General features: G+C 36.9%; 2 protein-coding genes and 2 pseudogenes across 8 annotated transcripts; 3 read left to right on the plus strand and 1 right to left on the minus strand.

Moving 5' to 3' along the window:
- Positions 1 to 30,352: 30,352 nt before the first annotated feature.
- On the minus strand, positions 30,353 to 82,908 carry XKR9 (XK related 9). 4 transcript variants are annotated; one of them, XM_046022354.1, is made up of 5 exons: positions 82,701 to 82,908; positions 79,341 to 79,420; positions 73,843 to 74,376; positions 39,710 to 39,930; positions 30,353 to 31,053 (listed from the first exon to the last, which is right to left on the minus strand). In XM_046022354.1, exons 3-5 carry the CDS (start codon positions 74,112 to 74,114, stop codon positions 30,425 to 30,427), a joined length of 1,122 nt encoding a protein of 373 aa, XP_045878310.1. In that variant the 5' UTR covers positions 74,115 to 74,376; positions 79,341 to 79,420; positions 82,701 to 82,908; the 3' UTR covers positions 30,353 to 30,424. The 4 variants fall into 4 exon arrangements, with proteins under 4 accessions (XP_045878310.1, XP_045878320.1, XP_045878306.1 ...); XM_046022364.1 differs by lacking the exon at positions 82,701 to 82,908 and adding an exon at positions 81,830 to 81,973; XM_046022350.1 differs by lacking the exon at positions 82,701 to 82,908 and adding an exon at positions 81,748 to 81,973.
- LOC123952846 lies at positions 37,780 to 38,111 on the plus strand (annotated as a pseudogene).
- On the plus strand, positions 75,749 to 76,094 carry LOC123952836 (annotated as a pseudogene).
- LACTB2 (lactamase beta 2) lies at positions 82,149 to 116,752 on the plus strand. Of its 4 annotated transcripts, XR_006820748.1 has the most exons (8): positions 82,149 to 82,321; positions 88,166 to 88,329; positions 93,356 to 93,482; positions 100,779 to 100,957; positions 103,301 to 103,449; positions 106,140 to 106,221; positions 106,302 to 106,944; positions 115,431 to 116,752. XR_006820748.1 is itself a non-coding variant. In XM_046022401.1 (7 exons), the coding sequence occupies exons 1-7, from the start codon at positions 82,200 to 82,202 to the stop codon at positions 106,899 to 106,901; spliced, it is 867 nt and encodes a 288-aa protein (XP_045878357.1). In that variant the 5' UTR covers positions 82,149 to 82,199; the 3' UTR covers positions 106,902 to 107,456. The 4 variants fall into 4 exon arrangements, 2 of the variants coding, with proteins under 2 accessions (XP_045878357.1, XP_045878347.1); XR_006820742.1 differs by having other exon boundaries at positions 106,140 to 106,944; XM_046022401.1 differs by lacking the exon at positions 115,431 to 116,752 and having other exon boundaries at positions 106,858 to 107,456.
- Positions 116,753 to 122,456: the final 5,704 nt, after the last annotated feature.

Genomic DNA, 122,456 nt, shown 5'->3' on the forward strand with positions numbered 1-122,456 from the left:
ATAGCAGGAGGCGGGTACAGGATCTTTGCAGCAACCTGTTTACAAGAGAGCTGGACACCCTGGGGGGAGGGGGGAGGTTCTATCTTTTATAGCCCAACAGCTATGGGGTGCTTTTTCTCTAAATCCAAATTGACTCCAATGTGCTAGGAGATAGCCTGAAAAGGAATCCTTTGAGATCAAGAAAGCTGATCCCACAGTTAATTCTTATAAAATGAGGACAGCATGTTAACTAACTAGGAGTCCATTACCAAAATTCTCCTCTGCTTCTAAACGGTGTCCCATCAGGAATATTGCTGAAGGTTCCTGGGGTTCAGAGCGGCAAGAGGCATCCCTAATGCCTCTTTGGTTAGGAAAGCCTAACCACTCTGACACTTTGTATCTTCAGTTCCCCCACTGCATTCTAGACTACAATAGGTGCCAGTGAATGGACTGAAATGTCCCAAAGATTGGGGTATTACATTTTGGGGTTGTTGATATATTTGGTGACCAAAAATAATATCCTTTGTAAGCCTCTTTATCTAGTATTAATGGGGTAGAGTACTGGCCTTTGTTAAGAACAGGCAGCTATTTTATATCATATTAAGTATCACATATCTAAGTTAGAAGTCCTTTCAATCTGAAAGCAGGACCAAAAACACTAAATAGGCCATGGGTAAGGACAAATGAGAGACATGAAAAATCTTGACGTATGGAACTCCTACCTAATCCAGACAACTTTCCTATGAACTTTATCAATGATCCAGTCTCAAAGGAGTGGTCCCCAGTTGGATGAGTACCCCAACTGGGTAAAAGCTCCAACTGGTCCTTTTGGGAAGCACACAGTCAGACATATCTTAAATTTTATGCTCAGCAAGATTTCACACTGGGCTTTTCAGGAGGAAGACTTACATAGGAGTTTTAAGATAGGCGATTGTCCTAATGACATATCTGGCTACCCATTACCTTAGAAGAATACAAATATTAAAAGAACAAGTAAAAAGAGGGAGATCCTGATTTCTGAACCCAACACCATTACAGCCAAGGTACTGGTATCTGCCTGGGTGGCAGGAATTTGTCTTTCTCCATAGTATAGCCCCAAGAAAGACATTCTTTCCTGAGCACTTGGGCAAGACATATCTTGAAGGGTTGTACTATTCAGGACATCTCTGAAAAAAAGAGAAAGAACAGGTAAAAAAGACTGGTTATAAAGAAGACTTATCAAATTGCACAGATTCTCTTGGATTCACACCATTGTCTGAGCCTGTCTGAGCCACTAAAAATATTGTGAAATTGTTGAGCTCAATGGTCAACAAAGAATTCTTGAGATGTTTTATGGTGTGGTCTAGTAAGTTTAAGTAGTGTAAGAACAGGACCCATGGGCAGAAAGAGCTGCACTTTTTCTGTAGGAATTTGGTGGTTATATGCTTAGTGCTCAAAGGGGAGGGGATGTGCAGGGAGTAATAGATAATAAATGTTCTCTTTGAATTTCTACACATAAAACAATTTTTGCAAGATTTCTCTGATGTTTATCATTCAGCCTGATATTAACTATCAGTGAGATGTACAGACAGTCATGAGACCCTTTAAGAATGCAGAAACTAGCATGCATTTGATCCTTATTAAAATTACTCAGGCTATATAGGTCATCCTTCTGGGCTAAAGGTGTACAGTTTTCTGCTTCTATCCTTCATCACAAGCAGATGACTTGAATAAAAAGCATAAAATTCTATGACACCTAAAACCTGAGAGGAGGGTATAGTGGATACAGTATAATAAGGAAAAATAACATTGAAATTAGAAAGGTAAGTTATCATAGGATAGAACATGTAAGACCTGTAGTCCATAACACAAAGTTTTTATTTTATTTATAAATACAAAGGAAAACTAGTCAAGTGTTTTAAGCTAAGAACATAAACATATTTACATTTCTAAAACGATTTGTTGTCATTAGTATGTGAAAATCGATTGAAAAGTGATAAAACCAAAAAAACACCAGCTGGACTGTTGTTTATGCAAGAAATGATAATGTCATTTATGCGAGAAATGATAGTGGTCTAAGAAAAGGGCAGCAGAGATGGACAAATGTAAACAGATTCAAGATACATTTTGGCAATTACATATACTAGATTTGGCTACCATATAAAAACTATGATTTTTAGAGAAAGAATATATTTTGTAATTCCTTGTCCTTGTTTGTTATCCATGGATAACATATCTACCACCTGACTTTACTATACCTTATATTTTCCAAATTGTCTCCCAATTTTCATTTAATAACAACAGCAATATACCAGGTGTATGCTAAGACCTTTACATACACAGTATCATTTAATTTCATTTAACAATCATCCCATTTTGGTTCAGCAAATGCAGTCCTAAGAGGGAAATATGTTGCAATACAGGCCTACCTCAAGAAGCAAGAAATGTCTCATATACACAACCTCACCTTGCACCTAACGGAGCTAGAAAAGGAAGAGCAAATAAAACTTTTAATTATAAAGAACTTATAAAACTCAACACCCAGAAAACAAAGAAACCAGTTAAGAAATGGGCAGCAGACATGAATGGGCACTTTTCCAAAAAAGACATCCAGATGGCCAACAGATACATAAAAAGATGCTCAACATCACTCATCATCAGGGAAATACAAATCAAAACCATGATGAGATACCACCTCACACCTGTCAGAAGGACTAAAATTAACAACACAGGAAACAACAGGTGTTAGTGAGAAATCAGGGAAAAGGGAACCCTCTTGTACTGTTGGTGGGAATACCAACTGGTATAGCCATTCTGGAAAAAAGTATGGAGATTCCTCAAAAAGGTAAAAAGAACTACATTACAACCCAGAAATTGCACTAATAGGAATTTACCCAAAGAATACAAAAATACAGATTTGAAGGGGTACAATCACAATATTTATAGCGGCATTATCAACAATAGTCAAATTATGGAAGGAGCTCAAATGTCCATCAATTAATAAATGGATAAAGAAGATGTGATACACACACACATGCACACACACACACACACACACACTGGAATATTACTCAGCTATCAAAAAAGAATGAAATCTTGCCATTTTCAGGGAAACACATGGAGCTGCAGTGTATTTAATAGTGAAGTTGAAATTTAAAACCAGACAACCTGGATCAAAAATCAGGTCTCACATGCTTATGTTTAATACTATAGTATGTGTAATCCTCCAAGAACCTGGAGTTAGAAATAATATACTACTGAGAGAAAAACAGATGAAGAGATATGACTTGTTCACAGTCTAAAGACTCAATATTGTTAAAATGTAAACTCCTCATGTTGCCTGGGTGGTTCAGTTGAAGCATCTGCCTTCCGCTCAGGTCATGATCCCATCGAGCTCCCTGTTTGTGGGGAGCCTGCCTCTCTTTCTCCCTCTGCTAATCCCCCCCAACTCTTGCTCGCTATCTCTCCCTCTCTCAAATAAATAAAATCTTTAAAAAAAAAAAAAAAGATGTAAACTTCTCAAATTGATCTATATATTCACCACAATCCCGATAAAAATCTCAGCAAGACTTTCTTATAGAAATTTACAAACTAATTCTAAATTGCATATAACAATGTTAAAGACCTAAAGAAATGCTAGACCTAGAATAGCTAAACAATTCTGGGAGGAAAAGTGATAATAAATTTGAACTTACACTACCTATTTCAAAAATTATTAGGAAGCTGTAGTACTCAAAACATCATGGTACTGGCATAAATATAAGACAAATAGATCAAAGGAAAAGAGCACAGTCCCAGAAATAAACCCACACATAGACAAACTGATTTTTGATAAAGGTGCAAAGACAATATAGTGGAGAAAAGCAGCTATTTCAACAAAGTGTGAGGGAACAACTGCATATCCATACAGGAAAAAAAAGAATGTTTATCCATATCTTCAATAAAAAAATTAACTCAAAATGGATCGTAGATCTAAATGGAAAACCTGAAACTATAAAACTTCTAGAAGAAACATAAAAGGAAATCTCTGGACCTTGAATTAGAACAGAGGTCAGCAAACTTTTTCTGTAAAGGGCCAAATAGTAAGTGTTTTAAGCTTTGGACCAAGAGGGGAAAAATGAAAATATTGTATAGCTCCTTATATAGCAAGAAAGAAAACAAATTTCCACAAATTTTTTGAAGAAATTCAAAATATAACCATGATAACTGAGGGCAATTTTTTGTAGTACTGGTCTACAAGATGGATATGAATAAAGATAGAATAAATAATAGAATCTGGGGTGGGGGAAAACACTTCACTTAATTGGATGTCAACATTAGTGTTTTCTAAGATCAAAACTGATTGCAGAGTGGCGACCACAAAACTGGCAGAGTAAGTACCTCCATAAGTTTGGCCCTCCATAAAAGCAACCAAAAATGACCCCAAAACCTGTCAAAATTAACTTTTTCAGAACTCTGGAAATTAATAAAAGGCTTGTAGCAATCCGGTAAGCATCTAATCAAGAAAAACAGCTAAATCTCAGTAAGAAATTGAGCTTTGTTTTAATTTGGACTGGTCCCATACCCCAGCCCAGTTAGTCTTGAAAAAATTCACAGCTCACACTCCCAGTTACAGAAGGAATAGAACAAAATTCATTCTCAAGAACTAATATTTTATCTGTCTGGTGGCTCCCTGGAAGACTCCACTCAAAATGCTTGCATGTATTTGATCTCACTTGAATTTGTCCACCAAGAAATATCACCTTACTCCTGTTAGAACAGTTAAAATAAAAAAGAAATAACATGTGTTGGCAAGAAATATGTAGAAAAAGGAACCCTTGTGCCCTGTTGGTGGGAATGTAAATTGGTACAGCCACTGTGGAAAACAGTATGGAGTTTCCTCAAAAAAAAAAAAAAAGAAATAATTTATGTAATAATCCCACTATTGGATATTTACCCAAAGAAAATGAAGATACTAATCCAAAAAAATTTGTACATTCCTATGTTTATTGCAACATTATGCAAGATACTTAAGCAACCTAATTGTTTATCATGGTATGTGTGTGTGTATACACATGGAATGAATACACAGCTTAAAAAAAAAAAAAGGATGGGATCAGGCCATTTGAGACAAAATGAATGGACCTAGAGGGTATGATTCAAAGTAACATAAGTCAGACTGAGAAAGAAAAATACCATATAAGTTCACTCATATGTGGAATCTAAAAAACAAAGCAAATGAATAAAAAAAAGCAGAAGGCTGAATCAGACCTATAAATAAAGAGAACAAACTGATGGTTGCCAGAGGGAAGGGGAGGATGAGCAAAATGGAAGGAGTGTAGGAGATACAGGCTCCTGGTTATAGAATGAGTAAGTCATGGTAATAACAGGTACAGCATAGGGAATATAGTCATTGATACTGTAGCAGCAATGAATGGTAACAGATGGTAGCCACATAACACCTAGAGATGTTGAATCACTGTACTGTACACCTAAAACTAATGTAACATTGTGTGTCAAGTATACTCAAATTAAAAAAGATTATAGGTATGTATACCAAAAGAATTACAAGGGAATTAAAATACGTTAGAAAATAACTATTTTAAACAAAAGACAGCATTAATGAAGGAACTGAGGGGGGAAAGAAATATAAAAAACCAACAGTAAAGTGGAAAGTATAAATTTTAACCTTAACAATAATTATATGTAAATAGATGAAGCTCTGCCTTTAAAAGTCAGAAATTGGCAGACTTGATCTTAAAAACATGATCTAGGGGCACCTGGGTGGTTCAGTCATTTAAGTGCCTAACTCTTGATTTCAGCTCAAGTAATGATCTCAGGATTGTGGGATTGAGCCCCAAGTCAGTCTCCACAGTGGGTATAGAGCCTGCTTAAGATTCTCTCTTTCCAACAATTATCATATGGTCTCTCCGATATGAGGAATTTCAGAGGCACGGCAGGGGGGGTGTAGGGGGTAGGGAAGGAAAAAATGAAACAAGATGGGATCAGGAGGGAGAGCCTCTTAATCTCACAAAACAAACTGAAGGTTGCTGGCGGGTGGGGAGGAGTAGGGATAAGGTATGGACAATGCGGAGGGTATGTGCTATGGTGATTACTGTGAAATGTGTAAGCCTGATGATTCACAGACCTGTACCCCTGGGGCAAAGAATACACTACATGTTAATAAAAATAATTTTTTAAAAATCTGTTTTACAAAAACAAAACAAAACAAAAAAAAAAAAACTCTCTCTTTCCTTCTCCTTCTTCCTCTCACCCCTCCCTCTCTAAAAACAAATAAATAAATAAATAAATAAAGCATGATCTAACTATGTAGTGACTACAGGACACTTCAATTCCAAAGATAAAAATACACTAGAAGTAAAATTATGATAAAATATATACAATGCAAATTGTCAGCAAAAGAGAACTAGAGCATCTACACTAATATTAGACAAATTAGACTTTAACACAAGTACTGTTACTTAAGTCAAAGAAAGACATTTATAGTGATAAAAGCATGAATCCATCAAGAAGATATAGCAATTATAAATACATATGCATATGTATGCACCCAATAGCCATCCCAAATTACATGAAATAAAACTGCCAGCATTGAAAAAAGAAATAGACAATTTAATAAGAGTTGGAGACCTCAATATCCCACTTTCGAAAATGGATAGAACTACATAGAAAATCAGCAAAGAAATCACAAGTTGAGCAATATAAACCAACTAGACCTAACAGCATCTATAGAACAGCAGAATACACATTCTCCAATGCACATGGGACATTCTCCAATATAGATAATATGTTGGGCCATATAACAAGTCTCAATAAATTTTAAAAGACTGAAATCAAACAAAGCATACTCTCCAACAATATTCTGAGAGGAAAAATCCAGAGAAGAAAATTCAAGAAATTTACAATATGTGGAAACTAAATGATGTACTTTTTTAATTATTATTACGTTATGTTAGTCACAATACAGTACTTCATTAGTTTTTAACGTAGTGTTCCATGATTCATTGTTTGCTTACCAGTGCTCATTGCAATTCATGCCCTCTTTAATATCCATCACCAGGCTAACCCCTCCCTCCAATCTGAAACCCTTAGTTTGTTTTCCTGAGTCCATAGTCTCTCATGGTTCCTCTTCCTCTCTGATTCCACCACCCGCCTTCATTTTTCCCTTCCTTCTCCTAATGTCTTCAATGTACTTTTAACCAATGGATTAAGAAAGATATCATAAGGGAATTTTAAATATAGTTTGATATGAAAGAAAATGAATATGCAACATGCCAAAATATATGGAATACACCAATAGTAGTGTTCAGGAGTAACTTTATAGCTATACATGCCTATTTTTTTTAATTTCATCTAATAATCTAATAATAAAAGTTATAGCTAAAATAATAAAATAGAGGCTAGAAAAATAGAGAAAATCAATGAAACCTATGGTTCTATGAAAAGATAAATAATATTGGCAGACTTTTAACAAAGAGATAAAGAGAAAAGACTCAAAATACTAAAATTATGAATAAAATGAGCAACATTCCTACTAACCACATAGAGATATAAAGGATTATTGGAGAATATAATGAATAGCAACAAATTAGAAAAATAAAACGCAAAAATTCCTAGAAAGACACAAACCAACAAAACTAACTCAAGAAGAAATGAAAAATCTGAATTCACATATAACAAGTAAAGAGATGACAAAACTTCTGACAAAATATTCCACTAATATCTATGAATTATCAGAAAGAGAAATTAAGAAATCAAAAAGAATAAAATACCTAAGAATTAATTTAACCAATGATATAAAAGACCTATACACTAAAAACTATAAGACAGTAATGAAAAAAATTGATGACACAAGTAAATGGAAAGATATTCTATGCTTTTGGAATAGAAAAATTAATATGCTTAAGTGTCCATACTACCCAAAGCAGGCCAGTTTCAAGGCAATCTGTATCAATATTCCAATGGCTTTTTCACAGAATTAGAAAAAATAATTCTAAAATTTATGTGGAACCACAAAAGATCACAAATAACTAAGCAATCTTGAGAAAGAACAAAGCCAAAAGTATTGCACTTGTTGATTTTAAATTATACTACAAAGGCATAGTAATCAAAACAGTATGACATTGGCATAAAAACAAATACACGAATCAATGGAACAGAATAGAGAGCTCAGAATCAAACCAACACATACATGGATAATTAATTTACCACCAAGAAACCAAGAACATACAATGGAGAATGGACAGTCTCTCCAATAAATGGTCTTCGGAAAACTGCACAGCAACATGCAAAAGAATGAAACTAAACTATCTTACATCATACATAAAAAAAAAAAAATAACTCAAAATGGGTTAAAGACTTGAATATAAGACCTGAAACCATAAAATTCCCAGAAGAAAAGACAAGCAGTAAGCTTCTTGACATTGGTCTTAGTGATATTTTCGTGAATCTGATTCCAAAGCCAGGGAAACAAAAGCAAAAATAAACAAATGGAATTATATCAAACCAAAAAGCTTTTGTACACAAAAGAAACCATTATTAAAAAAAGAAAAGAAAATTAAACCTAAAGTAAGTAAGAGAAAATAAATAATTTAGAGTAGAACACAACAAAAGCAAGACAAACAAAAGGGGAAAGTCAATGAAATATAAACCAGTTCTTTGAAAATTCTGATAAAATTGAAAAGAAATTCCAGTTTAAAGAAAAAACTCAATTAATTTAAAGAAAAACTCAATTAGTATCAAAAGAAGGAAAATCATGAAGATTCTACAGACACTTAAAAGGGAATAAGAGACTACTATAAAAGAAATTTAGTCAAATTTAGACAAATTGCCAAAATTGGTTATAGAAGAAACAGATATTCTAAATAGACGCCATTATCAATTAGAGAAATTGATTTAGAATTAAACCATTCTCACAAATAAAATTTCAGGCTCAGATGGCTTCATTATTCAAGGGAACTATTATTATTTCAAATATTTAAGAGACAAATAATATCAGTTCTTTAGAAAGAACTTGGAAAATAAAGGAGGAAAGACCTCTTTTCAGCTGATTTTATGAGACAATTCTGAGAGGCAATGACATTACAAGAAAAGAAAATTTAAGATTAATATTTTTATGTACATAGAGGCAGAAATCTTAATAAAATATAAGCAAATTAAATCCAGTGATACCCAAAAAGTATAATACATTATGACCAAGTGGGATTTTCCCAAGAATACAAAGTTGGTATAACATGTGAAAAAAAATCGATGAAATTCACATATTAACAGAATAAAGGAGAAAAGACATCTGAGCATCTCAATAAATATAGAAAATGCATTTTACAAACCTCAATAACCATTCATAATTTTCAAATCTCAGAAAACTGGGATTAGAAGGAAACTTCCTCAACTTGATAAAAGGTATCTACTAAACCTGCCTCTACCATCATATTTAATGACAGTTTTTTCCCTCTGAAGATCAGGGACAACGCAAAGATATTGGCTCTAACAACTTCTATTCAGCATTCAGTTTGAAGTGCTACTAATGAAATAATGCAAAAAAAAAAAAAAAAGATACAAAGTCAAACAGTTTGAAAAGGAAAAGGTGAAATATCCTAATTTGCAAAATTATTGTGGACATAAAAAAATGCTAAGAAATCAATGAAGAAAAAGCTATTAGAATTAACAAGTGAATTTAGCAAGTTTATAGGATACATGATCAATGTTTAAAAATCGGTTGTACTTATATATCTTAGCATGAACAGTTAGAGAAATTGAGAAATTTCTCAATACTTGATCAGCATGAAAATTAAATATTTAAGGATAAATTTAATAAAATGTGTAGACTGAATTTATAAAATATTGCTGAGAAAAACCACAGACCTATACAGATGAGGAAATATTAGGAAACTCAATAGGGTTAAGATATAAATCATCTTTTCCTAAACTGATCCAAAAGATTCAATGCAATCTTAATTAAAATCCTAGGAGGCTTCTTTGTAAAGGGGGCCTCTTTGTAAAGGCTGACAGGTTAATTATAATATTTACATGGAACATTAAAAAAATCCAGAACAATAAAACAAATTGTGCTGGAACAACTGGAAAGCCATACGGGAAAAAAAATGAAAATAAATTCTTACCTCATACTACACACAAAAATTACCTGAAATGGCTCACAGACTTAATATGAAAATTATAAAGCTTCTAGAAGAAAACACTGGAAAAATCTTTGAGAATTTGGGATAGGCAAATATAGACTTGCTTCAGTCAATAAAATGTGAATGGATATGAAGTGGCAGATTTAAGTGCCAGGGTATGATATAACGTGTTCCTTTTCCATGTAATCATGAGAGCATCTGTCAAAATGGAATCTCTGTCAACTTATGCAGAGATCCTTTGTGGACATGTAGCATGAATGAGACTTAAAATCTTTGTTATGTTAAGCCACTGATATTTGGGCACTCTTCGCTACTGAAGCATACCCTAGCCCAGTCTATAATAAAGGTTTTGTAAACACAGTTCATATGCTATTTTTCTTAGAAATGTAAGGTCTTATTGGAATGTTTAATCTAGAAAGCTGGCAAATTATCAATTGAGAACTTCAATCAAGCATGAAATTGGAGGTATGACCTCATAAAAAAATGTGCTGTTAAAGGTGACTTGTGTCTATTCTTTGGGCAAAGAAAAAAAAATTAGAAAGTTATTATTCAAAGAATGCCAAGAAAAAGGTATGAAATAATTTCTAATGCACCACTACTTGAGATTTTAGATCTCCATACTTCTATTCTACTTAAAGATGACTCTGTACTAACAGCCAAGCTCTGCTTTCTTACTAAACCTAACAAAGATTACAAAGAAATGATGAGTCCATTGCAACTGGCTTAAGGTCTAATTAAATAGCTTGACTTCATGCTGGACTTTGATTCCAAATATTACAATGACACACTCATTTTGTCCATTGTCTTTGTACGTAGGAAATAAATCAGTGTTTTGACTCTGAATACTTCCTCTTTTTAACTGACAAATGGAAGTTAGAAATGGTATGCCAACATTTCACCATGAAGCTATCAATTTCCTTCCCAGAGTCTGATCCACACACATACCAAAAAATTAACATACAAGATGTAATCCAAGCATTACTTTTTTTTCCCAAAATGTACAAGTAGAGTCCATTTTACAAGAATCGGGATCACCCAAATTTGCATGTGGAGTTTGTTAAGTGCTGCGCCAAAAGAAAACTCAGCCTGGAGGGAAGAAGAAAAAAAGCTGTGTTGCTCTATGACCATAGCCAGTAGATTGCACTCAGTTAACTTCTTTCAGGCATAATTCATCATGGACAGAGCCAATTTGTTAACGCATGTTCTCTGGCTGAATTAGGCCATAGCCCTGTTGCCCTGCATACCATTATATCTGTAGACATGCCAAATAATACTCCTTTTTCAGTTGGGCAACCCAAATTAAAAACCCCTCAAAGACATTTTTAAACTGCTTGCCTCACCGTATCTATTGGCTAGATCTGTTTATAACCTTAGGGAACATTTTTGAGCACTCAGTAATCACAATATTGGGGCCTTCAACAAAGTAACAAGACCTCTCTTATAGTAATTACTATGTAGGTTTATCACAAAAATACATTTCCCTTGGGGCACCTGGGTGGCTCATTCAGTTAAGCTTCTGCCTTCGGCTCGGGTCATGATCCCAAGGTCCTGGGAAAGAGCCCTGAGTTGGGCACCCTGCTCAGTGGGGAATCGGTTTCTTCTCCTTCTGCCCCTGCCTGCCCCCGGCCCAGCTCCCCACCCTCATGCTTGCATGCAGGCTCTTTCTCAAATAAATAAAATCTTAAAAAAAACAATTCTCTTACATGCATAAATAACCTTTACTTTAATATTACCATGATCTATTAATTTCCTATCAAGCCTATGGATATAGCATTAAGAAAATAATATCAATTCTCAAAACTATTATTTAACTGGAACCAACAATTCTTTAAAATTCTTTAAACTTTCATACCAAACTATCCCCCTTTATTTTATTTTTTTTTTTTAAGATTTTATTTATTTGACAGATAGAGATCACAAGTAGGGATCGAGGCAGGCAGAGAGAGAGAGAGGAGGAAGCAGGCTCCCTGCCAAGCAGAGAGCCCGATGCGGGGCTCGATACCAGGACCCTTGGATCATGACCTGAGTGAAAGGCAGAGGCTTTAACCCACTGAGCCACCCAGGCGCCCCACCCCCTTTATTTAATACCTGGTTATAAATGGAAAAAAATTGAAAAAATTTTCAAGTCCTAAAAAGTGAAGGTTTATAATTCATAAATTAGAAATCAAAGGACTAATTGTTCTATTCACCTTCTCACAAGATCTTTTTATTTTTTTTTTTAATATTTGTATGAACAAAAAAAGAGTGGCCATGGTATTTCAGTATGATGTTATGTCCACGGGATATCACAATTCAGAATATTTGCAGTACATCAAATGAAACCTTACACAGCATATGTTTTTAAACCCTTTTCAGTGTCATAAATGTTATAGGGTTCCTGGTTTGTTCGCTTAAGCATTTCATGGTATTTTATGCTACATCAGATTGCCAAGAAATCTGCTTCTCCCCACTATCCCTGCTTATTATTAAATTGTGCCATTCAAAATCCTTTCAGGGTCAACACAAGTTGAAATCTGAATCATTAGGTTCCTTTATCGTGGGGTATTATCCCAAGCATATAGCACTGAAAAGAGATGTACATCATTTCCTTTGTATTCTCTTTCACAACTCTTTTGTTCGATATTAGCAAAATCTACACAGACAGCAAACATGCCTTAAGTATTTACAAAGTTCCAGTTATCATGCTGAACTCTATAAATACAAAAGCTAATAAAACACAGTCCTGGTCTCAAGTTGCTTATAGTCTAACAGAGAGGGGCGCCTAGGTGACTCAGTTGATTGAGTGACTGCCGTCAGCTCAGGTCATGATCCTGGAGTCCCAGGATAAAGTCCTTCTCAGCCGGGTGGGTGTCTGTTTCTCCCTCTGACCCTCCCTGCTCTCATACTCTCTCTCCTTCTCTCTCGCTCTCATTCTTTCATTCTCTCATTCTCTCTCTCAAATAAATAAATAAAATCTTTAAAAATAAAAAAATAACATTTCTGCAAAGAAGACATCCAGATGGCCAACAGACACATGAAAAAATGCTCCACATCTCTCGGCATCAGGGAAATACAAATCAAAACCACAATGATATACCACCTCACACCAGTCAGAATGGCTAAAATTAACAAGTCAGGAAATGACAGATGCTGGCGAGGATGGGGAGAAAGGGGAACCCTCCTACACTGCTGGTGGGAATGCAAGCTGGGGCAGCCACGCTGGAATACAGTGTGGAGGTTCCTCAAAAAACTGAAAATAGATTCAAAGGGATACATGCATCCTTATACTTACTGCAACATTTTCAATAGCCAAATTATGGAAGCAGCCCACACATCCATCAACATATGAATGGATAAGGAAAATGTAATATATATATATGTATATATACATACACACACACACATACACACACACATATGCAATAGAATATCATAAAAAAGAATGTCATAAAAAAAGGATGAAATCTTGCAATTTGCAATGCATGGATAGAGCTAGAGAGTATAATGCTAAGTGAAATAAGTCAGAAAAAGACACCACATGATCTCACTCATACATGGAATTTAAGAAGTAAAACAAACAAGCAGAGGGGAAAATAAGAGAGAGAGGTAAATCAAGAAACACGGTTACCCCAGAGAATGAACTGATGGTTACCAGAGGGGAGGTGCGTGGAGGGATGGGTTAAATAGCTGATAGGATTAAGGAGTGCACTTGTGATGAGCACTGCGTGATGTATGGAATCATTAAATCACTACACTAGTTTCACACCTGAAACTAATATAACACTGCATGTTAACTAACTGGAATTAAAATTAAAAACTGGTCAAAATGGTAAATTTTATGTATATTATATACTATAATAAAAAAGAAGATAGTAACTATTAAACATTAAAATAATGCTTCATATGGTGCTTTGTAACAATGTACTCTACAAAGTGAAGTCTCCAAGGAATACATGCTGTATAAATTACAGATCTTAATTATCAATAAGAATTTTCAACAGAAACAGGCTAAACTGTTAATGAGTAAAAAAGTAAAACAGTTAAAAATTTTTAAATAAAGATCAGTAACAATTTCCTCATCAGAAGCCTTAGCAATTTACAAACTAGTTTGAGGGCAGTATACATTTTGTTCTAACTTAGAAGTACATTGAATAAGAACAGATAAAAATACATTGTTGTAACAGAATTTGAAATAGTTATAGAATGATACTTGCTATAGCTATACTAGTTTCACAACTGAATAAGGATTTTTAAACTCACTGTATTCATTCTGTAACAAGCACCTTAACAAGTGAATATTAAAATACACATTATTTGAAAGTAAAGATATGAAAGAATATGATGAAAACAAGCAAGCTAGAACACTAAATACTCTAAAGAGTTAAAATAAGCTGTAGTCTGTGAGCGTCACCCTCTAGAACCATGTCTTCATAAATTTGATTCATTTATAGAGTGTTTTTGATGATAGGCAATTCTTTGTTGAAAGTTAAGTGCTCTTTTATATGAATAAATAAAGAAGGCTTTGGTTTGAACTAATACATTATTTTGACAAATGTTTATTGGAAACCCAGTTATAGGTTCATAAATCAGGGTTCTTTGTGGTCCATCAGGTGAGCTCACCAATGCCACCAGATGTCATGGTGCATACCAACAGGGTAATTAAAACAACTCCATGGAATGCTGTCCTTCTGCACAATGACAGTAGTCAAAACAGAGGGAGCAATAGCTTATTATTTTTAATTTACTGAAAATGCTTTTTCAAGATGTCATGACCATACCTTAAAGGGAAAAAAAAAAAAAACACCACACATTTGTTTTCTATTTACTTCTAGATTAAAATGACAAGGTCAAAGAGTGCCTGGATGGCTGAGTCAGTTAAATATCTGACTCTTCATTTTGGCTCAGGTCATGGTCTCAGGGTTGTGAGATCAAGCCCCATATTGGGCTCTTCACCGGTAGTGGGGGCATGGAAACTGCTTAAGATTTTCTCTCTCCCTCTCCTTTTGCCCCTCCCTACCTCTCTCCCTCTCTATAAATAAACAGATAGATAGATAAAATGACAAGATCTAGAATGATACATGATCTGTCAGTTGATTTTCAAAATTCTTCACTAGAAAAAAGGGAAAAAATTCATCTGCATGTATCCCATGTCTAAACAATGTCCATAGTAGAATTGCTTTTTTTTTCTTCTTTTCCTTCCCTTCCTTGTCTTCTATCCCTCTTTTAAACACGTGTTGTTTCCTGGGACGCCTGGGTGGCTCAGTTGGTTAGGCGGCTGCCTTCGGCTCAGGTCATGATCCCAGCATCCTGGGATCGAGTCCCATATCGGGCTCCTTGCTCGGCAGGGAGCCTGCTTCTCCCTCTGCCTCTGCCTACCTCTCTGCCTACTTGTGATCTTTCTCTCTCTGTCTCTCTCTCTCTCTGACAAATAAAATAAATAAAATTTAAAAAAAAAAAAAGTGTTATTTCCTGAAGAAGTGAGTCTTATTAATAAGGCCCACCATACATGGGCCAATATAGCACAATTCAGCTACATAATGCATGGACCTGAGCTGTATGAAAAATTCCATGATAAAAGTTTACATTCTTCATAGTCAAAAAGAAAACAGTTGGCAAAATAATTCTGACAAAAAGCACCAACTCATTTCAACTGAAAACTGAAAAGACTTTTAACTCTAAAGATTTCTCAAAGTCCCTATATAGGCCAAATGTACCAACCATGAACAGGGAAGGGAATAAGGTATGTGATAACACACATTTGTATATTATAACCAAGAGTAAGACATTTTATGACATTAGATTGTCTATACCTAGTGAAGGATGCCAAAAAGTCTGATCTGAGTCACTAGCATGATAAATAAAATAAAACATAAGAATTCTGTCTCTTAATATCACAAATTTGTTATAATTATCTCTAAGCTTCTTAAATCTTGCTTTGTCTCTTAATGACTCAAATTTGCTTTCTATGTAGGTAAAGTATTTCTTCCTTTATAGAGAGAATGATATATACAATAAAAAGATAACAGAGTATTTTCTGGGATGGAAATAGAAATTTTATGCTTTCTTTGGACCACCTGGGTGGCTCAATCGGTTAAGTGTCGTCTGCCTTCAGTTCAGGTCACAGTCCAAGGGTCCTGAGATCAAGTTCGGCATCGGGCTCACTGCTCAGCAGGGAGTCTCTTCTCCCTCTCTCTTGGCGCCTCTCCCTGCTTGTGCTCTCTCTCTCAAATAAATAAATAAAATCTTAAAGAAAAAAAGGGAAATGTTATGCTTTCCCATACAATAGAGCTAAAAAGGGCTTCTGCTCTTGGTTTACACATTACTACTTAGCAGTAGAAAATAAAGGGTCACTGCCTGTCCCAAAAAAATCACAAGTAAGTAATCCAGGCCAGCACATCAGAGAGTTGCCTCTAGACCAGCCAGACAACTCCACATGAAGTACCAGTTGAATAAGACCACAAATGCAGAACTCTATTTTACTCTATAACTGCACTGCCCAAGCCTGCCAGCTTGACTATTGCTAATAATATAAACAAGGAGGTGGGTGACAACTTAAAATGCTAGCCGTTAAGCTACTCCAAACTTAAACCCAAGAAACCATGTCACCAAGATTGAATTTAAAAGGTCAATGTTTAAATACAACTACTTTGTGAAAGACAAAAAATGTTATAAATGATAATGACACAAAAATTATATCATAGGAAAAATGTTTAGAAAAAACTAAACTGGGAGCGGAGTCTCTAAGCATCCCAGATTTGAAGTTATTTGGACAGCATCATATAAAAAAGAGTTCTATTTAAGTGGGTGCCTGAACAGCCCTGAATTCCCATAATGAATTAAGAGACTTTCTTATTGGCTTGAGTTGAATGAATCTTCATAATATCAGGTTAGTGGACAGCTGTCAAGAGCAACAGACTGCTATGAAAGTGCATAACAGCACAAAGAGCTCCACTAACTCACTCCCAGTCAAACTGGACAGAATTACTAAAAAGCAAGCAACTAAAGCCTCTGGAAATGGTCCTACATGTAAACAGCAAATGAAAAAACATATATTCAACAAAACCTAAGAAATTGCCGATAAGTGAGAGTCTGTGGTTTTGAATCAAGACCATTTCTTCCACCGCACACCCATAACAGTGAGGCACACACTCCACTCAAGGCTGCTACAGGTAGGAACACATGGCTCCTTCTTTTCCCCAGTTTTCTCCCAGAGGGAGGAACTTTCTTCCTAGAAGCTAGCAAGATTTCAGTGTTTCTCATCTTATCCCCAGCTGCCTATAGCTGGAGATAAAGCCCAGGTAAGTGTGGTCAAGAGGTGAGAGCTCCCTTCCTCCACCAAACTTCCACTTGTGGAACTGAGACTCCTACAGCAGGGAGTCACCAGTAGAGAAGCTTGCGATTGTTCCCACTTCTAGCTCCAGAGTTCCGGCCCAGAGATTGCCTAAGGAAGAAGCAACCATAAAACAGATAGCTCCTGATCTCTCCACAAAGAAATTGATTTTATTTGTGGCAGAGCTTGGAGAAGTTTAACCTAAGAGCACTCTCTCAAGAATAGTGGAGGCTGTAGTAAAAGGCAATTGGAAGGAGATTTGTATATGTAATAAAGAAAAGGCCTGGACTGTGGGCTGGTCAGCAGTTTAGAGAACTGGAGAATAAGACAGCTGGGAGGAGCCCTCCTGGGGTCAGAACAAATATCACACTGATCTCAGAAACTATTCTGTCCAAAGAGCCACAGTTTGATTGGATTCATTTATAGAGGAATTTATGCCCTAGGACATTTTTTGAGAAAAACAAGGCAACCAGGCAGCAATTACTGGAGTTTTAACAGCTGAATATGGTCAGGCAAAGAGTGGTAAAGGGCCCTACCGCTGCTGCTATCAACCCAAAGTGACTGTTGCACACCTAAAAGTTGTGCCTCCCTGAGGAGCAACATCAGATTCTTAACCTTGGTGGGAGGGAGGAGGGTGGGGGAAGCAGGGAATAAATTGCACTAAAATGATCCAGGCAATCACTAAACAAATATACAAGCAGGTACAATAACAAGCCCCAGAATGAGGGCACCAATGCCCAGAGTTACTAAAATATATTATGTAAATTGTCCATTAAAATTACCATATTGATAATTAAAGATAATCAAAATAATAATAATCTTATTATGAATAATATTAAATTATTCTTGAATAAGAATGATCTTATTATCTTGATTATTCTAACAGTAATCAAAAATTAAGAAGCATGCAAAGAGACAGAAAAATATGACACATACTCCCGAAAAAATAAAAGCAGGCAACAGAAACTTCCTGTGACAGCAACAAGAGGTGTGATTTAATGGAAAAATATTTCAAAGTAGTCATTATAAATATGTCCACAGAAATAAAGAACCCGTGTTTAAAGAGGTAAAGGAAGGTATACTGACACTGTTGTGCCAAACAGAAAAAACAAAAAAGAGATAGAAATTGTTTTTAGAAAGAACCAAATGGAAATTCTGGAGTTAATGTAATAACCGAAATAAAAAATTTACTAGAAGGGGATCAACAGTAGTTTTGAACTGGGAGAAGAAAAAAATTGGCAAACTTGAAGATAGATTGATGGATATTATGTAAACTAAAGAACATAGACGAAAAAGAATGAAGAAAAATAAACAGCCTCAGAGAAAGGTGAGACACCATTAAACACAACAATATGCAGACATAGACAGTATCAGGAGAAAAGAAAGGAAAGATCCATGACAAGTGGATTTATCCCAGGAATTCAAGGTTGGTTTAGCATCTGAAACTCAATTAATGTAATACACCATATCAACAGAACAAAAAACAAGTCATCAATAATCATTTCAATCACAAAATTATCTCAAAAGAATTTGAAAAAAATCCACCTTCCGTTCATGATAAAAAAACATTAAACAAACCAGGCATAGAAGGGGATTTCTTCAACTTGATAAGATCATCTATGAAAACCCACAGCTAACATCATAATTTATGGTAAAAGACTGAAAGCTTTCACCCTAAGATGAACAAGACAAAGATGTCTGTTCTCGTCACTTCTAATTCAACATTGTACTGGAAGTTTTAGCCAAGAGAATTAAATATGAAAAAGAAATAAAAGGTATCCAGATTGGAAGGAAATAGGTAAAATAATCTCTACTTTCAGATGATATGACCTTACATATAGAAAATCGTGAGGTACCACTAAAAACTAGTAGAACTAATAAGTGAGCTTAACAAGTTTGTAAGATACAAGATCAATACACAAAAATTAGTTGTATTTCTATACACTGGCAATAAAAAAATCTGAAAATGAAATCAAAATAATTTCATTCACAACAGTATCAAGAAGAATAAAATACTTAGGAATAAATTTAACAAAAACAATGTAAAATTCATACTCTAAAAACTATAAAGCCCTGTTGAAAGAAATTAAGGAAGATCTAAGTAAATGGGAAAACATTCCACATTCATGGACTGAAAGACTTAACACTGTTAAGATAGTATTATTCCCAGAAAAAAAAAAAAGATAATATTACTCCCCTAAATAATCTATAGATTCAACATACTCCCTATCAGAATCCCAGCCAACTTCTTTGTATAAATTAACAAACTGATTCTAAAATTTATATGAAATTGCTAAGGATCCAGAATAGTCAAAACAATCCTGAAAAAGAAGAAAGGACTTTTTTTCTCACAGGAAAGGACTCACACTTCTCAATTTCAAAACACACTCCCAATTTCAAAACTTACTACAAAGTAACAGTAATCATCACAGTGTGGTCCTGGCACAAGGACAGACATAGACCAAGAGAAAAGAGCTGACAGTCCAGGAATAACCCCATATTTCTGTGGCCAACTGATTTTCAACACGGGTGCCAAGACAATGGGGAAAGAACAGTGTTTTCAAAAAATAGTGCTGGGACAACTGGATGCAAAAGCATGAAGCTAGATTCTTCCCACCATATACAAGAACTAATTCATAATGGATTAAAGACCTAAATGTAGGAAAAAAAACTATGAAACTCTTGGGAGGAAACATAAGGGCAAATATTCATGACCTTGGATTTCGCAAAAGATTCTTAGATATTTTGCCAAAAATATGAATAGCAAAAGAAAAATTGATGAATTATGCATCATCAAAATTAAACTCTTGTGCTTCAAAGAACAGCATCAAGAAAGTGAACAAATTAACCCATGGGATGGGAATATTTGTAAATCATGTATTTGATAAGGGACTTGAATATAGAGTGTATAAAGAACACTCACAGATCAGTAAAAAAAAGATAAATAACCCAACTAAGAAAATGAACAGAAGTTCTGAATAGACATTTCTCCAAATGTACAAATGGCCAATAATAAATTTATGAAAAGATGCCTAACATCATTAGTCATCAGGGAAATACAAATCAAAACCATAAGATACCATTTCTTACCCACTAGGTGGCTAGAATCAAAAACTCAGATAACAAGTATTGGTGAAGACGTGGAGAAATTGGAACCCCCATACACTACTGATAAGAATATAAAATGGTGCAGCCACTATGGTGAAGAATGGCAGCTCTTCAAACAATTAAACACAACGTTATCATATGACCCAGCAATTTCACCTGCAGGTATATACTCGAAAGAAACAAAAACATGTGTAAACAGAAACTTAGGCAAATGGTTATAGAAGCATTATTTATAACAGCAATAGTGGAAACAACCCAAATGTTCATTAATGAACAACCAGATAAACAAAATATGATATATTCATACAATGGAATATTATTCTGCATTAAAAAATGAAGTACTAATACATGCTACAACATAAATAAACTTTGAAAACACTGTTAAGTGAAAGAAGCCAGTCACAAGGCCATATACTATATAATTTCATTCATATGAAAATCCAGAATAGGGAAATCAACAGACAGAAAGTAGATGAGTGGTTGCTTAGAGCTGGGAGCAGTGGAAAAGAAGGTGAGAGTGGAGAGTTGTATTAGTGTTCTCCAGAGAAACAAAATCAATAGGATATATGTATATATGAAGAAAGAGATTTATTTTAAGAAATTGACTCATACAATGTAGAGGCTGAAAAGGCAAAACCTTCAGGGTGCCTAGCAGGCTGAAGACCCAGGATAAACTGATGATGTAGTTCAAGTTTGAAGACCAGAAGTCCTTCCTGCTTAGAGGAAATCAGTCTTTTGTATGCAGGCCTCAAAACTGATTGGATGAGGGGGCACCTGGGTGGCTCAGTGGATTAAGCCGCTGCCTTCGGCTCAGGTCATGATCTCGGGGTCCTGGGATCGAGCCCCATGTCGGGCTCTCTGCTCAGCAGGGAGCCTTCTTCCTCCTCTCTCTTTGCCTGCCTCTCTGCCTGCTTGTGATCTCTCTGTCAAATAAATAAATTTTAAAAAAAAACTGATTGGATGAGGCCCACCCATGATATAGAGGACTATCTACTCAAAGTCCATATATTTAGATATTAATATCATCCAAAAACACCTTAATAGAAACATCCGTAATAGTGTTTCAACACGGGGTGCCTGGGTGGCTCAGTGAGTTAAAGTCTCCGTCTTCGGCTCGGGTCATGATCCTGGAGTCCTGTGATCTAGCCCCGCATCCGGCTCTCTGCTTCGTGGGGAGCCTGCTTCCTCCTCTCTCTCTGCCTGCTTGTGATCTCTGTCAAATGAATAAATTTTTAAAAAATGTTTCAACACATTTCGGGGCCCTGTGTGTGGCCCAGCCAATTTAACATACAAATTAACCATCACAGGATTGATAGATAAAGGTACAGGGTTTCTTTTTGAAATGATAAAAATATTCTAAAATTGACTGTGGTAACAGTTGAACATGTTGTGAGTATACTAAAGAGCACTGAACTGTACACATTTTAATAGGTAAGATGTATGCAAATTACACTGCAATAAAACTTTGTTCCATAAAGACAGACTACCACAGTAATCTTAATATACTTGGAAAATGCAAACAAGTTATTTTATCCACAATTTTTTGAAAAGGACTTTTTAATACAAAGACTACCACAAAAACACAAATCACTCTCTGAAGGTGATCGATCAATAAGCAACAGATATTTACCAAGCCCTCTCTTAGCACAGTGTTAAACACATATACAGCGCTGAGAAGTAAACACTGATAGTTTGAGTCACTGCCCTCCAAAGGAATCAGGAGATTTTCCTAGGGCTCTATGGAATGAAATATACTCTATTCCTTTTTTCAGGGAATCAGAAAAAGTAACATACTACACCACTATTGCAAACTCTATGCAAAGTCCTCTGAGGGTCACAGAAATATAATCCTTAATCTACGTAAATTTATAGTCTACTTAGCAAGACGTACTACTAGACAAGAAACAAAAACTATAAGGAAAACTAATGTTTAATCTTAAAGCAACCATAGCTAAGAGATTCTGTGGTCCATAAAAAAATTAAGAGAACTAGTACTTACCCACAGTTATTTAATGAAATCCTACCATTCATATAAATGTACTGTGATAGGCATGATGGCTTCAAGGTTACATCACGGAGTCTGGAGTGTTGGCCACACAGGCCCTTAGGGCCCATGGTCTCAATGTAGTCCCTGCAGTCCATGGCATCTGGAAATGGTGATCCTACTGATGGCAAGCAGGTGAATGGACTGGAGAGGAAGGCTGACCAGCAGGGACTGGACGCATATAATTTGCTAGACCCCAAGGCAGCTTCAGGCACCAAGGAAGTCCCTAATTAAGTCCCATCTATCACCAAATATATGGGCTGCATCCGTGAAGAGTAAACAGTACCATCATCTGGTTGTGGCTGCACAAAAGTGAGATCTAGCAATGCCTTAGCTGTGGAACCCATCACAAGCTAATGCCCCAGGAGTTGGCCCACTGAACCTTTGCACTAACTTACTCAAAATGTAAAAAGTTTCTTCTTTGACCCTTGGCTCCTTCTCCCATTTAAAAAAAAGAAATGCATGTTTGTGTGTATACACAGTACATGAACATATTATGCATATTCCCAAAGGCCAAATAGTGATTTGCAATTTAAGCCTTAATCCTGATCTCATTAATAACTAGTTGTATTTAGGCATATCTATAGATTATCTACATATGAGGAACAATACATACCACACAAGAAAAAAATAATGAAAAACTAAGATGTTATATGCAAAAGGGTTAAACTTTTTTGTGATATAATTCCAGGTTTTTTAATGTGAGTATTCCTATTTTGTACATGTGGAAGCAATTTTACAAAGGTATAATGACATTAAAACCAAGTTCAAAATATACTCCATACTGGTAGAAGAATGTCAAAAACAGAAAATTTCAAGAATGGTTACAATCTATAAAACATTATCATATATAGTATTTCACTGATTTTTCACAATAGCCCAGGAAGATAGTTGTTATTGCATAAATTCTCATTCTACATATGCAGAAACTGAGACTTAGAGAGATTAAATGATTTATCAGAGTCACATAGGTAATAATGTCAAGGCAAGGAATCAAACTCAAGTCTTTGGGCTTTCAAATCAAAGTTTCTGCAATACAATGAAAATCAATTGCTGATTCAAGCCAAGATGTCAAGACACTCAGAAAGATGTCTATGACTCTATAGCTATTATCAAAATTAATTTTTTAAAAGTAATAACAGCCACAATAAAAGCAGCTTTCAAGTTCTGTACTAGGTCAGGCACACAGAAAATGTAACGACAACACTGCAGACTACATCTTTTGATTTTTCTCTGATCCTTGTCAAAGCAACACATCTAGAAGAAAAAAATTACAAATCCCCTATACTCTGTGGGTCTTTATGTTTTACCAACTGAGGTTGAGTATAAACTTAATCTACTAAGTTTATAATATTTTTAAAAAGAACTTAGGTCTTACTTTCATAAAATAAAAGTTGTGCCTTAAAACAATAAATAACACTTAAGTGTAGAACTATCTCCATAACAAACTAAACCTATTATCAAAATGTAGTCTCTTTGGGAAACCACAAACGGTTCCTGTTAACCTCAAAGACTACTAGGTATATGCGCAAATGCGCACTTAGAGAAATTCAACTTTTAAATTACCATGATCACGAAATGGGCTTTAGTGCTGCATTTTACATGTCCAACCCCCGCAATCATAAGGACAAGCTTTGGTTTATATTACAATTGAGAATGAGTCTCAAGATATTGTACCGGAAATTAATGTTTGGCTTTGGTATTCTCATGGTTTGTAGGAATACTGTAGTTGATAGCACAAACCAGGGAACCTATTAAGCAGCACACCCAGTTTGTCCGTGGTTCCACTGCCCTCTAGTGGCTGTTTTGAAACTAGTTATTAACAGCATTAAGTCTTTGAAAATCAGCAAGTGCTTCTCAAAGCCTGTAGGCAGACTAACCGCATCTGCAACATCAGGGAACTTCTTATTTGTACAGATTTCAAGCCCCACCCAAGATCTAGTTCAAGAAACTGTAGGTGGTGCCCAGAAATCCGTTTTAATTATCCTGTAGGTGATTCTGGATGCGCGGTAAGTTTGAGAACCACTAGTCTAAGGGAAGCATTTTATTCCTATCTGAAGTAAACATGAATGCAGATAAGTGCAAGTGATGATTAATTTTATGTGTCAACTTGACTGGATGAAGGTATATCAAGATAGCTATTAAAACATTATTTCTTGATGTGTTTATGAGGATATTTCTTGACGAGATTAGATTTTGCATTGGTGAATTGAGTAAAGCAAATGCCCTCCCCAATGCCGGTGGCTATCATCCAATCTATTGGACGTAATAGAATAAAAAGGCAGAGTAAGGGCAAATTTGTTTTTTCTACTTGAGCTAAGACATCCATCTTTTCTTACCCTTAGACATTGGCACCTCTGATTTTAAGCTTTCAAATTCAGATCAGTAATTACACCATTAGCCCCAAAATTCTCAGGCCTTCAGACTTGGACTGAATTACACTGCGGGCTTTAATGGTTCTCCAGCTTGCAGACAGCACATCACAGGACTTTTCAACCTCCATAACCACGTGAGCCAATTCCTAAAATAAATCTCCTCTTAAATGTATAAGAACCCTAATACAGTATATGTGAGTATTCTTTTATAAGTATTGCTCATAATTATTCTTGTGCCTTTTCCAAATTTCGAAAGGCCTTTTATATGCACCAAATACTCTAAGAAAAGCTTACATTTATTCGGAGAGACTTAAAATTGCTATAAAGTCATGACTGAATGATACAGAAAACCAAAGAATAAAATGAATAAAAGTAAATTCACTGAATATGAAGTTCACTTTAAAAGCTTGCTGACAGGGGCGCCTGGGTGGCTCAGTGGGTTAAAGCCTCTGCCTTCGGCTCAGGTCATGATCTCAGGGTCCTAGCATCAAGCCCCGCATGGGGCTCTCTGTTCTGCAGGGAGCCTGCTTCCTCCTCTCTCTCTGCCTGTCTCTCTGCCTACTTGTGATCTCTGTCAAATAAATAAATAAAATCTTAAAATAAATTAATAAATAAAAGCTTGCTGACTAACCAAAACATCTTACCAGTATTCACCTATTTGTTCCTTGTCTGTAAAAATCAGTGGGAAAATGTTCAATGAATGAATGTTCAATCCAGGTTTGTGTGGGGAATTTAAGTTCTTCAATGGATGTGTATTATTTTCTACACATTACATAAATTGCTACTTCCCATTTTATATACATATATATGCATATGCGTGCGTGTGTGTGTGTGTGTGTATGTGTGTGTGTATATATATATATAGAGAGAGAGAGAGAGAACTATTCAAACTCTTAGTGACAGAACCTTAGCCACATCCTGAGCTAAGACCAAAAACTACTTAATCCAGACATTTTAAAAACTGTGTTTTGGGTAATTCATAATAATTTTTAAATCATGTATAACTTAGTGTCAGCTCTAGGCTGTTGATGGTCACTTAATCTGATCATCAGCATGATTCTACAGAAAGTAAACTAGACTTGAGGTCAGAAAATATGAGATTTGATCTTTTGGCAAGTAACTTGCCAAATGCATGGTTTGCCCAGCTAAAGAGTAGTGGAAAAAAAAAATATATCTATATTGCTGGGGTTTTGTGAGGGTCAAGGAAGTAAGAATAAGAGAAGATTAAATGCTAAATAAAAGAAATTCACACGTCATGTTTAAGCAAATACCCAGAAAGAATGGTGTATTTTACAGAGTATTGAAACTGTTATTGATGAATAAAAAGCACAAAGCCCTTACAAATAACCACTCTAAACTCTGGACAAAATATAGGAAGAAACTACCTGAAAGCACTTGAGAGGGAAAAAGCAGGAAGACATTGAAGAGGTCAACATTTGTAAGAAAGAATGGTACTGAGTGAGGATAGACCCCAATCAACATACTGGGTACAAAAACACAGAAAACCTACAATCTTAGTGGTTAAGGCCCAGAAGACAGAGTATGCAGTACCCACAGTAGGAGAAAAGTGAGGGTGAAAATCTGAGGAGAGAGAGAGACAAAAGAGAGCAAGCCTTATTCAAGTCTTCCTATTCTCTGACCGACACTAAGAAGCAGAATCCAAGCAGCACACTGAAGGCTGAGCAAATAAAGCCTTTTCATAGTTCAAAGTTCAACAGTCAGCAGTCTGCTAAAACAAAAAAATATATATTCTTCTCAATAACAAACAGAATCAAGAGAGGTCTAAAATACATCTTTCATAACTTCCTGGAAATAAGAAAATTAATAGACATATGAAGAAACAGGAAAATGTGGTCTGTGTTCAAGAGAAAAGGCAATCAATAGAGGTCAAACTTGAGATGATGATGCAGATATTGAAATTAACACACAAGGATTTTAAAACACTTATTAAATTACTTATTTATTTAAATGTATTAAATTATTACTAAAATACTTATTGCCATTACAGTTAAGGATATAAAAGAAAATATGCTCATAATGAATAAAAAGGATACAAATCTTAGAGAAATAAAAACCATTAAAAAAAAAACCATGGAGGGGCGCCTGGGTGGCTCAGAGGGTTAAAGCCTCTGCCTTCGGCTCAGGTCATGATCCCGGGGTGCTGGGATCGAGCCCCGCATCGGGCTCTCTGCTTAGCTGGGAGCCTGCTTCCTCCTCTCTCTCTGCCTGCCTCTCTGCCTACTTGTAATTTCTATCTGTCAAATAAATAAATCTTTAAAAAAAAAAAAAAAAAAACCATGGAAATTCTAGAACATAAACATAAGATCTCTGAAATTTTAAAAAAGCCATTAGGTGAGCTTAACAGCAGATTGAAGATGAAGGAAAAAGTCAGTGATCTTGAAGACAAATCCAGTAATTATTGAAGAACAAAAAAAAAAATTGGAAAAAAATGAATGCACTCCTCAGAGAAGTATGGGATAACATCAATAAGTCTAACATATATGTTAATGGATTCCAGGAAGAGAGGTAAAATGACAGCAAGAATATGTGAAGAGTAATAGCTGAAAACTCTCTAAAAATGGTGAAAGACTAAAATTTATATGTTCAAGAAGATCAGAGAACCCTAATTAGGAAAATACAAAAAAAAAAACAAAACAAAACTACAAACATAAACACAGTAGTCAAACTATTGCAAATAAAAAAGTAAAGGTAAAAAATCTAAAAACAGCCAGAGAAAAATAACAAATTACAAACAAGGGATAATGATTTCAGTGATCACTAACTTCCCATCAGAAACAATGGAGGCCCAGAAATTAGTGCAATGATCTTTAAAATGCATAAAGGGGGAAAAAACTGTCAACCCAGAACTTTATATTCAGCAAAAATATCTTATAAGAGTAAAAAATTAAGACATGTTCAGATAAAAGAAAAAAACCTCCTCAACAAACCTAAACTACAGAAAATGCTGAGAGATTTTCTATGCCAAAGGGAAGTGGTAACACATAAACATTTAAATCTTCAGAATGGAATGAAAGCACTTTCATTTTAAGACTTTCATTTTGTCCTTTATAACTCAAAGATTCTGATTAAAGTGCTACTAAGTGAGCCTAACTTCTTTTCCCATCTTCACTCTCTCAACCAAATATATATATTCACATATCACCAAACCTGCAGAGACAGAGAGATATGTAATAAGGGGGCCACACTACAAGGATCTGGTGCCCAAAGTAAACTGTAGATTCCCTAGTTCCTGCAAGGTTTTTCAGTGCTGCCTAACTTTCTCAAAGAGTAGCACAAGAGACAGCTTATTCAGTTTATATATTCTATAAATAAAACCCTTCTGTTATCCAATATTTTGTTTCATTTACTATAAAATGAAAATCACTAACAGTAAACATTCTGATAGGTGGTGAGTTTCTATAAATGCTTCAGTATGTAAACTTTTCAAGGAACAGAACTCTATTATACACTTGTTTTGTACCCACAACAGTACCTAGCAGAGAGCTGAGCACAGAGTTAGTGCTTAACATTTACTTATTGTTTTCAAATAGCATTGATAGTTGAAATGCATTGTATCTAGTAAGTTTATCCTTCATCTTGAAAGCTACATAGCAGTTTTACATTAAGTTATAAGACTAAAGACACTACCCAAGGGCAAGAAAGAGTAAGAACTGAAAAAGAAATGTGAATTTGATGGAAAAACTTCATTATTTCCAGGAATTCAGCCTAATCCACTTGTCCTCACTATTACTCTAGGACCAAAATTTACTACTTAGTATAAAGGAATAATGTAGAAAACCATTAATATATTATTTGGGTACTTAAAATTCTTTCCCTATTTTTCAATCAGGTTATTTTAGTTTTGTTATTGTTAAGTTGTAATTCTTTCTGTGTTCTGGATAATAACCCCTTATCAGATACAGACATTTCCTCAAAGAAGATATACAAATGGTTAACATCATCACCATCATTAGTGATGCTTAACATCACTAATAGAGAAATGCAAATCAAAACTATCATGAGATACAACCTCACACCCATTAGGAGAGCCTTTATCAAAAATACAAAATATAGAAAGTTTTGGTGAGGATGTGTAGAAACTGGAACACTTGTATACTACTAGTGGTATTGTAAAATGGTGCAGCCACTATCAAAAACAGTATGGAGTTTCCTCAAAAGATTAAAAATAATTTACTATATGATTCAGCAATCCTACTTTTGAGTATACCACCAAAAGAGAGGAAAGCAGGATCTCAGAGAAATATTTGCAAACCCATGTTCACAATGGCATTATTCACAATAGCCAAGAGGTGGAAGCAATCCAGTGCTGGATAAACAGAGAAAATGTGGCAAATATATATAATAGAGTATTGCTCAGGCTTTAAAAAAAAAAAGGAAATCCTGTCATGTGCCACAAAATGGTTAAACCTGAGGGCAATATGCTAAGTGAAATTAGTCAGTCACAAAAAACAAATATTCTATGATTCCCCTTACATGAGTTACCTAAAGTAATCAAATTTACAGAAACAGAAAAACAGAACTGTGGTTCCCAGAGGCTGGAGAGAAGGAAAAAGAAAGTTGTTCAGTAGGAATAGAGTCTCAGTTTTGCAAGATGAAAAAGTTATAGAGATGCACAAGGTGAATGCTAGTTAATGCTGTAACCGTAGACTTAAAAATGGTAAACTTAGGCAGTCAGTTAAGCGTCTGCCTTGGGCTAAGATCATGATCCCAGGATCCCAGGATCCCAGGATGGAGTCCCACATCAAGCGCTCTGCTCAGCAGGGAGCCTGCTTCTTCCTCTGCCTGCTGCTCTCTGACAAATAAATAAAATCTTTACCTCCCCCCAAATATAGTAAACTTGATGTTTTTCTTTTTCCCCCTTTCTTTTCCCTTTTCTTTACTCAATCTGCCTCCAACTCAAAATATATATACTGAATCAACAAAATAGAGGAAAGAAAAAAGAGCGTTCTGCTCTTCTCCCTTCACAGTTCTCCACAACAAGCATTAGTTTTAGTTCAGAAACAATGAGGGAATGTAGAAGGGCATGTATTGGAACGAGCGCTGAGTATTATACGCAACTAATAAATTGTTGAACACTACAAAACTTATGATGTAATATACGCTAACTGAACATAATAATAAAAAAAGAAAAAAAAAGAAACAATGAGGGAAAAGCTGAAGGGAATCTCAATTCTAGACTTCTAATTTGGGAGAACCAGAACATTTCTTCCAATTCAGGCTCAAGCTGGCAACTCTACTAGGCAAGATGGAGATGTATTTGAGTACCCAAGATCTTTAAAACCAAATGAGAAATTAATTTAAATAATAAAATATTACGATGCTCTCTCACAGTCATAGTTAATATACTAAAAATGATCTCATATTAAAGGTAAAATAAAAATAAATAAATGGGCAAAAATAACACATACACATAACATTTTATTAACCAATGAAACAAAAAAGTAAGAAAACATATCTCACAAATTAATAGCTAGTCCATTATAAAATACTTCATTCTACAATCTCCTTGAGCTGTTTTTCCATCAATTTCATCAGGTTTTGTTTCTTGATTTCTGTTTGGGTGCAAAGTCCCATAATAAACAATAAGAAAAATAATTCCAAGGACAAGACTAAGAGCTATAATGATACTGATAGGCATAAAATAGTCTGAATTAAAAACAGAGACTGGGGAAACCCAGAACACAACCAATATCCCCACTGTGGCCAGTACCCTTACAATATAGTAGCAAAACATTGGACATCTGGTATTCTGTCCCTTAATATTAAAAAAAGTAAAAGTCAGAATGAATCCAACAACAACTCTATATAAGAATTCCATACTTACAGAAGCACAAAACTGAGTTTGCTTTTTAAATGCCCACAATAACCCTAAAAACCAAAGAAATAACAATAGAAATAATGCAATCTTAACATTTAAGAATAAAAGAAGTACAATACTCAGCATCCAAGATAATAATGTAAACAACTTGTAAAAGAGGTATGTGAATTTGGGACAGGATCCTTTAAGAAGATTTTTATCAGACAAGGATTTTCTTAAAGCTACTTGATAATCAAGAGTTGACCAAGAAATAGCACAGCAAGAGACCACAATGGCTGCATCTACAAAACAAAAAATAAAAAATAGATATACTGTTATAGGAATAATAACAGCAATATTAAATTACTGTATGCCATACATGCTTTATCTGTACATACACACACCCACAAACACATCAGGTACTTTATATATTTATCTCATCTACTCCTTTAAAATAGATATTAATATTCCCATATTACATATGAAAGAATTGATGCTTGGAAAATACACATATTACTTAAGTCATACAACCAGCAAGTTGCAGAGAGCTGAGATTTGAAGCTAAATCTGCCTGATTTCAAAGTAGGTGTACTTAAATGCTGTATTAGACTGCTTTGTAAGATTTTAAATAAATAATCACTGAACAAATTTTATTGAGCAACTGGTATAATGGAACTGCACACTCTGGAAGTCCTCTAAGAGACTACAGTTATAGTCTGAGTTTTTCCAGTCTCTTTGGCTTTGACCTTGAACATATTCTTAAGAGACAGCATAATGAGGGGCGGCAGTAAGAAGGAAGGGGAGAAGGTAGGGAGGGTAAAAAGAAAATTTTCATGAAAGTATAATTTCCCATTTTTTAGATGATGAATCAAATAAATAAATATATTCTAAAACTTACAAATTTCTATAGACTTGACATCTTTAGCTCTTCTTTTCCCCAACAAATAACAGAAGTTCATTACTGCTTTGAAAAGGATGACACTAGGGGCGCCTGGGTGGCTCAGTGGGTTAAGCCTCTGCCTTCAGCTCAGGTCATGATCTCAGGGTCCTGAGATTGAGCCCTGCATCGGGCTCTCTGCTCAGCAGGGAGCCTGCTTCCTCCTCTCCCTCCCTGCCTGCCTCTCTGTCTACTTCTGATCTCTCTCTGCCAAATAAATTTTTTTTAAAAATTTAAAAAAAAAAAAAAAGGAAAGGATGACACTAGCCCCACTGTCAGAGCTGGGAACTTTTTTAAAACTGAAAGCAAAGGCATTAGAGGGTTAAAAAGAATTTAAAGCAGAACACAGAATGCTATTCCTTCCCATTTAGTCTCATTGGAGGTCTATATATTGGGATTAAAAGGCAGACTTAAAAGAAATTGACCTATTGAAAAAGTTTATGATGATTTTAAATGCCTTTGTCTCCTCTCATTTTAGCATATCCCATTCTGGACTATACAATTAGCTGGACTTTTTCTTTCTTCTTTAATTCAAACATTTTTTCAATTTTTTTAAGATTTTATTTATTTGACAGAGAGTGAGAGATCACAAGTAGGCAGAGCAGCGGCAGAGAAAGGGAGAAGCAGGCCCCCTGCTGAGCAGAGAGCCCAATGTGGGGCTCAATCCCAGGACCCTGAGATCATGAGCTGAGCTGAACGCAGAGTGCTTAACCCACTGAACCACCAAGGCACCCCTAATTCAAATATATTTTAATTAAAGCTCTACTTTCCGCTAAATTGTCCTATGCCTTTTTTCTAATTAGTTTTTAACTTCTACCAAACTAATACATATATACATAGCAATTGAATAAACAAAAACAAATTATTACATATATAAAATTTAAAAGTCACTAAGCTCCACTTTTCCTCACTTCTCTGTCACAAGCCCCAGAAGAAATCACTAAAACTCTTCTAGCTTTTCTTCTGACATTTACTGTTGTATTTGTAAATAAAACAAATACTTTAAAACAAAACAAAACAAAAACAAAGAAAAATACTTTATTTGCTTTAGACACTACTTCTTGATTTCCTCTTTGGAAAGAAGAAAATTTAGCACATACATAAGTACACACCTTTCTTGCATTTTCCTCTCCCTGAATCTGCCCAACAGAGTAACATCACAATTTTTGGTAAAAGTCAGTATTTGGTGTTTATCTTATTATAACTACATACGCACTGGTTTGTTTGTTTTACTGCTCAGCCAAGTATTACACTGATATATTTCCTTTCTTTTAAAACTGTTCACTTTTCCTTTACTTGGTTTTTTCATAAGCTTATATTTCTCAGGAAAAATCTTCAAATTAATTAATTAGTAAAACTCCTCTATATACACATTTATTAGTTTGTTCCTTTTCTTTTTTTCTTTTTTTTTTCTTTTTTTTTTTTTTTTTAAAAAGAATAGCATCCTATTGGTCTAAGGTAGCTGTTCTCAAGATTTGCTTCCGGCCTTCCCAGAACTTCTGTTCACTTCTCTTTGGTGTTAAATTCCTGTTTCCTGTTCTCAAGTCTTCCTTGCTTTATTCTCATGTTTTGATCAAGCATTCTCCAGATATTCCTGAGAGAAGTTACACCTAAGGAAAAATTTTTGAGACCATGTATGTCTCAAAATGTCTTTATTCTACCCTCCCATTTGATACACAGTCTTGCTAGAAACAGAATTGAAAGTTAAAAAACATGGAGCACCTGGGTGGCTCAGTCACATCTGACTCTTGATTTCAGTTCAGGTCAAGATCTCAGGGTCCTGGGATCAAGCCCCCAGTCAGGATCTGTGCTCAGCATGGGGTCTGCTTGTCCTTCTCCCTCTGCTTCTCCCCCGATGTGCTCTCTCTCCTCTCTCCCTCTCAGATAGATAGATAGATAGATAGATAGAAGACAGATAAAATCTTTAAAAAAAAAAAAAAGTTAAAAAATAGTTTCAGGGTGCCTGGGTGGCTCAGTCAGTTGAGCATTTGCCTTCCACTTGGGTCAGGGGTTCTGGGATCCAGCTCCACATCAGCATCCCTGCTTAGCAAGGAGGGGGAGTGCATAGCTTCTCCCTTTCCTCTCCCTCTACCCCTCTACTCCCCACCCCATTCATGCACTAATAAATAAAAATCTTTAAAAATTCTTAAAAAATGTTCTCCATTGAAACTTTAAAGTTGTTGCTCTATCTATAAGCTCTTAGTTTCAACTATTACAGTTAAGAATTTCAATGCCATTCAGTTTCTCTCACATCTTATAGAATGTTATCTTTATCCTTGCTTCTCTGGATGTTATAATGATGGGCTCAGTATAGCCATTTTTATTTACCCTTTCAATCTAATAAACCACATCCTTCAGTCACTGTGGTTTATTCTTTGGTGGTTTTGCTAGAAATCACAACATGCATATTTAGTATATCAAAGTTTAATGTTAATGTTTTACTTCATAGAAAGATTTATAACAAAAGTAATGACGTTTAAATTTCAGGGACTCACACTTGCCCACGTTCCTTCCAAGCCTAAGAAAGCCCTAGCAATGTATTCACTCTGTCATATATTTTTATAAGATTTGGGAAAATAAGGCATTTTTAACTGCAGATGATTAAATGCCCTGTCTCTACTCCTACTTTCTCTAATATTTTCCTTTGGTGTATTGAAGTGTGGTCATTTTGGAGATCTAAGGGAAATTGAGTTGAGTGTACATTTAGTTTAGATTAGAAGTATATGTTTATAAGATCTGTTAAATAATTAAGATCTTACTAAGTGACAGAGCTAAGATTCTCAGGCAGTTTGCCTGATATTCACACTTGACTATATTGCCACCAACGGGCGGGCCTTTGATTACTTAACATTAAGGTATAGTGGTCTATCTAGCCTTATCCAGTTGACACCATTAGTTTGACACTATTTCCCATTTCTTACTAATCTACATGCTCTACCATATTTTTCTGATCATTTAGCTAACCTATCATTAAATCACACTCTATCTAAACTGAATTCCTTGTCTTTACCAAACCTTATCTTTGTTTATGTATTACTCTCAGTCTGAAATGACCTTGTCAAATTATACACATACAGATTATTATTTTCTGAGTTTGACATTACTGACACCAGTGAAGAAAACCTAAGACTACCAATATTTACTAAACAAGACATCAATAATAAACTAGTACTGTCACTTTAAACAGTATTGAAAATCAATTTCATCAAAAAAAGGTGATATATTCTGAACTTACACATTACTGAAGAAACTGCCAGTGTTTTTCCAAACTTAACAATCCAAAAAATATACATGATATGATTAATAATTTGTGAAGCTAAAAGCTTTTCCAAGTTAAAATAAAAAGCAACTTTCAAATATGCTAGAAAACAGAAATTTTCTATTCCCTCTAAAAAAATTGTATTATAAAATTATCAAATCAAAAGTTAATCAGTATGCAATCAAAAAAAATCAGAATTATCAAAACAATAAGGATATATTATTTTTCTTCCTCTCATGAAATTTGTCAGCTTTTTTTAATATATGTAATTTACTGTAATTTATTTTTTAAATGTTTACTTTCATACTTTTTATAGACTGAACTGTATTCCCCCAAAATGCATATCAAGAAGCCCTAAACCCCAATGTGACTCCATTTTGAAATAGTGCCATAAAGAGGTAATTAAGGTTAAGTAAGGTCAAAAGGGCAGGGCCCAAGTATGATAGGACTGGTATCCTTATAAGAAGAGGAGGAAACACCAGAGATCGTTCTCCATACACAGAGAAAAGGACATGTACGGAAACAGCAATAAGGTGGCCATGTGCAACCCAAAGAGAGAGCCCTCACCAGAAACCAACTCTGCTGACACCTTGATCTTAGACTTCCAATCTCCAGAACTTTAAGAAAATGTATTTCTGATGGTTAACCTGTTGAATTGTTATGGCAGTCTACACAGACTAACACAATACCTAATTTTTTATATTATATTCTTTTTCTTAAATAGGGTCTCTCTAAATGTTTAAGTTTTACACTTCAAAAAACCAGATCCACCTTTGCTTTACCTTTTTTCTGGACTATACATGGAATTCAAAACATTTTAACTCCATTATCTTCTACCAGACTTACATGTTATCACTGTCTTATACTTCCCTTCTATCTTTATCTTAACCATATGGTATTTTATTTTACAGTCAATCTTCATTTAGATTTACCCACATATTTACTATTTTCGTTCTTCTTTATTCCTTCTTGCATTTTGGAACACCTCTGTTCTATATGAAGTACATTCTTTAGAATTTCCTTTAGTAGTGATATGCTAAGGCATGGATTTCTTTCTACTTAGTTGCTTGTAAGATGAAGGGCTTTCTGAATCTGTGGGTAGGTGACTCTCATTATTTCTGAATTTTTTTCAGCCATTAACTTCTCAAAATTACCACTGTTCCTTTTTTTCTCTCCTCTCCTCTCCTTCACAGACTCTGTTCAGTTATATATTAGACCTTGCATCCCACCTTTCATGTCTCTTAATATCTTTTTCATAAATTCATCTCTTTGTCTCTATATAATATAATCTGAATAATTTCTTCTGATCTAACATATCTTTTTCATAAATTCCATCTCTTTGTATTTATATAATATAATCTGAATAATTTCTTCTGATCTAACATTGAATCACTGTCTATAGTGCTCGCTTCGGCAGCACATATACTGAATCACTGTCTATACAGCTATGTCTTATCTGTTAAGTAAATTTCAATTCTTAAATTTTATCATTCTCATAAATTGTATTCTTTTGTTTTTCAAATACACAAATCATTTTTTTTTGTTTCCTATTCCATATTTTTAAGTTTGTCACTTACCTCTTTTGACATAGGATGCAGATACTTTGTAACTGTCAAGTTCCAGTATCTAAGGACTTAATAAGCTCTTTTTTTCCTGCTGTTCTTACTCATGTTTTTGTGCGTGTGTGCTATAAATTACTGTAAAGCATTCATTTTCCTTGGAAAACTATCTGTGAAAATTATTTGAGACCTGAGAGAAAATGAATTCCTCCAGGGAGGATTTATACTTGTTTGTGCAAGATGGCTAGGGTCACTGTCAGTCTGGGACCACTCTAAACTATATCATACCTTGGCTTTCATTAGTTTGTTTTCAGTTTTGTTTTGTTTTGGGGACTAAAAATGAGATTTTTGATTGCAAAATTGTTATACTATTAAGTTTCCCTGCTCTACTCAATAGCAAGGCAATATTTCTTGCTGTGTCTTGAAAGTAGATAATGAGGTTGGTAACTTCACACCTTTGCCCTAAGGAGGGTGCCTTTTGGAGTACCAGTTTTACAGAGTAGATCTTTTTATCAGATGTCCCTCCCTTATGAAGACTGAGTTTGTCTTCAGTCCACACACTGGAAGCTATCAAAACTGAATCTGCTACTTACAGTTTTGGTAAAAAACAAAACAAAACAAAAACCTCCAGGTATAAATGCCTTCAGAGAATTACTTAACCCTGTTGTGTTCCCACTTTCATGTGTATGAAGACTTTTGAAAATATCCAATCGTTTTACATATTTTCAGAGAGAGAATTCAAATAATTTAGCCTTTCAGTGGTAGAGTTTATTTAAATAATCTGTTTTCCATCTGCTTTCCATCTTCTAAACATTTGTTGATACTCTAAACTGCTATTCTATTCTACATTCTCTTTGTCCCTATGGGTCTATACTGTCTTTACTCCTTTACTCTCCTTTTTAGTGTAATTTCAGGAGAGTGCAAAGATACAAGAATATGTTCAGTCTTCTGAAGAACCTGATTTTTTTCACATTTTACTCTTTTTAATTATCAAAACAATATATGAGTAGCAGAGAAAATTTTTAAATTTAGAAAAGTTTAAAGAAGATGAAATAAAACCTCTCCTAATCCTACTACCCAGAAGCAGCCACAGTTAACATTTTTGCATATTTTCTTCCAGATTCTTTATATAATAATTTCTCTGTATCCTTAAAAGTAGGATAGAAAAATTTGGCAATGAAGAGCTTTGCATTGCGGGAACTCTTTCCTTTCTCTCCCCTGGCCATTTTGGCAACTGCTTTGGATGGGGCTGTCCTGCATTTAAGGCAAAAAGATGGTGGCTGCAAAGAAGATGAAAAAGTTGCTGGAATCAATCAACTCTACGTTTCAACTCACTATGAAAAGTGGAGAGTACATGCTGGGGTACAAGTGGACTCTGAAAATGATCAGACATGGCAAAGCGAAACTGGTCATCCTCGCCAACAACCACCCAGCCTTGAGGAAATCTAAACTAGAATACTACTCCATGTTGTCCAAAACTGTTGTCCATTACTACAGTGGCAATAATATGGAATTGTGCACAGCATGTGGGAAATCCTATAGGGTATGACACTGGCTATCACTGACGTAGGTGATTCTGGTATCATTAGAAGCATGCCAGAATAGACATAGTAGTAGTAAATCATGCAAAATTTTTCTTTAATAAAACTGACCAAAGGTTGTTTTAAGAAAATTTTTTGCCTCAACTTTATTTTAGAATTACTTTCCTATGATATTAAAAGTTATCTATAAATGCTATTTCTAATGGCTACATCATTTTTTATACTAACAGTCTATAATTCGATTTCTCATTTTTTGCTATTTTTAACTAACACCTCGACTTCTTACTTCCAGAAGAAACTAAAGGACAAGGACAGAACCTTGACATAAATACCGCTGTTACTGGATCCCACTGCTGATCTGGATGCTGTATACTACTTGAAATCATCAGAAAATCTAACATAATATAGGCTGTAGTTCTAAATATTGAAATTCTAGCTTAAGAACTGGATGATATAGAACTTTTAAGTCTAAACCCACAAATTCTTTGACTCACAAGGGAAAAAACATCTCATAAGTAGGTTCTCTTTGATATATGACTAACAATCAAAGTAAAGGTAAAAATACTAGAAGGGACTATAGTCTAAAGTTTTATGGGAAATGAGAAATAGGAAGACTGAGGGAATGAACTGATCTCACAGGTGACTCTAGCATAGAAGGAACTCCAGAGAAAATGATAATCTGTCCCTCTGAGATGAATCCCAGTGTACATAGAACAAGAGTTATTAATGAAAACTGGGGTTATTATTTAGCAAGTGGGTTTTTTTTAACATCTCAAATTAGATACATAAAAAGGTTTAATGAAAACATTAATTGTCCTTTAAAAATGAACATTTTACCCTAATGAGGAAATCTGCTATAGAAGAGCAATATATTGACTACTTAGAAAATTTTCATTGTTTTGTGGCATTTGGACTTTCACCCAATGATTCCAATTCTGGGAATTTACCCTATGGATATACTTCACACATGCAAAATGATTCCAGCATTTTTTTACAATAGCAAAATATTAGAAACAACCTAAATTGACATAAATATGGGACTTGTTAAATAAAGCATGGTACATCCATAATTTGTAATACTATGCAGATAATAAAAATGAATGAGGGAGTTCTTTCCGTACTGATACGGATAGATCTTGAAGACATACCATAAAGTGTAAAAAGCAAACACAACTTTTATGTTACCACTTCTGTAAAAGAAAAAAGAGGAAAAAAGAATATAAGCTTTTTAAAAATTTTTCTGAAAGAAGCATCAAAAAACTGACGATAATCCTTTCTTGGCAGACAAAAGTAGTAATGGAAAGAAGGGAGAAGGACATCTACTTTCTGGTATTTCCACAGTATACTTTTTTCAAAAAAATGAATAATTCTTAAAAGAAAGAAACTGTAAGAAAACTTCTAAAACCTCTCAAAGAGTTATATAGTTGAGGGGTGCCTGGGTAGCTCAGTCACTAAAGCATCTAACTCTTGATTTCAACTCAGGTCAGGATCTCATGATTTTAAGATCGAGCCCCACATTGGGCTTCGTGCTGGGCATAGAGCCTGCTTAAAGATTCTCTTTCTCCCTCTCCCTTTTTCCCCCTTCCCACCCCCCACACACAAACATTTTTAAAAAAAAATCTCAGAGCATGCATTTAACAAAGGGTGTTAGGAAAGACTTACACTGACTGAAATTTGCTTGACCATGTTCCAGAAAGATGTAGAGCTGCAAAACAAGTTGTGGGCAGCCTTCCAGGTAGGTCTCAAATAGCCTAAGCATGCTCAAATCAGTCATTCTATCTATAACTTCTTTATGTGGATCAATTTGTTCTTCTATAAAGTTATCAGTTTTGCTGCTATTTTTGAAAGCCACGTGATAACCCTTTTTCAAGGCAAACCAATACCTGTAAACACAAATATTCACCTTCAGTAAAATATTCATTATAACATGTATGTTAATATATATAATAATTTTGGAAAAAGTAATGTGTTTAATATTCTGGGGTGCATGGATGGCTCAGTTGGTTAAGTGCCTGACTTCATTCAACTCAGGTCATGATCTCAGGGTCCTGGGATCAAACCCCACATCAGGCTCCTCACTTAGAGGGGAATCTGCTTGTTCCTCTACCCCCCCCCCAACTCATGCACCCACATACATGGTTTCTCTAATAAAAAAATAAAATTATTTAAAAAATAGTACAGAATTTTCCCACAAACTTTCTCCACTACAGATTTCTCTGAATTCTGAATATCTCATGATGGCTTTATTGCAATTCAAACTCCATAAACTTTGGGGCACATGGGTGGCTCCATCGGTTCAGTGGCTGCCTTTGGCTCAGGTCATGATGCTGGGGTCCTGAGATCAAGCCCCACATTGGGCACCCTGCTCAACAGAGTGTGCTTCTCCCTCTCTCTCTTCCTCTGATTCTCCTCCCTGCTCATGCATATGTTTTCCCTCTCAAACGAACTAAAAAAAAAAAAACTTAAAAAAAACATTCCATAAACTTTAATTACATATTTGATAGGCACTGTACACTAGCACTGTTGAGCATACACGATTTCAATTCATATTCATAGTAATTATGTGAGAAGAATAAGTATTATTCCAATTTCACAGATGAGAAAACTAAGAATGAGAATGGTAGAGTGATTAACTAAAAGTAAAGATCAGAACAACACTCCAAACCTGATCCTATGATTCCTAGTCTTAACCACTACTTTCTGAAAGACAAACAGCAATTTTCAATTCATGGAATTTTTTTTTAATTTATTTGACAGAGATCACAAGTAGGCAGAGAAGCAGGCAGAGAGTGAGGAGAAGCGGCTCCCTGCCGAGCAGAGAGTCCGATGTGGGGCTCCATCCCAGGACCCTGGGATAGTGACCTGAGCCGAAGGCAGAGGCTTTAACCCACTGAGCCACCCAGGTGCCCCCAATTCACGCAATTTATCTTAACTACAAGACAGATACATGCTCTTAAAATGTCAAAGTTGAAGATGAGACTGAACCTAGCAAACAATTACCTGATATCTGCAAGGTGCTAGGCTCTTTGACCATTACCATCCTAGAAAATATGTAATTTCTCAAAGGCTTTTAAAACACTTTTTTAAAAGAATTTTTAAATGAACATGAGTTATTATCATCCAAGTAAAACTAGTAATAAAACATATTGAGATATTTAAGAAATTTGGATCTAGCAAAAAGGCAAACAGGCTTCTAGCCCAAAGTTTACTGAAACTCTTTATTCCTCATCTATAAATAATTGCAGTCATATACATCTTGTTTCAGTTGGCCCCTTCTGTCACTGTTTCCCATTTCATTAAATGGTACTAACATTTACCATATTGCTCAGACCAAAAACATGGAAAAAAATTATAACTTTTTTTTTTCCTCATACCCTAAAAAACAATTCCTCAGCAGGTTCTCTTGGTTCTAATTCTATCTTCAAATATATTCAAATCTGAGATGTGTTGATGAGAGGAGCAAGATGGCGGAGGAATAGGAGACCTAAATTTCATCTGGTCCCAGAAATTCAGCTAGATAATTATCAAACCATTCTGAACGCCTAGGAACACAACAGGAGATCAAAGAATAGCAGTAATTCTATGGACGGAAAAGCAACCACTTTCTGGAAGGTAGGATGTGTGGAGAAGTGAATCTGAGGTGATATATGGGAAGCCAGACTGCTGGGGGGGCGGGGGAGCCTCTGTCAGCTGGCTACCAGCAAGTGATAGAGCTGTGGAGCACAAAACCAGAACTTTTATAAGTCTGCTCTGCTGGCGGACGTTGCTCCAGTGGCTCCGTGGGGGGATTGGAATCCTTGCAGGGACAGTGTGGTCTCAGGACACTCTGGGTTACAGAAAGCCTGAGGGTACCTGAGTGCAGAAGAGCTCCCAGATAACTGAGCAGGGAAGCTGGTTGCAAAGACTGAGCCAAGAAGTGGGTTCTCAGCTCAGCATTGCCATAAATCATCATCCACAGCACAGTCGGGCCACTGCTCTTCGAGCAGAGACCCAACAAGCGGCAGATCCAGGCAGACTCCCCTTTCTCTCCCAGGAGGAGCAGCATGGGAGGGCACCACAGGAATCTGCTGGGTTTGGAGACTCCAAATGGAGTCATGTGCCAGAGACAGAAATTTTCAGTCACAGGCCAGGTGAGCACAGAGTATGCCAGAGACCAGGGAGACAAGAGTGACTGACTACTTTTCTCTGAGGGCTCACTGAGGAGTGGGGCCCTGAGCTTTCAGCTCTTCTGGAAACAGAGACTGGGAGGCCACCATTTTCATTCTTGTCCTCTAAAGCTGTACGGAGAGCTCTCGGGGGGAAAAAAAAGCTACTGAGGCAAACCCAAGCAGATTAGTTTGGCTGGCTCCTGGCAAGGCTGGTGCCATTCCCCCTGGGGCAAATACAATTGAGAATCACTGCAACAGGCCCCTCCTCCAAAAGATCAGCAAGAACATCCAGCCAAGACCAAGTGTATAGATCAATGAGAACTGCAAACTCCAGTGCTAGAGGAATACAACACATAGATTTCATGGCTTTTTTCCCATGATTCTTTAGTCTTTCAAAGTTAATTTTTTTTATTTTATTCTTTTCTATTTTTTTAATTTTTTTTTTCAACCAACATCTTATCAATTTCTTTTTTAAAATATTTTTTAATTTTCATTTTTGCAGTCAAATTCTATTCTCTCGTTGTATTTAACTTCTTGTGTGTGGATATATATATAACATACACATATACAAATATATATATGTTTTTCTTTTTTTGTTATATATGTTTTTCTTTAAAATTTTGGGATGGAGTTTCTTCTAACAGACCAAAGTAAACCCAAAATCTAGAGTGTGGCTCTGTTCTATTCAACAGCCTGATCATATTCTTTTTATTTTTTTCATTTCTTTCCTTTCTGGTCTCTTCTGATTTGATTAGTGAATCTTTATCTTTTTCTGGGGTTGTTGTTACTCTTTTAGCATTTTGTTCTCTAATTCACCTATTTTTCTCTGAACAAAATGACAAAATGGAAAAACTCACCTCAAAAAAAAAAAAAGAACAAGAGGCAGTACCGACTGCCAGGGACCTAATCAATACAGACATTAGTAAGATGATGGAACTAGAGTTCGGAATGACAATTATAAAGATACTAGCCGGACTTGATAAAAGCATACATGACACTAGAGAATCCCTTTCTGCATAAATCTTACCAAGTCGAAACCAAAAATGTTATTAATGAGGTCCAATCAAAAATGGAGGCTCTAACTGCTAGGATAAATGAAGCAGAAGAGAGAATCAGTGATACAAAAGACCAAATGATGGAGAATAAAGAAACTGAGAAAAAGAGAGACAAACAACTACTGGACTACAAGGGGAGAATTCAAGAGTAAGTGATACCATAAGACAAAACAATATTAGAACTGGGATCCCAGAAGAAGAAGAAAGAGAGAGGGGGGCATAAGATATATTGGAACAAATTATGGTGGAGAACTTCCCTAATTTGGAGAAGGAAACAGACATCAAAATCCAGGAGGCACAGAGAACCCCCCCTCAAAATCAATAAAAATAGGTCAACACCCCAACATCTAACAGTAAAACTTACAAATCTCAGAGACAAAGAGAAAATCCTAAAAGCAGCTTGGGACAAGGGATCTGTAACCTACAATGGTAGAAACATTAGATTAGCAGCAGACCTGTCCAGAGAGACCTGAAAGGCCAGAAAGGACTGGCATGATATATTCAGGGCACTAAATGAGAAAAATATGCAGCCAAGAATACTACATCCAGCTCGGCTACCATTAAAATAGAAGGAGAGATGAAAAGCTTCCAGGGACAACAAAAATGAAAAGAATTTGCTATCATCAAACAGGCCTAGAAGAAATATTGAAGGGGGTCCTCTAAGCAAAGACAGTCTAAAAGTAACATATACCAGAAAGGAAGAGAGACAATATACAGTAATAGCCGCCTTACAGGCAATATAATGGCACTAAATTCATATCTTTCCATAGTTACCCTGAATGTAAATGGGCTAAATGCCCCAATCAAAAGACACAGGGTATCAAACTGAATTAAAAAAAACAACACCCATCAATACGTTGTCTACAAGGGATTTATTTTAGACCCAAAGACACCTCCAGATTTAAAGTGAAGGGGTGGAAAATCATTTACTAAGGACATCAAAATAAAGCCAGGGTGGCAATCCTTTTATCAGACAAATTAGATTTTTAAACCAAAGACTACAATAGAGATGAGGAAGGACACTATATCAGACTTAAAGGGTCTATCCAACAAGATCTAACATTTTTTTAAAATTTATTTTTTATTTCTTTCTCTTTTTAAAGATTTTATTTATCTGACAGAGACAGACAGATCACAAACAGGCAGAGAGGCAGGCAGAGGGGGAAGGAGAAGCAGGGTCCCTGCCGAGTAGAGAGCCTGATGCCAGCCTCGATCCCAGGACCCTGAAACCATGACCCAAGCTGAAGGCAGAGGCCTAACCCACTGAGCCACCCAGGTGCCCTATTTTTTTAAATTTCTTTTCAGTGTTCCAGAATTCATTGTTTATGCACCACACCCAGTGCTCCATGCAATACGTGCCCTCCATAATACCCACCACCAGGCTCACCAAACCTCCCATCCCCCACCCCTCCAAAACCCTCAGATTGTTTTTCAGAGTCCACAGTCTCTCATGGTTCATCTCCCCCTCCAATTTCCCCCAACTTCCTTTTCCTCTCCATCTCCCCATGTCTTCCATGTTATTCCTTAAGCTCCAAAAATAAGCAAAACCATATGATAATTGACTCTCTCTGCTTGACTTATTTCACTCAGCATAATCTCCTCCAGTCAAGATCTAATAATTTTAGGGGCACCTGGGTGGCTCCGTGGGTTAAAGCCTCTGCCTTCAGCTCAGGTCATGATCCCAGGGTCCTGGGATCGAGCCCCCACATTGGGCTCTCTGCTCCGCAGGGAGCCTGTGTCCTCCTCTCTCTCTGCCTGCCTCTCTGCCTAGTTGTGATTTCTCTCTGTCAAATAAATAAAATATTAAAAAAATAAAAATAAAAAAAAATTTAAAAAAAAGATCTAACAATTTTAAATATTTATGCCCCTAACATAGGAGCAGCCAATTATATAATATATATATATAATAACAAAATCAAAGAAATACATTGACAACAATATGGTAATAGTGGGGAACTTTAACACCCCCCTTCACTGAAATAGACAGATCAGCTAAGCAAAAGATCAACAAGGAAATAAGGGCCTTAAATGACACACTGGACCAGATGGACTTCACAGATATATTCAGAACATTACATCCCAAAGTAAGAGAATACATGCTCTTCTCTAGTGCACATGGAATATTCTGCAGAACAGATCACATCCTGGGTCACAAATCAGGTCCCAACCAGTATCCAAGATAGGAATCATTCCCTGTGTATTTTCATACAATGCTTTGAAACTAGAACTCAATCACAAGAGGAAAGCTGGAAAGAATTCAAATGCATGGAGGCTAAAGAGAATCCTACTAAAGAATGAATGGATCAGCCAGGAAATTAAAGAATTTTAAAAATTCATGGAAAGAAATGAAAATGAAAACACAACTCTTCAAAATCTTTGGGATGCAGCAAAGGCAGTCCTAAGAAGACAGAATAGAGCAATAAAAGCCTTCCTAAAGAAATAAGAAAGGTCTCAAACACACAATGTAACCCTACAACTAAAGGAGCTAGAGAAATAACAGCAAATAAAGCCTAAATCCAGCAGGTGAGGAGAAATAATAAAGATCAGAGCAGAAATCAATGAAATAGAAACCAAAAGAACAGCAGAACAGATCAACGAGGGAGCTCATTCTTTGAAAGAATTAATAAGATTGATAAATCTCTGGCCAGACTTATCAAAAAGAAATGAGAAAGGACCCAAATTAATAAAATCATGAATGAAAGAGGAGAGATGGCAACCAACACTAAAGAAATACAATTATAGGTACATTATTATGAGCAACTATATGCCAACAAATTAGACAGTCTGGAAGAAATGGATGCGTTCCTAGAGATGTATAAACCACCAAAACTGAACCAGGAAGAAATTAAAAACCTGAACAGATTGAAGCAGTAATCAAAAACCCCCAACAAACTAGAGCACAGGGCCAGATGGTTTCCCAGCAGAATTCTACCAAACATTTAAAGAAGAATTAATACCTATCCTCATGAAATTGTTCCAAAAAATAGAAATGGAAGGAAAACTTCCAAACTCATTTTATGAGGCCAGCATTACCTTGATCCCAAAACCAGATGAAGACCCCATCAAAAAGGAGAATTACAGACGAATATCCCTGGTGAACATGGATGCAAAAATTCTCTCCAAAACACTAGCCAATAGGATCCAACAGTACATTAAAAGAATTATTCACCATGAGAGGCGTGTGGGTGACTCAGTGGGTGAAGTCTCTGCCTTCGGCTCAGTTTATGATCTCAGGATCCTGGGATCTAGCCCCGCATTGGGCTCTCTGCTCAATGGGGAGCCTGCTTCCCCACCTCTCTCTGTCTGCCTGTCTACTTGTGATCTCTCTGTCAAATAAATAAAATCTTTAAAAAAAAAAAAAGAATTATTCACCATGACCAGGTGGGATTTATCCCTGCACTGCAAGGTTGGTTCAACATCTATAAATCAATGTGCTACAGTACATTAATAAAAGAAAGAACAAGAACCATATAATACTCTCAATAGATCCAGAAAAAGCATTTGACAAAGTACAGCATCCTTTCTTGATTAAAACTCTCCACAGTGTAAGGATAGAGGGTACATACCTCAATATCATAAAAGCCATATATGAAAAACCCACATTGAATATCATTCTCAATAGGGAAGAACTGAGAGCTTTCCCCCAAAGGTCAGGAACACAGCAGGGCTGTCCACTGTCACCAGTGCTATTCAACATAGAACTAGAAGTCCTACCTCAGCAATCAGACAACAAAAAGAAATAAAAGGCATCTGAATTGGCAAAGAAGTCAAACTCTCACTCTTCGCAGATGATATGATACTTTATGTGGAAAACCCAAAAGACTCCACTCCATATCTCTTAGAACTCATAAAGAAATTCAGTAATGTTTCAAGATATAAAATCAATGCACAGAAATCAGTCGCATTTCTATACACCACCAGCAAGACAGAAGAGAAATTAAGGAGTCAATCCTATTTACAACTGCACCCAAAACCATAAGATATCTAGGAATAAATCTAACCAAAGAGGCAAAGAACCTGTACTCAGAAAACTATAGAATACTCATGAAAAAATTTGAGGAGGACATTTAGAAATGGAAAAAATGTTCCAGGCTCATGGAGTAGAAAAAAAAATATTGTGACTATGCATATGCTACCTAGAGTAATCTGCACATTTAATGCAATACCTATCAAAATACCATCAATTTTTTTCAAAGAAATGGAACAAATAATCCTAAAATTTGTAACAAGAAAAGACCCCAAATAGCCAGAGTAATGTCAAAGAAGAAAAGCAAAAGCTGGTGGCATCACAATTCCAGACTTCAAGCTCTATTACAAAACGGTAATCAACAAGGCAGTATGGTTCTAGCACAAAAACAGACACATAGATCAATGGACCAGAATAGAGAGCCCAGAAATGGATTCTCAACTCTATAGTAAACTAATCTTTGACAAAGCAGGAAAGAATATCCAATGGGGAAAAAAGACAATCTCTTCAATATCTCATGCTGGGAAAACGGACAGCTACATGCAGAAGAATGAAACGGGACCATTTCTTTACACCACACACAAAAATACACTCAAAATGGATGAAAGACCTAAATGTCAGATAGGAATCCATCAAAATCCTTGAGGAGAACACAGGCAGCAACCTCTATGACCTCAGCTGCGGCAACTTCTTCCAAGACTCATCGCCAAAGGCAAGGGAAGCAAGGGCAAAAATGAACTATTAGGACTTCATCAAGATCAAAAGATTTTGCACAGCAAAGGAAACAGTCAACAAGACCAAAAGACAATCAGCAGAATGGGAGACGATATTTGCAAATGACATACCAGATAAAGGGGTAGTATCCAAAATCTATAAATAACTTATCAATCTCAACACCCAAAGAACAAAGAATCCAATCAAGAAATGGGCAGAAGACATGAACAGATACTTCTGCAAAGAAGACATCCAAATGGCCAACAGATACATGAAAAAGTGCTCAACATCACTTGGCATCAGGGAAATACAAATGAAAACCTCAATGAGGGGCGCCTGGGTGGCTCAGTGATTTGGGCCTCTGCCTTCGGCTCAGGTCATGATCTCGGGGTCCTGGGATCGAGTCCCACGTCGGGCTCTCTGCTTGGCAGGGAGCCTGCTTCCCTCTCACTTTCTCTGCCTACTTGTGATCTCTCTCTGTCAAATAAATAAATAAAATCTTTAAAAAAAAAAAAAGAAAACCTCAATGAGATACCACCTCACACCAGTCAGAATGGCTGAAATTAGCAAGTTAGGAAATGACAGTTGTTGGCGACAATACAGATAAAGGGAAACCCTCCTACACTTTGGTGGGAATGCAAACTGGTGCAGCCACTCCAGAAAACAGTATGGAGGTTCCTCAAAAAGTTGAAAACAGAGCTACCCTATGACCTAGCAACTGCACTTCTGGGTATTTACCCCAAATATAAAAATGTAGTGATCCGAAGGAGCACATGCACCCCGAAGTTTAAAGCAGTAATGTCCACAAGAGCCAAACTATGGAAATAGTCTAGATGTCCATCGACAGATGAATGGTTAAAAAAGATGTGATACATATATATACAATGAAATATTAAGCAGCTATCAAAAAATGAAATCTTGCCATTTGCAATGATGTGGATGGAACTAGAGGATACACTAAGCGAAATAAGTCAATCAGAGAGAGATAATTACCATATAATATCACTGATATGAGGAATTTGAGAAATAAGACAGAGGAAGAGAGGAAAAAAATCAAACAAGACAAAACCAGAGAGGGAGACAAACCATAAAAGACTCTTAATCTCAGGAAATAAACTGAGGGTTGCTGGAGACAAGGAGGGTAGGAGGAATGGGGTGGCCAGGTGATGGACACTGGGGAGGATATGTGCTATGGTGACTGCTATGAATTTTTTTAAGACTGGTGAATCACAGACCTGTATCCCTGAAACAAATAATATGTTATATGTTAATAAAAAAATACACACACACACACACACATATATACACATACATACATATACATCCAAATATGAACACATTATACATCATCACTTCCACTGCCTCAATCCTAATTTAAGCAGCCAACAATCTCTGGTCTAGATTACTTCAACAGCTTCATAACTGGTCTCTGATTTTACTCCTGCTCCTTATGCTTCCTATTCTGTACACAGCATCTAGACTGAACCTGTTAAACAATTCAAATGTCACATTTTGTCCCGTAAAACTTAAAATAAAACCCAAAGTCCTTACCATACTTTATTTTTTTAAAAGATTTTATTTATTTATTTGAGAGAGATCACAAGTAGGCAGAGAGGCAGGCGGGGGGGGGGGGGGGGGAGCAGGCTCCCTGCCAAGCAGAGAGCCCAATGCAGGGCTTGATCCCAGGCACCCCTTACCATATTTTAAAAGACCCTTCATAATCTGCCTCACACACACCCTACCCCCACTACCTTTCCATCTTATTTTTCTCACACTTCCAATATACACTTCTTGCTGTTTTTCCCCAACTTAAAGGCTTTTGTCTTTGCTACTCCCTCTGCCTGGAACTCTTCTGGGTCTGATGTGGTAGATGACAGTCCAGGAAGTTCTGCACATGCATGGTACCATCTCCCATGAACACCCATGGGACATCATGCCTGATCTCTACTTCTACAGAGATTCTGAAGAAATTAAAGAAAAAGAACAGGCTGCTGCTAAAAAGGCTGTAACCAAGGAGGAATTTCAGGGTGAATGGACTGCTTCAGCTCCTGAGTTCACCATCATTCAACCTGAAGTAGCTGACTGGTCTAAAGGCATGCAGATGCCCTTGGTGCCTATTTAGCAGTTCCCTACTGAAGACTGAAACGCCCATCCAGTCACTGAAGACTGGTCTGCAGCTCCCAATGCTCAGGCCACTGAATGGGCAGGAACAACCACTGAGTGGTCTTAAGCTGCTCTTCCACAAACTCTTAAACAAAATGGAAATAAGGCTGACAGAAATTAAACAGTTTCTTTAAAAAATGAAAATTTAAGGGGCATCTGTCAGTTGAGCATCTAACTCTTGATTTAAGCTCAGGTCATGATCTCAGAGTCCACATGGGGTTCTGCAATCAGCACAGTGTCTGCCTGTCCCTCTCCACTCCCCCCCATTGGTACATGCATGGTTTCTCTTGCTCTCTCTCAAATAAATGAGTAATCTTTAAAAAAAATAGAAAATTTAAAACAGAAAATTTATAAATTTACTCCTTAATTTCATTCAGGTCTCTACTCAAATGCCACTTTCTCATAGAAGTCTTTCCAGATCACACCACCTAAAGTAGTACTACTCTCCATCATATTCTCTTTATCCTGTGGTTTTTTTCAAATCTCCACTTGACATACTTATCTTTACCTCCTTACAAAAATGAAATCTACATGAAAGCAGGTAATTTGTTTTGTTCATTGTTATATTCTAATCAACTAGAACAATAGCTGGTACATAGTAGGTTCTCAAAAAAAATTACTGAATGAATTAGTAAATGAAAGCTCATATTTCTTCCATAAAGAGACAGTATATAGGAAAGAACTTTGAAAAGTTGGAAGTAAAACACAAATATAAGATATTCCTATTGTAAACAAGATATACATATATGGATATACAAAGATTCATTATGTGGCAAACAAGTACATTTTTAGGATAAGTGGGTAGGGGAATGGGGTAACTGGGTGATTAACTGGGTATTAAGGAGGGCACATGATAAAATGAGCACTGGATGTTGTATGCAACTGATGAATCACTAAATTCTACTCCTGGAACTAATAATATAGTATATGTTTAAATTGAATCTAAATAAATTGAATTTAAATATTTTTTTAAAAAGAAGTAGATTTTTATCACAGTTTTAAATAACATCGTCTATTATATTTATTGTGGGTTAGATGCCAAGGCAGAAAGTCTACAAAAATGATGAAGGTGTGATCTCCACCTTCAACAACCTTACAGCCTAATAGGAAAGTCAAGCCTGTAAACTATCAGTGGCAATACAAGGCAGAAGAAATAACTAAATAGAAATATAAATACTGCATTGTAAAAGTACAGAAGAGAAAAATGATGAACACTCCCTAGGACTTATAGAGATTCACAGGGAAAGTTGTGTTTGAGTCTTTTCTGGGTATCTGGCACAACAGGCAGCTCCCACATATATATTATACAATACTATTACATAATACAATATGAGGTTTCTCTTCCTAAAGTAGATTATAAGCCTTTCACAAATATTGACAGGTACATACCTACAGCACAGAGTGAGAGAAGGAGCAAAGCACAGTGGCTAGGAGTACAAATTCTAATAAAGCCAGAATGCCTGAGTTCAAACCCCAGCTCCAACACTTCCTAGCTTAACCTCTCTGTTTCTGAGTGTTCTCATCTGAAAAATGGAAGCATTCATCATATCCACATCAATAAATTACAGTGAGGAAAGTTAATATATGTAAAATGCTTAGACCAGTAACTGGCACATGTTAAATACCATACAGATGACTATTAAACAGAAAACTAGATAGAGCTGTTTACAGATGTTCACATTAACATTTCCAGCAACTTTAGGGAGTAATTTTTCCAATTCTGTAGCAATTAATGGAAAATCTATACAAAGTTCTGCTTATCTAAAGGATAACTTCATGGGAAAGGGGAGGATGAATATAATTGTTTAGTCAATAAGATATTGTTTCAGTTTTATGGAACAAATGATTAAGAAGCCAAAGGACAAAAACAAAGGGAGCATTTTTATATTTTTTCACAACATATTCTTTTGAGATTTTTTAAAAAGCACCAGCTTCCACTATTAATGGATTACTTTATATCAGGCTAATCCTCCTACTGATGACAGTGATAAATTCTAAACAAAACATATAAGAAAACAAAGCACAGAAGAGGAACCAAAAGTAGGAAGAAACAAGAGGGCATTCAACCCTTAAAAAAGGGGCATCAGGGGTGGGAGGTTGGGGGAACAGGTGGTGGGTAATGGGGAGGGCACGTTTTGCATGGAGCACTGGGTGTTGTGCAAAAGAATGAATACTGTTACGCTGAAAAAATAAATAAAATGAGAAAAAAAAAAAAAAATTGTATACCGCAGATTGAGGCATGGATTCCATGAAGGAACAACACCTAAGCCCAAGAGGGCAGCTGTTGCAGCATCCAGTTCATCATAAGGATTTCAGCGATGAGTCACAATAAACATCATGGTTTTAAAAATAAAAAATAAAAAAAAAAAAAAAAAAAAAAAAAAAAAAGGGGCATCATACTGTGTAAGATACACATTTGTCTGTCTTTTCCTCTGAAAATATCCCATAGCCCAAAGGGCACAAAGCAGATACAGCTCAAGCAGAAAATAAAAATATTACTGGCCCAAAGAATCAAAGGACTGGGTCTGAATCTGCCAGAATGGTTAGAAATTAAAAGGGGGAGACTCTCTGGAAAGAGAAAGCCACACAGTAGAGAACCCCCAAATCTGCATATACTCTCCTCAGATACATGGTTGACCCCTTACTATGTGGGATGAGACTCCAAGAACTGATGAAAAATGGCCAGAAAGAACCAAGCAAAGTTTTCAGCAGCTGTCTACCGCAACAAAGAATCTAGAGTTTGAGTTCCACCAAATTAGAGGGGTTTGGTAGATACTTCAGGCATTCCACTGAAACCCCAAAAGAGACATGCTTTAGGAGTAAAGACCATATTTCATGTTTCAGAGATTTTTCCTTAAACTAAGGACAAAATCAAAATACACCTTCCCTAACAAAACCTAAACCAAGTCTCTGTATCACAACAAGGTAATTTGCCAATAATTTAATATCTGCTTTTTCTTCGATGGAAGATAACAGAAAACAGTCTCTACAAAGTCTCAATCACAATATCCACTTCACAATAAAGAATAATTTGACAAGCAAATAAACAGGGAAATGTGACTTATACAGAGGAAAATCAGTTAACAATCAGTTAATAGAATCATACCACAGATGATTCAGATGTTGAAATTAGCAAACTAAAGCACAAAGGGAAAAAAAACTGGGGAAAAAATTTCACAGAATCTTGGTAACACAGATGTACACAAGTCCCAAAAGAAAGAGATGATGGGGCAAAAGAAAAAAAAATTACTTGACAAAATACTAGCCAAAAATATTTTCTAAATTGAGCAAAAACATATAAATCCAAAAGGTTCAAAGAACCCAAGCAGTAAAAATACAAACAAAACCATACATAGGCCCATCACACTCAAATTGTTGAAAAACGAGTATAAAAAGAAAATCTCAAAAACAGAGAAAAAAGATAAACTCCATCCTGGGAAACAAAAAGAATGTTAACTGACTTCTCATCACAAACAACAAAAGCCAGAAGATAACTATAACAGTAGTCAAACAGAATGTAAATGAATTGATTCAACACATTAACTGAACTAGACTGTCAAACTGGATAAGAAAATCAAGATAAACTTTTGGTGCTTTGCAAGATACCTCTTTAAACTTTGTTTTTGATCAAATTTTCAAACAGATAGTTTGAAAGGAAATTACAAAAAAATAGTTGGTATGGTTATAGTAATATCTCAGACAAAAGAGACTTCAAGAAATATTACCAGGGTTAAGGAGGGTCATGTCGTAATGATGTTAAGAATCGATTCTTCATGAAGACATCTGCATGTACCTAATAATGGAGCTTTAAGATACTTGAAGCAAAATTTGTCCAAAATAAAAGGAGAGGGATGCCTGAGTGGCTCAGTTGGCTGGGCAACTGCCTTCAGCTCAGATCGTGATCCTGGAAACCCCGGGATCGAGTCCCCATTAGTCTCCCTGCTCAGCTGGGAGTCTGTTTCTCCCTCTGACCTTCCCCTTCTCCTGCTCTCTCATTCTCTCCCTCTCAAATAAATAAATAAAATCTTAAATAAGTAAATAAATCAATAAATAAAATGGAAATAAATAAATAAAATGGAGAAAAGGACAAATCCATAATCTTAGTTGAGAATTTTAACACTTATCTCTCAGTAACTGAAAGAAAAACAAGGCCAAAAAGTATATAAGGCTACAGAAGATTTTAATAACATTATCATCTTAATTGTCCTAATTTACATGTATAGAACATTACACTGAACAATGGCAAATTATAAATTCTTTTCAAATGCACATGGAATATTCACCAAGTTAGACTATATGCTGGACAAATCTCAATAAATTTAATCTCAATAAATTTACAAATCTCAATAAATTTAAGAATGATGTAATCATACAAAGTATGTTCTCTGACCAAAACAAAATTAAATGAGAGATCATCAACAATAACCTATCTATGAAAATCCCCAAGTATTTAGAGTTTGCAGTAAAAGGTCCAGACCCTAAAATTTCATCAATACTGCAACCTAAGACATTTGAACATTACTAAAAGACCTCTCTCTAAAGAGTTTCAGATAGAAAATAGGTAAGAAAGAGAGTTCAACTATTTAATGCCCATTTAAGAAACTCTACAAAGAAGAAAGTAGGGATCTGTGGGAGAAGGAGACTCATTCCCATTATACTCTATTTTATACAATTTGAACTTTTTTTACAATGTAAAAGAGCAAAAATAACATCCATATTTTAAATAATTCAAATGTCTTTCATATACCCATCAAAAGGAAAGTTTCCTTTGGCAAAGAAAAAGGTTTTATCACAAATCATACATAAAATGGAAATGCAAAAGTGTCATCTAATTTATATTCTGGAAAAAGAAACATTCTTCTCCACAGACCCTGAGCAGTAACAGCATACTTAGTAACAACAGGCACTTATATCTAATAAATAATTCATGTTGATATTCCTTGTCTTTCATCTACCAACACAAACTCAATTTAGCTATCCTATAGGGAAATGAATCCATAATTTCTCAAGATTTCTATACTTAGTCTGCACAACCCCTGCAATAATTTGGCCCATTTCTACTGTTTTAAGTTTTGCTTCTATTTGTCTCAGTATTCTGCCACTTCCTACGCTTACAAAGATAAAGAAAAGGAAAGACAAAAAAGAAGGGAATGTCTTTATCTACCTGACCTTGTTCACTAATAGCGAACCTAAATCAACTTTCTCTTCTTCCTTTTGTCTAATTATTGAACATGCAAAATAGTCACATGATTCAAAAATCAAAGTTATTCACTGAAAAAATTTCATCCCACTCTTCTGACCCAACTACCCAGTTTTCATCCTCCCCTGTGATCACAAGAATTCACTGTTAGTAGTTTCAAGTGCCCCTCTAGAGTTTGTTTATGCATATGCAAGTAAGGCTATAAACAAGAATATAAGCTTCTCACCACCTTCTTTTACACAGATTGTAGCATATCATACCTTCTGTCTGTACCTTTTCTTTTCACTTAAAAACACTTCTTAGTTTCTTCAACAAATGGTGTTGGGATAACTGAATAACAATATGCAAAAGAATGAGAACAGACCACCTTCTCACAGCATACACAAAAACAAATTCAAAATGGATTAAAGACATAAATATGAGACAGGAATCTATCAAAATTCTAGAGGAGAACACAAGCAGCAACCGCTTTGACATCAGCCATAGCAACCTCTTTCCAGACGTCTCCAGAGGTAATGGAAACAAAAGCAAAAATAAACTATTGGGACTTCATCGATATAAAAAGTTTCTGCACAGCGAGGGAAACAAGCAACAAAACTAAAAGGCAACCTATGAAATGGGAGAAGATATTTACAAATAACACATCTGATAAAAGGTTAGTATCCAAAATATATAAGGAACTTACCAAATACAACACCTAAAAAACAAATAATACAGTTTAAAAATGGGCAAAAGACATGAATAGACATTTTTGCAAAGAAGACATCCATGCCTAACAGACATATGAAAAGATGCTCAACCTCACTTACCATCAGGGAAATCAAAACTACAATGAGGTATCACCTCACACAAGTTAGAATAGCTAAAATTAATAACACAGGAAACAGGTGTTGATGAGGATATGGAGAAAGAGGAACCCTCTTACATTGTTGATGGGAATGCAAACTGGTGCAGGCACTCTGGAAAACAGTATTGTGGTTCCTAAAAAGGTAAAAATGGAACTCCTTACAACCCTGCAATTGCACTATTAGGTATTTACCAAAGGATACAAAAACACTGATTCGAAGGGACACATGCCCCCAATGTCTACAGGAGCACTATCAACAATAGCCAAATTAGGGAAAGTGTTCAAATGCCCATCAACTGATGAATGGATAAAGATGTGGCACGAGAGCATGCCCCCACACACACGGTGGAATAATAGTCAGTCATCAAAAAGAATGACATCTTGTCATTTGCAACAACATAGAGCTAGAGTATTATGCTAAGTGAAGTAAGTCAGTCAAAGGAAGACAAATACCTTATGATTTCACTCACCTGTGGAGTTTAAGGAACAAAACAAATGAACATACAGAGGAAAAAAAGAGAGGCAAACCAAGAAAGAGACACTTAACTATAGAGAACAAACTGATGGTTACTGGAGGAGAGGTGGCCAAGGAGGGGGATGGGTTAAACAGGTGATGGGTATTAAGGAGGGCACTGGTGATGAGCACTGGGTGTTGTATATAAATGATGAATCACTAAATTCTACACCTGAAACTAATATTACACCATATGTTAACTAGCTGAAATTTAAATAAAAACTTGGACAGAAAAAAAAATACATCTCAGAGATCTTTCCACTTTGGTACATAAAGTACTTAACATTCTTTGCAATAGCTGTATGTATGCTATTGCCTTGAATGTACCATAAATTCTATGAGCAGACGAAACTGTTTCCATTTTCTCACTTTTACAAAAAAAAAATGCCATGACTGAAAAACTGTGTACATATGTCATTATACGTGTATAGGAGTATGATAAATTCCCAGAAGAGTTATCTCTGGTCTGAAAATATATGCGTTTGACATATAATCAAACTGCCTTCCACAAGGATTGTACCAATCTATACTGCCATCAACAAAGTATGAGAGACTTGCTTTCCAATGCCTTTCCCAAACAGTATATTATCACCTGGATTTTTGTCAGTCTGGCAAATGATAATACATCAGTAAAATTTTAATTAGTATTTTTTTAAATTATGAACAAGGCTTAATTTCTTTCACACAATTTAAGAACCACTTGTATTTCCTTTATGCACCACTTTAATCTCTTCCCACTTTTCTATTGAAAATTCCCATTTTTTTATTCTATTTCTAACATATGTTTCTTTTACTTTTGACTTCAGAAGCTCTTTAAATATTAGACTAGACTTTGTTGGTTATAAGTTGCAAATGTTTTTCCCTGTTGAGACTGTTTTGTTTTTTGCTTTGCTTTTGTTTACTTGGGGAATTTCTGCTTTTGTTTATTGACATGCATTTTTATAGGGGTCAAATCTATAATTTTTATAGTTTATGGGTTTTGAGTTATGGTTAGAAACTCTTTCCTGATTCCATGGTTATAAAGAATTCCCCCATGTTTTCTTATAGTACTTTTGTTTTTTCATATTAAATGTTTGATTCAGTTGAATTTATTTTAGTGTCTGGTATCTTACCTGGAAGTATAATCCATCACGTGCAATCTTAAATTTGCCGAACTCTAAAGTTAATCAAAACTTTACTGTTCTTATGCTACATATACTTGCTATTATTTCTGCTTACTTCCGTGCTGGTGTATTTCTACAATCTGTGGTCTTTATATGGCATACAGACAAAAAAATTCTTTTCTTATCCTTGTGGTTTGGATTTAAAGGGGTGAGGGAACAGGGCTACTCTGGAAACAAAACTCTTCCAATTTATCCTTTCAGATGTTCTGTCTAGAAGCAATCAGAACACATACTTTGTCACATTAAGATTGGGAGGCTGAAGACAAAAACTGCAACATTTTAAAGTTTTCCCAATACCCAACTCTACCTTTCTATCAAGCTACTACTAAATATTTCACCTTGATTACAGAATAGGCTTAACCCTTTTCAAGATCATGTGCTATGCTAGGGTATGTGCTTAGCCTGACTTTCACATGAAGATCCAATTATAATTTACACAGGTTTTTTTTCCCCCAGATTGCTACCCAGTTGTTCCAACAGAACTAACTTATAGAGTAAAAAATCATTAAGAATGTAGAATCTCTATATGACACTACCAACTACATTTACTAAATTTCATTTATAAAATACTACAACAAACAACCAAAGAACACATATATTTCAAACACATATGAAATTATAAAGATGGACCATATGTTGGGATATAAGACAAACCAAAATAAATTACACTAAATAAATTATAAGAGATTGAAATGTTAAAAGTATATTAGCTGTCATAACAGAATTAATTAGAAATCAATATTAAAATATCTACAAAAAGACTTGAAGACCTGAAAAATTTTTTTAAATACAGCCTAACATTTGGGTATAAGATGAAATCACAAGAAAAGCAAAAACCAGATTTTGAACTGATGGATAATGTCAGCTGTGTTTTTACATAACATATCAAAGTGTCTGGAATATAGCTAATTCAAGGGCTTGGAAAATTTTTATAGCTTAAATGCTTTTATTAGGAAAGAAGAAAGGGTTAATAGTAATAGGTTTTCACAGAAATGAACTAGAGAGAAAAAAAAGTAAGCCCAAAGTATATAGAAAGAAGAAAATAATAAAGATAAAAGCAAAAATCAATGAAGTAAGTAAGAGACAAGGAATAGAAAAGAAAAAAGCCAAAATTTGGTTCTCTGAAAAGACATAAATTGATAAACTTCAAACAAGACTGCTGAAGAGCAGGGAGGAGAAAGAGGCTAGAGAACACAAAATGTCAATATCAAGAATAGAAAAGGTTACATCACTAAAGATCCTATAGAGATCAAAACTACAATAAGGGGCTATCAGAAACAACTTTATACCAATAAACTGAACAACTCTGATGAAATGAAAAGATTTCCTGAAAAATACAACTTACTAATACTGACAAAAAAAAATGAAATAGAAAATCTGAATGGATCTGTATCAACGATGTCTAATTTGTTCTAAAAATCTACACACTCCATCTAATACATTTTTTTCAAACAATTATGGAAGAAATAATACTAGCCTTATACAAACTCCTTCAGAAAATAAAGAAGGAATACTTTTCAACCTGTTTTGAGGCTAGCAAAAACTAATCAAAAACCTGCCAACACTATTAAAAGAAAACTGTAAAATAATACCCCTTTGAGCATGGACACCAAGTTTCTTAACAAAATATTTGCAAATGGAATTCAGCAATGTATTAAAAAAAAATGATTAGTTAGGGTCTGTACCAGGAATGCAAAGTTGGTATAATAGTCTTAATCAATGAAAAGTGAATTAATGAAATACCATACAATCATCTCAATAGATACAAGAAAAATATCTGACAGAATTAAGCATCAATCTATTTAAAAAAAAAACCCTCAAGAATATTAAAAGCGAATGAAATCTCTTTAATCTGATAAAAGGTAGCTACGGAAACCCTAGAGGACACATCGAACTTACAGGTAAAACATTCAACACTTTATCCCTGAGATCAGGAACAAACCAAAAATATCACTGTCATCACATCTATTCAACAATTTACAGGAAGATCTAGACAGGATGACACAAGACAAAAAAAATAAAAGGAATAAATATTTTTTTTTAAAGATTTTATTTATTTATTTGACAGAGAGAGAGCACAAGTAGACAGAGAGGCAGGCAGAGAAAGAGGGGGAAACAGGCTCCCTGCTCAGCAGAGAGCCCATGTAGGGCTCGATCCCAGGACCCTGAGATCGTGACCTGAGCCGAAGACAGAGGCTTAACCCACTGAGCCACCCAGGTGCCCCAAGGAATAAACATTTTTAAAAAGGAAATCAAACTAATCCTATCTAAATGACATGATGATTAACAGAAAATACTAGAAAACAAAACACAACACTACAAGACTAAGTTTAGCAAGGTCTCAAGAGTCAAATTAGGAAAAAATCAACTGTATTTCTAGTCAATGGAAACAAATAATTGAAAAAACTGAAATTATAAAGACATTACCAATTACAGTAGCTGGAAAACTGATTCAAACTTCATGTGGAAATGCAAAGACTCAAAATAGCCAAAACAACTTTGAAAAAGAACATAATACATGAATTCAAGACCCAACTATACGTTGTCTAGAAGAAATCCAATTTCAGTATAAAGATACATACAGAGGTGCCTGGGTGGCTTAGTCATTAAGCGTCTGCCTTCAGCTGAGATCATGATCCCAGGGTCCTGAGATCAAGCCCCACTTCAGGCTCCCTGCTCAGTGGGAAGCCTGCTTGTCCCTCTCCCACTCCCCCTGCTTGTATTCTCTCCCTTGCTGTCTATCACTGTCAAATAAATACATAAAATCTTTTTTAAAAAGATACTTACATATTGGAAGTAAAGTTATGTCAAGAGAATGAGAAGACATGCTACAGATTGGGAGAAAATATTTGTAAAAGAAATGTGATAAATGACTGTTACCCAAAACATATAAAGAACACTTACAACTCAACAATAAAAAAAAAAAAAATGACCTGATGAAATAAACAGGCAAAAGACCTGAACAGACAGTTCACCTAAGAAAATATACAGATAGCAATCAAGCATATAAAAAGATGCTCCACATCATATGTCATTAGAGAAATGCAATTAAAATGAGATACCACTATACACCTATAAGAATGGCTAAAATCCAGAATACTACAACAAATGCTGACAAGGATGTGGAGCAATATGAATTCTCAATCACTGCTGGTGGAGTGTAAAATGGTACAGCCACTTTGGGAGACAGTTTGGCATTTTCACACTTTAACATATGATTCAGCAACCATGCTTCTTTGTATTTAACATATTAGTGAAGATTTATGTCCACATAAAGCCTACACATGGATATTCACAGTAACTTTATTCATAATTCCCAAAACTTGGAAACAACTAAGATATCCTTCAGTAGGTGGTGAATGGATAAATAACTTGCGATACATCCACACAAAGGAATATTATTTAGTGCTAAAAGAAATAAGCTATCATGCCATGAAAAGACAGAGAAGAATGTTAAAGACTTACTATTAAGTGACAGTAGCCAATCTGAAAGGGCTACATAGGCTATGATTCTAACTGTATTGTATTCTAGGAAAAAAGAAGACTACAAAGACAATAAAAAGGTCAGTAGTTGCCAGGGGTTAGGGTCAGTAGAGATGAAGACACAAAGCCCAAAGGATTTTTAGGGCAGTGAAACTATTATATATGATACTGTATGGTAGATACATGTCATTATACGTTTGTCAAAACCCCCAAAATGTACAACTCCAACAATAAACTAATGTAAACTATAGTCTTTGGGAGATGATGATGTGTCAATATAAGTTCACCAGTTGTAACAAATGTACCATTCCTGTGAGAAATGTTGCTAGTATGGAAAGCTGTTGGTGGTGGGAGGACAGTTAAGGATATACGAGAACGGTATTTTCTGCTCAATTCTTCTGTGAACCTAAAACTGCTCTAAAAAATAAAGTCTACTTGAAAGAGGAGAAAAATACTTCAAAGAGTATTATAAAGCTACAGCAATCAAGACAGCATGGTTTCTTTCTTCCAAATGACATGCTTATCTATGTTAAAAAAAAAAAAATCCTAAGGAGTCTACAAACAAAGCTACTAGAACTAATAAGTGTCTACAAAAAAGCTACTAGAATTAGTAAGTGAACTTATCAAAGTCATGGGATAAAAATCAATATAAAAAATAAGTATAAAGAATAAAAGTCATGATCATTTCAAAAGATGCAGAAAAAGCATGTGACAAAGTACAACATCCATTCATGATAAAAACTCTAACAAAGTGGGCATAGAGGGAACACACCTCAACAAAATGAAAACTATATATGACAAACTCAAAGCTAACATCACACTCAACAGTAAAAAACTCAGAGCTTTTCCTCTAAGATCAGGAACAAGACAACTACTCTCATCACTTTAATTCAACTTATTACTAGAAGTCCTGGCCACAGCAATTAGACCAGAAAGAAGAAGTAAAAGTCATCAAGATTGGTAAGAAAAAAGTAAAACCGTCACTATTTGCAGATGACATATTATATACAAAAACCCTAGGAGTGCCTGGGTGGCTCAGTGGGTTAAAGCCTCTGCCTTTCGCTCAGGTCATGATCCCAGAGTCCTGGGATCAAGCCCCGCATCGGGCTCTCTGCTTGGCAGGGAGCCTGCTTCCTCCTCTCTCTCTCTCTGCCTGCCTCTCTCCCTACTTGTGATCTCTGTCTGTCAAATAAATAAATAAAATCTTAAGAAAAAAAAAAAAAAAAAAACCCTAAAGACTCCACCAAAAAATTTTAGAACCAGTAAATGAATTCAGTAAAGTTGCAGCATACAAAATCAACATAGAGAAATGTGTTGCATTTCTACACACTAACAACAAACTAGCAGGAAGAGTAATTTTTCAAGAATCCCATTTAAAATCACACCAAATAGAATAAAATACCTTAATAAAATTTAGCCAAAGAGATAAACTTAACCTGTACTCTAAAAACTGTGAAGACATTGAAGAAAACACAATGGAAAGATATTCCATGCTTTTGGACTGGAAGAACAAATATTGTTAAAATGTCCACATTACCCAAGCAATCTAAAGATTCAATGCAAACCCTATCTTTTCACAGAACTAAAAGAAATAATCTTAAAATTTGTATGGAACCACAAAGGCTCCTGAATAGCCAAAGCATTAAGAAAAAAACAAAGTTGGAGGTACCACAATTTTTTTTCAAAAATAAAAAAACACAAAACAATAGAACAGATTAATGCAACCAGGAGTTGGTTCTTTGAAAGAATTAACAAAATTGATAAATGCAATTTATCAATAGCCAGACTTATCAAAAAGAAAAGATAAAGGATCTAAAGAAATAAAATCACAAATGAAAGAGGAGAGATCACAACCAACATCACAGAAATACATAAGGGAACTTTATGAGCAATTATATGCTAACAAATTGGGCAATCTGGAAGAAATAGATAAATTCCTAGAAACATATAAACTACTGAAACTGAAACAGAAAGAAATAGAAAAATTGAATAGACCCATAACCAGCAAAGAAATTGAATCAGCAATCAAAAATTTCCCAAAAAACAAGAACCCAGGGCTGGATGGCTTCCCAGGGGAATTCTACCCTACATTTAAGAATTAATGCCTATTCTTCTCAAGCTGTTCCAAAAGATAAAAGTGGAAGGAAAACTTCCAAATTTATCCTCTGAGGCCATCACTACCTTGATTCTGAGACCAGACAAAGACTCCACTAAAAAGGAGAATTACAGACCAGTATCCTGGATAAACATGGATGCAAAAACTCTCAACAAGATACCAGCTAACTGAATTACACAGTACATTAAAAGGATTATGATCATGACCAATGGGGATTTATCCTGGGCTGCAGGGGTGGTTCAATATCCACAAATCCATTAACATATCACACCACATTAATAAAAGAAAGGTAAGAAACATATGATCCTCTCTCAATAGATGCAGAGAAAACATCTGACAAAAGACAGTATCCTGGGCGCCTGGGTGGCTCAGTGGTTTAGGCCGCTGCCTTCGGCTCAGGTCATGATCTCAGGGTCCTGGGATCGAGTCCCGCATCGGGCTCTCTGCTCCATGAGGAGCCTGCTCCCCTCTCTCTCTCTGCCTGCCTCTCTGCCTACTTGTGATCTCTCTCTGTCAAATAAATAAATAAAATCTTTAAAAAAAAAAAAAAAGACAGTATCCTTTCTTGATAAAAACCCTCAAGAAAGTAAGGATAGAAGGAACATATCTTAACATCATAAAAGCCATATATGAAAGACCCACAGGTATGGGCGCCTGGGTGGTTCACTCAGCTGGGTGTATGCCTTCGGCTCAGGGCATGATCCTGGGGTCTGAGGACTGAGGACCACATGGGGCTCCCAGCTCAGCAGTGAGTCTACTTCTCCCTCAGCAGCACCCCCTGCTCATGCTCTTTCTCCTTCTTTCTCTCTCTCACTCAAAGAAAATATTTTCAAGAAAAAAGAAAAGGAATAAAGGAGGAAAGGAAGGAAGAAAGGGAAAAAGAAAGAAAGACCCACAGCTAATACTATTCTCAATGGGGAAAAACTTAGAGCCTTTCTCCTAAGGTCAGGAACATGACAGAGATGTCCAGTCTCACCATTGTTGTTCAATACTGCACTGGAAGTACAATAAAACTTTCACTCTTTGCAGATGACATGACACTCTACATAGAAGACCCAACAAAAAATTGTTAGAACTGATACAGGAATTCAGCAAAGTTGCAGGATATAAAATCAATGTACAAAAGTCTGTTGCATTTCCATACACCAATAATGAACCAACAGAAAGAGAAATCAAAGAATCAATCCCAATTACAATTGCACCAAAAACCAGAAGACAGCTAGGAATAAACCTAACCAAAAGAGTAAAAGATCTGTATGCTGAAAACTATAGAATACTTATGAAAGAAACTGAAGACACAAAGAAATGGAAAAACATTCTATGCTCCTGAAATGGAAGAACAAATATTGTTAAAATGTCTTTACTACTGAAAGCAATCTACATATTCAATGCAATCCTGATCAAAATAACACCACCAGCACTTTTCACAGAACCTTAACAAACAATCCTAAAATTTGTTTGGAACCAGAAAAGACTGCAAATCACTAAAGCAATACTGAAAAAGAAAAGCAAAGTGGGAAGCATCACAATTCCAGACTTCTATCTGTACTCCAAAGCTGTAATCATCAAGACAGTATGGTACTAGCAAAGCAGGAGGCATCACAATTCCAGACCTCAAGCTATATTTCAAAACTGTAATCATCAAGACAGTATGGAACAGGCACAAAAACAGACACATTGATAATGGAACAGAGTAGAGAGCCCAGAAATGGACCCTCAACTTTATGGTCAACTAATCTTTGACAAAGCAGGAAAGAATGTCCAATGGAGAAAAGACAGTCTTTTCAACAAATGGTATTAGGAAAACTGGACAGCTACATGCAGAAGAAAGAAACTGGACTACTTCCTTACACCATATACAAAAATAAATTCAAAATGGATGAAAGACCTAAATATAAGACAGGAAACCATCAAAATCCTAGAGGAGAAAACAGGCACCCAACCTCTATGACCTTGACTGCAGCAACTTCTTACTAGCACATCTCTGGAGCCAAGGGAAACAAAAGCAAAAATGAGTTATTGAGATTTCATCAAGATAAAAAGTGTCTGCACAGACACTTTTTATCTTGAAATCAACAGAATGAGATCAACAGAGGAAATCAACAGAACGAGAGAAGAGTTCTGCAAATGACTTATCTGATAATGGGCCAATATCCAGAATACATAAAGAATTCATCAAAGTCAATACCCCAAAAATAAACAATCTAGTTAAGAAATGGGCAGAAGACATGAACAAACATTTCTCCAAAGAAAACATACAAATCCCCAACAGACACATGAAAAAATGATCAACATCACTTATCATTAAGGAAATACAAATCAAAACCACAATGAGATACCACCTCACACTGGTCAGAAAGGCTAAAATTAATAACTCAGGAAACAACAGATGTTGGCAAGGATGCAGGGAAAAGAGGAACCCTTCTGCACTGTTGGTGGGAATGCAAACTGTTGCAGCTACTCTGGAAAACAGTATGAAGTTTCCTCAAAAAGGTAAAAATGGGAGGAGTCAAGATGGTGGAGAAGTAGCAGGCTGAGACGACATCAGGTAACAGGAGATTAGCTAGATAGCTTATCAAACCACTCCGAACACCTACAAATCCAACAGGAAATTGCAGAGAAGAGGAGCAGCAATTTTAGAAACAGAAAATCGACCACTTTCTGAAAGGTAGGACCAGCGGAGAAGTGAATCCAAAGCCATGGGAAGATAGACTGCGGGGGGAGGGGCCAGCTCCCAGCAAGTGGCAGAGCAATGGAGCACTAAATCAGGACTTTTAAAAGTCTGTTCCACTGAGGGACATCACTCCAGAGGCTAAACCGGGGTGAAGCCCACGCAGGGACAGCATGGCCCCAGGTCCCACGGGGTCACAGAAGAATCAAGGGTATCTGAGTGTCACAGAGCTCGCAGGTATTATAGCAGGGAACCCAGCTACAGATACAGAGTTGAGAAGTTAGCTCTCAACTCAAGGCTACCTTGAACTGTAATCCATGGCACAGGCCACTGCTCTGTGAGCGGGGTCCCCAGAAGATCCAGGGAGACCCCACCTGGAAGAGCTCAGGGATCTGTGGGGATCGGACTCCAGGTGGAGCTGTGTGCCAGAGACAGAGACGCTTGGTCACAGGCTGGGTGAGCTCAGAGTGCAGCCAGAGGCCAGGGAGACAGGAGTGATTGAGGGTTTTTCTCCAAGCGCGGCCAGAGGCCAGGGAGACGGGAGTGATTGAGAGTTTTCTCTGAGGGCGCATTGAGTAGTGGGACCACGAGCTCTCGGCTCCTCTGGGACAGAGATTAGAAGGCCGCCATTTTCATTCCAGTCCTCCGGAACTCTACGGAAAGTGTTCAGGGAGCAAAAGCTCCCAAAAGCGAACCCGAGCGGATTACTTAGCCTAGCCCCTGGGAAGGGCGGTGCAATTCTGCCTCAGGCAAAAACACTTGAGAATCACTACAACAGGGCCCTCCCCCAGAAGATCAACAAGAAATCCAGCCAAGACCAAGTTCACTTACCAAGGAGAACAGTGGAATTCCAGAGGAGGAGGAAGAAAAGCATGGAATTCATGGCTTTCTCCCCATGAATCTTTAGTCTTGCAAAGTTAAGTAATTTTTTTTAATTTTTTTCTCCTAATTTTTTTAACTTTTACCTTTCCCTCTTTTAATGTTTTTTAACTAGTTTATCTTAATACCTTTCATAAAAGAAAAATCTTTTTTGAACCTAACCCTACACCTAAATGAGCTGGAGAAAGAACAACAAAGAAAGCCTAAACCCAGCAGGAGAAGAGAAATAATAAAAATCAGAGCAGAAATCAATGAAATAGAAACCAAAAAAAACCAATAAAACAAATCAATGAAACTAGGAGCTGGTTCTTTGAAAGAATTAATAAGATTGATAAACCGCTGGCCAGACTTATCAAAAAGAAAAGAGAAAGGACCCAAATAAATAAAATCATGAATGAAAGAGGAAAGATCACAACCAACACCAAAGAAATACAAACAATTATAAGAACATACTATCAGCAACTCTACACCAACAAATTTGACAATCTGGAAGAAATGGATGCATTCCCAGAGACATATAAACTACCACAACTGAACCAGGAAGAAATAGAAAACCTGAACAGACACATAACCAATAAGGAGATTGAAACAGTCATCAAAAATCTCCAAACAAACAAAAGCCCAGGGCCAGACAGCTTCCCAGGGGAATTCTACCAAACATTTAAAGAAGAATTAATTCCATTCTCCTGAAACTGTTCCAAAAAATAGAAATGGAAGGAAAACTTCCAAACTCATTTTATGAGGCCAGCATCACCTTGATCCCAAAACCAGAAAGGATCCCATCAAAAAAGAGAATTATAGACCAATATCCTTGATGAACACAGATGGGAAAATTCTCACCAAAATACTAGCCAATAGGATCCAACAGTACATTAAAAGGATTATTCACCACGACCAAGTGGGATTTATTCCAGGGCTGCAAGGTGGGTTCAACATCCACAAATCAATCGATGTGATACATCAATAAAAGAAAGAACAAGAACCATATGATACTCTCAATAGATGCTGAAAAAGCATTTGACAAAGTACAGCATCCCTTCCTGATCAAAACTCTTCAAAGTGTAGGGATAGAGGGCACATACCTCAATATTACCAAAGCCATCTATGAAAAACCTACCACAAATATCATTCTCAATGGAGAAAAACTGAAAGCTTTTCCGTTAAGGTCAGGAACATTGCAGGGATGTCCATTATCACCACTGCTATTCAACATAGTACTAGAAGTCCTAGCCTCAGCAATCAGACAACAAAAAGAAATTAAGGGCATCCAAAGCAGCAAAGAAGTAGTCAAGCTATACTCTTTGCAGATGATATGATACTATATGTGAAAAACCCAAAAGATTCCATTCCAAATCTGCTAGAACTTGTACAGGAATTCAGTAAAGAGTCAGAATATAAAATCAATGCAGAGAAATCAGTTGCATTTCTTTACACCAACAAAACAGAAGAAAGAGAAATTTAGGAGTCAATTCCATTTACAATTGCACCCAAAACCATAAGATACCTAGGAATAAACCTTACCAAAGAGGCAAAGAATCTATACTCAGAAAACTATAAAGTACTCATGAAAGAAATTGAGGAAGACAAAGAAATGGAAAAATGTTCCATGCTCATGGATTGGAAGAACAAATATTGTGAAAATGTCTATGCTACCTAAAGCTATCTACACATTTAATGCCATCTCTATCAAAATCCCATCCATTTTTTTCAAAGAAATGGAACAAATTATCCTAAAATTTATATGCAACCAGAAAAGACCTCGAATAGCCAAAGGAATATTGAAAAAGAAAGCCAAAGTTGGTGGCATCACAATTCCAGGCTTCAAGATCTATTATAAAGCTGTCATCATCAAGACAGTATGGTACTGGCACAAAAACAGACACATACATCAATGCAACAGAATAGAGAGCCCAGAAATAGACCCTCAACTCTATGGTTAACTAATCTTCAACAAAGCAGGAAAGAAGGTCCAACGGAAAAAAGTCAGCCTCTTCAACAAATGATGTTGGGAAAATTGAACAGCCACATGCAGAAAAATAAAATTGGACCATTTCCTTACACCACACATGAAAATAGACTCAAAATGGATGAAGGACCTCAATGTGAGAAAGGAATCCATCAAATCCTTGAGGAGAACACAGACAGCAACCTCTTCAACCTCAGCCTCAGCAACTTCTTCCTAGGAACATCGCCAAAGGCAAGGGAAGCAAGGGAAAAAATGAACTATTGGGACTTCATCAAGATCAAAAGCTTTTGCACAGCAAAGGAAACAGTTAACAAAACCAAAAGACAACTGACAGAATGGGAGAAGATATTTGTAAACGACATATCAGATAAAGGGCTAGTATCCAAAATCTATAAGGAACTTAGCTTAGCAAACTCAACACCCAAAGAACAAAGAATCCAATCAAGAAATGGGTAGAGGACATGAACAGACATTTCTGCAAAGAAGACATCCAAATGGCCAACAGAAACATGAAAAAGTGTTCCACATCACTTGGCATTAGGGAAATACAAATCAAAACCACCTCAAGCCTGTTAGAATGGCTAAAATTAACAAGTCAGGAAAAGACAGATGCTGGCGAGGATGCGGAGAAATGGGAACCCTCCTACACTGCTGATGGGAATGCAAGCTGGTGCAACCACTCTAGAAAATAGCATGGAGGTTCCTCAAAAAGTTGAAAATAGAGCTATCTTACGACCCAGCAATTGCACTACTGAATATTTACCCTAAAGATACAAACATAGTGATCCAAAGGGGCACGTGCATCCAAATGTTTATAGCAGCGATATCCACAATAGCCAAACTATGGAAAGAACCTAGATGTCCATTAACAAATGAATGGATAAAGAAGAAATGGTATATATATACAATGGAATACTATGCAGCCATCAAAAGAAATGAAATCTTGCCATTTGCGACGATGTGGATGGAACTAGAGGGTATTACGTTTAGCGAAATAAGTCAATTGGAGAAAGACAACTATCATATGTTCTCCCTGATATGAGGAAGTGGAGATGCAATGTGGGGGGGTTAGGGGGTAGGAAAAGAATAAATGAAACAAGATGGGATTGGGAGGCAGACAAACCATAAGAGATTAATGTCACAAAACAAACTGAGGGTGGCCGGTGGGGTGGGGGGAGGGTTGGGGAGGGGGAGAGGGTGGTGGGGTTATGGACATTGGGGAGGGTATGTGCAATGGTGAGTGCTGTGAAGTGTGTAAACCTGGCAATTCACATACCTGTACCCCTGGGGCTAATAATACATTATTTGTTTATCTTTAAAAAATTAAAATTAAAAAAAAAAAAAAAGTAAAAATGGAACTACCCTACAACCCACCAATTGCACCACTAGTTATTTACCCAAAGGGTACAAAAATGCTGATTCAAAGGGGCACATGCACCCCAATGTTTATAGCAGCACTATCAACAATAGCCAAATTAGGGAAAGAGCCCAAACGTCCATTGACTGATGAATGGATAAAGAAGATGTGATGCGCACATTCATGCAAACAGACACACACATGCACGCATGTTTGTGCACGCACACTCACACACACACGCACACTCACACACACAGGAATATTACTGAGTCATCACAAAGAATGAAATCTTTCCATTTGCAGTGCATGGATGGAACTAGAGTGTATTATGCGAAGCAAAATAAGTCAGAGAAAGACAAGTATTATATGATTTCACTCACATGTGGAATTTAAGAAACCAAATAGATGAACATAGGGGAACGGAAAGAAAAATAAGATAAAAATAGAGAGGAAGGGAAACTATAAATGACTCTTAACTATAGAGAACAAACTGAGGGTTGCTGGAGGGAAAGTGAGTGAGGGAATGGGTTAAATGGGTGATGGGTATTAGGATGGCAATTCTGTGATGAGCACTAGATGTTACATATAAGTGATGAATCACTAACTTGTACTTCTGTAACTACATTATTTGTTAAACAATCTGAATTTAAATTAAAAAATAATAAAATTAAATTAAAATTAAAAAATTAAATAAAATTCAAGAGGTTGGATGGAATAACATTTTGGCCACAATGAAAGTACTAGTGAAATAAAGAGTTATGAAAAATTTTCACAGAATGTACCACACAGAGTCCAAAAATAAAAATTCAAAACACCTAACATGCAACACTCATATTAGATAGTGTGAGATCTAACTTACATTTGCTTGGAGTCCCAGAAGGAAATGCAGTACAAAAAACATTAGAAAAGATAATGGCTGAGGATTGTACAAGACTAATGGAAGATAATAATCCACAGAATTAAGGCCAGCAAATCCCAAGTAAAAAAAGAAAAAAAAATCTACACCTAGATATATCAGAAACTTAGAAACCCAAAAAGATAAAATACTTTTTGGGGCACCTGGGTGGCTCAGTGGGTTAAAGCCTCTGCCTTCGGCTCAGGTCATGATCCCAGAATCCTGGGATCGAGCCCCGCATCGGGCTCTCTGCTCAGCAGGGAGCCTGCTTCCCCCTCTCTCTCTGCCTGCCTCTCTGCCCACTTGTGATCTCTGTCTGTCAAATAAATAAATAAATAATCTTTAAAAAAAAAAAAAAGATAAAATACTTTTTAAAGAATAGCAGTGGGCACCTGGGTGGCTCAGTTGGTTAAGCGTCTGCCTTCAGTTCAGGTCATGATCCCAGGATCCTGGGGCTAAGTCCTGCACTGGGCTCCCTGTTCAGCAGGGAGTCTGCGTCTCCCTCTACTCTTCCCTCTTGCTCATGATCTCTCACTCTCCGTCTGTCTCTCTCTAATAATCTTTTTAAAAAATTAACATTTTTAAATTTTTTAAAAAACAAAAGAACAGCAATAAAACTGGTATCTAATTCCTGAAAAGCAACAACAGAAACCAAGAGATTTATATGCAGAGACTATAATATGCAGAGATAAAATAACTACATATTAGAATTCTATAGTCACTAAAATATCTCTCAAGAAAGATGGTAGTTAAAATAGCCCAAATTCAAAATCTAACTGTAACAACAAAAAAAATTATCCATCTAATATTTGTCTTTATTTTTCTCTTTATTATATATATTGCTTTTAACAGAATTAAATGCCTTAAGATAATAATGAAAAGGTCAAATGAAATTAGACATTTGGAAAATCATAGAATTCTCAGGACTTAATTAGATTCCTAATTTAGCCTATAAAATAACAAGATGATTCCTTTTTTTTAATTTTATTTATCTGTCAGAGAGAGAGGGAGAGAGAGAGAACACAAGCAGGGGGAGCGGCAAGCAGAGGGAGAAGCAGGCGCCCTGCTGAACAAGGAGCCCGACATGGGACTCAATCCCAGGACCCTGGGATCATAAGCTGAGCTGAAGGCAGATGTTTAACAACTAAGCCATTCAGGTGTCCTCAAACAAGATGATTCTTAAAATTACTTTTAGTTCTGCATATGATTCTACCTAATTAACCATATGGCTACTGCAATTATTACAATAAAAATTTCATATAGTTATATCAATGGTATAAGAAACTTAAAAAATTAAGTGATCTAACAGAGTTGCATGTGATAAACTATATTTATATAATCAGGATTGGAATACAAAAAAGAAGATAAAAGATTCATAAGACACAGAAATGAGGGGCGCCTGGGTGGCTCAGTGGGTTAAAGTCTCTGCCTTTGGCTCAGGTCATGGTCCCAGGGTCCTGGGATCCAGCCCCGCATCGGGCTCTCTGCTCTGCAGGGAGACTGCATCCTCCTCTCTCTCTGCCTGCCTCTCTGCCTAGTTGTGATTTCTCTCTGTCAAATAAATAAAATATTAAAAAAAAGAAATGAGTCATCCCCCCCACAAAAAGTGAGTACATATCAGAAAAAGTAACTTAATTCGAAGGGGCACGTGCACCCCAATGTTTATAGCAGCAATGTCCACAATAGCCAAACTATGTAAAGAGCCCAAATGTCCATCAACAGATGAATAAAGAAAGAAGATGTGGTATGTGTGTGTGTATATATATATATATATATACACACACACACACATATAGATACATATAGATATATACAAATACTACTCAGCCATCAAAAAAATTAAATCTTGCATTTACAGCAATGTGGCTGGTACTAGACAGTATTATGCCAAGCAAAATAAGTCAACCAGAGAAAGACAATAATCATATGATCTCACTCATATTTGAAATTTAAGAGAAAAAAAACAGGATTGCTGGGGGAAAGGAGGGAAGAATAAAACAAGACAAAGTCAGAGAGGGAGACAAACCATAAGAGACTCTTAACCATAGGAAACAAACTGAGGGTTGCTGGAGGGGAGGGGGCTAAGGGAATAGGGTAACAGGGTGATGGACATTAAGGAGGACACATGATGTAATGAGCACTGGGTATTATATAAGACTGATGAATCACTGAACTCTACCTCTGAAACTAATAATACACTATATATTAATTGAATTGAAATTTAAGAAAACATCCCTTTTAAGATTTTGAGAGAGAGAACACACACGCGCACACACACACACGCTCATGTGTGCACATACACAAGCAGGAGAAGGCGGGGAGGAGACAGGAGAGCAGCAGATGCCACGCTGAACCAAGCCTGACACAGGACTGGATCCCACAATCCTGAGATCATGACCGGAACTGAAATCAAGAGCTGAATGCTTAACCAACTGAGCCACTCAGGTGTCCCAAGGTAAATTAAAACATTCTATTAATGAACCTAGAAAATTCTAACTGTAGCAATGACTCATATAACCACTGATAGTGAGGAGCAAGTGACCTTTGTGCTACATGCAAGTAGGAGAACTTTGTACATTTGAATACCCAAACACAGAAAGGTAGTTTCTTTTTACATAAAAGAAAAATAATGTTAATGATCAAAAGTGTGTGCTCACCTTGTAAAAACTCCTCCTTGCAAGCAATGAAGTAGAAGAAAACAGTGCTGACTTTCTTGGCCTGCTTTCTTTAAATCAGCCTTGAACCAAGAGTAACTAAAACACTGCACCACAAGTGTTCCAAAGAGCATAACGCTTACTGTTAAAATACCAAAAACATTTCGTCCTTCATAGAAAAACCTGACAGATACCCAAATGTCCACAATTAAATCAGTTATATAGATTATAATGCCAAGAACTGACAACATAAAGTGCAATTTAGTGTATTTCATTATGAATCACTAGAGCTCTTGGTTATCTATTTTCTTCTCTCATACAAAAAAAAAAGAAAAAAATTATATTAGTGCATCTGTTAGTAGCACTGAATTTTAATTTCTACTCCTTAAATTTATTCAAAAGAATAAATACTATGAAATTGAAACACTAAAACCAAAGTGAGTAATTTTCTTTTCTAAATCTCCTATCCAGGTCCAATGTTACAAGGCTTTATTCAATCTTCTGTTTTTCAGTGATCTTCATTACAGATGACAACACCTAAAATGAAAAATATATAAAAGATTCTAAAAATCTTGACTGTAATATTAAAAACCCTAGGCCATGATTTTATCAAACCTCTATTTTTCTAGAAATAATAAATTATGACTAAATATGGTTCTTATAATAGTTTTGGGGGAAAAAAAGCCTCAGAAATATACTTATTAGTTGAAAACTTCCTGACAACTTCTCTTTTAAAAACCATAATCTACTAACAAAGATATTTATCATAGGTCCATCTACAGTAGCAAAAAATTAGAAACAATCTGTGTCAACATAAGAAATCAGTAAATAATGGTAGATTCACAAAATGGAATACTACAAAGCTACTAAAAAATATTTAACAAAGGTGCAATAGCTGTGAAAATTCTTAATACAGTTTTTAAATGTTAATTCCAATTAACATACAGTGTGAAGTTACTTTCAGGTGTACAATATAGTGATTCAGCAACTCCATACAACACCCAGTGCTCATCACAGTGCACTCCTCAATCCCCATTACCTATTTCACCCACCCACCAGCCACCCTCCCTCCAGTAACCATCAGTGTGTTCTCTATGGTTAACTTAATACGTTTTTGATTCAGCAATTCCATCTAAGAATCAAGCATAGGGAAAATGTCACAAATGTGCACAAATATATATACTATTTGCAAAACCTTCTTTATAATAGCCAAAGGTTGAAAACTGCCTAAATGACAAATGAGACCTAGTTCAATAAATTATGGTACACCAGAGTAAAAAATACACCACACAACCTTTAAAAAGAATGAAGTTTTGTATAAACTGGCCTCAGAAGATCTCCAAGACATATAAAGTGGGAAAAAAAAATGCCAGAAAGATAAATACAGCATTTATGGGTTTTTAATTATATACAGAGAGAGGAAGGAAGTTGGAAGTGGAAAGCAAATGCAACTTCAATCCTATAATTAATTATTCTTTTATATTGCTGGAATTTTTTATAAAAGACATGTACCCATATATTACTTACATAATCTCTTAAAATGAAAACAATAGTAAATGATACTTTTAGAGAATTCCAATGACTGGACAAATGTTAGCTAACATTTACTTAGCACTGTGTGCCTGGTATTAAACTAAGCCTTATACATAGAATCCTCCATTTAAATCTTACATCAAAATTTGGAAACAGGTATTACTATTGTGATCCCTATTTTATAAATGTGGGCTGAATGCAATCTACAGACAAGATCTGTCTGACGTGGCAACTGCTCCCACATTTCCTGGGGTACTTGTGTCTGGGCCCTTTGTACCTGCCAGTGGTGCTTTCTGGTAGAGGTATGGCATTGATGGCTGCAGCCTCTGGGCTGGGATAAACCTCACAGTGGATGCAGGGGCGCCAAGCCAGAGCTATGGGCAGTGTAGTAGTAGCAAATGGACTGACCATTACTGCTGCGGGATTTGCAGGCTATTATGTTTTGCAAGCCACAAAGCATATAGAGCTTCAAGCAAAACAAGTTTTCAAAGTCTACCAAAATCTACCTTCAGTGGCAGCTATTACAGAGGTGGGTTTGAACACAAAGTGCCAAAACAAGAGGCAGCATTAACAGCAGGTGTAAGCTCTACTACCAATAAAGGAAAAGAGATGCTCTTCTACAAATTGTGCTTTTTAATCACCCTAACAAGGGAGGATCTCCTTATACAGCAGGAAAAATCAATGAAGCTAAAGATTTACTACAAGGTCAAGATAAAAAGTGAAGTAAAAGTGCAATGAGTTTTAAGTTCTTACTAGTTTATGTTTAGAAGTACTAGCTTTTTATAATAAAATGTCTCACAGCTAAAAAAAAGTTCTATTCAACAATGTTTTTTTAATTTTCCTAATTGCCAATGTTTCATGTAAAAATACAGATTTTTCACTGCTATCAAAAAACTGAAAGATCTGTTACAATAGACTGACCTTTCTTCATGAGCTGTGGATGCCCTAGGTGGGGCATGTTCTCTCAAGTTCACCACAGTAGCCCACCACCCCATTTCAGTCATTTCAGCAGCTGGGTCTCAATGACAATAAAGCTACCTACTAGCTGTGTCCTCAAACATGTTCTTTTACCCTTTTACCTCCCTATGCCTTATTTTCTTTCACTTGAAATATGGAAAAAATAATGGCATATAGTTCATAGGGCTGTGGTGAAGACTAAGAAAGAGGATATATGTAATACATATAAATTTCTAGGAAAGTACTTGGCAACAGAACTCAGTAAATGTTAGTTACCATTATTACCTTGCCTTCCTGATCTCTAAAAGCATCTGAGTTTGCAAACTTTGACTTCACATTAAAGAATGTTAAGTAAAAAAATAAAAATAAAAAAAATACTATGACATGATTGCAAAGCTTTGAAAATACAAAAAAAAAAAATTATATGACTGGAGGAATACAAAAATGTTAACAGTAGTTTTACCGGGGGAATTAATGGTATTATAAATGAATTTTTTTCCTCTTCTTCTTCTTTTCTATATGTATGAACTGAATGGTTTCCCTCCAAAGTTCTTACGAAATACTAACCATCAATGTGACTGTACTTAGAGATGGGCCTCTAAGGAGGTAATTGAGATTAAAAGGAGTAATAAGGACAGGGCCCTAATCCAATTGGGCTGATGTCCTTATAAAAAGAAGAGACAACAGAGACCTCCCCCCTACACACACTCCACTCCCATACATACACAGGAAAGGCCACATGAGTATGCAGCTAGGAAGCAATCATCTGCAACCCAAAGTAAGAGGCCTCACAAGAAACCAACCCTGCTGGCACCTTGATACTGGACTACTAGTCTCCGGAACTGTGGAAAAATAAATCTCTGTTGTTTAAGTCACAAAGTCTGTTATTTTTGTTTAAGTCACAAAGTCACAAAGTCTAGTTATTCTGTTACGGCAGCCCAAGTAGACTAACACCCTACATGTTCTATAAAGAATGCTTATCACTTTAAAAACCAGGAGGTGAAAATGTTACTGAAAACACACACCAGCTAATACTTAGGGTTCTTATCATTTTGCCACTTATAAGATTTTGTTTAAAGTTTTCAAAATAAAACTAAAATGTATTTCACTCTTCTTAATGAAAAACAAAAAAAAATTCACTATCACTAGTTTCCCTGACAAGAATGCTGTGGCCAATAGGATGGAAAACAATAATTTTAAAATCTGAGTTTTCCCAAATGAGCAGACCATGAATTTCCATATGGTAAGTTTCTTATCTTAAAATGAAAGACATAAGTATGGAGTTTAGAAGGATGAGATTTAATCAGAAAGTTCTGTTCAACTGAATTAAAATACTTACTTAGAACCTACCATGTGCTCTTCTAGGCTTTGGGGATATAACAAATGACAAAAGAAACAAACAAAAAAAATCCCTGCCCTTGTGGAATTTACATCTGAACAGAGAAAGATAGTCAATTAACAATAAAAATAATAAGTAATATTATTTATTAAATAAATAAATGAATATTATATTGGAAGGTGGTAAGTGCTATGGAAAAAACACAAACCTTGGTGCTGGAAATAGAGATGGGCACAACATGAGTTGTAATTTTAATTAGAATGGTCAGGACAGAGAGTACCTGGTCAGCTAAGTGTCTGGCTCCTGATCTCAGCTCAGGTCTTGAACAGTCAGGACAGGCCTCACGGAGAAGATGGCATGTAAGTAATGAAATTAGTCATGTGACTAATTTCATGTGGAAAAGTGTTCCAGGTGGAAAGAACAACTAGTTTGAAAATCTAATGTACCAGACTTCAAATATGTCCTCCAGAAACAAAAGTTCCACAAAATATTGGCAAATTCCTTACCATGGTTATACTGGATGTGTTTAATGTGCATCCAGTCCTGCTCTAGTATTCTAAAAAATGTGACTTCTTAAGCTTCACTATGTAGGGAGAAAAAGAATACCACATATATAATGGAAAAATAGTAATAACTGTAGCTATTATCACTCAGTATCTACTCAGTGTCTCGAGTACTATACATACATTTACTTTACTCCTCACAAATCTCTTTGGGAAGAGTATTATTGGCGAAAACACTGAGACTTAGAGATGTTGGGTATTTAGATGAGTTATCTCTAATGAGAAAATCATTTTAATGTAGATAATTTCCTTAACATTACAGATTTTAATACCTAAGCACTCCACGTGTACATTTCTTAACCACTCTCCCCACAAAGAGTTTCCTTTACCCGGCCATGGATATGGAAAATACTAGCAGTTTTGAAAAAAATTTTACAAGACAAGAAAAATACTTTCTAAGAAACACAGAAACTCCATTATTAGCAAAACATTTTCAACAGCTAATGTGACGTGTCAACGTCTCTATTCCTAATTTAATCAGGCAGAGCATAATGCCAACCAAAAAGAAAACTACAGGGGCGCCTGGGTAGCTCAGTGGGTTAAGCCGCTGCCTTCAGCTCAGGTCATGATCTCAGGGTCCTGGGATCGAGTTCCGCATCTGGCTCTCTGCTCAGCGGAGAGCCTGCTTCCCTTCCTCTCTCTCTGCCTGCCTCTCTTGTGATTTCTCTCTGTCAAATAAATAAAATCTTTAAAAAAAAAAAAAAAGAAAAAAGAAAACTACAAAGCAAGGAAATAAATATAGCAGCTCTCAAAAAGAAAGCCCTCACCTCCTTCAATAACCACATAGTGACTTAACTTGTATGAAGACTAGTTCATCTCTATCCCTACAGTTAATCACTTTTTCCAATTATTACCTTAGAAGAAATAATACCACCTATAAAATTTGACTTTACAGAGAATTCGTGACACTTGCTGACTTACTAGGACAGTTTCAATCCAATTTCATTCAGAGGTCAACTCAGCTATGTGGCTAACTGGCTGCCAGCCAAAATACATGACCTTTGCTCACTGTACATGATCTCTTTGTAATAAGGCATATGTTTGAAGAAGTAAAAACTAGAATACTTTCATTTGTCAACCAAATTCAACCATATAAAATAAAGACTTACTTGTCAAGTATAAAAAGCCTTCTTTAACTCAAAGTCTCTCCTGGAAAATCTTCATCATGGGAATCTTTATTTCTTGTTCACTGAAAACGAGTACCATTAAAGGGCGTGTAAACCTTTCAGCATGAATACTAAAATGAAACTGAAGTCATCTGTTAGTCATATGTGGGATTTTTTTCATCTAGTGATAAGAGAGTTTGTATCATTGCAACTACAGTACACCCCTTTGTAATTGTCACATTGGGAGAAGGAATAACATGGCTCCTCTCACAGGCTGACTAGGTTACAAGGTTTTACTGTATTCAAAATTTAAGTTTTAAGAAAATACAATTTACCTCACAGAATATCCAAGTAGACAAGTGTTTGAAAAGGAAGGAGAGATATACTTACATTTGAAGTACTCTGATAAAGAATTCACAAAGTATTTTTTTAACTTAGTCTTACCTTTTTCAAACTGTACACCTTAAAACCTGTGTCCCAAGGATATGATTATTGGTTTCCCAAAATAAATACTACAGTTATTCTATTTCCAAGCCTTTTCTCAGGATTATTTACTGTCCAGAATGCCTTTCCTACCTCCATCTACCTGATGAGGTTACATCAGTCCTTTAAGGATCAGCTCAAAACCCTACCACCTTTAAGCTTTCCCAGATCTTCCCAATTTGAGTCTCCTTCTTCCTCCTTGCAATCCTGTCACTTCAACTATACTTCTCTAAGATTTACTCAGATATGCTTTAAAATAAGATAATGTATGTCTCCTTCCTGGTAATAAGCCTCTAGAAAGCTAACTATAATTTTAACACCCTCCCATATGTCTACAATAATACTATGCATACTGTAGGAAATGATAAATGATTATAAATGTAACTGAACAGAATATAAAGTCTTTGGGTTTTTTGTTTTGTTTTTTGGTGGGCAGGAAAGCAAAGTTTATTGAGTTTTATTGGGTACAATGCTCCCGAAGAGGGCAGGGACCCAGGAAGGTTGCCCAAAATCATTCTTATTTCTTGGAGAAGAGCTTAAACTTCAAGTCACATACTAAACATATCCACAAAGACAATTTTGTAGTAGCAGCCTAGATCTCTAAGTTCAATCCATATTTACCCAACAGTCTATAGATTTCTTTACCAGGATATCCCACAATCATCCAATTTTAATTTGTCTAAACCAAGTTAACTACCCAAACTCTATTCCCCTTCTTTGGCTGGTAGCTCCTTGTATGACTCAACTGAAGTCACTTGAGTTTTAAATTATTTGTTAAGTCCATTTGGCAGATGGAAGACTGTGGCAATGAATTAAAAGCAAAAGAGATGGAAGCCACAAGGGAAATTCTATTTTAAAACAAAAAGCCAAGGGGTAAAAAAAAAAAAAAAAAAAAATGGAACTGCCCACCAGTCCCAGAAATTGCTGTTTCACCCTCTTCCCAAAGGTTTGTTGAATTTCCAGCACAAGGTTTTTCAAAAGAAAAAATGGAGGTAGCTTCCTGACTGAATAGCCATTAAGAGACTACAAATAAATAAAACTGGGGAGTTGAAAGTAACTGATGTGGGGAATTTTGATGGTTCTTCCAAACATTTTTTTAAAGGGCATATTGCCCTTTCAGCAAGGTTTTTGAAACACTTTTCCATTACAAGCACATCTTTGAGACACAAGGCAAAGAAATCTGTCACCCACAAAATAGGTGTGTCTTTCAAGAAATCCATAATATTAAGCGATTTGTAAAACAAATACTGTAAAATAGTAGTCTCTTCTTCAGAAACACCTGCAAAAAAAGTGTTAAAATGTGTTTCCTAAATTTTATAACCACAAGCATCTAATGTGTCGCTCTCCTACGTGTTTTGAGAAAGACAAGTTGGGACAGTGGATATGGGACAGAGGATATGGGACAGAGGTATGTACCTCTTTTGCAGTAGCTTACATACAACTATCATAACTCAATGAAACGGATTGTAGAATCTGCGCATTTCCTTTTAAGTAAATCGTAACTCAATTTTTTTTAATAGGAAGGAGTGGTTAATACTGGGATAGTCCATGCTTAGCAGATTAGAAAAGGGCTCCTCAAAGCGAAAACTGGACGGAACTCAAGGCCCAGCTAGGTCTCTGGGCAGGAACACGGCCCAAGGATAAAGCGCCAAGCTCCTTGAATCTAACGAGAGGGGGACAAGTGTTGGGGCAAGACAGCCAGGAACAAGGCTTCAGACCCTGAGCTGGGTTCACACAGCTAGCACCCTGCCAAGTCTCCGAATCCCCGTTTCATTTGTAGAACAAACATAAAAACAGTGCCTTCCTCCTCGTGGCCTTATGAGAATTAAATGAGATAGTGTTTAGAAAAAGAACTTAGCGTGGCAGTAAGCACTAAGTAAATACTAGTTGCCCCTATTTATTATAAAAAAACAAACAGGTTTCTTACCTCACACACAAAACACACGCACATCGCCATTGCCTAAAAATAAGAAGCCCTCCTTCCCAGAATTTAGTGCTCCGCAACTAACCCCAAATCGGCCTGCCCTGTGCTCCACAAGACTTCCCAGGTTAAAATGTCTGTCGTCCACTGGGATGAACTCGCCACAAATTGCTCTGAAACCACGCCGTGACGAGGAACGGCGCGCGGGCAGCCGAACGCAACCTCGCCTCGAGACGCCTCACGCCTCGCGCCCTGGACGGCGCTCCCGCCTCCGCCTACGGAGCCGGGCAGCGTCAGGTGACCTCTGGCCCCGCCCCCAGCACAGCTGGTGATTTCCCCTCCGCCTGCTCGCGCTACGTCAGGCGACAGCTGGCTCCGCCCTACCACCTCCCCCGCATCCACCTACTGTCCGCTTCCGCGTTCCAGTAGTTGCGCCGCCGCGGGCTGCAGCACCGGAAATGTCGGCTGTTTTGCAGCGCATCGAACGGCTCTCCAGCCGGGTGGTGCGCATCCTGGGCTGTAACCCGGGACCCATGACCCTGCAGGGCACCAACACCTACTTGGTAGGGATCGGCACCAGGTAAACGTCCCTATTCCTCTCTAACAAACGTCCCGGCCTGCGGGAAGCACAGAGCTGAGGCTGGAACGACTGCTCGGCGAAGGCGGAGAGGCTGTGCGCCCCTGCAACCTGGAGCTCAGTGTCCAGTCTGGTCCAGGCAGCCGCACCCAGGACCACCTTCCGACGCCCGCATTCCAGGCCTCCCCCAAATCACTGCAATACCGGCTGGTAACCTACCTTAGAAATGACTAATGAGGGTGAAATAGAAAAATTAAAACTACCTGCTTTTGAAACCCAGTGGGCTTTGCCTAATATTGAATGCCAGGGTGAGTGTAATAAGCTGTTGAGAAATTAGGATCGCCTGGCGTTAAAAATCCAAGAAAGCATTTACTTTGCTCACCTTCTGACTTTTCACTCGTGTTTTGCTCGAGTATAACTTGCCCTTCACAGAAGTGATTAATTGTGCTGAGGCCTTTTTCTTAACTAAGCGGCAGAGGGCGGGATTTTCTTGCTTCCAAATTGCTGGAGTCTGAAACACCAAAGAGCCCCGTAGTTCTGGGAAAAGAGAAGCAGACTGATTTTGGTTTTCGTTACTATTGTGTAGCCTCATTTAAGTTACTTTGCATATGGAATAACCTATATGTATTTCTAAGATTCTTCTCTTGTTCAGCTGCATTGTTTTAGTGTAATTTTGCCTAAGTGGTGAGATACGGTGTACTTCACAAATGTGCATAAACAAAATTTTATATGCTTCGTCTTTAGTATACCCTAGGTAATACAAAATAAAAATAAAATACAGTTCCCCTTAAGCAAGAATTTAATTGTATATTTCAAGAATTTGCTTAAATTCTTAAGCAAGAATTTAATTGTATATTTCAATGTTAAAATTAACATAACTGATTTCTAAAAAACAGTTTAATAGTAATTGGAGTTTCCATTTGAAGTATCTACTGGATTTGCCTTTTTCCAGTAAATCAGAATTTTAGATGGAGCAGAATGAAGGAACTAGAAGTACTGAAGTCAGACAGGCAGAAGTTAGGTTCAGAAGAAACAAGGCAGGGTCCAGTAGGTACAGGAGCTTTAGGCAGCCTCCAGAATCTAGGACAATAGAGAATTCAGTGAAAAAAAAATACTTTATATCTTTAGTAGAGTCGTCTTGTCTGGGACTCCCTCACCCCAGAAGTCCATAGGCATTCTCTTCTCTCTTCAGTGTGTCATGTTAAACTAGTTCTAACATCAGTACCTATTCTAAAAATTGACTATAATCAAAATTGCCCTAAAAAGTCTCTTAGGAGGCACTGTGTTAGAGATCTTGTACAATCACAATAAGTTTGGTGCAGCCTTTTTCTTCCAGCAATAAAGCAGATGGCTGATTCTGTTTGAAAACCAGATGAAGAAGTTGGCTTGCATTTAGGGGCCATGTTGTATGAAAAATACATACTGTTATCTTTAAACACTAGAACCACATTCAGTGTAGCAAAGTGCTTGTGCTAAAAAGAGACATAAAGAACCTGAAAGTAACTGAGAGAAGACATTCATGGTCTCCCACTTTACACTGCTTCCACTACCACACATAAAGTCATGGGGTGGAATGGCCAGTGGAATCACTCATATATGATATATATATATATGATGAATCCATATAATCGAGCTAGAATAAGTTAGTGTGTAGATAATGCTACTCTACTGTATAAAGTGGAAGTCAGGTGGCAAGCGATGAATACTAATTGGGTTCAAGTAAGAGGTTCAGATATTGGTATCCACCTGTCTGCACAATACTGTTCTGAGATCACAGGTAGCTCCTATATCACTAAATCCAATGGCACTTTTCCATTCCCATTCTATTTGAACTTCAGTATCTTTTGACACTGTTGACCATTCCCTCCTTAATTTGCTAATGCCACATTCTCCTGGTTTCCTTTTACCTCTCTGGCTGTTCTTTCTCAATCTCCTTCATGGAATCCCCCTCTTTACCAGATCTTTAAGTGTGTGAATTCCTTAAGATGTAATCTCAGTCTCTCCTGTTCTCATCTATATTCCCTACCTAGGTGATCTTACCAACTTCCTTGGTGTCAAATGAATTTCCCTAAATGCATTTAGGGAATGCCAAATGAATTTCCAAATGAAATTTGGATTTCAAATGAATTTTCCCTAAAGCATTACTAAACCTAGTGTGATGCCTAGTGTATAGTACTCAGTAACATTTGAATGGATAAATAATAGCCAGATCTTCTGAAGAGTATTTCCATGTTCCTCTTCTGCTCAAGAAACTCTAAAAGCTGCAGTTTTAACCTTTATTACCAAAATTGTAACTTCCTGGAGGGCAAATAGTTCATCTTTTAATAGGGAAAGGCAATCTAATGTAGTAATTAGAGTTAAGACTCTGTACTCTTGTCACCTAAATCCAAACCCTAGCTTATGACTTCCGACAAGGCAATTGATTCTCTAAGCTTCAGATTCTTTATCTGTACACTGAGAATTGAATAGCATCCACTTCAAAGGATGTTATGAAGATTCAGTGAAATTTAAATGAAAAATAGAATCAAAAGTACTTAACAAATCCTAGCATGTGGAAAGCATACTATTATGTTAGCTACTATTATCACTTCTTCCATCATAGCATCCAGACAACACTAGGTTCATGGTAGGTGCTCAGAAAATACCTAATGATTTGCATCTTATAACAACCATAACATAGTATCTTTTTTTTTAATATTTTTATTTATTTGACAGACATAGGTTACAAGTAGGCAGAGAGAGAAGGAGGGGAAGCAGGCTCCCCACTGAGCAGAGAGCCCGATGCGGGGCTCGATCCCAGGACCCTGGGATCATGACCTGAGCTGAAGGCAGAGGCCTTAACCCACTGAGCCACCCAGGTGCCCCCATAACATAGTATCTTGTACATGGTAATCATTCATTAGAATTTGAACTAAACTTATTCAACATATATATATTGAGTGCTTACTTTGTGGCCAGGACTGTTCTACATTACTAGGGGTACATCAACAAACAATAATTCATTCATAGTAACTCAGACCTAATTTTATCATCTCTTCTCTTCCTCCTCTACCAGAATCAGGGGTTCTTAACTGGAACTCTATGGTGCTAAAAACAATATAGTTCAGGGAGTCTCACCTTAGCGGGGTGGGGTGGGGAGGGGGAGCAGAATTATGCCATTATTAAAATACCTCAAACTGAAAATTAGCCTTTATTCAATTATGAATATGGACAACCATAGTAGTAGTAGCAGTACCTATGATTTTTTTCTCTAATATTTTCATTGCATATTATAGTCGTGATAGATATCTCAAAATTGTATGTGTATTCATCTCCATTTAGAAATTATGATCATTGGGGCACCTGGGTGGCTCAATGGTTAAGCATCTGCTGGGCTCCCTGCTCAGCTCAGCGGGGAGTCTACTTCTCCCTCTCCCTCTGCCTGCTGCTCTGCCTACTTGTGCGTGCATGCACACACGCTCCTTCTCTCTCTCTCAACAATAAATAAACTCTTTTTAAAAAAGAAAAGTTATGATTAGTCTAAGTCTTGGTGCTGATCTTGTTACTTTATATGGTAGTAAAGAAGCACATGTAACACTATAGCATAATTTTTTTTAAATTTTGATAACTATTTCAATAGAACTGGTTTATTTTGTAATCTTACATGTTTTATTTTATACACTCCAAAAAAATTATTCTGAGACTAGTCCATGGGCCACACTGCCAAAGGGGCCCAAAACATGAAAAAGGTTAAGAACCCATTACCTAAAGTTGTCCATCAAAACCTACTGGAGTATTCCCCATATCCAAAGAAAATGCACATTGCAGTTAGAAAGGTGTGGGTTCCAATGTATCCTGTGCTGGAATTCGTGAGTCTAGGCAAGTTACGATATTACATATACGTCTGACATGTCAAGGCCTCAGTTTTCTCATCTGTACAATGAGAATAAAATTTTGGGATTGTTTTGATGATTAAATAAAATGAAAGAAAGCCACTACCTTACTGATTCATCCAGCAAACATTTACTATCAAGTACATGCCACCATCTAGATCCTGGCAAAATCAGACCAGGTTCCTCCCCTCATGGAACTTAAATCTGTAGGCTGTGGGAAGGTGTGGAGATAGGCAAAATTAATAAACAAGTAAATATATAATATGTCACATGGTAATAAGTGCTATGAAGAAAAAGCAAGGAAAGATGGCTGGTAGCGTCATCAAAATTCATCATAACCCAAACCATATTTATCTCAAATTTGCTCCCTCCAGTGTTTATAGTCTTAATTAATCTCATACCAGTCATCTTACCTAGAAACCTCAAAATCATTAATTTTCTCCCTTCCCTTCCAAATCCAGTTGTTTAAAAAAAAATCCTGTTGACTGTGCCTCCTAAATGTTTTTTAACCACTACCTCCATATATTTCCACTGCCTACAGAACCTCATAATGCATTCATGGGCCAGTATATCCATCTAGTTTCCCTTTCTCCAGAAGGGACAGTTATAACTCTATGTACTTGTAAAGTAGAGCCATTGCTCTGTGGAACTTACGGTGTAGATAAAAGCCTGTGGATCACAAGGCCACTGTCCCCACCTCCACCCTGACTCCTCCCCCATTGGAGGACAGTTTGTTTTTTTTGGCTGTGTATCTCAGGGAACAGGGTTAGGGAAACAAACCATCCAATATAAAATAGCCATCCAGATACTTCAGGTCATATTTACCCCATTTGAATGTTCTGCAGAATGTTGTTTATCTGTCACTGTTACTGTTTGTTCTCATAGCTTCCTCTTCCCACTTTCCATAGAATGCAAACAGGATTTTTTGTCTTGCAAGAAAGGCATGGTACATAGTAGATAATTTATAGTTATTAATGTATTAATGAGTGAATGACTGAGACTTTTCATCAAGACAAACCTTCTCTCCCTCAACCTGAATTAGGCAGGTACTATTGTGAAGCGGCATGAATTAAAAAATTTATTGAGTTGGTTCTTGAGGAGGAAGATGTCCTGTATATATATATATATATATATATATATATATATATATATATACACACACACACATTATATATTATATTTATATACATATTTGTATATATAATTTACATATATGTAAAATCAGGAAAATTTTATAGAGAAAGACCATCATCCCATGAAATGGTGAGGAAGAGCAAACAGTATAAAGAAGGTTCAGAACCACAAGCAGAAATATATAACTGATAGGGTTGTTTAAGTAAAGAAATAAAGCAACTCAGACATCTCCCCATGCTTCCCTATTCCTTTCATTTTCATGTGGAAGGAAGCCAATGTAAAACTTTAATGATAAGTTTTGTATGTAGTGCAGAAGACTAGGTTTCTTGAGGAATACCTCTGAATCTAATTCTTTCATATCTATGAGACGTCTGAATATGTAGTAAAAGATCTCAACGGCAGAGTGGATAAAAGCACATATTCTGGAGACAGAATACCCAGGCTTGAATGCTGGCTTTGCCATTTATTTGCAGAGTAACCTTGGGCAAGTTATATACTAAAATACCTCCTTTAAATAGTTGTGATGAATAACACAATTGTTAAAATATGTAAGGTCTTTGGAGTAGTGCCATATTTAAGTGGTATGTAAGTATTCAATATTATTGTGCCTTGAACTTGCCAAGTTCAGACTTATATGGAGCTCTAAGATTTCTTTAGAGAACTTTTCTTACAGTGAGATTACAATAGTTAAGGCAAAATATCATATAGCTGGTTTTCAAGCAGGTTGAGAGCCAAGCAATTTAAGCAGTTTCTTAAATGTAATAGGAATTATCTGTGTGAGAAATATGCTTCTATTAATTCTGTGTTCCAGTTGTGTGATTATCGTCCATTTAATTTTCAGGAGAATCCTCATTGACACTGGAGAACCAGCAATTCCAGAATATATCAGCTGTTTAAAGCAGGCTCTGACTGAATTTAACACAACCATCCAGGAAATCATAGTGACTCATTGGCACCATGATCATACTGGGGGCATAGGAGATATTTGTAAAAGCATCGCTAATGGTAAGCAGAAAACTTTAATTAAGCTCTTTGAGAAAAACTATGTTTTCAGAATAATTTATTTCTGTTGCAGAACTAAGTAAGCCCGTCAGTCATTTACTGAAAACCTCATATACTTACATGGTACTTTTAGAAATTAATATACTTTTGATACTGCCCCCAATTTTAACAAAAGAGGAAAGGAAGAGTCCTATTTTCTATTTCAAAACTCTTATCCCTCTTAATTTTCCCCTTTTCCCAGGGGAGAAGATCAGTGGATTTTGCCTGTAGTAGTAATAATGACAGTTGTTGCTTCAGAGTTAATAATAACTAACCACTCTTGAGCATTTACTATGTGCTAAGCACTGTGATAAACACTACATGGGTCTGTGAGGTAGCTTCTATTACTGTCCACACTCTAAACATGATCTCAGGTCTTCCATAACTTTAAGGCAATTACTATGATACACGAAAATGCTGGGGAAAGATCACTGAATTGACAGTTCTCCATCCCTGAAACCTATTCAGTTCTGACACTTTTACCACCTTGGTCCTTTTACCCCCATCTCACCATCACACACACTGATTCCTTCCTTCCTTTAACAAATTCAAGTGACCACTCTTGTCCAGGCCCTGTTCTTGGCACAAGGGATGTGGCAGTGCACAAAACAAAGACTCTGCTCTCCTGAAGCTTGCATTTTAGTAGGAAGGTAAATGGTAAATAAATAATAGGTCAGAGTGATAGGTGCTATGAAGAAAAATAAAGCTAAGTGAAGAAAAAGGGGAGAGAAAATAAAGTGACAGAAGGCAGTGGCTTGTATTCAAGGTGGCTAGGAAGAGGGAGAAAGCTATACAGGTATCTGAGAGGAGCCTATACCAGCCTGAAGACATTGCAGGAGCAGAGCTACTAGAATTGGGGTATACTTGGCAAGTTCAGGGCATATGAAGGACAGGAGGGTCAGGAACATTCATTCACAGAAGGGACATACACATTTATCTTGTGTTTTTAAATATTTTTAAATGTCTTCTTTTTAGGACTTGAGACTACATTTAAGACACCAAGATATTATCAACCAAAGCCCCCCAGATCACCAGACTGCCCATTATAAAAAACGCTTTAACCTCACTTTGTTACCCTCTAATCTCCTTTCTTACAATCCTAGAAGACTGTATGCCACAAGAAATTATCTTTCAGTCTAACTTCTCCTCACCTTTCTCTTGTCTATCTACCCATTACATTTTGTGAATTAAAAAAACTATGCTGAAGGTTCTTGACTAGCTTTAGCCAAATCTTTTAGCATGAGTTTTAATTTAATGTTACATTAAATGTTAATGTTAAACATTTTAAATATTTATGGCCTACTTTTTCTCCTTCATAAATCAACTTCATTGACCTTGAATTTGTATACATAAAATTTAGCCATTTTAAGAATATAGTTTGATAAACATCTTTGTGACCAATCTAGTCAACATAAAGAATATGCTCATGACCCCAAAAAGAGGTCTCCTCTTTTTGCAATGATTCCCCCTCTAGCAACCACCGATCTGCTTTATTTCACTATAGATTAATTTTGCCTATTCTAAAATGCCACATAATGGAAGCATACAGAATCACTCTCTAGCTTCTTTCACACAGTCATGTTTTTGAGATCACTTATGTTTCAGTATCAATAAGTTTTTCCGTTATTGCCAAGTGGTAATCCATGGGAGGACTATACCAGGATTTGTTTATCCATTCATCTGTTAATGGACACCAAAGCTATATCTTTATTAAAATTTAGGAGTACCTGAGTGGTTCAGTTAGTCAAGCGTCCGACTCTTGATTTCAGCTCAGGTCACGATCTCAGGATCATGAGATCCAGCCCCGTGTTAGGCTCCATGCTCAGTGAAGAATCTACTTGAGATTCTCTCCTCCTCCCTCGGCCCCTCCCCCCTCCCACACTCCCTCACTGTCTCTCTCTCAAAAATCTTTTTTAAAAAATTTAAATCATTTTTGGGTACCATACAAAATAATGAATATTTGCATAATAGATTATGATTTAAAGAAAATCAAGGAGAAATTTGACCTTGCCTCATAGCCACTAAAATTTTAAAACTTCGAGAAGTAGGTCATTGACTTTCATTCTGAACTGTATTGAAGCTAGACCAGCTGAATGTAGACCTTGAGTTGCTCAGCACTGAAACAGTGCAGAAGTACCTTTCAGAATCTCCCCTCAAGAGTCCATGTATTTCTTCATTCTCTAAACCCTTAATTGCTAGCATTCTTGTTCCATTTTGTTTTATTATTTTCTTTTCTCCATATCATTTTACTACTTCAGTTAATTATTAGTATGGCAGAAATTTGTCAGCTGCTTTATGATGCTAACAACCTGTGGTTTTACTGGCCACACCAAAATTACAAATGCCATTTGTAAGATTCCATTGAGAAGATACAGCAACCTGCTTTCAAACATTTAAGATACAATCAGTGTATAATCCTAGAACTCCCAGTGGCTGGCAAGAAGCCACAATTTTACTAGACATAAGAACTATATAGCCCCAGGCTGCCCCAGTGTTTTGGCTTGTTTTTGAGTAAATCTTATAAAATATATTTTGTGACCTGATAAATATGTGATTTATTTTGCAGCTGAAGTTGGGTCTTTGCCATACATTTCCCATCCCGGTCTTAGGAGTCAAATGTTTGCTTCTATGCCACTCAGATTGTGTTTTCATTAGAAAGTATTATAATATCTCGTGTTTGCGTCAGCTTCCATAATTAGCATTAACAATGATGTTATAACCCATTATTCAAACCTTTAACAAAGATTTTCTTCTGTTAAAATAATCATATGATAGAGAAAGAAAGTAGATAAGTGATTGCCAGGAGCTGGTAGGAGGAGAAAATAGAGAGTGACTACAGTTGGATAAAGGGTTTTTTAGAGGGATTTTGAAAATGTTATAAAATTAGATAGTGGAATAGTTATACAGCTCTTTGGATGTATTTTAAAAACACTGAATTGTACTCTTTGAAAGGATGAATTTTATAATATTGAGTTATATCTCCATAAGCTTTTATTAAATATAACAATTATTATATGATTGCTTTCAGCATGCCCTTCTCCATCCTGTCTAAACAGATTGTTATTGTGAGTAGGATATGTGTTTTAATGTTTGTACATAACTTTAAAAATGGACATAAAGTTATTTTATAGTATGACATTTGTTTTGTAATTTCGAGATAATGGTGAGTTTTTTGGAAGGATTGTGCCAGAGGTCTCATAACTAGAAATATAATACTTCTCCTTCTTTACTGAAAGACAAAATTATACAGATTAAAAATAAACACGTACCAAAAAACCTCCCCATCTCACTCCAGAGTGAAGACAGCCTTATTATGTAATGCCATTTCCCAGAATAGCATATTATTTTTTGCTTCAGCCTCTAAGATATAAAATAATAGGTTTGGGGCTGGAGAGAGAAGGTCTAGTCCCAGTCTATTTTATTTTTATTATACTTGCAATATTTCTATCTCCTTATCTCCCATACTAGCCTGACTTCTGTGCCTTGTCAGTTTTCCTCTGAATGTCTTTTTCTTCCAAGTTTCGTCGCTGTCAACTTAGTTCTAATACTCACATTCTGGAAGAATAACAAGTCATCCCCTCCTGGTCTTTCTGATCTCTCACCCTCCAGTGTCCCACCTAGAGCTGCCATATTGATCAGTTAACACTATTTGGTTTTCTTTCTAAAGAGAGTACAGTGGCGCACATATAGTAGAGTTTAAATTCCTCTGTTCTGTGAAAGGCAATTTAAGGCCTTCCATGATCTGAGCTCATCTAATCTCCATGTCTTTATCTCCATGTCTCAGCCAGTGTTTTGCATTAGACAAGTTGGTAGCATACATTATTGTACATCTACCATGCTCATTGTCATTTCTATGCTTTTCCTAATACTGTTCCCTTCCTATAAATCATTCTCTGTACCTTTTCCCAAATCATTCATCTTGTAAGCCACACTTCAAGTTCTGTCATATTTGTGAATTTTTCCTAATTGTTTTCCTTTCTCTAAACTATTGCTTTTATTAGCTGAATTGCCTATTTAGTATTTATTAAATGGTACTGAATATAGTTCTCTAATTATTTCTTATCTGTAAGTTTTATTTCCCCAACTGTGATAGTTTTTAAGCACTTCAATGTCACAGTGCTTGTAATCACTATATATAGTATACTTGGCACCCAGCTGTTGATTGGTTAATTGATTTTCTTTGTGTCAGTGAGAAGTAGTATGGGTTAAATTTATTTTAATGGTGTAATATCCCAGTCCTGGGTTTGGGGCTTCCTTTCAGCAGTCACAGAAAGAACACTATGTTATCATCATTTTGTTACTAAGTACTGCCATGATGCCATGACTTCTTTTGCTATATGCTAAGACGAGACAGAAAAACATTCCTCAGTTCTGTATTGCTGCCTCTTCAACACCCATCTTGATATCAAAGCTAGCCAAAATTATGAAGAACTACTTTCAAACTTTCATATAAAATAAGACTGACTAGAAAATCCCAAAGGCTTTTATGTAGACCTAGAAGTGCATGAGAGAATAAAAAGCTCTTTTGTTGAGGTAGAAAAAATGGTTCAAATCCCAGAGATAGGCTGCTATAATCCATCCCATTTTCTCTTGTCTCTTAATGTTAATATTTTTGCAATCATTCACAGTGTTAGCTCTATGAAAAATTGATCTCTTATTTTTTTGTTTTCATTCAAGAATTTAAAGAGCATACTTTTAATGAAATCAGATATTAAACATGAAATGACAAAAGTGCAAAATTGAACAAATAGGAAGACTGCAGACTTAGAGAAGAACAAAATCATGAATCAAGCAACAGTGTTACAAAAGGAAGGAGTTTGAAACAAGAAAGAATAAAAATGGCTGAAATAAATTAATGGGGTAGAGAAAGGCTTAAGAAATTACTGCAAAAACCAAATACAGGAAAAAGATTAGGAAAGAAAGTTGATCTTTTAAGACTGAATTATCACTCAGAGTATGACTTAATATATTTCATATGTTTTGTTACTAGACACTGCATACTGCATTAAAAAACTCCCACGGGATCCTCCGAGAGAAGAAATTATAGGAGATGGAAAGCAACAATATGTTTATCTGCGAGATGGAGATGTGATAAAAACTGAAGGTGCCACTCTCAGGTCAGTAAATGTCCTTTAATCAGGGAAGGGGGTGGGGGTTATGCATGTGTCTTATAAAAAGGGAGTAAAGGAAGATTTCTGAATTTTTGCTTATATGAGTGAGGAATATCCCCAAGGATATAGAAGATCTGATAACATGGTTACTCTGGGAAGAAACACCAGGTTGCTTGAGAAATAGGAGAAAAGAAAGAATTTTCATTCTATCCACCTTTTTTAAGTTATTTGTTTGAGTTACATGATTACCAGTTTTTTAATAAAATTTAAATTAAGAAATGGATTAGTATTTCCTGCTGGGAATGGTTTAAGGCTCTACTCATCAATTAAATTCAGGACTTTCTCATGCTCTCAATTCCAAAAGATGACCCATACCTAAAGTAAATACGTTTTAGGTCAGACCCATAATCCCCCATGACCTAAATCAGGTCGAAAAGTTGTTTCAAACTCAGTAATTTTAAAACTGAACCGCTTAGGGTTCTCCTCTGTCCCCCACAGTCTACTTGCTTTCTGACTTCAGAACACCTACTGCTCTCAGCACTTAAGATTTTATTTTTTCTTCTAAGACAGAAGCTGGCTCCAATTCATCTTTATCACTCCCCCTTTCCCCACCCACCACATCTTATCATGTTAGATTTTACCTTAAAAATATTTGCCCATGCTGTCCCTTTTTCTTCATGTCCACTACCACTACTTCTTATTTAGTATTCCTGTCTCCAGGCTCCCCTTTCCAAACTACCCTTCATACCCAATGTCACTTCTAACCTTGAATAATTCTTAATGCATATGAGATCATGTTTATTCTCCTTACCATGTCACTATCTAGCCCCAAACCACTTTTCTGGTCTAAGTTCCTACCACTGCCATTGCAAATACTATTAGCCATATCCAGATACCTGGACATATTATGTATGTTCATGACTTTGCTCATGCCTTCCCCTTTTACCAGGTATGCATCACGGCTTTCCCCCTACTTGTCTCCCTCATAAATACTTACTTATTCATTCTTCAGACTTCAGTCCACAAGTTACTTATTTCAGGAACCCTTTCTGGGCAGAATTAACTGCTCCCTCCTCTGACTTTTTTTTTTAAGATTTTATTTATTTGAGAGAGAGAACAAGCGAGCGAGAGGACAAGCCAAGGGGAAAGGCAGAGGGGGAGGGAGAAGCAGACTCCCTGAGTGAGTGAGTGAGTGAGTGAGCAGGGAGCCTGATGCAGGGCTTGATCCCAGGATCCCAGGATTATGACCTGAGCCGAAAGCAGATGCTTAACCAACTGAGCCACCCAGGCGCCCCTTTCCTCCTCTAACTTTCATATAACATATTATTTTGTCATAGCACTTATTAAATTTTATTGTAACTTTTGTATAAGTAGGTATCTCCATAAAAGGTCATCAACCCCTTAGATTCACAGTATTCATTAATGCCAGTTGCTGTAGCAAACCAACCCCCAAATGCATAATGGTTCATACGTGAAATAAGTTTTCTTCCCAGTCACATAACGTCCAGGAAAGATTCCTGATTATCAAGTGGCCCCCCTGCAGGAATGTTTCAGACACCTTCCATCTTGTGATTCCACCATCCTTAAGAGTTGGTTTCAAGGTTGCTTTGTTCACCTCAGTCAGTCCAGTGGGTGGCAGAGAAGGAGCACAGAAGGGATCTTTCATGAGAGGCTTTCAGAGACCAGACCTTCTGTTACATTGGCTATAAATTCAGTCATAGGCCACTCCTGCCTGCAGGGAAACTGGGAAACAGGGTCTAACTTCATGCCCAGGAAAAAGAGGAAGGAGGTTTGATGATAAACTAGCTATTCTCTGATACACAGCAGAAGCCAGATTCATCTTCAGATCCTTAGTCCCTGGCATATAAAAACACTGAATATTTATCCAACAGGGAACAAATATCTACAAAGAGGGCAGTGGATAAGCAAGTGAATGAGAAAGAGAAAATAACTGGGTATCCGTGCCCCTTTCAAGCCAGTGTTCCCTTTTTCCTAATATGCCTTTGATTTGTAAATTTAACTTATAAACCCAACTAATTTCTGGGCAATTTTCTTAAAATGTTCCTGTTGGAAATATGATAGTGTCTCCTGTAATTTGTTCATGATACCAAAAGATAATAAACATTACATTACTAATTCTTCAGAGAGTATTCTTGACGATACTGATTTTCCCCCATCACACATTAAAGACCTATCTCAAAGGCTTGGGAATCACAGTACTGGTTTATTAATTATCACAATCATGGATATTAGATCTATACCTAATTTGCAGATTAAGAACATTTGGCCCTTGGTAGTTAATTACCACCCATCTACCATAAACAGACCATATATTGTAAGGTTTTAAGAGAGAGACACAGCAGGGAGAAGAGGCAGAGAGAGAGGGAGAAGGACAAGCAGTCTCCCCACTGAGCAGGAATCCCAATGTGAGGCTCGATCCCAGACCCTGGATCATGACCTGAGCCAAAGACAAATGCTTAACTGACTGAGCCACCCAAACTCTTTTTAAGAGGTTTTTTTTAAACTCTTTTTTAAGAGTTTTAAACTCTTTTAAGAGTTTAAGCTTTTTTATTTTAAGCTTTTTTTTTAAAAGCTTTTTAAAAGCTTTTTTTTTATTTTAAGCTTTTTTTTTAAAGATTTTATTCATTCATTTGACAGAGAGAGATGGTGAGAGAGGGAACACAAGCAGAGAGAGTGGGAGAGGGAGTAGCAGGCTCCCCACTGGGCAGAGAGCCCGGTGTGGGGCTTGATCCCAGAACCCTGGCAGATGCTTAATGACTGTGCCATCCAGGTGCCCCCTATTTTAAGCTTTATATTAACATATACAAAAAGAAAAGTATGTATATCATCCATGTGCAACATGGTGTATTGTTATAAACTGAACAAATCATATGAGCAGCTTTCAGATCAAGAAACAATAATGGGGTGCCTGGGTGTCTCAGTTGGTTAAGCATCCGACTCTTTTTTTTTTTTTTAATTTATTTATTTTTTCAGCAAAACAGTATTCATTGTTTTTGCACAACACCCAGTGCTCCGTGCAATACGTGCCCTCCCTACTACCCACCACCTGGTTCCCCCAACCTCCCACCCCTGCCCCTTCAAAACCCTCAGGTTTTTCAGAGTCCGTAGTCTCTTATGGTTCGCCTCCCCTTCCAATTTCCCTCAACTTCCTTCTCCTCTCCATCTCCCAATGTCCTCCATGTCATTTGTTATGCTCCACAAATAAGTGAAACCATATAATACTTGACTCTCTCTGCTTGACTTATTTCACTCAGCATAATCACTTCCAGTCCCGTCCATGTTGCTACAAAAGTTGGGTATTCATCCTTTTTTTTTTTTTTTAATAATGTATTTTTATCCCCAGGGGTACAGGTCTGTGAATCACCAGGTTTACACACTTCACAGCACTCACGATAGCACATACCCTCCCCAATGTCCATAACCCCCTCCCCCTCTCCCAACCCCACCTCCCCCCAGCAACCCCCAGTTTGTTTTGTGAGATTAAGAGTCATTTATGGTTTGTCTCCCTCCCAATCCCATCTTGTTTCAATAAATGAAATAAATGAAGCATCCGACTCTTAGTTTCAGCTCAGGTCATGATCTCAGAGCCAATGAGCTTGAGTCCCACTTCAGGATCTGCACTCAGCATGGGGTCTGCTTAAGGCTGCTCTCCACTTCCCTCTGCCCCTCCCTACTCTGTCTCTGTTTCTGTGTGTGTGTGTGTCTCTAAAATCTTTTTAAAAATAACTTAGTAAATAATCTTTTCACAAAAATAAATTATAAGTATGCTAGAATCTGAACAAAACAGTTTGCTGATGACGATGCTTCCTATTTCCATTTTTTTTAAAGTAAAACCCAGTCGTTTTAAATACTAACAGGAAGATTCATCATTAAGCAAAAGTTCCATAAACAGAAGGTTAAAGTCTACTTAAGTCCTCAAGTATTTGATGTCCAGTTGATCTGGTCTGCTTGCCAATTTGGGGGGAAAAATACATTAGAGATGGGGACAATACCCACCAAGAACCCTTTGGTGAAAAAGCAGGAAGCAGGTTTTTCAGTAGGATTTGATTCTGAATATAACCTTCAAGAATTTTCTAGTGACCTGAGTTCCATTTCTCAAAGAAAAGTCAGTCTGACAGCTTTTGTTGACTGTTCTAAATCTCCTAAGAGAGCCATCTTTATAAAGTCTACTTTATCACAGAAGTGGCAGAACTAGATAAATTGCCACCTGATGAATGGGAAGGCCACAGCTGCAGTTCCTCTGATCTTTAGCAAAGCACCTCTGATGTCATCTCCTTTTTTCCTCCTCCCTATGTGAAGTGAATGTTAACACCGTTTTTATGCAGATTAAAGCATTAGCTACCCAGGTGACTGGAGAATTAGAATTTCTGATCCCCTAATTTAAGAAAGCTATTGCCTTGGTTATCAAAGAAAACCATTACTGATTTCTGGAGTGGGGGGTGGGGGAAAAAATAAAGGGTGCACTCTGAACCCATCAATGGATAAGACAGTCTGCAGACTCTGAAAAAGTGGTTCTCCAAGTGAGCTTCTGTAGATTAAAAAAGATCGGGGGTCTGTTTGTAAACTCATTGTATGTGTGATTGTTTGTAAGATTGTCCATAAGATAAAAAGCACACCCTTACCCACATACTCTTATACTGGTGGAAATATGCCTCTTGGAATTATTTTCATGTAACATTGAATACTTTCATCAATAGGTTGCAACGGGTTTAATCCAAAAAAAAAAAAAAAAAAAAAAAGTCTCCATATCACAGTTTACTTTCTCTGTCCCAGACCTGGAGCCAGCCATGTCTGCAAGAAGCCCTGGTTTCTTTGAGTGGGAAATGGTATTTCGGTTCCATCCAGAACTAAGTGTCAGGCATGCTCAAGACTAGTGGAGTGTCATTACTTCTGGGCTTTTCATAGAGTTAAGGAAAAAAATGAAATGGTGAATTCATAATGATTCCTCAATTCAGATGAGAAACAAACCCCAAAACCTTAATTTCCTCATTCATGTATTTTTTTTTCTTTATCCCACAGTAAAAACCTTGCTTCTCAACATCAGCTTATTGTTTATGTTGTGATACAGTAAATACAAAACAGTTTCAGAAACACAATAACCAGTAACACTGCCAACAATAAACCTATTAAGTAAAATTCAAAATATCTTTCCATTTCTTTTAACCTTAAGATACATTCTATTAAAGATGTATATTCTTAGTATTTCAGAATTATTTGAATTAATAGTAGCATGACTGTGCTATCTTTCCAGTATATGGTAAGATTGATTTCTTTCATGTTTATAGTTTTATGTTTAGAACATATATTTACATAGCTCAGAAGTTAAAACTAATAAAAAAAAAGTTACTATCAGGTAAGTCTTGGATCTCTGTTCCCTACATCCCACCTGCCTGCCCCTATAGACAGCTGTAATTCATTAGTTTTTTATCTATCTTCCCTTTTTTTAAGAGAAAAGCCCTGGTTAGCATTTTTTTGTAAGATTTTATTTATTTATTTGACAGAGAGAGATCACAAGTAGGCAGAGGGGCAGGCAGAGAGAGGGGGGAAGCAGGCTCCCCATCGAGCAGAGAGCCTGATGCAGGGCCCGATCCCAGGACCCTGAGACCATGACCTGAGCCAAAGGCAGAGGCGTAACCCACGAGCCACCCAGGTGCCCCCCTGGTTAGCATTTAATGAACCTCCTCCCCCATGGCTTGAGGACCCAGCTCCCTCACACACCCATGGATTTTCTGCTCAGCTCTTCTGCTTTCCTGTCTTCAGGATGACAGGCTGTTTGGGGAGCTTTCCCTTTCCCAGAACTTCGTAGTAGCCCGACCACATTGCATCAATGACAGGAGCAGCTCCCATCTTGTTTTTGGTAGCATTTACCTGAGTCTCCTCACCTGCCAAGGTTCCCGGTTTATCAGAGTTGACAGCTGGGCTCTGGTTGGGGCTCTGGTTCCTCTTTAAGTGGTCCTGTCTCAGACCAACTTTTCCAAAGTAACCTGGATGATGGGTGTTGAAACTGATGCTGTGGTGACACATGCCACCAGTATTACCCCCGCAGATGCTGGCCAGTGGGGCTGCGGCCGTGGCTCACGTGGCCCCCAAGTTTCCGGATCTTCTCAGTCTGGATGGCTGTGTGGCTAAAAGGTGGTTGGTGATAAGGCCAAAAAGAGGCGGGGTAGGGAGAACTTGCCTGACTGCAAAGGGTCTATAGCCCTGGCAGCATCAAGGATCTGCTTTATGGCACATTCAGCAAAACTGATGTCAGGGACTGGCCCAAGGCCATGCAGCCTCATCAGGGTTGCTACAGAGCACAGGGGCCTGTGGACCTGAGATCTGAACCCCAGGCCAAACACGGCCCCAGGCTCCAGGGCCCACACCAACCACCCTGCCCAGAGGCCTGCCTTGTGTGGCCTGGAACACTGAACTAAGGTCAGAGGGTGGGTAGTTGGGTTGCAACATAGGTACAGCTTGCGGCCTGCTCCAGCAGTAGAGCAGAGGCATGAAAAGAACCACACTTTTTTACCTCTTGACAATATATCCTGCAAATTACTCCATATCAGTTCACAGAGATCTTCATCCATTTTTGATGACTGCTGCATTGTATTCCATGGTGTGGTTGTACCACAATGTGTCCATAGTGTCTGTCCAATGGTTGGGTATCTAGGTTGTTTCTAATATTTTGTTTTTATAAATAATGTAATGAATAACTTGTATATATTTTTTGTATTTGTGAACGTGTATTCTCAGGGTAAATTTCTAGCCGTGGGACCAGTGGGTCAAAAGGTTATGTAATTTTGCTAGAAATTCCAAATTCCCCTCCATATGTGTTATACTATACATTTTGCTCTCCCAACAGCAACTTGGGAAGGTGCTTTCTTCTCAAAGTCTCACCACAAAGTATATTGTAAAATAAACATCTATGCAAAGGAAATTGAAAAAAAAAAAAATGTTTTTAAATAATAAAAGCACTGTCTCCGAGTAGTGGAATGATTGTGAATTCATATCTCCTTTAAGTAGTTTCCTTTCTATTTTCAACATATACTGTAATTGGTGCATGCTTATTATTTATAAAATAAGAAAAGGAAAAGTATTAAATTTGTACTTCAGAGTGGGAAATCTAATTTAAAGCAGAGAATTTTCTGATGATAATTTTCAGTGAGCCACAAGAGAAAAAGGAGCTTTTTACCCAGTTTGACACCACTTGTGTCTTATCCAGAGATAAAGCTGGAGAATAATTTCTTCTAAGCCTAAGAGTTTCTAATTGCTGCTATTTCTTCGTTTTCTTTTAACCAGGGTTATACACACACCTGGCCACACTGATGATCATATGGCTCTACTTTTAGAAGAGGAGAATGCTATCTTTTCTGGAGATTGCATACTAGGGGAAGGAACAACTGTATTTGAAGACCTCTATGATTATATGAACTCCCTAAAAGAGCTATTAAAGATCAAAGCTGATATTATATATCCAGGTGGGTAGTTGCTTAAATCTAGCAAACCATTTGTGTGAAATGATGAAGAAGGTTCATTTTGATTTGTCTGTGTGTGTGTTTTATATGTTTTCAGAGTTAGAAGAGATACCCATAAAGCAATTCTTTAAATTATGCCCCTAAGTCTTATCTAGCCATGCAATTAAAAAAGCTGGAGAGTTGGGGCACCTGGGTGGCTCAGTTGACTAGGTGACTGACTCTTGACTTCGGCTCATGGCTCAGGTCATAATCTTAGGGTCATGCAGTCCAGCCCCACATCCAGCCATCCACTGGGCTCTGGGCTCAGGGGGAATGGGCTTGAGATTCTCTCCCTCCTCCTCCACCCCTCCCGCAGCCCCTGCACTCACATGCACACTCTCTCTCTAAATTAAGTAAATAAAATCTTTTTTAAAAAGGCTGAAAGTTACATTAATTACTTTATAAAGATACAAGGTTTATTTTTTAACATCCTTAAAGCTATTAATAGAACTGTTAAACAAAGGAAATAAATTTATCTTTTGGTATCTTCACTTTTGTTAATTATTAGATTTCTGTTGCAGGCCACATTTTAGCCATGAACTCTGAGCTTCAGTTTCTTTAACTCACACTACTGAAATATCTGTAGCTTCTATGTCAACTCTAAAACTATATTAATTTCACTTCTCCAGAAAAAGAAACCTGTTTTAGTATCTCAGCTGTCGCGCACTGCTCTGCAGCATGAATCTCCCTTCCATCCTAAAAGTGGAGAAAGATAATAAGACTCAACAAGAGGGCCCAGAAGGAAAAAGAAAAGAAACTAGGTTACCTAATTTTTTAAGTCCTTCTAACTTGTTCTAACCAGAGCCACAGAAAGATCTGTAAATAGAGTATCGTCAGTACCCTTATATTCCCTCATGAGTTTCTCTTACTGAGAGGATCGGAAACACAGTGGAGCTGGGCATTTGAATTCGTATTATGACACAAGAGGAATGGAAGCTGACAGCTGTTTTTAAAGAGAAGAGAGTATATGTTTCACTCACACTGAATGAAGCAAAGCTAACGAGAGGCTGCCTAGTAATGGTTCTTAGAGTGATTGCTTTAATGAATCCGTAAACTGGCTTCCTGACACAGCAGGAGCTTATATATAAATTACGTTCTGTAGCCACAGCCACCATATATGAGAGCCTGGCCAGTGCTGTGCAGGGACCTGTACTGTGTTGTCTTCACAAAAACCCAGTGATGGGGTGCCTGGGTGGCTCAGCTGATTTAGTGTCTGCCTTCAGCTCAGGTCATGATCCCAGAGTCCTGGAATGGAGCCCCACACTGGGCTCCCTGCTTGGCGGGAAGGCTGCTTCTCCCTCTCCAGCTCCCCCTGCTTGTGTTCCCTCTCTCACTGTGTCTCTCTCTGTCAAATATATACATAAAAATCTTTAAAAACAAAACAAAACAAAAAACAAAAACCCGGTAAAGCAGGTAGCTTTACTTCACTTTACTGCCCGGCTGAAGAAACAAGCTCAGGGATTCAGACCTGCATGGCCCCATACAAGTAAATGATTGTCAATATTCTAACCAAAGCCCATGCTCTTTACTTGATAACGGGTGAGTCCACCTCTGAATATTTTGTTCTCAAAAATTTTAAACATCCCTCTTGCAGACTTGTGTCATATATTCATTTGTACTGTCTTAAAGAGCAACTAGATTTTAGTATAACTTAATCTGGGTCATCAACATTTCTGAATTACTACCTTACACATAAGATTCTTAAAGTTCTACTGTGGTTCTTGTGAATTTTTAATAGATCTTAGTCACATGAAGCTACTTTCTACATTAAGTGTGACACAGTGGTTAAGAGCATAGAGTGAGTGATTGAGAGCTCTCAAGTCAGCCCTTCAGCTCCACCTCTTCTTCAACGTGTAACTGTGTGCAAGTTATCTGCCAACCCCCCATATCTCAGCTCCTACTCTAAATATAAAGAAGGGATAATAATAGTTGCTACCTCATCAGACTCTTCTAAGAATAATATATATTAAACCTTTAGAAAAGTGCCTGGCAAATAATGAGCACTCTATAAATATTACCCATCATTACTCTTGTGGATGCTATTTTTATTGTTAAATGTTTATTTTTTATTTTTAATATATAGAATAATATTCCATACAGATTTTGATATAATTATCTGTTTTTTGGCATTGAGTATAACTTTTAAATCTTCTATCTGTATGGTTTTCCAAGTAATTCCTATTTGTTAATATACTTAGTATGCTTTTTCAGTACATCATATGAATTATTGTTAAATAGAACAAATTAACTTCATTTGTACTTAATATTTTTTATCTGGTTGAAATAATTTTTATAATTCTAATTCAGGACATGGCCCAGTAATCCATAACGCTGAAGCTAAAATTCTAGAATACATATCTCACAGAAATATCCGAGAACAGCAAATTCTTACATTGTTTCGTGATAATTTTGAAAAATCATTTACAGCAATGGAGCTTGTAAAAAACATTTACAAGGTAATTTTCATTTATCTTATTTGTACATAGCAATGGTTTTATTAGAATAATCTTTGTAATGGACTATAGATATGGTAAACTTAACACAATCCAGAACAGAATAAGTCTATTAATTTTATAAGTAGTGCTGCTTATATAAATTCAAGATCAGCAATCTCAACTTTCTAGAACACAGAAGTTAAACAAATAGAAATGGACCTGGAGAACCCAAAAGAAATATTCCAAGCTATCATTAAACCTTACATACTTCATCTTGTAGGAGAGACTATTACCAACACCCTAATGATTAAGTTTTGTAATGATTTATGTATTATTGTAGCCATCTTGATAATTGGTGTCCTAGCCCATAGCAAGTGAGAAGGGTGATCTGCTAGTGACATACTAGGTTAATAGCAGTGGAAAGTAGTAGCAATTCCTAAGGAGGGAGAAAAAGGAGAAAGTACATGTAAAAGAACATGACTAGAATAACTTAGAATGTAGAGAAAAAAGTGCTCTCACTTCAGTGGCCTCTGAGTACATATATAACAGCACTGTGAGGCAATCGATTAGTATAATTCCATTTTTCAGCAAAGATTACCTGGGTTTAAAAACTGCCACTACTGGGACACCTGGCTGGCTCAGGCAGAAGAGTGGGCTGGCTCAGGCAGAAGAGTGTGCTGACTCTTTGATCTCAGGGTCATGAGTTCAAGCCCCATGCTGGGTTCAGAGATTACTAAAAAATAAATAAATAAACTAAAAAACAAAAAAAACCACCTCCCACTACTACAAACTGTATAGCCATAAGATACATGAGAGTGAAAAGTACCTGGGGACAATTATAATTAGTAAAGAAATTTAATGTTCCATTGGCCCAAGTGATCAAAAAACAATCATATAAAAGGGATGAATGGTTAAAACGGCTAAAGATAAAAAATGCCATTGGCAAAAGGGTAATATAAATATTTAAATTTTGTGAAAGAGTTCATTTCCTCATAATAATAGAATATAGCCACACTAGACTATACATTGGTGCATTGGGATTTTTATTTCTAACTTAAGTACAGACAACAGAACTCTGGAATCACCCTCCCAGATGAGTCATCAAGCAATTGTCTATCCCTTCAAAATGATGATTCTGCATTCAGAGATGTAGTCACTGTATTCACTGTAAAAATGTGTCACATACCTGTTGTGTATAGAATGGCATAGGTACTCTAGAGAGATTTATTCATTCAACATTTACTGGTTGCCTTTGGGTGCCACACAGTGGACTAGGTACTGAGACACAAAGATGACTGGACATCCCTACCCCAAATGACTCATAGTTTAGTGAAAACAGACATGTTCAACAGATGCTTATAATACCGACTTTATCATTTTTGAGCACCTTATTGTGTGGTAGAGTCTGTACTCATTGGTTTACACTTACAAATGTAATTTGAGGCCCTTAGTTCATACGCCTCAAATTTTTAATACATAAAGATACAATTATTCCAATGTAATAACTTTAATAAAGTGTGAGCTAAGTAACTTCCAAAGGCACACAACTAGCAGATAATCACATACTCAAAAGTGAGATGTCAGATACTCAAGTCTTGTTTTTTCTATCATACCAGGCTTCCTCTAAGACATCTACACAGTATATCAGAGTATAAAAGAAAAAGGAATAAATTTCACCTGATGGAAGATGCAGGATATCGAGGCTTGTCTGGAAAAGCTTTCAAAACTTATTTAACCAGTTTTGAAGAAGTAGTAAGCATTTTCCAAGCCAGAGTACAGGAGGAAGTCATTCTAGACAGAAGGAAAAACATGCTTTGCAAGTAATAAAAGAGCATTGTATATGTATATTGTATATGTTTGAAAACCCACAAAGAGATTGCATATGACTGGAGCACAGAATGCATATGTGGATGGGCAGGAAAGGAGTCCCAGGAAATGAGGCAGGAAAGACAGGCATGATCAGATCATGGTAGCCTTCCTTGACTACCATCCTAAAAAATATGGGCATTAGCCAATAACCTGGGCATGACCACTGAAGGATCTTAGAGGAGTCGCATAATTAGATATAGAAGATCACAGTGGTGGATATAGTATGTGGTAATGGAGCTTAAGAGAGGGCTTGGTTTTGGAAGTTTATATTTGGGGAACAATAATGTGTGATGTTGCTGTGTTAAGTTGGTTGAGTAAGAAGTGAGTCAACAATACAACTCAATGTAAGTAAACATGAAGTTTAAGAGAAGTCTAAGGAAGTTTCCAGATGAAAACTAAAGGATGACAGAGATAGGATAACCAAGGGAAATGTACAAGGATATTATCATGTAACCTAATATGTAAACCATAGGGCCAATTGTCCATAGTACCATCAAAACTCTAGAAAAATTGTTACAGCTGTTTATTTATTCATTCATAAAATATGGAGTTCCCACTATGTGCTAAGCAGTGCTAAGCACTGGGTATACAGTAATGAACAAAACCAATGCTGTTACTATCTTTATAGATCTTACAGTCTATTTTATATATAGTTACATAGACAAAAATAGAGTGGCATAAAGCAAGACAGATACAAAGTGAAATCACTTTGATTATTCCTATATAAAAATGTATTTAAGTTAAAGTTTTCCTTTTCTTCCATGTTTTAATAATTTCAACAAGATTAACTCATTCTTTTTTAAAAAAGAAATGTCATCTTTCACCGTCATTTTTTCTTTTAGAATATTCCTAAGCATTTACATAAAATGGCTGAACATAATGTCTTACTTCATTTGAAAAAATTAGAAAAAGAAGGAAAAATATGTAAGTATAATTCCAAATTTCAATTATTTTATTACCAGCATTTAAAATTTTTTTTTTTTAACAAACTAGTTTGCTTTTAGGAAAAATAACACCCACCAGAGTCCTTCCTTGAACGTCACTGTAAGAAGGAGAAAAAAGCACTACGAAGGGTTAGTAGTGAAAGGCCAGTGGACCACAAATTGGAAGCTAAAGCTCCCACAGGAATTGGAATTTTGCTTAGGAGTTGAAGTTCTTACCCACCACAACTACAATCAAAGGCATGTAACAGGAAGATAGCCTCTCTTCTCCCTACCACAAGACCACAAAGAATTTCACATGCAGAAGGTTTGGGAACAGCCAAACATTTTAGCAGTAGTAAAGGTAGTAAACTCAAAAATATTAAAGCAGTAATTCTATAAGTGTTTACTAGTGTTAGATTAATTCAGCAAATTAACAATCTTTATAGAAGTTTAATTCTTTAAGAAGCTCGAAACTTGAATTTTGTGGAGAAGCTTCAGCAATGCTTTTATATGTACAAAAAAATACCACCTTTATATTAAGCAACAAAATTATTTTAGGAATTTCTAGCCACAAAATAACTTAAAATCAATTGCTTATCTTTTGTTAAATTTTTACTCTCTAATTTTCTTTCCACAGATAGCAACACGGATCCTGACAAGAAATGGAAGGCTAATCTTTAGTTTCAGATTAATGAAAGCTTTTTGTTTTTATTTTTAGAGAATGGTATGTTTTCTCAACTACAATTATTTACAATGAATATAGAGTGTAGAACATTGAAAATAACCCTAGATATACTCTAAAATAATATCTTACTTCTTCTAAAATATATATTACATTTTACGTATATAATATAGGTTATTTATCTAATCCGAGTGTTATAACATTTTACTGAAAACTCAGACTCCAACAGTTTATCCAAGTTCAGCAGATTTATGGTTACTTTAAAAATCATAAAATTTATTTAAGTTACACTGGGCATTATTCTTGGAGATTCGTTATCTGTTACAAATGGCTAATAATAGTGTTTTCTCCAGCTGCTTCAGTTAACAGAACAGATTTCTATGTAATCCTTCTTTATTTCTATCTATAGATAATAGCTTTGTTTTCATGTTTCTATCAATTGTATTATGATTTGGCTTTAGTTCTGTAGCTCTTATCCTGTGTATTTTTTATAATGGTATCTCACAAATGATTCATAAATATCAACTTACGGTAATTAAAAAATATTAAATTCCTAATTAAAAGCATTATATGATAGTTATTTCTATAATCCATTAGTATAACTAACAGTTTTCAAGTTTAGATTGTAGTATATGAACAGTCATCATATATATGAATTATATACCAAAAGTTTATTTTTTTTAACTAGAAGATTTGTTAAGAAAGGGCATTTTTTATACAAGTAGTGTTCTTAAATATAGTGGTTAGGTTCTCAGGGTAGCCAGCAATGCTTATTTAACTCATAAGGTTGCCAAACTACTGTACTAAAATGAGCTCAGAATCCTGAGAATGTCCTTTTTTTTACTTCTTTACTAAAGCTAAAACTTTCACATTTTTTTCACATCCTTATCTTTTTCTGCCCCTTTTCCCAAGGTCCCTAGCATTGTCATACTATATGTAACACTTGTTTTCATGCCTTAGAGACCTGTTTTATTCCTAAAACTCATTTCATATTACAAAATAACTGTGAACTCCACAATAATAACAACAAAAATAATTCCATTCTGAAATGGGCAAAGGACTTAAATAGACATTTCTCCAAATAATATATACAGATGGCCAGTAAGCACATGAAAATATGTTCAATGTCATTAATCATTAGGGAAATGCAAATTAAGACCACAATGAGATACCACTTCACTCACTTAATAGGTTGGCTATTATAATAAAAAATAATAAAAGTGTTGGGGAGAATGTGGAGAAGATGGAACTCTTGTGCACTACTGGTGGGAATATAAAATGGTACAGCTGCTATGGAAAACATTATGGTGCTTCCTCAAAAATTAAACATATGATCCAGCAATTCCACTTCTGGTATATACCCAAAAGAATTGAAAACAAGGACTGGAACAGATATTTGCACACCCAGGTTCATGGCAGTGTTACTCATAATAGCCAAAGGTGGAAGAAACTCAAGTGTCCGTTGAAAGATGAATGGATAAATAAAATGGTGTCTATACAGACAATGGAATATTATTCAGCCTTAAAAAGGAAGGAGATCCTGACATGTGCTGCAATATGGATGAAACTTGAAGACATTATTCTAAGTGATATAAGCCAGTACAAAAGGACAAATACTATACTCCCATTTGAGGTACCTAGAGTAGTCAGATTCATAGAGACAAAAAGTATAATGGTGGATGCCAGGGACTAGGAGAGAGGGAGAAATGGGCAGTTAGTGTTTAGTGGACAAGGAATTGCTATTTGAGAAGATGAAAAAAGTTCTAGAAATGGATGGTACTCATGATGACACATAAAACAATGTAATGTACTTAATGCCACCAAACAGTATACTTTAAAATAGTTAAAATGATAAATTAAAAAAATAACTAAGTATTTTCCCCAACACCACCCAGAAAAACAAATCAGTATTCCCATTTCCTAAGTATAGCATATATCAGCAAAATTTAGACAAGAACTCTGATTATATATGTAAATGTTGAGATACCTCTTAATTTGCATCTCCTCCATTCTTTCCTATCTCTGACTACGCCAGTTGATCAAACCAGAAAAACACAGTAGTTATTTTTGACATGCCCCCATTCCTCATCTCATCCAATTCTTCAAGTACTTCTTGACTGTTCCAGCTCTAGAATTTTTTGACTCTACCTCTTATACCACCAGTGCTCCTTAATCCAGGCAGTCATCCTCTCTTTCACTGACAACTGCAAAATCCCGTAACTCTGGTCTCCCTACTTCTGTTCTTGCAAGGAGTTAGGGGACAGGGAAGAGAAGGGCATTCTGAACTGAAGAAGTCTGCACAAAGCCTTGTAATCATTGTCTTTTTAAGGAACCATGGCACAACTGCAATTGGAGCTACTGGATGAGGGACGATAACGGAAGGCCCTTAAATTTCCTGGTTTTTGAAAGAGTCTAGGCAACTGATCTTTAACAAAAACAGTGGCATCCATTGAGTATCTGCTTTGTGCTGGCTACTGGATCAGGCACTGGGGACACAATAGGGAACAAAAGTTTCTCTACCCTCAAAAGCAGTCATGGAGATGACAGTCGTAATATGGAGTACCATTAAATTTGGTTGGGTTATAGAAAGCTTAGAGGAGCCTGAGCTCAGTCTTCAAAGATGAGTAAAATGGTATCCAGGTAAAGAAATTAGAGATATTTAGGAGATAAGAATTATTATTCCAGTTAGAAGAAATAGTATATGCACATAAACAGAAAGAAGGCAGAGTGTCACACAGTTGGGGAACTAAGTTCTATAGCTAGAGTAGATCATTTTTGTGGCTTGAGGTCATAGAAATAGGCAACAGCTCGGGAACACAGAAATTTCACAGGAATCAGTGTACTGTCATCCAGCCATGCTTCACAAAGGCTGGAGCATGCATAATTAAGGAATTAAGAGGCTAAGCACAGTCCAGAGCAGTTCTAGTCTTACTTTGTTCCCTCCTCAAAAGCAAGAATTTTTCCCCAACCATTATGGTAATTTCATCTCTGTTTCTCTCATATCAGCCAATTACTTTATCCTCCATTCAATATACCCCGTAGTTTTGGATTATTCACAGCTTCTGCTTGCACATTTTCTGTTTACTCAAGAGTTATGTTCTCCTTGTCATCACTTCTGCCTTCTCTCTGTGTATCTTCAACTTCTGTTTTGCAACAACTGAATAGCCCTCATGGGTCTCAGACTCAGACTCATAGAAAAGGACCTGCTTGATGTAATTAATCTTCACTGTCCCTGTTTAAAAGAGCTTTCCTGACATTGTGTCTTATATTATTGACCAGCCTTTATGGTAACTATGCTAGACCAATCATCTGGGACTAAAAGGGAACCCATTCAACAGTGGATGGGGTAAAGATTCTGAGATTGGGCCTTTTTGGTCAGTGGGAGAAACGAAAAACCAGCAGAAGGGGTCTCAAAGGTAATAGAAGACAGGGTAACAGATATGAGAAATATTTATAAAAAGGGGGGCGCCTGGGTGGTTCAGTGGCTTAAGCCTCTGCCTTTGGCTCAGGTCATGATCCCAGGGTCCTGGGATCGAGCCCCACGTCAGGCTCTCTGCAGGGAGCCTGCTTCCCTCTCTCTCTCTGCCTACTTGTGATCTCTCTCTCTCTGTCAATAAAATCTTCAAAAAAAAAAAAAGAAAGAAAGAAACTACTAGATCTTGAAGGATGGGTATCAAGTAGAAAGGGAGAAGTCTAGTAGAGCTTTGGTTTCTGGTTTGGACAGCTGAGTAGATGCTGACCTGATGATCAAGATAAAAAAAAGAAAAGGAAATGGAGGGGCGCCTGGATGGCTCAGTGGTTTAGGCTGCTGCCTTCAGCTCAGGTCATGATCTCAGGGTCCTGGGATCGAGTCCCGCATCGGGCTCTCTGCTCAGCAGGGAGCCTGCTTCCTCCTCTCTCTCTGCCTGCCTCTCTGCCTACTTGTGATCTCTCTCTGTCAAATAAATAAATAAAAATAAAATCTTTAAAAAAAAAAAAAAAAGGAAATGGAGTAGGTAGAATGGGTAAGGAAGGAAAGCTGCATTCTACTGCAGATGAATTTGAAGTACCAAGGAACATCCAAAGGGAGATACCTAGAAGGCACTTTGATCTATGGAGCTGGGGCTAATAGGTACAATATATTTTGCTGTAGCTGACAGAAACTTATTTTCAACTAGCTCAAGCAAATTTCGTTGACACATGGAACCAACCTAAGGATAAGGGTAGAGCCAGGCTTGTGAACAAGGACGAAGATTTGGATCCCATCAATACAACCCAAACCTCTCATTCCTATTTCCTTTTTTGCATGTCAGAGACCCCATCACATGGGGTCTTCATCACATGGCAAAGGACACGGCTACGGGCAGCTCTGGACTCATAGCCTAACCACTCCATCAGCAGCAGGCAAAAGTGGTTCTTTCAGCTTTAGTTTGGAAAACTCTAGGGGAAGGACTCAATGACTTACACTGGCTCATTATCCAGTCCTTGGGCCAGTCTCTGTGATCTACAGAACATGACATACTACGTTTGGCCCAGCTTTGGTGACATGTCTACCCCTGTGGCCAGAATGAGTGAGAACTGTTCTCAGATAAAGAAGAGTCACAGGAAGATTCTGGAGCAATATTGGTTCCTTACTGAATAGCTTTCCTTTCCTTCCAATGTATATAAAACAGTTCTCTGCAGTAGCTCACAGAATGACTGGACCAACTCCATGCAAACTGAATCTTTTCTGTGTGTTTCTGTGAGGGTTTTTTTGTGTTTTTAAGTTATCTGGGAGTGTTTTCATATCTCCAGATTGTCACTTCAAGAAAAAGTCACAAAAGTTGGCTAGTAGCAGGGAAGCTAAAATCCTAGAGAAAATGAGAAAAGATTCAAATGCAGGTGTTTCTTAATTCTGCCAGTACTATACATTGGTGTCCCCTCCCTTGCAAGTCCCTCCTTGCTTACCAGAGCATGGATCAGCATGAAACTTGCTACCAACTTCCAGGAATTGTTGGAGCAGGAAAATGTACCATAATCAGGCTTTTCCCACAATCCACTTGGGGGGGAGGGGTTGAAAGGACACTTTGTTTTGAAAAGTAAAAGTTCAATATTTGAAATATTGATTGTGAATTGATTAGCTCCAGCTGCCTTGGTGCTGGGCCTTCTGAAACGTTTGGAATTAAAATGGAGAATGGAGGAGGGATAGATACAAGTGTATTCACTTGTGTATGCAGAAAATATCTTTGGAAAGATACCAAAACTATAAGAAAGCTTGATCAAGGATAGGATAATCACTAGGACAGAGGTGTTTTTAGCAGCCCAAAAAAAGGTCAATAGTATTAAAGGAAGACTTTTTTTATGTGCTGTTTATGCTTATTTTACTCATTATTGGATTTTATGACACTAAATTCTCAAAAATATTATCATATTGTTACTGCATATTACCAATTTTACCCTGAAAGATTGCTCATAAATGTTAATATTCTGAATCCTCAACAAATCCACATTAAAATCCATTAACATTATAGGCAGTTTCAAAAAAACATTAAGCATTATTCTTTGAAAATGTAATTCTATTTAGTACTATTTATGGAAGACTTACCACATGTTTATTGCTACTTCTTTCCAAGAGCCAATAAAAAAATACATATTAGTGTACAGAGTTATAGATTTTTAAAAAACACACACTAAAAGGTACAAACCGGAGAAGACGGAGTGCAAGAGGGGATTGCACAGATTATAAACAAATTTTGAAAGACTGCAGATAGAGCTAGGGCAGTGATACAATGATAGTCTAAAATTACTGTAGGAGGGAAGAAAGCCAATTCACCGTAACAACCCCTTGAGAGGTTGGGGCCTAGAGGCACCAGGTGCTGCAGAAGGTGGGGGCAGTGCTCTGTTCTAAAAGCGGGATTGTTGAAAGCTTCTATGTGCAACATACCTGAGTGCTACACAGCCAGGCAACTGCTACCCCAGAAAAGAAACCAAAGTTTATTCTTGGAAGTGAAAGGCAAAAAAAAAAAAAAAAAGATAAAGAAAAAACAGTAAACGTCTATCCCCCTTTCTTTACCTGTCCCCAAAACAGTGGCTTCCAAGCAGATGGCTGCGTGGTAGAAGATTGGGAATTTCATCTCTAGAGAAAGTGAATGGTACAGACTAAAAATTCTTAACATACATTTATATATGGGTTCTACAACAGAATGGCCCATCTCCCTACAGTGAAGCCTACCGTCTGACAAACCTTCCATTCACCTACCCACACATACATACAGTTTCCAGTCAGTATCTCTCAATATAAACAGAAATCCAAAGTACATCAGAAATGAAAAAACAAAATAAGCAAGTATAGGGAGAAAAAGACAGTGTAAGAAAAAATATTTTAATTATTAGTATTCTTAGATGAGGAAAAGTATTATAATTTGTAAAACAAGAAACAGGATACTATGAAAAACAGTTCTATGAAAAAACTTCAGAAAGTAAAAATATATAACTGAAATAAACAGAAATTTTGGGAAACAAAGTTGAAAAAGTCTTTGGAAAACAAAACAACAACAAAACAAAGATAGAAAACAGAAGGGAAAAGATAGAAGACTTTGGGAGGAAACCAGGAGGTATAATATCAAAGTATTAGGGGTTCCAGAAAAAACTCAAAATAGTCAGAAATTATCAAAAAAGAAATACAAAATTTCTTAGAACTGAAGGACCTGAGTCTCAGCTGAGAGAGTCTACTTAATAACCATTGATGTAAAAAAGATAAAACAATCCACACTAAGTCATAACATTATAAAATGTCAGACCATGGGGGTAAAGAGGAAATCTTAAGAGATTCTGGGTTGTGGGTATGGTGGTAGGATTGGGGGTGTGGAATCACTTAGAGTCTGATCAAAACAGCACTGCCTTTTACAGTGTGTATTAAGGCATAACACCTTCAAAAATCTGAGGGAGGAAATTATTTGCCCGATAAGTTTATAACCAACCAATCTATGGTGTGAGTGCAAGGACTCAAAATGTATTATCTGCATGCCCCTTTATGGAACTGCTGGATAATGTACTCCAGAAGAACAAAAACAGAAAGGTATACAATTGGAAGAGTAAATCCAACGTAGAAAAATGTCAAAAATAAGTTCTAAGACAAAGGTGTGCCTAAAACCTGCTCTAAATTGGAGCAGGAGGAAGTGGGGGCTCCGAGAGAGAGATTTCCAGAGGGGAAAATGGAACTGACAGGTTCTCTGGTATGTTTGAGCCTTTAGGTGGTCATACAACAGCCCTAGTTGACCAACTGAAACAATGACCAGTTAATAGAAAACTACACTGGTGAGGAAAACATGAGGCAATCATTGGATTCCAAAAAACAAAAGCTACGCAAGGAAGGAATAATTATGAAATAGTATCTGTCACTGCAATTTTACAAAGGCAATAATAATGTAAGCACTGAGTAAAAATTATGGTCTAGGGTAATAGAAGAAAGGAAATGGGAGATTGAGAATGCAAATCATCAGCTCAGATAACAGAAAGTCAATAAAATCTAAAATTAACAAATCAGGAAATAGAAGTATAAGCATTTTACTAATGCCAGAAAAAGAATCTTAAAAACAGAAAGAGATTGGGAAATGGTTTTCCTGTTAGGGCTATTTAATTTTTAAATTAAGTTTGGTTTAAATAAGGTTTGATATAAACTAAACATTTTAATGTCAAAATCCTGCTACTATGCAATGGGTGAGTTCCAACTCTTAGTCCAGTGGAGCAAGCACTTTTGTCATAGAATTTTCTCCTGCAAAAATTATCAGCAGTAAAAAAAAAAAAAAAAAATTATCAGCAGTTGGAAACAATGAAAGATACGTGCTTATTTAGTGTTCTCATAGCCCTGTGGATAAGAATCTTCAAGTTCATATTCCTTAATGGATATAAATGTCAAGCATAAAGTTTTCCCTAAGAGGAAATCCTGCTCCTAGTATCCTGGAGAACCTGGAGAATTAAGGTTGAACTGGAGTCAAAGACGTCCGTGACCTTTAAAGTTTCACTGCAGTATGAAAATCATCTAAAGATAACTAGACCTGAAGTCACCCGGAATCCAGCAGAGTGCTATTTATAACTGTGTGGTAGATCCCAACGTTGTATTCCAGCCCTAATATAGTACAGTATTCAAGATCTATCATAGTTCAAGTTTCTCCTATTGAGATCTAAACTGAATTTAGGATTTGGTAACTAGCCCATGTAAAGAGGAAAAGACTCTGCCTCTATCTCTCAGAGACTTCAGCTAACACTCTGTATTGTCCGTTAAGTTACTTACGACAAAATTTGCGGGAAAGCTAATACTGATATGACAGACTCCCTCACTTATGTTCACTAGTGTTTTTAAGAACTTCGGGGTGGCTAATGACCTCGAAAAAGTACTCTTCTAAAGAAAACGGTATTTTTTCCAAATCATTGCCTTTCAAATATAAGTTAGGCTGCAGCAAGCTGGACATGTATATGACCTTATTTATATAAGGTATATATTATATACATGTATATGGCCTTATTTTGTGCATGAATATATTTTTTTAATGATTTTATTTACTCGACAGAGCAAGAGAAGGAACAGAAACAGGGGGAGTGGGAACGGGAGAAGCAGACTTCCCACTGAGTGTATGGCCCAACTCAGGGCTCGATCCCAAGACTCCAGGATCATGACCTGAGCCGAAGACAGATGCTTAACGACAGAGCCACCAGGGCACCCCTGTGCGTGAGTATATTAATACTGTGCTATCTTTGGCACTTGTTTGGAGGAAAGTGCATCTCAACCAAAAGACCAGACAATTAGTTTTTCCCATGTTTGTTGCTATGATTCCCTAAGATTTTTAACCCACTGAGTATCCACTTCCTCCCTTTAGGGTGAGACTGACAGATACACGAGAGCCAAATGAAGCATGAAACATGAAAAGCCTATGCTTTTCATGTTTTCCCCAGGGTTGAAGAAAAATTTTCAATAACAGAAGTTCTCTGGTTTTGTACCACGGAAGTCTTCCCAGCATACTTTGTGGAAGTAGCCAATCCAGCCTCCTTCCTCTAAATCAGTTTTAAAAAATGGTAAAAATGTCTGTCACAAATGATAGATCTCAAAATTCTGCATCTAAACCTGAAACCTCCAGGAATACTATCAGCAGTCCATTCTCCCAGCACAAAATGTACTCTTGGACCACTTGTGTCCCATTAGCTGGGACACTTGAATATTTCAAATGCATATTTCTGGGCCCTAAGCAGATTTACCGAACCAGAATTTCTGAAGAGGACCAAGGAACACAATTTTTTCTATCAACCCTGATGATTGCTTTCCTACATCAAGAGAATTCTAATTTAGTATTGTGTTGTTGGTTTTTATTTGTTAAAGGTTAGTGTGAGATACACACAAAATCTCTGGGTTTGTTTTTGGGTTGTTTTTTTTTTTTTAAGAGCTATTGAGGACATTGCCTATTTTATTATTCAATGTTCTTTGGTATCCATGGAACGAAATCCCTTTCTGATTTCAGAGCTAGATAAAAGGTTTTCTCTCCTGTGAACTGATATGTTTCCTTTATTAGACTAGTATTTGTCAAATTTGGCTAATCATCAAAATCACCCAGGGAAATTTTTAAAAATACACAGCTTCCCAGACCCCTTGTAAGACCCATTCATGTGATGCTAATAATTAACCATGTTTCAAAAACTACATGGGATGGTATGTAGATAATTCACAATGATCACTTTTTGCCTTGACTTCCTGGAAGCTAGTCTTAACACAATTTTTTCTTGGAATTCAGTTTTTTTTTTTTTTAAGATTTATTTATTTATTTGAGAGAGGGAAGGGGCAGAGGAAGAGCAAGAATCCCATGCAGGCTTCCTGCTGAGAGTGGAGCCCAACACGGGGGCTGAATCCCATGACCCTGAGATCATGATCTGAGCTGAAATCAGAAGCTGGAGGCTTCATTGACTGAGCCACCCAGGCACCTCAGAACTCAGTTCTTTAATATAATTATTCTCTTTTTTTTCCCCCATTTTATTATTTGTCTGTTTCGGTATTTTTTAATGGATTTCAATTTCAGGGGAAATAATTCATAATAATACTATCCTTTGGATGAGCACATTCCTTGCAAGAGCATTTAAGCCTAAAATAAATCAGTTATTAGGATTACAGATTGAAAAAATCTGGTGGGCTGAAAAGTTTCATCATTCAGATTTTATGGAGACTTCACAGGAAATTATTGTTTGAGAAACACTCTGAACATCATTGCTATTACTATTAAAAGCCATATACATAATTAAGCTTCCAATCCTCTTTCAGCCCCTTTGCTACGGGTACTCCCAAGACTAAATAACATTGTTCTTTCTTTTCATTCACCACCTCAAGGATCTAATCCATTTTACTGGTGTTAACCATTGCCGTCATGTTGAACAATTTCCAGATGTATGCTTGAGCTTGAGTCATTCACCAAAGCCCCGGGCCTAAATCCTTTGCTAACTGCAGAAACTCTTCACCTGGCTGTCTCCCAAAGACCACGCATCAATGTGAAGAAACTCACTACCATCCACAATTTCACATTCCTGATTACCGTCCTCTCCCAACTCACCCTTTGGGTAAATAACATCACCATCACCGTTCTTCCACACCCAGGCTGAATTAGTCCTTGGTCACTCATTTCTTTTAATCCCCACTCCACTTAGCAGAGCAGTATTTGTGTCCTAATTTGAGGATGTAGATGCAATCTGAAAACCAAAGAAAATGCCAGTGGTTATGAGTGATGCTCAGGAGAAGCCATAAATTGCCTAGGGATAAAGTGCCTCGTTTCACAGGGACAAAACTAAACATTTATCATAGACAGTCTCAGGGACAGAGCCCTTTCTCTTTTCCCCAGCCTAGTGCTCATGCCCCAAGTCAAAATAAACTACTAACGGATTTCCCCATATGTGACCTACTCCTGATTCCATTCATCGCGGTAGTAGCGGTTTACTAGTAGTATTTTCCAATCAATTCCTCCTCTGCAGAAAAGGAGAATAACAGGGGAATAACAGTACCTAACTCAAGGAGCCATTATGATTGTTAAATATCCATAGTGTTTAGCACAGTCCTTGGTACCCAATAAGTATTAGTTGCTATTACTTTTCTTGTTATTGTTAACAGAATATACTCACCTATTATGATTATCTCACTTTGATTTATACCAATTAAGCTCCACAAAACACCTAATTTACTCTTTGGTAAAATCTTACAGAAGACTGTGAGATTTTTGTAAGATAAAATGCACATTGTTCATCTTGGGAATTGAAATTTGATGATTGTAAAATTTTAAGTTATTTTACTTTAAATAGGAATAACATTAGGTTCCAGGTTGATATGAGGTTAAAACTAATGTATATCGGGGCGCCTGGGTGGCTTAGTGGGTTAAATCCTCTGCCTTCGGCTCAGGTCATGATCCCAGGGCCCTGGGATCAAGCCCCGCATCGGGCTCTCTGCTCAGCAGGGAGCCTGCTTCCTCCTCTCTCTCTCTCTGCCTGCCTCTATGCCTACTTGTGATCTCTGTCAAATAAATAAATAAAATCTTTAAAAAAAAAAAAAAAAAAAACTAATGTATATCAACAACACCTGGGAGGCTGAAACGGTCTATATACATTTTAATTGTTTTCATCTGTGCTGTAGGCTTTGCCTTAGGGCACACAGGCTGACAAAACAAGGAAACAAGGCCAAAGAATCCTTGGCCACCACCCCAGGACCTTGATTCTACTAGGCACTGAGCCATATACCATTTTTGATGACTCCAAGATATCTACTCAGTTCAACTAGTCACAAATTCCTTGAGGCATCAGGCCTTCTAATGTTAGAAGCCATTTAGGAAAGCACTTTGCACAGAAAGATGCTTTCCTTAGTTCCTTCTCCTCAGGTGAAAGTAATCTACTGGGCAGCCTCCCTGGCAGATGTAATGGCCCAATTATCTCATGAAGTGGCCCCCATATCCACTGCTGTGTTCTGCATGTGTTACCCTCCCCAGGAACCACTTACTACCATCTTCCTGTCTGTTCCTGAGAACGAGGACCCTCTCGAAAGCACAACAAATTCCAACTACAGACCCCCTCTTCTATCTGTGTCTGCTGAGATTATTTCAGAAATCTTTTCCTACTGTGCATCTCCATAGTCCTTGGCCATTGCCTCAAGTACAAGTCACTCCATCCTCTATTACTTTCATTCACTCATGTTCATGCCGCTACTGGATTTTTCCACCCTGATCCAACCACTTCCTCCTGTTCCTTGACCTCCAGAATCATGTTCCCTGGAGCACCTGTGGTGGTTCATGTTCTTATTTGCCCAACACCCTTTCCTCCACACCTTCCAGTAATAAGCGCACCCACCCTAGCCCCAGGATGACCAAAAATTGACCCAGAAATGATCAGGCTACTAAGCCAGACTAGTCTGGGTATCTCCTTGGGATTATTTTGACAGAACTTCCAAGTGACCATGTTCTCTGCCATGTAAGTAAATTCCAATTACAACAGGGAAAGAATGAAGCAAGCTGAAAAAAAAAGACAGAAAAAAGGAGATGTGTTGGGAGTCCTGATGAGGTCAAATTCCTGGTTCTAGTTTCTAAGATCTATAATGCACTCCAATTCCTGAAGATTTTTTTCCAGTCTGTTAACATGTAGCCCAATATATCTACTTATCAGTCACTTGCAACTAAAAGAATTATAACTAATATAAACCATCTCATTATAAATAAACTCCCCTCATCTTCACCTGTTAGATCAAATATTCCCTTCACCAGTTGTTTTGACTGTATCATAGCCCTCTCCTCAAACCACCAATCTCCTTCAGCTCTCTTAGGACTTTCCTCTTCAATTACAGAGCCACCCTACTCCTGAAAAACCCCTGCTTCTTCAGCCATCTTTCCCTCCACACTTACTGCCTTTAGTCTCCCCATTCATTCATTCATTCAGAAAAGGAATCTGGCTTCCAGTCTTCCTTGCACTGCTTCTCCTGATCTCATCACACATGTGGGAGAACCTCCGCTCTCGGATCCATGACTGCCTTGTCTCTACTGACCTTTACTCCTTCCTTTCAGTGTGAAAACTGGTGTCCCCTCCTACGTAAATGTAATTCTCTACCTATGTTCTGGTGGATCCCAAACCACAGAGACCTCAGTCCCTTCCCACCTCCTTCCATTGTCCCAGTGTCTTCAACCTCTCCCTCTCATCCCTCCTTCTTGTCATCTAAACATGCGTAACTGCCGCATCATTCAAAAGCAAACACAAAACCTACCTGGATCCTTTATTCCTCTTGAGGTGCATACCTTGCTCTCTCTTCCTCTTCAAAGCTAAACTTCTTGGAAGCATGTACACTCTTGTTTCCCTGTCTTCACTTTGCACCACTCTATGAAACTGATCTCCCTCCTCCCAGAGAAGCTTTGACTCAGGCCTTTTATGTGTTAAATAAGGCAAAATTAAATAAAGTGAAATAAGTTATAGGTTAAAGGAGAGAAAGTCTACCTTGGGCCCCTTAAGCTTCTAGAGGCAGAAGATTACAGTCCTAACCCTAGAGGGACACAGGGTGGTCTAAATGGGTCACAGACTTTCATAACCATTACCAGCCAGCTCTCCCTCAACCCCCTCCAAGTGTGATGTGTCATCTCCTGCCAGTCTTTCCTACTAATAACAACACAGCATTATGAATTTTGTTTATTGTTTCCATAGCAGTAAAAATCATACTCAAGGAAATTATATAATTTCCAACTATTAATGGAGTGAATTTGCTTCCTCATAGAAATATAATTTCTTCCTTACATCTGAATGCAACTTCATATTTTAAATATTTACTGTAAATCATATAACAATGGCATGTAAACAGATCAATGACCTGCTTTAAAAAAAAAAAAAGGTGCTGTGTTTCCATCAGGGCAGGACTATCCTCTGGAATGAATAAGGTTGACAGTCATTTCTCCCTGCAAGTTCAACCTTTTCCTGCTAAGTGAAGCTCCTGGAGGAGCACTTACATGAAACAAGAAAGGGTTTGGCAAACAGATTACCAGCCCCGTGACTTGGGCAAATTATTTAACCTCTCTGAGCCTCAGTTTCCCCATTAAAATTAAAATAATAACACCAATTTCATAGGGTTTTCATGAAGACTAAATGCTCTAACCCATGTGAAAGCAAAGTACCTGTAATGTAGTAGGCATGCAACAAACAGTTCCTCATCCTTCATCCTTCTGGCATCTAGGAGAGGTGGAAATGCAACAGTCCCACTTCATCCTTGCTTCTATCGGTCCCAGAGTGGGACACACCTGAGCAACCAATCTGCTTGAAACAAGCCTTCAGAAACCCAAGGACCTTGGTAAGACAAATTTCCCCACTACCATGACCCACCCTGAGAGGATTCAATGGCAGTCACTGCTCCTTACAAACTCCTTAAGAGGCCAGTTCTAAAAAGAAAGTTAAAATTAGAACAGATTCCCTGCTTCCCTTAAAAGACCATGAGAATAATTCCACCATATACTGGAACACTCTCCACCTTGGAACCCTCCAGAAGCAAACCTCCAGTGTCATCCACTGTCACCATCTTCTCTTTCCCCACGTGATGCTGCTCATCCCTTTGCTGACTTAAACTAAAAGCCACGCCCCTGGCCCCTAAACCCTTCTACTTTATCCCCTGGGACCCCAGCTGTGTCAACTGCCAAATCCTCCTCACGTTCCACCGCTTTCTGAATATTTTATTCACCCTCTTATGCAGAAACCCAGCTACAGCTCCGACTGAAAACTGAAACCTGCTTTCCTTAGTGCCTTGTCAAGAGGTGGCTGTTTCTTCCCTCCCGCTCCTCACATACCACCAGGGGTGGAGTGGGTGTTTTTCATGATCCTTATGGCTGATGACAGTTTTCCTCCCTCGCTCAAAAACCCCAGCTCTTCTGGAAGCCCATGCCCTCCAACTATACCACCCACTATCCCCCTGTGGTAATCATCTGCTAAACTCTCTGACTCCTCTTCATTTATGTCAGACGTTAGCACCTGGCTCATTCCCTGGCTCCCTTCCCATTCTACTCCTCCAGTCATTCTTGGTGACTGAACATCCATGTAAAGTGTGTGTCAAGCATCCTGCCCTCTTGGTGCCTTGACTCCCCACTTCCAGTGCATTCCTCCTCCATCCACCTCAGCACTCCCTCCCTCCATCATGCCTTTACCATCTCCTGGCCAATGACTGCACAACATCTGACCTCACTCCCAGCATCCAATGCCCTGACTACTTCCTTCTTAACCAACTAGTTCCACTCCAGCCATCTTCAACCCCATGGGCACCCCTCCCATTCAGAGGCCCTAGCACTGTTTCTCTGCATCTGTCAGAGAACTGGCAAGGAATAGAGGCATGTTCAGATGGGTTTAATTGGAGAGGGTTTGATGAAGTGCCACTTCACAGAGTGCGCAGGTAGAGGGAATGAACGAGAGATAGGGAAGCTTCTGATGACTGGGGGTGTGGGAAGCCATTACCACTAACAGCCTGAAAAGGCCAGGGAGAGAATGAGCTCACTGAGCCCAGGGAGAGCCAAACAGTGAGAGAAAGGTTACCTGACAAGGGCTAGACCACAGGAAAACACAGGCAG

The sequence above is a fragment of the Meles meles genome, chromosome 1, assembly GCF_922984935.1.
Source record: "Meles meles chromosome 1, mMelMel3.1 paternal haplotype, whole genome shotgun sequence".
Taxonomy (NCBI): domain Eukaryota; kingdom Metazoa; phylum Chordata; class Mammalia; order Carnivora; family Mustelidae; genus Meles; species Meles meles.

Bases quoted from the DNA above. Each gene is read 5' to 3' on its own strand.
- XKR9 (XM_046022354.1), bottom strand. From the start codon at position 74,114: ATGAAATACACTAAATTGCACTTTATGTTGTCAGTTCTTGGCATTATA. The intron at 39,931-73,842 runs GTGAGCACACAC...TTGTGTTTACAG, and splicing joins CAAGGAGGAGTTTTTACAAG to GTATTGGTTTGCCTTGAAAA. The intron at 31,054-39,709 runs GTAAGTCTTTCC...TTTGTTTTGTAG, and splicing joins TCAAGCAAATTTCAGTCAGT to ATGCAGCCATTGTGGTCTCT.
- LACTB2 (XM_046022391.1), top strand. From the start codon at position 82,200: ATGTCGGCTGTTTTGCAGCGCATCGAACGGCTCTCCAGCCGGGTGGTG. The intron at 82,322-88,165 runs GTAAACGTCCCT...TTTAATTTTCAG, and splicing joins TTGGTAGGGATCGGCACCAG to GAGAATCCTCATTGACACTG. The intron at 103,450-106,139 runs GTAATTTTCATT...TTTTTCTTTTAG, and splicing joins TTGTAAAAAACATTTACAAG to AATATTCCTAAGCATTTACA.